Genomic DNA, 144,179 nt, shown 5'->3' on the forward strand with positions numbered 1-144,179 from the left:
GGAGGGATCTTAAAATGGCTGTGCACCGACGCTTCCCATCCAACCTGAAGGAGCTTGAGAGGTGCAAAGAGGAATGGGCAAAACTGGCCAAGGATAGGTGTGCCAAGCTTGTGGCATCATATTCAACAAGACTTGAGGCTGTAATTGCTGCCAAAGGTGCATCAACAAAGTATTGAGCAAAGGCTGTGAATACTTATGTACATGTGATTTCTCAGTTTTTTTATTTTTAATAAATTTGCAAAAACCTCAAGTAAACTTTTTTCACATTGTCATTATGGGTTGTTGTGTGTAGAATTCTGAGGAAAAAAATGAATTTAATCCATTTTGGAATAAGACTGTAACATAACAAAAGGTGGAAAAAGTGATGCGCTGTGAATACTTTCTGGATGCACTGTATTTGTGAAATACTAATGGATCATAATGTTAAAAGGACACTTGCTGCATACAATTAACACAGGCTTTCTTAATCTGTTAGCATCCTGCTAGACTGTGTACCATATAATAAAATTTCATTCTTTCCTTCATATTAGGAGGTTTTTCAAAGCACAAAGTACCACCTTTATATGCAAAGAATCCTTCCCAGAATGAAATGGTGCTTTGTCATGCAATAGTTCTATAAGGAACAACACAACCCAATGAAGAATTATAAAATTCTATTAAAGAACTGTTATTTTTAAGAGTGTATTTACAGTTAAAAAAAATAGCCAGCTCATTCTGTTCTCTGCCTAGAGGAATCTTTAATATTTATTTGGATCCCCTAAAGAGACCTGAGTACAAAAGAAGCACAATGCCAAAATAAACATATCAAGAAAGCCTGTTACATCACAGGGCAAATCCTGGACACATTGGAAGCTGTTTTGGAAAAGAGGATGATAGCAAAATTGGATGCCATAAAGAAAAATCCCCTCCATTTCATCCAGGAGGTACTCTCTTGGAGTACTTTTATCACAGCTCATTCCACCACGGTGTGCTAAGAAGCGCCTTTGGAGGTCTTTTCTGCCCACTGCTATCAGGCAATTCAATGCTTCAACCCAATGTACTTGTTAAGTTTATTGATTGATTGATTGGTTGTATTATTTGTCCTGTTGAGTCTGTATTCTTGTTTTTTATGTTTCTGCTGAGGTATGAATTTGAATTTCCTAATGGGATTAATAAAGTTTATCTAATCGAATCTAAAGTAAAACTTATTTTGCTTCAGTGTGCTGCAGTTATTTTTTTTTAATTCATGACTAAGACATTTAATATTTCACAGTACAATATTTCATGATTTATCCATTTTATCAAGGTTTTGTACTTTGTGAGACTCACGGTACTCACCCTACAAATGCCCAGCTCATTTGTCTAAGACACTACTAATGGACTGACATGCCTCACAACATCCTATACCATCCTAAACCAAAACAATTTTTATAGCAGATGGCAGCAGCATTAAATGTCCAAGTGTTGTATTGTATTTTGTTTAGTTCTACTTTAACCAAATCAGCAACAAGTCATTTTAACTCTGTGAAGAGCAGTTCAGACTTTCACTTTCATTCTTTAAAACAACAGAAAATCTTTGGCAGTACAGTACAGTGCAGCTGTAAATCAGTAGCTACTTCATTTATTCTTGGTGGGCATGTTCTTTTCATAAAATCTTTTTATGGGTTGTTAACCTTTCTTTCCTAACAATTACAGACAAGTAAATAAGCTAATTATGTGTTCTTGATCTTATTTTGCTAATCTTTTTATGCATCTCAAACAATTCAAAATGTGTATGTCTTCTGTCTTCTGCAGAAAAAGAAAACTGAACCTTCGGCTGATGTTTGATTTAGCATGGCTGAGGATGTAAATTACAAAAATTTTGCTTTATGATTTTCCTGGAAGTATATGTCAAACTTCTGTTAATATGGTGTCCTCTCTTTCATGTATGCACAAAAATGCTGAGTGGTTTAACATAAATATTTCACTTCATAAGTTTGATATTTGCTTTACTAAAGTAGTTGGAAAAAAAGACAGAAAAAGCTGGAAAACAGTGACTCGATTTTGTAGACAAGCAATCATGCATCATCATTATTATTATTATTATTAATTGACTGCTCACTAACATTTTACTATTTGCAGGTAAAGGTTTAGGGTTATGTTATTTCACAAAACACTACCACTTTGACAACATACCCATAATATGATAGGAGCCAAAAAAAAAAATCTTGGATAGAAATATACTAAAAAAAAATGGAGTCAGTAAAATGAGAGTCTGTGGTAAACTGCATGACCAAATCAATGTTTTCTGTAGTCAGGCATAAATTTACATGCTAATTTGTTAATTTAATTAATCTTTCAATGGCATAAGACTGTAGATAGATAGATAGATAGATAGATAGATAGATAGATAGATAGATAGATAGATATTTGTCCCCAGGGGGAAATTTACTTTAGACTATTTTGTTGTGATGACAGAAACTTATCAGCCACAGAACACTGGATGGAATCCCATACAGGATGTACAGTGCAGTGTCCTGTGTTACAAGTATTAAGAAAGTAATGGCTGTTCAGAGTGATTTATTGAGCCTTATTCATCACTGTCCCTTTTATTTTTCAGAATTGCCTGCCACTAACCAGTTATACTAATTTTAATGTATTTGATCTAATAAAATCAAGAAAATCCCATTTTACTCAAAAATATATAGATGAAGGAGTGAAGTTGCTTTGTATTTATTATGGGCGTCTGTCAGTGATTAAAATCTTTGTTACTTGCAAATTAATGCAGAATTACATTTATGCAGCTGAATGCACATATTAGATATGCTGGATCGCAACTCTCCAGGGTCCTGGTGGGTTCTGAGCCCAACCATAGAAGTGAATATGTACCTTATGCTCGTGTTGGTTTTCACCAGTTACTCTGCTGAATCCGCACAACAGGGTGATGTTTAACATGTACCATGTTAATGAATGTGTCCAGGTATAGCAGAATGCCCCGTCCACGTATTTGTTCCTTATTTGCGCCCGATGACGCTTTCGGAAAAGGTCTCGGATCTCAGCAACCCTGAAATCGAGACAGGACTTTGAGAAAACTGAGTGAGTGAAAATTTAGGTTAAAAATTTAGCGGCTGAATTTTTAATACTTCAAGTCCTATCTGGTAAAAATGTAAATAGTGTTACGGAAGCACAAAAAGCTTAGCGCAGAAAGATCGCATGCGCTACCTCCGTCTAGGAAATGTTACGCAGCAGATGAAGACGATTGGCTGGTTAAACTGTATTCCCGCCTACCTGAGTGCGAAGAGGTATTGGACACCATAGCATTTTTGACGTCCACTTTCCAATGATTGGTTAACAGTGAAAATAACTGACGGCGATTGTTTCTTTGTAAATATCTGATGTCACACAAACATGCTCCAACAACGCTCCTGTATTTGTGTCCCATGGTTTGTGTGTTCTTCTCACGATTCGGTTTTACCCGGGGCAACGCGCTTACCCATCTGCAGTAGTTGGGTTTATACGTTTATGGGATTAACGTCAGAAATAAAGAAGTGTCACGACATACGGGAAAAGCGATCTGGGTCCCGGTTACAATAATATCCTACGTATGTAAGCATGCGTGCAGATATAATTGCGTGATTTCGATTACTACTATTTTAAATACAATGGAATATGTTGTACAGTGGGGAGAACGTAAATAAAATGGCATAAGAGTATACTCCATATATACACATCTTCTAAAATGCTAGCAGAAACATGCATTGGCTCGTAAAGCTGCGTTGCACGCACTAACGGGTAGTGGCCGCTCACTGACGGTAAATGACGCTGTCGATTCTTTGCTTTCTTCCGCGATGCTGACGCTTTTTTGAAGGCTGGCTAATGCAACGTGTCCCGGTTAATGAAGGCAGGTGCACGCGCTCCCTGCCCCCTCCTCTGGCAGCACGTCGCTCACACTGGGTGTTCTCCGTGACGTCATTGCGGAGTCACCGTCAGCTGCGTGGGGACAGACACCTTCAGGCTCCTATGTAAAGATGCAGAAACAAGCGTAGATCTCAAACTTGGACCTGTTCTCACGATATTGTATTCTTTAGGTACGTTACGTTTTGGAACTATTTTTTATTGTGTGAATTATGATGTGTGTGTTATTAAAATACGATTCGTTTTCGGGTATGAGCAGAAACTATGTTCATTATTGAGTGCTCTGGAGAGCGATATACAGCTGACACGACTAACAAGAAAAGCTGGTTTTGTTTATTCTGGTGTGGCTTCATGGAGATCCTGGGTTTAAAATAACGACAATGCATTAACACTTACACGTTATTACTTATTCGACAGGATTTGTAGTTCCAGCGGATATATTCTCGACGAACAATACTTGTTCACCTGTTTCATCCTGTCCTGTCTGCCATATGGCACAGAGGCCTCGCGTCATACAAAATGTGCCATGTTCGAGTCGCGGCCGTGAGGACTCAAAATAGGCTGAAGTGTAACAACTGTTGCAAAAATAAGAATTACCGCAGCGCTGACAAAAATCAAAACAGCGCCTGTCAAGGGACATAGACTTATGTATTTGAATGCATTAGTCTTTAAGGTGGATTCAGCCCAGTTCATTTTGTGGCTTTTCCCAATTTTTCTACATTTTCAACAATATTTGTTAAAGCCTGTAGTATAAAAAACAGATCTGGAAATAAAATAAAATAAATCAGAACAAATGTACACCTTAGTAAAACATCATATGGCACCTCTACATATATAAACTATAAGGAAGTATGTTAATGTTTGAGTAATGATCTTCTTTGCAAGGTTATGCAGTAGCATATGCTGTTAGTAAAAGCGGATGGTCGACTTCCTGAAGTTATTCATTGTCATTTACAGTATGAGGCAGCACAGTGTTGCAGGGGTTAGCACTGCGAACATATAATAATAATAATAATAATTCTTTGCATTTATATAGCGCTTTTCTCACTACTCAAAGTGCTCAGCAATTGCAGGTTAGGGGCCTTACTCAAGGGCCCAACAGAGCAGAGTCCCAATGACTTATGACATATGGCCCCTGGATAGTAAACATAAAACCATAAGAATGTTGGCAAATGAGAGGAGACCATAAGGTCCATTAAACTTGTTTTGGTTAAATAATAGCAAAGTGTACAGGGTCAATATTGTCACAGAGTACAGTGAAATTCTTACTTGCATATGCAGATGAACATACATCATGTTGCCATATTGACTAAGAAGCATCACACAATCTTTTTTTTTTTTTTTAATTTTATTGTAATCATTCCATACAAATAGATCAATTTTTACAAAAAATAGGATTGAAAACAAATCAACACCCACCCCTGAGAAACAGAGCATGGCCAATGGAATAAAGCTAGTAAAAATAAATAAATTGATGAGATTAATAGGCAGATAATGATAAATGGAGAAGAAAAAGAGATGGGAAGAGAATCTACTTCCTCAGTGCTTTAAGAGCTTATTCTAAAATATTATTGATTAGATCCTGCCAGGTTTTGAAAAAGTTCTGCACAGATCCTCTAAATGAGAATTAGATTTTTTCCAATTTCAAATAATATAAAACATCGGTTACCCACTGACTTAAACGAGGAGATTTAGGATTCTTCCAGTTTAGCAAAATAAGTCTGCGTGCCAATAGTGTAGTGAAGGCAATCACAGTTTATTTGTCCTTCTCCACTTTAAGCCCATCTGGAAGAACACCAAAAACAGCTGTTAATGAGTTAGGAGGGTTTGTGACACCAAGGCTGTCTGAAAGGCATTTAAAGATTTTGTGCCAGAATGATGTTAATATGGTGCAGGCCCAAAACATGTGACCCAGTGAGGCTGGAACTTGACTGCAGTGTTTGCAGGTTGGATGTTGCCCTGGAAACATTTTGGACAATTTTAAGCGAGAGAGATGTGTTCGATATTAAGGGTGGGCTGTATGACCACAATTCTATATCACAGTATTTTTCTAAATTATCCCGGTTTCATGGTATTCAACGGTATTTATTTCCCCATGCATGAGTAGATGCTAACCACATTTTCCACTGCAATTACTGCAGTAGACTGGCTAAGAATAACCTGTTCCACTGTTATGAGAATTGTACATTGTACAAAAAAACATTTTAATGTGTACACAAGTATTAATACAGGTTTGCATGGCCCCATAAAGTGATAGTTTTCAAGGGGGTGGCACTAATGAAGAGAATTAATCACATTGCATGACAGATGCAGTCAAAATATAGAACCTTTTTATTGAACAAATTTTGCAAAAACTTAAACTATAATTTTGACAACATATTTTCAACCATCCAAAGAGGCATTTTAGATTTTAGTAAAATATCCAGAGGTGCTTGTCAAAAGTTGTATTGCACTGAACATGTCTTAGAAAAGGAATAAATAGTAAATATTTTTTATAAACCAGCTACACTTTCTGTTAATGTTAACCATCTCTGTCCACTGACACGTTAAAGTGACTTTTAAAACTTTACCATCATTAAACTGCATAATATTTAAACAAATAAATAATAACAATAAAATAAATAATAGTATTATTACTGATAGTTGGACTATTACTTCAAGACTTCAAGCCCAGGTGCATTTCACAGTATTCACCAAATTAAAATAAAGTAAAACAAGTGCAACTTGGTGATGACATCTTTACCAACTGAACCATCATTTAGGCAAACTGCATTAATATGGACCTTGCTTCAAGCTAAGCTATATGCATAAATAATAAAACTTGCAACTTGTATTTATAATGCTATTTGTGGTATAGCCCTACGGAATCGTATTAGGGCCAAGGTGAAGAAAAAAAAATACGGACACAGGGAAGAAGAAAACAAACTATATGTCGAGAATAAAGTCGACATGTTGACTTTATTCTCGACATTTCCACTTTAATTTTGACGCTTATGTCGAGATTAAAGTCGACATTTCCACTTCATTCTCATAGTTTATTTTATAATTAAAGTAGAATGTCGTAAACTAAACTTCATCCTAAAATCAATGTTTAATTTACTAGATTTTCTCAAACCGCATAATAAGTTAATGCAGCATATTAAATATTTTGTGTTGTGTTCCCCGACCCAGTTGTTAATCACTACGCTTCTTAAACTGACTTCCTCTTGTACTGAGGAGGCGCCGCAGCAATCACTGCACAGAATCCATTCACTTCATGATATTCCTGCTCTCAGAACATTTAGAACGCAAAGATAAATACTTGATATCATTTTCATGATGAAATGCATTAAAGCAGGTATTAACACTAGAATTACCAGAGCCTACGAAAAAACTCGTAGATCCGGCCCACCTTAAATCGCTTCTTAAAACCGTTCTCATCTCTCCGCCAGCGTCTTTTGTCATCTAAATGTACTGATAAAGACAAGCTTCCAGCAGCCGGCTATTCCATCCCCCCAACGACTTAGAACGTAAACGAGCTTTTCCCAGCTCATGCCTTGATTGATTATCTGGGACTGAAGTGGAGTTTTAGAGTAGAAATAATAGATTGTTATTTGGAACACATGCATTTCATATGTGTTGCATTTCTACAGTAATCTGTGTAAACACATTGTTAAAACAGAAACGGTTTACAATATTCTAGTAGCAAATGACAAAATGTAGGCATAAACTATATAATGTATGAAGCCTGAAGTCCAAATATCAAAGAAACACTTTCACAAAAAGTACAAAAAAAAAAGCCGCCGCCAAAAAAAGCCGCCTTAGTGTGCGACTTTGACACGCATTAGCTATCACTGCTTCCGTGGCGCAACAGTATCAATCGCTGACTGGGAATTCAAAGGTCGTGAGTTCGATCCTGCACAACTCCATTTTGAGAAGTGTTCTTATTTTCACTATTTTAGAATAAAAAGATACATTTGATTTCAGTCTGTAACAGCCGGTGTAATTTATGATATTTGTAAAGGTTAGCTTTATTTTTTTTTTAAATTCACTTTTCATTGTCTCAGTCGCGTTCAGGATACTTCCCTACCGCCCCCCACCTGACACTGCTGTTTTCACATAAAGACGCTCTATAGTTCTGCAGTGTATCACGATACATACGACCACGTGTTTTTTTTCCCCCAATATTGCCAATCCCCACATGTTGCTGTATGCTGTTTCTTTTGTACTCCCGGACATGCAGAGGAAAGCCTAGTAAAGAGCAGTAACTTCAGCGCTATATGCAATCATCAGACACTCCCCATCTGATACTGCTGTTTTCACATAAAGACGCGCTAAAGCTCTACAGTGTACTGAAGTGTCTGCATGCACTTTTCGTGGCATTACACGTGTATTTTTTGAGCATGCCCATGTAGCTCAAACACAGGAACATATGTTGATGTAAAAATATAACAAAACAGGTGCACTTTTATTCAAGACTATAACCGAAGAAAAAAGAAAGCAAGTTACAGTAGGCGGTTGATATGACAGCTTGCGTGGTGCAATGCTAAGAACTGCTGATTTCCATTCTGTGCTATATAACTGTTAACATTTGAATCTGATGATTGCATATAGCGCTGTCTTATTCAGTGTGCGCGAGAACATGCAGGTGGCCAGTTGCTGCGTGCTACAACACACATTTTAAAAAAAGAAAAGAGACAAATATATGTGACGTTTTGAAGAAATCATTTTATGATGCGAATAGTACCAATCAGAAAACATCGTCGAAGTAATGCAATATTATTTGAAAATGAACAGCGTCAGATCGGGTGTGAAGTTATACTGGCGCTGTTTGAGTCAGATCAGAAGCTGAATAAGCAGAAAAAGCTCCTGTTCTGACTCTAAGTAAAAAAGCATGAATTAATCAACAGAAATAACCGCGATTGACATTTTAAACTTAACGATTTACAGTGCATACCAATTTATAAATTCAATGTCAGTTTGAGGGGAAAAAAAAAACCACTTTCTTCAAAGCTGGGAATCGAACTCACGTCTCTGTAGCACGACAGGGCTGTTGTGCCCCAAGTCAGCAAACCGTAGCGTTAAGCCACGGAAGCTGTTGTAGCATCCTTGAACCTTTTGTGAAAATGTTTATTTGATGTTTGGACGTCAGGCTTCACAGATTCTATAGTTTATGCCTACATTTTGCAACATTTATTACTAAAATATGAAAAGGTTTCTGTTTTAGCAATGTGTTTACACAGATTACTGTAGAAACGGAACACGCATGAAATGCATGTATTCCAAATAGCGATCTATTATTTTCATTCTAAAACTCCAGCAGTTCAGTCACTCCCAGATAATCAAACAAGCCATGAGCTGGGAAAACTTAGTGAACGTTCTGCGACGGTGGGGGATGGAATAGCCGGCTGCTCGCTGCTCCTCTTAATCGACACATTTAGAAGACAAAAGAGAGGTGAGAACGGTTTTAAGGTGGGCCGGATCTACGAGTTTTTTCGTAGACTCTGGTAATTCTAGTGTTAAACATGCACGGTAGTGAGGCGGTAGTACTGCTCCCTTGTAGTAAGGGGTCTCCAGGTGTATGTTCAGTGTAGAGAACTTTATGGCAGGTGTGACGAGGCTCCAAAAAACTGGATGTATGAATGGGTATCGCAAAGGTTTAACTTAAATATTGTGTAAATGTTGAGTTTGTGATCTGCTGGTCAGAGACACGAACACGGAATTCAATGGATGTTCTTCTGAGCGGGCTTTTTTTATTGCACGCGTGCAGTCTGTCTGACGTACCAAAACCCCAGTTCCTATCCTTCCTTTTTCTGTCTCCACATAACCAATCACCACACGATAAACGTCTTTGTGAAATTAAAGCTAGTTATAAACTTAGCCCATGGAGTGTTCAGAACTTTAAAAATATCTTCGTTATACATGTTTAATTATGCCATCCATTCAGAGTTGCGCCCATCCCAGCAAGCATTGTGTGCGAGGCAGGAGCAAATCCTGAACGAGTCGCCAGCACATCGCAGGGTGAATACGAGCAAAACGTACACTAGCAGGGTCAATATAGCATAACAAAACCACACATCCTACAGTACATGACTTTGAAAGGAAACTGAAGCACGGTGAGTAAACCCACCAGAAAAACATGCAAATTCAAGGCAGGGTACACCCGAGACACCCTTGCTGCGAGGCAGCAGTGCCACCTCCACGCTGCCGTGCCCCCACATGATTAATACATGCATTAATGTATTTCATCATGAAAATGATATCAAGTATTTATCTTAGCGTACTAAATGTTCTGAGAGCGGGAATATCATGAAGTGAATGGATTCTGTGCGGCGATTGCTGCGGCGCCTCCTCAGTACAAGAGGAAGTCAGTTTAAGAAGCACGTACCGATTTAACATGGCTCGGGGAACACTTAACACAAAGCATTTAATGTGTTATATAACTTATGACGGGGTTTGAGAAAATCTAGTAAATTAAATATTCATTTTACGATGAAGTTTAGTTTACGATGTTCTACTTTAATGACAAATTACGAAAATAAAGTCAACATGTCGACTTTAATCTTGACATAAACGGTGAGATTAAAGTGGAAATGTTGAGAATAAGCGGCACGGTGGCGCAGTGGGTAGCGCTGCTGCCTCGCAGTTGGGAGATCTGGGGACCTGGGTTCGATTCCCGGGTCCTCCCTGCGTGGAGTTTGCATGTTCTCCCTGTGTCTGCGTGGGTTTCCTCCGGGCGCTCCGGTTTCCTCCCACAGTCCAAAGACATGCAGGTTAGGTGGATTGGCGATTCTAAATTGGCCCTAGTGTGTGCTTGGTGTGTGGGTGTGTGGGTGTGTTTGTGTGTGTCCTGCGGTGGGTTGGCACCCTGCCCAGGATTGTTTCCTGCCTTGTGCCCTGTGTTGGCTGGGATTGGCTCCAGCAGACCCCCGTGACCCTTGTGTTCGGATTCAGCGGGTGGAAAATGGATGGATGGATGGATGTTGAGAATAAAGTCAACAGGTCGTCACACTATTACACAGTACCCAGGTACATTACACTGTATTGAAAACAAATAAAACAAGTTCAACTTGGCTTGCAGTATTATCCAGTAGTAAAGAAACAGTATTTACACATTTGAACATAATGGTCCACATCCGACCTTTTAAAACCAAAGTATCTCCAGGCAACGGACGTGACTCCATTTTTTCGGCAAAAGTTCTTCTGTGTCATCATGTTCAACTTTATCGTCAGCTACTTCTTCAGTTTCGGAATGTTCTCTGTCCATTTTCACCACGCAATACCTACACTACCACTACCTATTTAGCGGTGTAGCAGTGAAAAAGAGTCCCCGCGCAACACCTCTGTGATTAGCGGTGTAGCTTTGAAAAAGGTCCCCACTTGAACAGTTTCCCGCTGCACCATGTTACGAACGTCGTTTAGGCAATTTAAACTGGTGTTGCGGTATAAGAAAAATCCATATCATAACAAAAATAAAAAAACGGTTTTCGGTATGAACCGGTATACCGCCCAGCACTACTCGATATATAATTTTGAGTTGAATAATTGTATGCTTTGTGCATATGGAGCTTGAATTAATTCTCTGCATTGCTACCTTCCACTCCTTTTCTGATATGTTGAGTGAGAGATCCTTTTCCCACTGTCCTCTTGGATCTTTGAAAGAGAGGGACTGTAAAATAATTTTATTTATTGCAGAAATGTTGTCTGAGTCCTCGAAACGGAGCAATATTTTTTCCAGCATAGAGGAAGGTGGGAGATGGGGAAAATTGGGCAGGTTCTGATTAACAAAGTTTCTGATTTGAAGGTAGTGAAAGAAATGTGTTGCTGGAAAATTAAATTTGGAATGTAATTGTTCATAGGATGCAAAGATGTTGTCTATGTACAGATCTCTAAGCAATTTAATCCCAAATGTTTTCCAGATATTAAAGACTGTAAATGTTTGCGAGGGTTGAAAAAGGTGGTTCTCATGCAGAGGTGCCACAGATAAAAGATTCTCCATCTTAAAATACTTTCTACATTGGTTCCATATTCTGAGTGAGTGAAACACAATTGGGTTATTAGTATATTGGCGATTATTTGCATTTATTGGGTCACAAAGCAAGGAATATAAAGAGGAACTGCAGGATTTTATTTCTATTGTGGACCAAGCTTGTGTATTTTCATCTATTTGTGTCCAGGTTTTTATAGCTTGTATGTTTGCTGCCCAGTAATAAAAGCATCACACAATCTTATCCTGTTGTATCAATACCTCATCCTAAATTTAATTCCTAACCTACCTCTATGACTCCATGGGTTTTGTTCTTTGCATTCTATTTGTTTTCCTTCTACATCTTAAAGAGGTAGCATCTGTGGTTGTGTAAGCTGTAGTGCATGTTAGGGTAAGTGGTGTGTCTTTACCTCACTTCTGATTGAGTGTGGATGTGTGTTTAAGTATGCCCTTTTGTTGGACTGGTTTGCCATCCAGCTATGAAATGCATAATGTGATAAATCTTACTTCTTCATAGCCATTGACTGGATTAGGCAGATTTGAAAATGGGTGGATGAGTTGTTGTATATGTACAGTACTGTGCAAAAGTTTTAGGCAGGTGTGAAAAAATGCTGTAAATAAAGAATACTTTCAAAAATGGAAGTGTTAATCATTTATTTTCATCAATCAACAAAATGCAGTGAATGAACAAAAGAGAAATCTAAATCAAATCAATGTTTGGTGTGACCACCCTTTGCCTTCAAAACAGCATCAATTCTTCTAGGTACACTTACACACTGTTTTTGAAGGAACTCGGCTGGTAGGTTGTTCCAAACATCTTGGAGAACTAACCACAGATCTTCTGTTGATGTAGGCTTCCTCACATCCTTCTGTCTCTTCATGTAATCCCAGACACACTCGATGATGTTGAGATCAGGGCTCTGTGGGGGCCATACCATCACTTCCAGGACTTCTTGTTCTTCTTTACGCTGAAGATAGTTCTTAATGACTTTGGCCGTATGTTTGAGGTCATTGTCCTGCTGCAGAATAAATTTGGGGCCAATCATACGCCTCCCTGATGGTATTGCATGATGGATAAGTATCTGCCTGTATTTCTCAGCATTGAGAACACCATTAATTCTGACCAAATCCCCATCTCCATTTGCAGAAATGCAGCCCCAAACGTTCAAGGAATCTCCACCATGCTTAACTGTTATCTGCAGACAGTCATTATTGTACCACTTTCCAGCCCTTCGACGAACAAACTGCCTTCTGCTACAGCCAAATATTTCAAATTTTGACTCATCAGTCCAGAGCACCTGCTGCCATTTTTCTGCACCCCAGTTCCTATGTTTTCGTGCATACTTGAGTCGCTTGGCCTTGTTTACACGTCGGAGGTATGGCTTTTTGGCTGCAACTCTTCCATGAAGACCACTTCTGGCCAGACTTCTCCGGACAATAGATGGGTGTAACTGGGTCCCACTAGTTTCTGCCAGTTCTGAGCTGATGGCACTGCTGGACATCTTCCGATTTCAAGGGTAATAAGCTTGATGTGACTTTCATCTGTTGCACTAAGTTTCCTTGGCCGACCACTGCGTCTATGATCCTCAATGTTGCCCGTTTCTTTGTGCTTCTTCAAAAGAGCTTGAACAGCACATCTTGAAACCCCCGTCTGCTTTGAAATCTTTGTCTGGGAGAGAGACCTTGCTGATGCAGAATAACTACCTTGTGTCTTGTTGCTGTGCTCAATCTTGCCATGACATGAAACTGTCTTCCACAACCTCACCTTGGTAGCAGAGTTTGGCTGTTCCTCACCCAGTTTTAAGCCTCCTACACAGCTGTTTCTGTTTCAGTTAGTGACTGTGTTTCAACCTACATGTGACAGTGATGATCATTAGCACCTGTTTGGTAGAATTGGTTGATCAGACACCTGACTATAATCCTACAAAATCCCTGACTTTGTGCAAGTGTACCTATAAGAATTGATGCTGGTTTGAAGGCAAAAGGTAGTAACACCAAATATTGATTTGATTTAGATTTTTCTTTTGTTCGCTCACTTTGCATTTTGTAAATTGATAACAATAAACAATCATTATTTATATTTCTGAAAGCATTCTTTGTTTACAACATTTTTTCACACCTGCCTAAAACTTTTGCACAGTACTGTATGTATGTATATGTGTTTTTGTGCATGTGAATGTGTGTATATATATATATATATATATATATATATATATATATATATATATATTGTCACAGGTGGCTGGGAGTGGTACCCAGCCAGGACGTCGCGGAGGACTGGAGGAGGGCTTACACCTCCCCCAGACCACGTGAGGGCGACCGCCCTGGTGGCTTTGGGGACCACGGGAACTGAGCTTGGAAGCTCAACCCTATAGGGGCCTGTGGTCACCGCGAGGGGGCGCCCCAATGCTTTTGGAGCCCTGACCCTCAGCACTTCCGCCACACCCGGAAGTGCTGGGGGGCAGAAGACCAGGGACACCCGGAGTGCTTTTGGGTGCGCAGCTGGTACTTCCGCCACACTTGGGAGTGCCGGCAGTCACTCATTGGGAGGCACCTGGAGCACATCCGGGTGGATATAAAAGGGGCCGCCTCCCTCCATTCGATGGCTGGAGTCGGAAGGACGAGACAAGGTCTTGGAGGAGAGGAAAGGAGGCGGCCTGAAGAAGAGAGGCAAAAGGCATTGTGAGGCCTGGACTTTGGGGGAGTTTAGGGGTTGTGCTGCACTTTTTATAAATATGGAGTATGTAAATAAACATGTGTGGGGTGAACCATCAGTGTCCGGGCCATACTCCACAATATATATGTATATATATATATATAATATATATCTATACTAATAAAAGGCAAAGCCCTCACTCACTCACTCACTGACTGACTCACTCATCACTAATTCTCCAACTTCCCGTGTAGGTGGAAGGCTGAAATTTGGCAGGCTCATTCCTTACAGCTTACTTACAAATGATAGGCAGGTTTCATTTCGAAATTCTACGCGTAATGGTCATAACTGGAACCTCTTTTTTGTCCATATACTGTAATTTACTGCAGCTCGATGGCCATGGGAGGCGGAGTTGCGTATTGCGTCATCACGCCTCCCACGTAATCACGTGAACTGACTGTGAACGCAGTACGTAGAAAACAAGGAAGAGCCCCAAAGAGCGCTGAAGAAAACATTCATTACACAATTGAGAAGGCAGCGAAACAATAAGAAGCGAGCGAGTGACGCATAAATTAAGTTCATAGACCTACAAAAGGTTGCCATTGATTTGAGGCAAGATTGCTTTTCTCCTGTACAACTATACGTTGCATTCTCAACAGTAAGCCTGCACGGCTTGGTCATATTACAACCGGAGTGCTGAACTGACAACATGGTATACAAAGAGAACTATAACAATCGTAATAAACAAACAATAAAACAGCGGAGAACCTGTGGATTAAATAAAAAGGCTGCTTCCTTGGCGAAGCAAGGAAAAAGGATGGCCTTATATGGCGTTTGTTTATAAAACAGCGGAGAAGCTGTGTAAAGGCTGCTTCACAAAAAAACAGCAGAGCGCCTTATATGAGCAGGCAGTCAGCTAAAGAAGGGAATCAATAAATAACTATAATCGTAATAAACAAACAAAAAATAGCGGAGAATCCGCGGTTTACATAAAGGAAATGGGTACCTGAACAGAAAAGTGAGTCTCAAATAGCTACACAATAACTATAACACTCGTAATAAACGAACAATAAAATACTACAGAACCGCAAAGCAAGGAGAAAGGACGGCCTTATATGGCGTTTGTTTATAAAACAGCGGAGAAGCTATGTAAAGGCAGCTTCACAAAAAAACAGATCCTTAACAAATTGTTATTGGTATATTTTCCATCAGTTTAAAAAGGTTTTCTTTTCTTCTTAATAAAAATTTAAAAGCAGTACTTCGCCGCTGTGAAGTGCGGGATTTTCCTATATATATATATATATATATAATATATATATATATATATATATAATATATATATATATATATAATATATAATATATGTATATATACAGTATATGTAGATATGTATATATATATATATATATATATATATATATATATATATGTGAATGTATGTATGCATATATGTATGTCTATATATATATATGTAGTATGTATATATGTGTATATATATGTAGATATGTATTATATGTGTATATATATGTAGATATGTATATACTGTATATATTGATATATATATGTGTCTGTGTGTGTATATATATATATGTGTGTGTATGTAGTATGTGTGTATATATATCTATATATGTATGTGTATGTATGTGTGTATCTGTATATATGTATCTGTGTGTGTGTCTGTCTGTGTGTCTCTGTATGTGTATATATATGTTGATACGTGTATCTATATATGTATTTATGTGGATGTGTATATGTGTATGTCTCTCTCTCTCTATGTGTATATGTAGATATGTGTCTATGTAGATATATATATGTCTATATATGTTTATGTGTGTCTGTGTGTGTTTTGTGTGTGTCTTGTGAATTTCCCATTGGGCTTAATAAAGTATCTATCTATCTCGCTATCTATCTATCTCTCTATCTATCTATCTATCTATCTATCTCTCTATCTATCTATCTCTCTCTCTCTCTGCCCTCCTATATATATATATATCTGACAGCAACACTCATAACAATGCCCACTTACATTGACAATCATGTTCCGTTCTTTTTAAAATGTTTCCTTTTCTTTTTCATCCCCTCTTTAACACACTACTTCTCCGCTGCGAAGCGCGGGTATTTTGCTATAAAGAATATAGCGGACAATGGTTTAAAGGAGTATATATTTAAATTGTTTGGCAAATGAAGCTCTTCATAAAGAGCTAAATGAACACATCGAAGAACTGTTGGTCTCATCCATTGTGAGAAATGGATGTCTAGGATGGAACTCTAATGACAGCAATGTTATTTTGCCTTTTTTGAGGTATCCTGTATTTAATCAACCTGAGAGGTTTTAATTACGTATATGTACATTAAATCATGAGCAGAAGATCAAAGATTCAGAAAGATAAGGAAAAGGCAACTAAAGCTTCATCAAAGCCTAATCCAGTCTTAAGTTTACAATACGGCCTGCCAGAGACTTATTTGGAAGAGACTGGCGAAGGAATGGATCTACTTGGACCTCACACTGCAGCATCGGCTCCAGTCGAGAGCGAAAGTGGAAGCAAAAATATGAGTGAGGTGGACAATGAGAATTCACAGATCTCAGGTGGGTTAAGGGAACTGAGCTTTACCTCTCTGTCTCCACTGTCAATTACTACTAATTCCCACAGTGAATCAACAGTTTCAAGTCCAACCGGAATCATGGCTCCGCCTTTGTAGGGTATCTATACTAATAAAAGGCAAAGCCCTCACTCACTGACTCACTCATCACTAATTCTCCAACTTCCCATGTACGTAGAAGGCTAAAATTTGGCAGGCTCATTCCTTACACCTTACTTACAAAAGTTAAGCAGGTTTTATAGGGCCGAACTGACAACGTGGTATACAAAGAGATCCTTAACAAATAATTATTTGTATATTTTCCCTCAGTTTAAAAATGTTTACTTTTCTTCTTAATAACAATTTTAAGGCAGTACTTCGCCGTAAAGTTACATTGAGTACTACTGCAGTGCCTTCGGGTATACCTCATTTTTTCTTTGCCCATTACATGCTTAAATGTATACATTTTTTGGTGTACCTACCCGAGAACACGCGACATATAACCGACCGTGGGAGAAGCCTGGATTTTAAACACGCGTTGAGTTCATCTGCTGGTCTCCCTCGTGGAATAACTGGTAATGTTTGAGTAAAATCTACAGCGAGTAAAACGACATTACCTCCTTTTTTTTTTTTACGATCTCTGAGATCTTGCTTTTTTCGGTTCAAGGCTTCATAAGCTGTTTTATGTTCAATGTTGTACTTAATAAGTACTAATTATCCCAAACCATCATCTTTGAATGTTGCAAGACTTTCGCCTTGTATGTAGATCGGGGTAATTACATTCATTGCATTCCTAGTCTGAATCACAATGTGATTGTATGGGTGGTTACCTGGCACTGTAGGGTTGCCACCCCGTCCTTTAAAATACGGAATCGTGCCGCGTTTGAGAATGAAATTGCGCGTCCCGTTTTGAATCAATACTGGACGGGATTTATCCCGTATTTTTTTTATCATTTTTTTTTTTAAAGCAGCGTCTCATGCAAATCATCCCACACGCATTTTATGAAGATGCCTCCTTTCCTACTTTTGATTGGGTAATACTTGATGTCATCGTTAGTTTGATTGGTGTTTTTAACTGTCCAGTGAGGAGGGCGTGTCTTTTAAGTACAGTCTGCAAAGTGTTGGCACTGAGATGTGGCGTCAGCGCCATACTTGAAGCCCCTAATGTTGCGGTCAGCAAGTCGGCTAACATCCGCCATGTGCCGTCTTTCAGTTGCGAGAAGCAGATCATAGAATGGTTGAAACTGTTGCTCCTTTTTTTTTTGTACGATCTCTGAGATGTTGCTTTTTTCGGTTCAAGGCTTCATAAGCTCTTTTATGTTGCATGGTGTACTTATCCCAAACCATCATCTTTGAATGTTGCAAGACTTTCGCGTTGTATGTAGATCGGGGTAATTACATTCATTGCATTCCTAGTCTGAATCACAATCTGATTGTATGGGTGGTTACCTGGCACTGTAGGGTTGCCACCCGTCCTTAAAATACGGAATCGTGCCGCATTTGAGAATGAAATTGCGTGTCCCGTTTTGAATCAATACTGGATGGGATTTGTCCCGTATTTTTTTTATCATTTTTTTTAAAGCAGCGTCTCATGCAAATCATCCCACACGCATTTTATGAAGATGCCTCCTTTCCTACTTTTGATTGGGTAATACTTGATGTCATCGTTAGTTTGATTGGTCTTTTTAACTGTCCAGTGAGGAGGGCGTGTCTTTTTAAGTAGAGTGTGGAAAGTGTTGGCACTGAGATGTGGCGTCAGCGCCAGAGTTGAAGCCCCTAATGTTGCGGTCAGCAAGTCGGCTAACATCCGCCATGTGCCGTCTTTCAGTTGCGAGAAGCAGATCATAGAATGGTTGAAACTGTTGCCCCTAACGTTGCGCCACGGCGTGTGGTTCGTTTATACCTCGTGTCTTCTCATTAAACTTTTATTTCGCGAATATGTTATTGCAATCCGCAGGGGGAGCGTTTCTATAAACTTAATTTAAACTTACGTTTTACACCGTGCTTTGTTTCCCTTATGAACATGCTTGAATGCTTCACTCGCTCCCTTCTCAATTGTTTAATTAATTTTTTGCTCTTCGCTGTTTGCGGCTCTTACGTCATTTCCCCCTACTTCGTTGTTTTATCTCGCGAATATGTTATTGCAATCCTTAACGGGAGCGTTTCATTAAACTGATTGAAAATAGTTTAGCATTTACCTTTTTTAGTAAAAGGCGAGCTTTTAAGCCTGAGAAATCACCCCGTAAATGCACACGTTTAATTGCACATGTGTTAATATGTATGGTTACACAGTATTAAAAGACAGTGAACAACGTCAGTTACCTTTGTTCCCGCGTTTGATAAAAAGCGAGCTTTTAAGCCTGAGAAATCACCCCGTAAATGCACACGTTTAATTGCACATGTGTTAATATGTATGCTTACACAGTATTAAAAGACAGTCAAAAATTAACGTCATTTACCTTCGTTCCCGCGTGTGACTCGTGCTGTAAATCTCTTCCTTGTTTTTAGTTCACGTCATTACGTAGGAGGCGTGATGACGCGATACGTGACTCCGCCTCCTCCATTACAGTGTATGGACAAAAAATATGTTCCAGTTATGACCATTACGCGTATAATTTCGAAATGAAACGTGCCTAACTTTTGTAAGTAAGCTGTAAGGAATGAGCCTGCCAAATTTCAGCCTTCCACCTACACGGGAAGTTGGAGAATTAGTGATGAGTGAGTCAGTCAGTCAGTGAGTGAGTCAGTCAGTCAGTCAGTCAGTGAGGGCTTTGCCCTTTTATTATTATAGATATATATATTATATTTATATATATATATATATATATATATATATATATATATATATCCCATCCATCCATCCATTTTCCAACCCGCTGAATCCGAATACAGGGTCACGGGGGTCTGCTGGAGCCAATCCCAGCCAACACAGGGCATGAGGCAGGAAACAATCCTGGGCAGGGTGCCAACCCACCGCAGGACAATATATATATATATATATATATATATATATATATATATATATATATATATATATATATATATAAAATATACTGTATACGCTGAAGAGGAAAGAAGTTAAAATACATAACATTTCAACTGTGTAGCCTTCATCAGGTATGCAGCTGAATAGGAAAAAGCAGGTAACATATATAGGAGGAGAAGTAGGGAACAAAGCCAGGGTAGATGAACGGAGAAAAGGTGAAAGTAAGTATGAAAATGCTGCCATTAGAGAAGAAGATGGGAAAGATTAAAAAGTTAGTCAATCATTGAGACCTGCAGACATATGTAATCTCAGGCTGAGAAGTTTAATTTTTTTCTGATTTTTATTTGAAAAGTGTCTTTGAGGCCCTGTGAAAGAACACAAAGAGATATCAGCATAGTTATGATCAAGGGATGTGAAGTGTTATCCAGTGAACAGTACTCTGTAAAGTTTTTGATCTTAATGGTACAGATATGCATCCTGAAATGGTCTGCTGGCTGTCACACTGTTTCACCTATGTAGCTTGTTGGACATTTCATAAAAGAAATGCAGTAAATAAAATTTTTATATTGACAAGAGGTCCGTTGTTTAATATTGAATTTACCAGAGGGACCAGATACAAGGGTATTGTTTGTGAATTATTTGTAAGTGACACATCAGATCCTGTTATAGCTCAAAGTGCTTGGTGGGGAATGCTTTTCTTCTCCATGAAGGTAGCTGGGGACAAGTAGTTTGCGTAGATTAGGTGGTTGATGGAAGGAGATCAAGGGAGCATTCGGAATAAAGGCTTCTGTACAAAGATCTGTCTGCAAAATGAGGAATTTTTTTTTAATGACCAGTGGGTGAGAGAGGGGGTTTTAGGGGTCATGGGAGGACCCGTGGCATTCGGGTTTTATTATTGGGGTTTCTCTTGGAATGGATGTTATGAGGTCTACTGCTGGCTGACTGAGATGGATATCCTATGTCAGTGAAGAAGCTCCACATTCTGTTAAAGGGGTTTTTAGTATATCATGGATGGAAGGAGTTGTAGTGGAGGTAACTGTGTGAACTGGTTGGCTTGTAATAGGGTTTTATGTCCTGGAAAAATGGTAGAAAGACTGATCTCTAAAAATGGTAGAGTTATGATGGAAACATTAACTGTAAATCTGAGAGATGGATGGAAACTGGTTTTATATATACAGTTAGGTCCATAAATATTTGGACAGAGACAACTTTTTTCTAATTTTGGTTCTGTACATTACCACAATGAATTTTAAATGAAACAACTCAGATGCAGTTGAAGTGCAGACTTTCAGCTTTAATTCAGTGGGGTGAACAAAACGATTGCATAAAAATGTCAGGCAACTAAAGCATTTTTTAACACAATCCCTTCATTTCAGGGGCTCAAAAGTAATTGGACAAATTAAATAACTGGAAATAAAATGTTCATTTCTAATACTTGGTTGAAAACCCTTTGCTGGCAATGGACAGCCTGAAGTCTTGAACTCATGGACATCACCAGATGCTGGGTTTCCCTCCTTTTTAATGCTCTGCCAGGCCTTTACTGCAGCGGCTTTCAGTTGCTGTTTGTTTGTGGGCCTTTCTGTCTGAAGTTTAGTCTTCAACAAGTGAAATGCATGCTCAATTGGGTTAAGATCAGGTGACTGTCTTGGCCATTCAAGAATTTTCCACTTCTTTGCTTTAATAAACTTCTGGGTTGTTTTGGCTGTATGTTTTGGGTCATTGTCCATCTGTATCATGAAACGCTGCCCAATCAATTTGACTGCATTTAGCTGGATTTGAGCAGACAGTATGTCTCTGAACACCTCAGAATTCATTCGGCTGCTTCTGTCCTGTGTCACATCATCAATAAACGCTAGTGTCCCAGTGCCACTGGCAGCCATGCACACCCAAGCCATCACACTGCCTCCACCATGTTTTACAGATGATGTGGTATGCTTTGGATAATGAGCTGTTCCATACCTTCTCCATACTCTTTTCTTGCCATCATTCTGGTAGAGGTTGATCTTGGTTTCATCTGTCCAAAGAATGTTTTTCCAGAACAGTGCTGGCTTTTTTAGATGTTCTTTAGCAAAGTCCAATCTAGCCTTTCTATTCTTGAGGCTTATGAGTGGCTTGCACCTTGCAGTGCACCCTCTGTATTTACTTTCATTCAGTCTTCTCTTTATGGTAGACTTGGATATCGATACGCCTGCCCCCTGGAGAGTGTTGTTCACTTGGTTGGCTGTTGTGAAGGGGTTTCTCTTTACCATGGACATGATTGTGCGATCATCCACCACTGTTGTCTTCCGTGGACGTCCAGGTCTTTTTGCGTTGCTGAGTTCACCAGTGCTTGCTTTCTTTCTCAGCATGTACCAAACTGTAGATTTTGCCACTCATAATATTGTAGCAATTTCTGAGACGGGTTTTTTCTGTTTTCGCAGCTTAAGGATGGCTTCTTTCACCTGCATGGAGAGCTCCTTTGACCGCATGTTGTCTTCACAGCAAAATCTTCCACATGCAAGCACCACACCTCAAATCAACTCCAGGCCTTTTATCTGCTTAATTGATAATGACATAACGGTGGACTTGCCCACACCTGCCCATAAAATAGCCTTTGAGTCAATTGTCCAATTACTTTTGAGCCCCTGAAATGAAGGGATTGTGTTCAAAAAATGCTTTAGTTGCCTGACATTTTTATGCAATCGTTTTGTTCACCCCACTGAATTAAAGCTGAAAGTCTGCACTTCAACAGCATTTGAGTTGTTTCATTTAAAATTCATTGTGGTAATATACAGAACCAAAATTAGAAAAAAGTTGTCTCTGTCCAAATATTTCCTCCCACAGTCCAAAGACATGCAGGTTAGGTGCATTAGCAATCCTAAATTGTCCCTAGTGTGTGCTTAGTGTGTGTGTGTGCCCTGCGGTGGGCTGGTGCCCTGCCCGGGGTTTGTTTCCTGCATATATATCATATGTTAGTGGTGGTGAACTTAAATAACGCTAAAGTAAAATGTATTTCATGTATCTATTAAGAGAAAAGACACTGCTGTTGAAAACTAACATTTAATCATCAAAATCTGTGTCAGACTATAATCCATGAATGTACAACTGGACCCATGTATATGAATGAAACAAAATGTAAAGCATTAACCACAGCAATTCAAAAATAGACTGCATTGGACTGCAAACGTCTGAATATAAGGTACATGATGGTAAAATCCTGAGAGATGTAATTCAGATAGTGAGCTTTGACAATTCTTACCTTGATCTGGAACAATTGTGTCAGGTTTTGATGATTTAATTGAAAGCCACAAGTCCTCACAGTTTTACATATATTGTAAGGTTTGTAAACTTATTTGGGACTCCCCCCCAGTGGGACGACAAGCCGAAGTGCGTCCCAAAGCATGATCTCTGCTTCTGTGGAAGACAGTTTTTCAGTTGCCGGGGCAACCGCGGCCTCCCAATGCTGCAGTAGCTCAAAGCTAAAGCAGATCCAAGTCGATTGTGGTCACACCATAAGCGCTTGCTGCCGATGGGTGATGCAAGGAACATTATGAATGCAGGGAACAGTATTACTTGACCACTAACATGACCACGACCGTGCCTATTGCTGTGTCTCTGTATAGGAGAGCGGTAGATTCCACTACAATAAATAATCATGCTGTTCCTGTTTCAAGCGGAATATATTTGGTTTTGTAAAGTACTGAGACTCAGCCTCGTGTTTTGTGGTGCAAGACAGGACTCGCACGTCACTATATATATACATATATATAGAGTCAATGTCAAATAATACAATACAGAAGCGCATTGTACAAACACATACACAACAAAGTGCAGCTTTAGTTTTGTTTTATCACTTTCTCAAATCCAGTTTCCCTGATTTCATTTTTACCATGTATTTACTTTTTCAACTAAACATAAATTCTTCCTGTGCAGAAGGCAGATGGTGTCTCCTACTCAGAAAATTATTCAGCTACTGCTTATTTTTTATATGTTATAAAATGTAGAATAAGAATGTGTGCTTTATTTCTCCACAGGTATTTTATAATGTCTTGATTTGACAGAAGGGACAAGTTCAAAAGAAATCTTTTGAAAAGACATATTATTCTTTTTTCTTATGTCCAGAATTTTAATTTCAAATATGCTCTTTTTCTGATTACTAGTGGTAGGAGTGATTTTTGGCTAATTCATTGTACTCTTTTCAATACTCATTGTATGCATTTCTCTTATTAGAAATAATAACTCTTTTCCAGGTATGTGTTGCTGTACATATTTTGTATCATTTGCATGGCATCTTTAACCTTAGTTAGTCTCTGTGTTGAGAATTAAAATGTAAACCTTATTCATGTCCATCCAGACATTTTCTCTGTCCTCGTTTTTATGTGTGTACCTTTAAATGGTCTGGCACAGGACAATAGTTGATTGAAAGATTTTAATTGAAGCTGCTTCTCATTTCTACTTCCAGATAATCAGCTGAATTTGCTGTTACTGACAAGTGTATCCATTTTTTCCCTTAAAGTGTAGAGAGTCAATAAAAATAAAAGACAGGCCTGTCTGCACTCTTTGTAGCCATGCCGTGTGCAGTACAAATGTAACCAGTACAAAAGATGATTAAATTGCCTGCCAGCTTTTTGTTGAAAAACAGCCTGCAATATGCCAGATGTCTTTGAAGTGGTTCAGTACAAATAATTGTATAAGTATTTTAAAAAATTGTTTGATATGTAAAAATGAGGTGTCTTCTTTGTTATGGTTTAATTAACTATGAGTTCTAAGAGTTTGGAGGAAAGAATAAAATACTCATTCGGAAGGACCACAGCAGCAGCAGGTTTTCAGTCCAACCAATTTTCTGATTTAACAAACTCGCTATAAACCTCTGTCTGCAAACTCAGAAATGAGTAATATTTCAGCTTCTATTTCGCTTTGAAATTGAAAGCGATGTCTTGCTACCATGGTTTCTATTGGGAAAATGTGAACTCTATTTCTATATTTTAGAAGTGCAGGAGACATAAGACCATAAAAAGTGAGTTGTATTGGGAAGGGCATTGGACTTCAAACCAAAAAGTTCAATCTCTGTTATGGTTCCACTGCATGACTCTGAGGAAGTCATTTAATCTTTGTGAGCACTGGTTGTAAAAATTATGAATTTAAATGGTTTTAATGATCTCTCAAGTCACCCTGGCTAAAGACAGTAGACAAATATACAATAATAACACATTAAATTTGTATTTAGTCAGAAGCCAGTTAACAATGAGCCACAAACACCAAAGTAGACAACATGCTTTCATTTTCAATGTATGATGAAATGAGGCATTAATGGTTTTCAATTCACTCCAGGAAACAGTGAAACCATAATATAAAATATTCAGCTCCTTTAATCTTTCCTCATAGATCATACCTACAGTCCATATGTGTAATACTTCACTTGTATTAAACTTCATCTGCCACAAAGTTTGCCAAGTCTATGTTCTGTTCAGGTCTTTTTGTAATGAATCAGTTGTTTTTAGATTATCCTCAAGATCAATTATATGTAAATAGAAATTGGGTTTTTCATACATTTTTAGGTAAAGGGAGCACAGAAATAAGTAAAGAGTGTATCAGATAAACACATTTGAACTTTTTTTTAATTAAATTTAAGTTCTGCAGTTTAATACATTTTTATTTATCATGGCACCAGAAGGGAATATGTTTCATGTTGGTGTGAAAATGTAAGACTTTTATTGTATGAAAAAGGGGGAAGTTGGCAGTTGAGAATCCTGACAGCTTGAGGGAAAAGCTATTACAGAGTCTAGTAGAACAGGTCTGGAAGCTATGGTGCCTTCTTCCAGGTGAGAGAAGTGGCCATAAAAGTTGGGAGGGATCTCCCATAATGCTGGATGCCTTGCAGGTAAAATGTTTAAGAAAGCAGTCCTAAAAAAGCAGAGAGAGATTCCAGTGATTTTTAAAAATCAGTATGCACAATCCTCTGCAGGGTCTCATGGTTAGTCCTTGCACTTTTCAAACCGGACAGTAATATAGCAGGACATGACACTCTCTATAAAGACCCTGTACAACAAGGTGAGCGTATGAGGTGGCCATTAAGGATCAGGACCAAACACTCCTGAAGTAGATCACTGTATTATGAAAATGTCACATTCAAAGGTTGTTACTACATACCCTTTGTGACATTAAACTTATTAGGAAGGAAAAGTGCCTATCTGTATGTACTGCACTGTACAACAAGCATTTCAAAGATTCAGGTGGTCCAGAAAATATGTTGATATATTTGTATGTCCTGGATACAAAAAAGTGTTAATTACAGAAATTCTTTTTTAAATATGCAAAAAAGAATGACTATAATCAATCAACACAGGGTATCTCTCTGGGTTTTGTTAATTGATAAATAGAGAGATTGAGAGAAACACAGAATGTTTATTATTTTTATTAGTACATGTTTGTATTTGATTGTTTAAACCACTTTTTATTTTAACCATTAAAGCTGTTAAGGAAGTGCACAAAATTATATCTGCGTATTTATGATGTGTTACAATTGCACTTTCTTGGCAGAAACTGCGTTTCCTCACAAAATATTGACATCTAAGCTGTATGAAAGTTATGCTCGTGGATTAAACTGAGGACTAAATTGATAAGTACTGTTGACATGAACATCATTCACTTGCTGACACGAAGATTAGGCTGAGATTAGTGTTTTTCAGTGCTAAGTGAGTATACATTCATGTCATTTGTTTGAAGTTGGCTTCATGACGTTATGTAATGTCCTGTCATATTTCAACCGTACATGCTTTATGGTGTGAGACCCCTTGCTCCCTTTATCTGCCGTTTAGAATCAATAGTTCATTGTACATCAGCATCACATACAGCAGGCTCTCACCACTGACATGCATGCAGTAAGTAGTAACACAAGACGATCATAAAGATTTGGGGCACCAGATAGTGATTGCCATATAACTGGCGAACACATGCATGAAAATGGTTTGACAGTTCGTCAAGGTAATATCTTTTTAAATGCAAGTTCAAACAAAGACTGATTAAAGATGGTAGTGGAGTCGGTTATAAGGCAGAAGAGTCCAAATGGGCGGTTTAAGGTGATCAGAAAATGGAAGTGTCATCAACTTGTCATGCCATTGATCTTTGGATTTGCAAATAGAAGAGGAGGATTGGCATTAGGTGACAGCGTCAACCCTCAATTCAGGGTGGAATTATCATTCGACAAGACCTGAACTTTTCTCCCAATTGCATGTGTGTGACAACATGTGTACAAATATACGTAAACTAGGCACCAGCTCTTTGTGACCAACTGATCGTAATAAATTCAATTGAGTGAGTTTAAGTGAATGAATGGAGGGGTTCTGTGTATATCGTGATTTATTATCTGTAAAAACATTAAAAGTAGGCAAAAATTGCATAGCCTTTTTAACCATCATACACTTTTTAGACACGTATTTGCTGGGAGTCATCAGTTTGTCAATTTTCCAGATTTCCCTCTGGGGATAAATAAAGTTCTATCTATCTATACCATAGAGCAGAGTTTCTTAAACGTTTTATTCTTGAGACCCAATCTTGCCCTTCATCGTGTCTTTGAGACCCATGATGATCAGTTGAGTGACGGGAGGGTTGTTCCCCTTGGAGAATCGCTGCCAATCTTCAAAGCTGGTGAGGGGTTCCCCTTCAGAACAGTCAGAGCAGAGCATTGTAGATTGCTTAAACAACACATGGCGATCCACCGCAACACATTTCACAAACCATAACTCTGCCATAGAGAGAATGCATGAATACAGCCTTTACATATTCTTCATTCACAGTGCATTTGTGCTGTTTATTTTTCACTAAGATTAAGTAATGCTGAAATTTGCAGGCAGCCTTCCAAGATATTATGGGATGCTTTAAAGGGATGTCCATCATAAATTAAAAGGTTCTGTAATTGCCCCAAGCATTTGCACTCTTGGTCTACTTGTATACCCTGTATACTGAAGGAAAAGGAGGACTCCAAAGATATTTCTCAGTTTCCAAAAAGTGTGTTATATTCATATAGTGAAACTAGGAGGGCCAAGCCCCCTGGCTCCTTTGGCGCCCAGCCCCCAGTTGCGGCCAGAATATTAGGAAAATCTGTAAATGTACAAAAGAAAAATTATTTATTGGAGTCAAAATCATGAAATTTTATAAATATGTAAAAGAAAAATTAATTATTATTTAACGGAGTAAAAATCATGAAATGAGAATAAAATATTTACTCTCTTACCAATTAGAGTATTCCCATTAAACTGAGGTTCACTATGCTCGATGAGTATTTATAAGAGACTACGTAAACGATCCATTCGTTTTAACTGACATTCTTATAGATAAAAATTTTTTTTTAAAAAAATGACTCATTTAAAGGAAAAAAGGAGAAATCACGTGAAAACTAAAGTGGTATGCAATGGGTCATCGTAACTAGACCTTCGGCTAACTAAATCACCTAAATACAAACATTGGTGTTATGATAGATTATTTTTTTTAATAGTTTGTTCCTGTGAAAGAAAGTTTACTCGACCAAAAATAATGTAATTTATTGAAAAACCACGACTTTCTTAATATTTTAGTTTATAAATTAAAAACGGAACAAGAATCTGAAAATCTTAATATCACCCTAAAGTTCGATAAATTCTGAAAAGAGTGATACCAAATATATATATGTAGGTTTTAAAATAAAGCAGATTTAAAGTGTGACAAAAAACGTGACATAAAAACATCACATAAAATCGTTGCACTTTTAGACTTTGGATTTATTATATATAGAGAGTAGATGAAACCTAAACCTTAAATAAAGCTTAATAAAATGAGAAAGAACTGTGGTTTTGCTTTCATTTTACTTTATAACTCGGCTGTTGACAGATATTTTAAGCAAGAAAGATTATCGATCCCTTTCCCATTGGCAAGTATTTCTGTTCTGAAACTCTTTTTCGATTTACTTGTTGAATATATATTTACTGTACATTTGCTCTAGGTAGGTTAACCAAAGCGACAGAGACACTGAAATGACATGATAATTCCACTGTTTCTTAGCGATAGAGTCAAATCACGCTCAAAAAAGACAATTTCCCCCCAGGGATTAATCCAGTGTACCAAGTACCAAAAAAAGTAATGTAATAAAAGAGCTGTCTGTCCATGTTGTGCATACAACCATTACTGCTTCAAATGCCTCTACATACATTTAAAAATACATGTGTTGTGCATTTGGACCATGGTGGGAGTCATGGTGGGATATTTTCTACCTGAAGATCATTTTAAAAAACAACAAACCTTTATCTATTTCCACATACCAGACTTTTTTACAAAGTGTCTCTCTCTTCTTCACTTATTTCCTACTGTCATGTTCCGAATCGTGCACAATGTTCAACTCTGCATGTGCTGATTAAAGTGAATCTAAAAATCTTGAGTTTGTATGTAGACAGGCTTCAATTTAGAGTCTGTTTAGAGCCGCCACTTGGAGGGCCAAAGAAATGTAGAATATTTCCAATTAGGAGCAACATTGTTGTTGCACTGAATGTACAAGATGTATATTTAATAAGCATGACATATCTGAGGATAGTGTTGATATAGATAATAAGCCAGCATGTAGTTTACTTTTGATTTATAGTTCATAAACTCCTTATCCTTCTTTTTACTGAGCCCCACTTAAACTGCTTCTTGTCATGTCTCTTTGTCTGTTTTATTATATCCTACTAGCCGACGCCCGCTGTAGCATATGGTGGTGTAAGAATAGGAATGGAAAATGGTGAAAAAGGAATTCAGAAATCAAGAAGAAATAAAAACTTCTTGAAAAACGCAGTGTGCATGTAGAATTTCTGGCCAAGCAGGATTACATGTGAAAGTGATAAATAAATCAGGCTTTCTGAATTTACATACTATGGCCATGGCATCCTGATAGTTTTGTTGCATGTATTTTGGACTTCCTGGAAATGTGGACGGTAATATGATCATTTTGCCTACACGTACGTTATTTTCAGTGTTTGTTTGCAGTGTGTCTGAAAGTCCTTTGTATTATTCCACGCGCAGATCTTGTTGATGTAATCTGAGATAGTTGAGACGCGCACCCTCTGTTTTAACATGCGCATCTACGACGTACTGTTGGAATAGTTTGGAGTGCAAAATACTAAATGTATTACTCATTGCTAATCTGTACGCGTAAAATTGGCATTGAGAAAGCCTTATTCGTTTGGTGGTTCTTTTATCTGGAACATGTTGGAAATCTTTGTGCCAGCCAATTTCTGAATAAAAGTGGGTAAACCATAGGATCGCAATTCATATTGAGTGTGGAAATCTGTTAACAGGAGTTGCCTATGGGATAGATGCAAATGTCTCTTTTGGCAGGCTGTTCGCCATCTTCTCCGACGACAATCGCTGCAACATCGGTGTGACATGTCGGGGCATTGTATCGTCATAAATCCTGCCAAGGGTTTTCCTTGACAACTATTCGTACAGATGCTGTTGGATTGGACTGAGCAATTTCACGGATGTGTTTATATGATTTAGCAAAGGGGTTGATGGTTCTGAGCATGGAATCTAGCTGGAGAAGTAAATTTTCGCTGCATACAGAGTTTGCTTATTTTGTAATCGTACTTAAGTAGCTTGCGCTGTGTCAAAAACATACAACTGTCCATATCCTAGAGAGGTAGAAGTGTTAGCTTATAGTGGAGAGATTTGGTGATAAATTTGCCCGTGTATTTTAAAACAGTATGGTCCGTGGCCAGGAGGTTGAGTTATCTGTGCACCCATGGAAGCGAACGCTAGAGAAGAGTTGTATTCTCGAATGTGTTCACGATAATTTTTAGATTCTGATGTTTGCTGTGTACGAAGCTGTTGTAAAGAAACAGGTGGCTCCCGCAAAGGCGGTAAAGCTACTTTACCATTGTGGCAGCACTTTGAGTACTTGTTGGATGTATTACACTCAGCAGGCCAGTATAGTGCATGACATGGAAGAGGACAAATAGGAATCGAGAAATGCCGTGTCGGCTGCGTGTGGGCGGGACCGGTTTTGAAGTGGAAGCAGGACGAGCTAGAAGAGAAATATATATAAGAGATTTAACAAAGTTTAAGCCTTCCATATATTCTGGCTATCACCACAATGACAGCAAATTCAAGAAGAAATGTAACATGTTACAGTTAAGAAATCAGAAGTGAATATTTTTGGTGCACTAATAATTGTCTTGTCTTTTTTTTAGATGCAGAGAATAATATAGGAAAAATGGACAGACAAAATTAGTAAGTTTATCCTTTAATTACTTCAAGTGTTACATATTGTTTAAAGATCTGATAAAATTTCTTCAGCATTTTAAACATGATGCTGCTTTGATTGTCTGAAAGTGGTGTATCAGTGTATGCTTCATAATTAATGCTATGACTTATATTTGTTTCTAGCATTATATTGAATGAAACATTTCAATTTACATCTTCAGTTCTGGATTTAAACTGTAGCTATGAGAACATTTCATTATGGAAAAAGTACTCTCATTTAGTTTTGGAAAAAAATGTAAGTTCATCATTTGCCAAAGAACAATTATACTACATGAGAATGCTTGGTTTCGGTATGATTAAGAATACTGTATGTGTGTGACTCAAAAAAGAGCCACACGAATACTGCAGGGTGCTGCCACTTTCAGGTTCCAACTCTGTAAATCTCCTATTTGACAGTCAAGGTATGAGGAGTAGCTTTTGCTGAGTGTGGCCCAAATGATTTACTGTTCAGCTTGCCTGTAAAGTTAAAAAAAATAAAGGTGTGTGATTCAGTGTCAGTTTTTGAACATAACCTTGGTTGTTGAACCAGTACACACAGGAAAGTGAAGTAAACTGAGCTAATCATACAGGTTAGTAAAATTTAAATTCATCCATTATCCAACCCGCTATATCCTAACTACAGGGTCACGGGGGTCTGCTGGAGCCAATCCCAGCCAACACAGGGCACAAGGCAGGAACCAATCCCGGGCAGGGTGCCAACCCACCGCAGGACACACACAAACACACCCACATACCAAGCACACATTAGGGCCAATTTAGAATCGCCAATACACCTAACCTGCATGTCTTTGGACTGTGGGAGGAAACCGGAGCGCCCGGAGGAAACCCACGCAGACACGGGGAGAACATGCATACTCCATGCAGGGAGGACCCGGGAAACGAACCCGGGTCTCCTAACTGCGAGGCGGCCTATTTATGACTTTTTAATATAAATTTAACTAATTGTATATCAAGATACTTAAGGATCCAGTAGTTGCAACGTTGCACAATGATAATTAAATCTCACCAAATTAAAATTTCTCTTCCAAATGAAAGGAATGATATTTAAAACATAAGTATTTTCAGTATTATAGCTTATGCATGGAACATGAGAAAAAGCAGTTGTGTTTGTCATGACTCAACTTAAAATCTATTTCACCAGTTCTATTATTGTTTTTTTTATTCTTTAGTATTTGAATAATACAAGCAAGCTTAAGTTAATAATACCATAATATGATAGATTTTCTTTACTAATACATTCAGAAATACATTTAAAATTAGTAAAATGTACAACTAAGGGGAATTTCTTATTAAAGCAAATCATTTATTGAAAACTTTGTAAAGCAGACAAGACCACAAGATGAAGGGTCTGGGGCACCTGGAGGCAAACCCTGTATATTCAAGTTCTGAAAATGTAATTGGGTAAGGGGATCTCGTGGTAACTCAGCGGGGGAAGCTACACCCCACAGCAACGTGTCCTGCACCTGGTTTACGTCTTGAGGCAGCGATGGCGGAGCGTCATTCCCCACCAACTGAATGGCTACATCAATAGTTGGGCGTAAACATGGTGTAGGAACAACCTGTGATGGATTTTCCCTGTCAATGACAATGCTCAGTGCTTTCTTAGAGGTGGAAAGGAAACTTCCGTTGTTAATGTCTGACCAGTCCCGCCTGAGAATTACAGGGATGGGAGGGCTGCACATAACAAACACCCGGATCTTTTGTGTGAACCCTTTATAAATAATAGTACATCGGGCGGACTGATACCACCGGGTTTGCCCATGGATACAGGTCTGACTGGTCAATCCGGACTTGCATTGTCGTGGAAGTATATATCAGTGAGCTACGATAGAAACATTGCTGCTGGAATCAATAAGTGCTGACACCTTAAACACATTCATAACCACCAGCTCATCTTGTGAAAAAGTCAGAGGGTGCACAAAACAGCAATACTTCTCTCCCTTGGCCCAACTGCAGTTCATAGGTTCACCGAAATGGGGACAGTTGGAAATGGTGTGGCCAATCTCCCTGAAATTGTAACAGCAGAGTGGTATAGATGGCTTCTTCTTCGGGTGCATCTTGGGGTTGTTGTCGTGCCAGGCGGGCTCCGGTGTAGTAACCCAACCCATCCCTGCTCAGACTTGTGTCTTTATTTATTTTATTTTTTTTATTGATTTTATTGAAATCCCACAACATTCCATACAAATAGATCAGTTTCACAAGAATAGGATTTAAAACAAATCAACCCCCACCCCTGAGAAAGAGAGCATGGGCAGCAGAATAAAACTTAAACCTAGTAAAAATAAGTAAATAGATAAATTAATAAGTGAATATAGATACATGAAAAAAAGAGAATAGGGAGAGAATTTGCTTCCTCTGTGCTTTAGAAGCTTATTCTAAAATGTTATTGATTAGATCCTGCCAGGTTTGGAACTAGTAAAAATAATTAAATAGATAAATTAATAAGTGAATATAGATACATGAAAAAAAGAGAATAGGGAGAGAATCTGCTCCCTCAGTGCTTTAAAAGCTTATTCTAAAATGTTATTGATTAGATCCTGCCAGGTTTGGAAAATTTCTGCACAGATCCTCTAAGTGAGAATTTTATTTTTTCCAATTTCAAATAATATATAACATCAGTTACCCACTGACTTAAAAGGGGAGAGTTAGGATTCTTCCAGTTGAGCAAGATAAGTCTGCGTGCTAATAGTGTAGTAAAGGCAATTACAGTTTGTTTGTCCTTCTTCACTTTATGCCCATCTGGAAGTACACCAAACACAGTTGTTAGTGGATTAGGAGGGATTGTGACACCAAGGCTGTCTGAAAGGCATTTAAAAATCTTGGTCCAAAATGATGTTAATTTGGTGCAGGCTCAAAACATGTGACCTAGTGAGGCTGGAACTTGATTGCAGCGTTCGCAGGTTGGATCTTGCCCTGGAAACATTTTGGACAATTTTAAGCGAGACAGATGTGCTCAATATATAATTTTTAGTTGAATAATTGTATGCTTTGCACATATGGAGCTCGAGTGAATTCTCTGCATTGCTACTTTCCACTCCTTTTCTGATATGTTGAGTGAGAGATCCTTTTCCCATTGTCCCCTTGGATCTTTGAAAGGGAGGGACTGTAAAATGGTTTTATATATTGCAGAGATGCTGTCTAAGTCCTTGAAACTGATGAATATATTTTCTAGCATAGAGGGAGGTGGGAGATGAGGAAAATTGGGCAAGTTCTATTTAACAAAGTTTCTAATTTGAAGATAGTGAAAGAAATGTGTTGCTGGAAAGTTAAATTTAGAATGTAATTGTTCGTAGGATGCAAAGACGTCGTCTATGTACAGATCTCTAAGTGATTTAATCCCAAATGTTTTCCAGACATTAAAACTGTATACATTTGCGAGGGTTGAAAAAGGTGGTTCTCGTGCAGAGGTGCCACCAATAAAAGATTCTCTATCTTAAAATGCTTTCTACATTGGTTCCATATTCTGAGTGAGTGAAGCACAATTGGGCTATTAGCATATTGGTGATAATTTGCATTTATTGGGGTGCAAAGCAAGGAATATAAAGATGAACTGCAGGATTCTATTTCTATTGCAGACCAAGCCTGCATATGTTCATCTATTTGTGTCAATGTCCAGGTTTTAATATGTTGTATGTTTGCTGCCCAGTAGTAAAATTGAAAGTTAGGTAGAGCCATGTCACCTTCTGCCTTTGGCCTTTGTAGGGTTGCTGTTTGGATACGTGGATGTTTTGAATTCCAAAAAAATGTGGTTATGGTTGAATCTAATTTCTTAAAGAATGATTTATTGATGTATATTGGAATATTTTGAAATAAAATGAGAAGCTTAGGGAGGATATTCATCTTAACATATGTTAATTCTTCCAGCTAAAGTGAGATGAAGTTTTGACCATCTATGCAAGTCTTGCTTGATTTTTTCCATACAGACAGCGAAATTTTCTTGATAAAGAGCTTTATGTTTACTTGTGATGTTTACCCCTAGATATTTGAACTGATCTGCGGTGATAAAAGGGAAGGTGTCCAATCTACAGTTTGGTCCATAAATATTTGGACAGAGACAACTTTTTTCTGATTTTGGTTCTGTACATTACCACAATGAATTTTAAATGAAACAACTCAGATGCAGTTGAAGTGCAGACTTTCAGCTTTAATTCAGTGGGGTGAACAAAACGATTGCATAAAAATGTGAGGCAACTAAAGCATTTTTTTAACACAATCCCTTCATTTCAGGGGCTCAAAAGTAATTGGACAAATTAAATAACTGGAAATAAAATGTTCATTTCTAATACTTGGTTGAAAACCCTTTGCTAGCAATGACAGCCTGAAGTCTTGAACTCATGGACATCACCAGATGCTGGGTTTCCTCCTTTTTAATGCTGTGCCAGGCCTTTACTGCAGCGGCTTTCAGTTGCTGTTTGTTTGTGGGCCTTTCCGTCTGAATTTTATTCTTCAACAAGTGAAATGCATGCTCAATTGGGTTAAGATCAGGTGACTGACTTGGCCATTCAAGAATTTTCCACTTCTTTGCTTTAATAAACTCCTGGGTTGCTTTGGCTGTATGTTTTGGGTCATTGTCCATCTGTATCATGAAATGCCACCCAATCAATTTGACTGCATTTAGCTGGATTTGAGCAGACAGTATGTCTCTGAACACCTCAGAATTCATTCGTCTGCTTCTGTCCTGTGTCACATCATCAATAAACACTAGTGTCCCAGTGCCACTGGCAGCCATGCACACCCAAGCCATCACACTGCCTCCACCGTGTTTTACAGATGATGTGGTATGCTTTGGATAATGAGCTGTTCCACGCCTTCTCCATACTTTTTTCTTGCCATCATTCTGGTAGAGGTTGATCTTGATTTCATCTGTCCAAAGAATGTTTTTCCAGAACAGTGCTGGCTTTTTTAGATGTTCTTTAGCAAAGTCCAATCTAGCCTTTCTATTCTTGAGGCTTATGAGTGGCTTGCACCTTGCAGTGCACCCTCTGTATTTACTTTCATGCAGTCTTCTCTTTATGGTAGACTTGGATATCGATACGCCTACCCCCTGGAGAGTGTTGTTCACTTGGTTGGCTGTTGTGAAGGGGTTTCTCTTCACCATGGAAATGATTCTGCGATCATCCACCACTGTTGTCTTCCGTGGACGTCCAGGTCTTTTTGCGTTGCTGAGTTCACCAGTGCTTGCTTTCTTTCTCAGGATGTACCAAACTGTAGATTTTGCTAATCATAATAGTGTAGCAATTTCTCAGATGGGTTTTTTCTGTTTTTGCAGCTTAAGGATGGCTTCTTACACCTGCATGGAGAGCTCCTTTGACCGCATGTTGTCTGTTCACAGCAAAATCTTCCACATGCAAGCATCACGCCTCAGATCAACTCCAGTCCTTTTATCTGCTTAATTGATAATGACATAACAACGGACTTGCTCACACCTGCCCATGAAATAGCCTTTGAGTGAATTGTCCAATTACTTTTGAGCCCCTGTAATGAAGGGATTGTGTTCAAAAATGCTTTAGTTGCCTGACATTTTTATGCAATCATTTTGTTCACCCCACTGAATTAAAGCTGAAAGTCTGCACTTCAACTGCATCTGAGTTGTTTCATTTAAAATTCATTGTGGTAATGTACAGAACCAAAATTAGAAAAAAGTTGTCTCTATCCAAATATTTATGAGCCTAACTGCAATATTGTGTGCTTGAGAATTCACTGGAAAGATCACACTTTTAGTCAAATTAATTCTTAGACCAGAAATCTTTTGGAATTTTGTTAGTGCTGTTAGGACTGTAGGCACAGTATTTTGTGGGTCTGATATATACAGTACCATATCATCTGCATATAGAGAAATTTTCTGTTCAAGTCCTTCTCTGATAATCCCCTTTATCTCATAAGCATTTCGACAGTGAACTGCCAGTGGCTCAATGGCGATTGCAAAAAGTAGTGGTGACAAGGGGCATTCTTGTCTGGTACCACGTTCTAGTTTAAAGTAGTCTGATTTAATGTTGTTAATACAAACTGAAGCTTCTGGATTGGTATACAGTAGTTTGATCCATGCAAAAATGTTTGGGCCAAACCCACATTTCTCCAATGTAGTGAAAAGGTAGTTCCATTCAATCATATCAAATGCTTTTTCTGCATCCAAGGATAATAAAATCTCTGGGATGTTTGACTTTACGGGTGAGTATATTACATTAAACAGGCGTCGAAGATTGGACGCTAAATGTCGGCCTTTAATAAATCCAGTTTAAACTTGTGATATTACTGAAGGCAGGACTTTCTCCATCCTTCTAGCTAGGACTTTGGAGAGTATCTTAACATCATTATTCAGTAGTGAAATTGGCCTTCAGAGTTCCCCAGAGTATTCCTGCAGAGACCTCTGAGGATATAGTTGTCTCTAGAAAAAAACTGATTTGTTTTGATATAAATTCTGTAAAGTTCTCGTCTGCTAATAAAGTGGGTTAAGACGCCATCTGCAAGATGAGTATGTGGGGCATAATGATTTTATCTCCAGGATCAGAGGGGCATGGTCGGAAATAACAATAGCGTCGAACTTGCAGGATTTAATCGTAGGCAAGAAATGGTTATCTACAAAAAAATTATCAATTCTTGAGTAGCAATGATGCACTGTTGAGTAGAAGGAATATGTTCTTGAATTTGGGTTTAGAAATCTCCAGGGGTCTGATAAGTTGTGGTCAGTTACAAATTGTGTAATTGTCTTTGCAGTGTTAGATGTCATCGCCCCTGTGGCAGGAGACCTATCTAGGTCTGGATTAAAACACAATTAAAATCCCCAGTCATTATAATTTTATGAGTGTTCATATTGGGAATGGATGCAAATACATTTTGGATGAATTCCCTATCGTCCACATAAACATTTATCAAAATCACTTTACAATTAAATAAATTACCCATAGCAATGATGTATCTCCCTTCCGGATCAGATACAACATCTGATACTACAAATGAGACTGTTCTATGTATGAGAATTCCCACACCTCTAGTTTTTTTTGTAAAGCTGGAATGGAACATTTGACTAGTCCAGTCTTTTTGCATCCGGAACTGATCCTTGCTTAATAAGTGAGTCTTCTGTAAAAACCAGTAAACCCCCGATTCTCTAAAGAATCGCAAATCCAAGAATGGCAATTACTTTCTGTTCCCTCCAATCTTTGTAGGGATGAAAAATCATGGAGGGTGGGAGCGTCCTGGGAAAGTTTTCATTTAATGAAATAAATATATTTGTAGTAAAGCTGTTTCTTTTTGGAGCCGTGACTCCTTTGGTTCTGGTGTTTCAGAAGCGCGTTGTAGGCACCTTCGTTCATTGTTTTTATCCATGCAGTCTCGTTTTTGTTCTTCTATGGGTGTGTTGTTAGCTAGAAGTCATTTGCTGTTAGGAATCATAATTGAACTTACTTTTAACACTGAATTACCTTAATGTGATTCAAATAAGCCACACTGACATCTGCCACATTGAGTGCTGGCACAGTGGATTAGCACACTGACTGGTGGCACTGTGTAGTGGAGTAGCTGCTGGTACTGTGGAGTGGAGAATACTGACCGCAGGCACTGTGGAGTAGCTGACTGCTGGCACTGTCAGTAGTCACAACTACCTCAAGTTTAAATACATAGACATATATAGATAGACGGCGCATTCACTGTGTTTCCCAGTAGACACGATATGTCAGCGCGTCAGCTTTATTGCGAGTGGCAAAAGTGCCATTTAAACTAATACAGGTAGACGTGGAAACCGGGTTTTCTGATGAAAGAACAATGTTTAAAACAGTATCGTTTACATACAACAGATTTTGGCGAATCGTTTAAATGCAATTATTTATATCCATTTATACACTAATAATGGCAATTATTAAATAATAATAATTATAATTATTACTATTAATCATTCCTCCCATATAAGTAACATTTCGGGGACTGCCTTCTTCTATCTTCGAAACATTTCCAGACTTTGTCCTGTTCTTATGCAACACAGTACTGAAATATTGTTTAATGCCCGAGTCACCTCATGTATAGATTACTGTAATGCTATTCTATCTGGCATCCCACAAAAACATATGCATCGGTTACAACTTCTTCAAAATTCTGCTGCCAGGATAATATCCTGCTATTGTAAATCTACTGAACATATTACACCTATTCTCTCTCAACTTCACTGGCTCCCTATTAACTACAGAATACAATACTAAATACCGCTCTTAACATTTAAAGCTCTCCACAACCTCACTGATCTCCTCCAGACTTACACTCCTCTCGCTCACTCAGATCATGTAATTTGAGAGTATTCAGTCTGGCAATATGGTGCAGCCTTAGTTTGTGGAAGACAGAGACAACTAAAGACATGAGCATAAAATGATGGTTGTCAATTTCAAACTGTGTTTCCTCAATGTGCTCCTTGAGAGAAAACATCATCAAGTTTGAGAAATGTTAACAGCTAACAACAATCTACATAGTGACTAAATACATTTAGCCAAAACGTTGTTTGGAGGCTCACTTGAGCACATAAATGCATAGCTTTGCTAGCTTAGCCTGGCTTAGCTAAAGTAAAGATTATAAAACGGGATTTTCTAACGGCCAAATATAACCAAAACAATTGTTCAGCCTTACCTATGAAATGTAATTACCCCGGGATCTGGTTTGGAGCGTACAGCGGTTTGTACAATCCCAAGCAGCACATTATTCATTACTTCACTCCTCAGCAGTGCCACTCACAATATGGCGGCGACGTTGACGTACGATTCTGCTAGTCATGAGGCGTCTAGTTATTCTATGTCTATGTTTAAATATGTCACCATGGCAACTTGTTGGCGTGCACGCTTTACCTCAAGTTTAGTTTACAGGTTGTGTTGTGTTGTTTGGGTGCCACTTACTGACTTTGGGAAGCCGCTGGGTTTGACTCTTGGGCGCTGTGCAAGTGCGCGTGCGCTTTTGGCATGGGTTGCGTCTGGCATCCGTGCATATATACAACCTTCGTAAACATTACTAAACAAAGGTTTTATATGTGGTGGTGTGCGCGTTCGGGCTGCAGTTGTATTGTGACCTGAAGTTTAGTTTACAGGTTGTGTTGTGTTGTTTGGGCGCTACCTACTGAGCCTGGGAAGCCGCTGGGTTTGACTCTGGGGCGCTGAGTCGCAGTGCGCATGCGCTTCGGTGCGTCTGGCGTATGGCGTCCGGCGTCCGTGCATATATACAACCTTCATTTAGTAATATAAATACGATTTTAGCGTTTAGACCTGTTAGGTGAGAGAATACTTTCTTTCTTTTTAATTCGTGATTCAGGCCTTTAACATTCCAGCTCACAAAATTAACTGTCCTGTCTTGGAGACATTGATCCTGAATTTTTGATGTCATTTTGTAGTCTTAACCAAAAGTGAGATAGCTTTGACCTTAATTTCAAATTTTCCCAGGGGTTATTGCCATGCAGTCTGTTGTTACGTTGGTAATTATAAGGATTAAAAGAATAGATTAGAGATAGCCTGCTCTCTTTTTCCCCCTCCCCGGTCCTCCCCCCCCCCCCCCCCGCTTTGCCTCCCAACATGAGGCTTGACCCCACTTCACAAAGTCCCAGACCTCTGACATACCTAGAGACAGAGCACGTCCTAAACAAAACAAGCCCCCAGCAGCAGTGTATGTGAATTAAAACAGAGATATCTATTGCCAATACCGTCTAAATACTATAAGCATAACAACAAAAAAAAAAAAAGAAAATCTTCAAATTTCTTGAAATGTTAAGATAGTAAACCCAGGGAATGGTGTTAAACAGTTTCCTTTAGAATAGTAAAAAAAAAAAAATAAAGAAAGATACATACATACATAAACGTGTATAATTGTAATTAGAATAAAAACAGATAGTGACCGAGAAGGGAAAAGGATGTATAATTACGGTACCAGTGTCATTGCAAGTGGATCAGACAGCTGGTGATAAGCACTGGAGGAAGCAGTGAGCGAGCAAGTGAGCGAGCGAGTGAGAGAGTCAGCGAGAAAGCCGGTGCGGGAGAGCGAGCGTGAGGAGGCTCGCGGGAGCTGAGCAGACAGCCTGGGTGTTTGGCCGACACCCGGGGGAGTAGTGGATGTGGTCGCTACCGTTGAGATTACTTTGGAGAGCGGGAGTGACTGGAACGTGGGAGACTCTCCGCGTGAGGCCGCGGAAGGCAGCAGGAGTTGGGACTTGGGACGTGGTGTCCCCAGCGTGAGAGCCTTGGTCGTTGGGGAATCCCAAGGCACTGTCAGGAGTAGCCGACAGGAGCCAAGGATCGGTAAGGCGACTGACAGTAGTAGAAGCAGGCACAGAGAAGGTCAGCTGCAGAGAGAGCGTCTCGCCTGTTGCAGGTCCTGCATGGGAGAAGCAGGTGAGACGCTAATGTAAAAGAAGCACCGGACTTGTTTTACCTCCACGTTTTGTTTTATTGGATTATTTGTTTATTGAACTTTGGACACTGCACTGTTGCACTTTGTTTTCGTTTTGTTGAATAAAGCACTTTGCACTTTTATACATCATCCCCTTGCTCCATTGTTATTGCCTCACTGTCAAGCTCATCTCGGTTATAACTATTGACGGTGTAGGGTTCAAGGGCTCCTGAACAGTGGATGGGAGCATGGAGCAGAACCCGCATCGTCACACACACTCATATTTGAACAAGGCATACAGAAGGAGGCTCAGCACACTACCCTGTGGAATGCCAGTGTTGAAGGTCAGCATAGAGGATGTGATGCAGCCAATCCTTACATGCTGGAGACTGATGGTTTATAAGTCCAAAATCCAGTTGTAGAGGGTAGCACTGAGTTCTAATATGACGAGTTTGAGGGTCATCTATGATAGTACAATGGTTCTAAATTTTGAGTTTTAGTCTATAGAGAGGACTCTGCCACAGCAGTTTATATTATTCAGATGTGTTATAATGGTGGGAGAAGTGTAGGGGATATGGTATCCTCTGTAAACTGGTTGTGATGATATGCAAATTGGAGATGCTATGACTATAAGGAATAATCTCTTTAATGTATCCTAACACCAGTCTCTCAAAGCAATTCATCTCAACTGGAGTAAGTGCCACTGGTAGTCCATTTTTGCCTTTCTTAGGCATAGGGATAATTGTTGTTCTTTTGAAACAGGTGGGGACAACATATTCTGTCAGTGAAATTTTAAAGATATCACTGAAGACATCAGCTAATTGTATGCTATGGATTTTTAAAACACACCCTGTAATTCCATCTAGAGCAGACGCCTTGTGGACATTAACTTGTTTAAAAGTCTTTCTTATGTCACACACAGAGATCTAGAAGGATGAATCATGTGGTGCTGCAGGCAATTGAATGGCGGACTGCCATCATGATCAAAGCAGGCACAGAAAGCATTAAACTTTGTCTTTGATCACGTCTCTCTGCACACACAAAGAATGAAGTTTTTGTGAAGATCTGCGTTTTCAAGTGTCACATTCATTTGAAGGCTGAAGTATTCAGACAACAGTGCACAATTCCTAGGTGTGTCATGCTTTGTAGAAGCACCATGAGTATAAAAAGTAATAATAATAATAATAAAAATAAATTCAATTGTACTTGTAACACCCAGAACCTTTGACCTACGTTTGATTATATATTCAATGAATATATATACTTTACTTATCTCTCTATTATAAAAAAAAAATCCTGTGGGAGGGAATAACTAGGAGACGATACGTGATCTTCACGTTAAGATCACAGAAGATAGTTAAAAGACCGGTGAGGACCTTACACATGGGACATTGTGCCAAGAGATTTACCCAGGACCGTCTCATGATGACGTAGAACATGAGATTCTTGCAAGACACGCCCTACTTACAATCTGTCAAATAATACAATGGCGCAGCAAAACATTCAGTCTTGTGAAGGATTTGAGCACACACAGAACCAGGGTCTCAGCGCATATAAAGTGTATAAGATAAGATAAGAACTGTATTCATCCCGAGGGAAATTCTTATGTCATTGGCATGTTCAGTGCAACAAGAGAAATAAAGATAGTACAATGAAGATTTAAAAGGAATAAATAAAAAAAAAAGTAATTGTGCAAATATGCAAAAATATGACAGTTGTGCAAATGTACAAAAATACGACGGCATATGACAAGCATATGACAATTGTGCAAATATACAAAAATATAACAGATTAGTATTAAATACAGATTATTAGTCTAGGTTATGAAAAGTGACTTAGTACTTGTGCCTAAGTAAACTGAGCTCGCCGCTTGTGATGACAGGATGGGACTAACATACCGCCATAAAGGTTGAAAAAGATCACACTACAGAAAGAAGAGGAGTTATAAAGCCTTATTGCCACAGGTAGAAAAGATCTCCTGTGGCGTTCGGTTCTGCATTTGGGGGCAATGAGTCTTTTGCTGTGTGTGCTCTGATGGTTCTTCAAGGAGGCGTGCATGAGGTGAGAGGGGTTGTCCATGATACTGAGGAGCTTTTTCAGCATTCTCCTCTCGGACACCTCCGTCAGATTCTCTAATTTGACGCCTAGGACAGAACCAGCCTTTTTAATCAGCTTGTTCAGCTTGTTGTGATCAGCTGTCTTCACCACTCAGCCCCAGCTCACAGCTGCAAAAAACACCACACTCTCCACCACAGAGTGATAAAACATTGTCAGCATTTTCCTGCATACATTAAATGACCTAAACCTCCTCATTAGGTAGAGCTGGCTATTCCCTTTCTTGAGCACAGTGTCTGTGTTAAGGACAATATGTTATAAATGAAACGTCGACGAATAAGTGAAGAAGAAAGCAACGCAGAGAAAGGAGACACAAAAGCGTTGGAGAGAAAAAAGAGCAAAAAAGAAAAAATAATCTAGGTGCAAATTCAGAAAATAAGGCAAGTAATTATCAGCCCGTAACAAGTGGAATTGAAACAAAGCATGTCAAATCGGGCTGAGAATTAAAAGACAGAGTAAAAGTCAAAGTAGAACTTCATAAAGACGTTCACAAACGTTGGCGCTATACACATGCAGAGCAGATTATGAAAGCAGTGGAATTCGAAAGGCTCAAAAAAAAAAACGAAGGCGCGATACAAATGTGGAGAAAGTTAAAGAATATGAAAGTAGGAAAATTAGAAAGTATAAAAAAGGAAAGTAAAGATCGCAGTAGCGAAAACAAACGTAAATTAATACTCGAAAAAGAGAAAATAATCAGCACGGACCAGGTGTCATTGAAAAAACAGGACAAAGCGAGGTCAGAAATAAAAGACAGAGTAGAAAACAAAGTAAAATATCATAAAGAGGTTACAAAACAAAAGGACAAAACACATGCAGAGCAAGTTAGAGATAATTCAGGATAGGTTTCTCTGTTTAGAATTTTAGCACAGATAAAGCAATCAACATCATCATCAGTTAATAATATTTTTGCAAAGTAACCAATAAATGCATGTAAGGTAAAACACGTTTTTGAAATTCTCTGACTTAAACTTCAAAGCCTTACAATATTTACATACTTCTGACATCACCTGTGTCCATATATTTGATCTCTATTCGCGTTTTCGTTATTTCTCCAAGTAATAATTTCTCTTTGTTTGCGCTAATGCGATGTTTACTTTTTTTTTTTGACACTGTCGTTTTTTTCTGCTTTCATATTCTGTATCTTGCTCTACATGTGTTTCGTGCCTACATTTTTTTTTGAGTCTTTTGAATTCCAGTGTTCGTTATCTGTAACCTGACAAAGTCATTAAACACAAGTCTCACTGATCTCATTTAAAAGATTCAGCATATTGGGACTTGAAAAATTCCAAATATTGTTTTTACATAAGTTCTGAAATAAAAGTGAAATTAATGAAATAGCAACAATTCAAAGAAAAAAAAAAATCTTAAAAGTGTGTTTCCGGAAAACCAAACACAGGGGTTGGCAAGCGAAGTACCCTAGTTTTTAGTATAAATAGCCAAATCTGATTTTTTTCATAATTTGACAGTCTAATAGTCATTGTAAATTTGTATCATTTAAATAAAATTGACAAAATAAAAAAAAAGAAATGAGTAATCAGTCTGTGTGGCAGTTGGCCACCTTGCTATAATCATTGTATGAAGTGATTATTATAAAGTGCAACACAAATACACATTCTTTGTATAAGTATATTGATTTAATTTATCTGGCGTTTTTATTTAAAGTAATTTACAAGTCAAATTTGTTTATGTGTTAATGAATTCATAGCACAAGTACTGTAGTTTAAATGACAAGTCAATCAGTGATGTCAGGAAACTTACTGGTTAACAGTCCAGCTTCTTAGCTGCTAGCCCATAGTGCACACTTGTGAGGGGCTACTGGCTCCTCTTTATAAGCAAATGAATGCTTTGAATGCAAGTCAAGTCAAGTTGGAGAGCATGCAATGGTACAGTGTGTTGCCCCCCCAACTACACAACGAAACAACTCGGGAACTAGCGTTTGCAACTCCCCAGGCAGACACGAGGTCCATCCCCACCCTCCGGAAATTACCCTCTACCTGCCACAGCCAGGTGTTACGTGGACGACCCCTTGGCCTGGTCCAGCCACTTGGGTCCCCAACAATGAGGATTTTACGAGCTGGATCACCCTCGGCCATAGTGCCGTAACTGATACTCCCTCACAATGCAGGTAATGTGCCTCATTTGGGACTCCATGAGCAACCGCTCATTCGACTCAAAGTCAAACCAACGGTACCTAAGGATTTTCCGGAGAGACACAGTACCAAAGGAGTCCAGTCTTCATTTCAGGTAACTGGATAGCGTCCATGTCTCGCAACCATATAGCAAGACAGGAAGCACCAGGACTCTAAAGACTTGGATCTTCGTCCTTTTGCATATGTATCGGGAGCACCACACACCCCTTTCCAGCAACCTCATGACCCCCCCCACCATGCTCTCCCAGTCCGTCTACTGACTTCATAGGAAGAGTCACCAGAGACATGAATGTCACTGCCAAGGTAAGTAAACCTCTCAACAAGGTCAACACTCTCTCTGCAAACAGACACACTGCTGATGGCTGTGCCCAAGAGGTCATTAAAGGCCTGGATCTTGGTTTTTACCCAAGACACTCACAAGCCCAGACACTCAGACTCCTCGCTCATTCTCTTGAGCACCCTGATCAGAGCCTCCATTGATTCCGCGAAGATCACAGCATCGTCAGCAAAGTCAAGATCCGTGAATCTTTCTTTACCAACAGATGCCCCACAGCTGCTGGACCCCACAGCCTTGCCCAGCACCCAGTCCATACAAGCATTGAACAGAGTAGGAGGAAGAACACACCCCTGACGAACCCTGGAATCAACTGGGAAAAACACAGAGGTCCTGCCTCTACTCTGCACAGCACTCATAGTACCAGTTGTACAGGCCGGCCATGATATCCAGCAACCTCGAGGGGATCCCGCGAACCCTCAGGATGTCCCACAGGGCAGTTCGATCAACTGAGTTGAACGCTTTGCAAAAATCGACAAAGGCTGCGAAGAAACTCTGCCAATATTCACGTTTGCGCTCCATGAGAACCCTCAGTGCCAGGATGTGGTCAATGGTAGACTTCTTAGGTGTGAAACCAGACTGCTCCAGTCACTGGTAGGTGAGCAAGTGATCCTATTGAGGACGACCCTAGCAAGGACCTTACCCGGCACCGAGAGCAGTGTTATCCCCCTGTAATTGCTGTAATCCAGGCAATCACCCTTCCCTTTCCAAATAGAGATGACAAGTCCCATTTTCCAGTCAGTTGGGATGATGCCAGTCCCCCAAATGGAAGCAAAGATTGCTTGCAATGCCAGGAGGACAGCCTTACCACCAGCCTGGAGAAGGTCACCCCGGATACCACAGATCCCTGCAGCCTTTCCCCCCCTCAGCTGGTTCACCACCTGTGCAATCTCAATGAGATTGGGTGGTTCACAGCTAATTGGAGGATCAGCATCAAAAACTGTGGACCCAGAGATACCCACTAGACTGGCTACTTTGAGCAGTTGTTGTTCAAAGCTGATCCTCCTGCTCTGAATACCTGATTGAATAAATCTGATTCACAGATACTCTTTGAACTTTTCAATGTTATTTTAAACATCGTCAATTGCATAGTATTTCAGTAAGTCTATGAAATTTATAAAATTGTGAGTGTATGAGACAAAATCATTTTTTTTGTCTTCTTATTGAAATCAGCCTATATTGTGGTATGTCAAACGCAGTGTACATATCTTATGGATATTTTAATAAAGCCTGCAAATTGCTCTCTCACTATTCTTGCCAGTACACTTCATTTCAAATAAATTCAGTTTGAATTTGAGAAGGAAGCCGTTTAATTCCGAATTATAAGACACACATGCTGTATTGAGGTCCTCTATCCAAATGCCTCTGTAGTGGAGTCATTCCTTGAAGACACCGATATCTTTTGCACTGGCCACAGGCTTGTTATAAAAAAAGGAAAAAGAGACGGGGAAAAGTTAGAAAAATTTGATTTTAATGTGTTATTTTAATTGTAAAGTTTACAGGTGCAAAAATACCTATGTTAGGGCCGGCCCAGTCTTTTAGGGGGCCCAAAACAAATTTTGAATTTGATCTATCCCACATAATAAAGCCGTCATTCCAGTATACTAAAAAAAACACATAAAACACAGAGAACAGTTTAAGTATGTAAGGACTTTTTTTAAATGAAAAAATTAAATATTTTGGAAAACACCAATCATTAAATTGCAAATTAAATGATAAATCAGATAACTACTGACATAAAAAAAGCTGTCAACTAATAATTATGTCATAATATTTACACTACAATCTTTTATGTATGTTCTCTGATAATTTTCACTTTCTGTGTTTTCCGTCTTTTCTGGAGGCAAATTCAGTAATAACATCATAAGAGTTCTCTTTCCCATCTTTATTGTTTATAATAATCATTGCCAGTGTGTCTTTCCTGACCCATAGAAGATCTCCTAAGTCTTTATCAATTTCAGCTTTTGAAAGCTTCTCTCTCACGGGAAGAGCACAGGCTGTTTTGAGAACTACCTAAAGATTTTGAACCTTTTGTTGATTCTCTCAGTGTTAGTTGCAGGGAATAGGCCTGGCCAGGACATTCTCTGGAATTTGTGTCCTTCACTATGTTTTAGAAGTTCTTAGGGCTTTAAACTTTAAAAAAAGAGTAGTAAAGTCTGACCACTCTACTGTAGGTGTAAGTCTGACATGGAAAATCCTACTTGTGGAAAGTTGCAGTTCTGACGAGGTTTTTTTTTGCTTCCTTTCAGTTTACCTGATTGTTAAGAAAATGTGAGTTCATTTTTTAAATACAAGAGGCACATGTAACAAGGTCATACACCAGTAAACCTACTAACATTTGACATAGGAGTACTTTGATTCCTTAGCATCTGGTTTAGTGAAATCCTTAGACATAAAGGATGTTGAGAGATTGAGGGTTCAAGTCCTCTTCAAAGTAACATAGCTACAGTATATACCTCATACGGGTTAGAGAAACATTGGAGCCTGCCTGCTCTGTGGTCACGCAGCATCTAAAATTATGGGGGGGATGTGCTTTAAGCCACTGGTAAAAACTGAAGATCAATGTACATACGTCACTGCATAGCATTAAAAAACTCACTTACCACTCTCCACTCTCTTCCATCTCAGTATCTAATTTTTCTGATTCTGTGTCTGACCCTTAACCAGTAGTTATTTTCTCTTGGAACCCCAATGCACCATGCTACAGAGTCTGTCATATCTTTCCCTGCTTTCTCTTGCAGAAGGTGTATGGCCTTGACGATGTTTCTACTATTATCACTTACAACCAATAACACCTTGTTTTGTGGCATTCCCCATTCTTCCAATCAGTGCCAATCAATCCATTAGTCATCTCCGGGGCAGCACTTTTCAAAGTTAAGGGGTGCATGCTCCAGACAGCCATACAAGTTGTCAAAGTCTAATAATATCGACCTCCCGCTATGAATAATGAGGGGCAACGTCTGTCAACCTCGCCTAGGACTGGCCAAGTGGCCTTCGACCGGCACTGCTTACAATGTTATATCAATGCAATGGGCAATTGATTTGCTGGTGTGAGGTAAGAATGCTTCACTTGCTTCACTCACAGTGCCAAATTGGACTTTGAGGTTTGCCCTCAACTTACTTTGCCAATTTTTCAGTTTTGTCTTGCCATACCAATGTTTACTTTTTCTGACATGACCATCTTACATACATTTTCATTTCACAACAAAAAGGAATCTGTTTTAATTTGCTGATCATTAAAAATTCTTCAGAGGCTAGTCATCATTTGTCAACTTTCCCTTCCCCATCCTTACCATTTTGCATGACAGGGTAAGCAAAATGTGGTCCCCTAGCAGCCCCGGGGCCATATACAGCCGCTTAATTCACTTATGCCTTTCACAGGTTCTAACTTATGCATATCATGTGTTAACCTAACATACTGTATGAACATTTTAATGATACAGTAAATCATCCTAAATCACACATACACACACACTGGAAATCAAGGATACTCCTGAGGGCTTAGCGTAAGCTAAAAAAGGTGATCTGCAATAATACGTTATGTAAAGCAAGTAATACAGTAAAATATAAGCACTGCTGAGGTGTAAAAGAAAATGTCACTATCGGTCTCAGCAAGAAATGATATTTTATATCTGCTCTTTTTTCCTAGTATTCATATAAATTAACAAATGGGAGTGCAGTTAACACACATCTCACCTGGTTGAGGTACAGTTGAAGTAAATCTTGAGATCTCCAGTATTCTCACACCCCTTATTAAAGAAAAACAACATCCAAGATGACACACTTACCTCTTTCTGACACAACAGCAAAGCATTCTTTATGATCAAGAATTCAGCATAACAGCAAAGCAACATGTCATTTATTAGTAAACTATTACTAATAAATACTGCCAGAATCACTGAGAAGCATATGAATTACAAACTGCATAAGGCTATGAAACAAGAAAAAAGGCAGACTAATGTGTAAATTCAGACAGAAGTTAAAGCTAGTTTGAAATTTAATTCCAGGAACACCATTTACAGTATAAGTCTTTAATTGAGTATAAAATTCATATTAAAATGTTCAATACGATGCAAATAAATAAACAACTTTCTTGATCTCAAAAAGTTGTATGTCCTGTCCTATGTAGTGTGTTGAATTTCAATAGAAACATCATTTTGAAATTCGGTAACACTGAGTATCCACTGACCTGACCCATTTAGATTTGATAGTGTGCCATTTGACAAGTACAATAAACTTCAAACTAGAAGGGTACACACAAGTGCATTAAATTGATTTAATTTCAACATTTTTCTCTGGCAAATATAGTCACTTAAAACAGGATATTGTTTGCCTCATCCCACCCTTGATCAACATGTCCCGATTTATTCTGCCCTTCAGGATTATGATAAATTCAGTTTTTTTGGACCCCTGCTAAATTTACTGAAGTAGAGCTTAAAAGAGGCATAACAATAAAGAAACAGAAAACGACCAGTTGTGAGATAACTGGGCAGTGAACCAATGTAACTGTATTTAAATTTCATCCAATCATAAACTGTAAAATTTAAACCCAGTTAAGATCTTGTACTGCAGTAGGTGTCTTTTATATATATCAAGAAAACAGTAGCAAATTTTCCTCTAAACGATGTGTTTATTGTGTGGATTTTAAAGCTCTCCAAATTTTGTTTACCCTTTTCTTTTACAGTGGATACTCCCGTGAATATTATGATCAATATGTCCAGCGCCAGGACACTTCAGTAGTGAATAAGTTTCAGCAGAAGTATTGGAAAACCAAGCAGGCCCTTATTAAAGTAACAGGGAAGAAAGAAGATGAGCATGTTGTTGCATCTGACGCTGACTTAGATGCCAAATTAGAGGTGAGTTTGAAAAAGTGTAATTTCCACATTTTAATCCCAAACAATTTTTAGCTGTTGAATATTATTAGTATTTATAATTAATGGTAAAATGAACCTTAATTATAATTACAATTTGACACTGAAGGAAATGTGCTTGAATAAAATTAGGGTGAAAGTAATGTTGTCACTTTTAAATTTTAGGATGTTTTCAGTCTAATTAATTTTATACAGAGCCTATCATAGAAGCTTGTCACAGAGCATTGCAAAGACTTTCAAGTGCAGATCACCTCAGATATTATTAACACCACAGAAATAATGACACACAAAACCGATTCTTAATTACATACATATGCTGAATGTGTTTAATGCAGTGGAGGGGAGGAAAACGTAAACTGCGGTTTGATGAAAATGAAGAGAAAATACATTTTTAGAAATCTGCTGTTCTTGTAAGTTGCAAGTCAAAATATTACGGAGCTACAGTAGATGAGCTGGCCGTTCTGACCTTACTAACCTGCTGGGAAACATGTAGTGCACAGTCATGGCTGACAAATAAATTATCTCAGTCAATAAAGAGATGCTGTCTGGTAGTTAGTGGTGTCATTTCCCCTTCGGGTATAAGTGGAACAGCTCCCAGGCATCTAGGACACTCACAAGTCAAAGAAATGATCTTAGGCTAGTAGCAGCCAGAAGCCGTGACAGTCAAAAGAGTAATATGCAGTATGCCATTGGCAATGGGAATTTATAATCCTTCCTTGAAAATCAGGAATAGTATACAAAACAAAAACCCATACACAAAAACAAACTATATTGCTGATTCGTCGACTGTAAATGCCATGATTAGATAGATAGATAGATAGATAGATAGATAGATAGATAGATAGATAGATAGATAGATAGATAGATAGATAGATAGATAGATAGATAGATAGATAGATACTTTGTTAATCCCAAGGGGAAATTCACATACTCCAGCAGCAGCATACTGATAAAAAACAATATTAAATTAAAGAGTGATAAAAATGCAGGTAAAACAGGCAATAACTTTGTATGATGTTAACGTTTACCCCCCGGGTGGAATTGAAGAGTCGCATAGTGTGGGGTAAGAACGATTTCCTCAGTCTGTCAGTGGAGCAGGACAGTGACAGCAGTCTGTTGCTGAAGCTGCTCCTCTGTCTGGAGATGATACGATACTGTTTAGTGGATGCGGTGGATTCTCCATGATTGACAGGAGCCTGCTCAGTGGCTGTCTCTCTGCCACAGATGTCAAACTGTCCAGCTCCATGCCTACTATAGAGCCTGCCTTCCTCACCAGTTTGTCCAGGCGTGAGGCGTGCTTCTTCTTTATGCTGCCTCCCCAGCACACCACTGCGTAGAAGAGGGCACTCACCACCACCATCTGATATAACATCTGCAGCATCTTATTGCAATGTTGAAGGACGCCAGCCTTCTAAGGAAGTATAGTCAGCTCTGTCCTCTCTTGCACAGAGCATCAGTATTGGCAGTCCAGTCCAATTTATCAACCAGCTGCACCCCCAGGTATTTATAGGTCTGTACCCTCTGCACACAGTCACCTCTGATGATCACGGGGTCCATCACGTCCTAGTGAGCTGAATGACTTTCGGCCTGTTGCTCTGACATCACATGTGATGAAGACCATGGAGAGGCTGCTGCTTCACCACCTTAGGCCACAGGTTCAACACGCCCTTGACCTTCTGCAGTTTGCATATCAGGAGAAGGTGGGAGCGGAGGATGCCATCATCTATATACTACATCGATCCCTCTCCCACTTAGACAGAGTCAGTGGTGCTGTAAGAATTATGTTTCTAGACTTCTCTAGCGCCTTCAACACAATCCAACCTGTGCTCCTTAGGGACAAGCTGACAGAGATGGGAGTAGATTCATACCTGGTGGCATGGATCGTGGACTATCTTAAAGACAGACCTCAGTATGTGTGTCTTGGGAACTGCACGTCTGACATTGTGGTCAGCAACACAGGAGTGCCACAAGGGACTGTACTTTCTCCGGTCCTGTTCAGCCTATATACATCAGACTTTCAATACAACTCGGAGTCCTGCCATGTGCAAAAGTTCGCTGATGACACTGCTATCTTGGGCTGCATCAGGAATGGGCTGGAGGAGGAGTATAGGGACCTAATCAATGACTTTGTTAAATGGTGCGACTCAAACCACCTACACCTGAACACCAGCAAAACCAAGGAGCTGGTGGTGGATTTTAGGAGGGCCAGACCCCTCATGGACCCCGTGATCATCAAAGGTGACTGTGTGCAGATGGTGCAGACCTATAAATACCTGGGAGTGCAGCTGGATGATAAATTAGACTGGACTGCCAATACTGATGCTCTGTGTAAGAACGGACAGAGCCGGTTATACTTCCTTAGAAGGCTGGCATCCTTCAACATCTGCAATAAGATGCTACAGATGTTCTATCAGACAGTTGTGGCGAGCGCCCTCTTCTACGCAGTGGTGTGCTGGGGAGGCAGCATTAAGAAGAAAGACGCCTCATGCCTGGACAAACTGGTGAGGGAGGCAGGCTCTATTGTTGGCATGCATTCACTGAACAGTATCATCTCCAGACAGAAGAGCAGCTTCAGCGACAGACTGCTGTCACTGTCCTGCTTCACTGACAGATTGAGGAGATCGTTCCTCCCCCAAACTATGCGACTCTTCAATTTCACCCGGGGGGGTAAACGTTAACATTTAACATTATACATAGTTATTGTCTGTTTTTCACCTGCATTATTATCGATTTTTAATTTAATATTATTTATTGTATCAGTATGCTGCTGCTGGAGAATGTGAATTTCCCATTGGGATTAATATAGTATCTATCTATCTATCTATCTATCTATCTATCTATCTATCTATCTATCTATCTATCTATCTATCTATCTATCTATCTATCTATCTATCTATCTATCTATCTATCTATCTAAATCCTTCCCCATTGGTCCTCATAACAGACAAAAGTTCCCTCCTGTGTATCATTGCATAGATGAAATAAATCTAGTAAACATAAATGCAGTTTATTTTTGGGTTTATACATATATATATATATATATATATATATATATATATATATATATATATATATATATATATATATATATATATATATATATATATATATATATATGTATATATTATATATATATATATATTGTGAAATAATGAGCCTCGACACAAGACAAGGGTTTGGGGCAGCCACCCGTGTACTTGACCTTGGCTGCAAAAAGGCAAAGTTTTCAGTACAATAGTGTACAGAAGTGAATCCAAAACAGAACTGCTCAACCGAGGAAGGAAGTTGGCTTTTATAGGGAGGTTTAAAGAAGTGGTGATGTCCTTGGGGGTGGGACAGGAAGTGAAGTCGTTCTCGGGGCCAGGACAGGAAGTGATGTTATCCTCTGGGCCGGGACAGGAAGTGATGTCAGAATTTCTTGTGTCTGGTCTGCGGGGACAAAATAACAGGGTTGAGTGCACCCTTCTTTTCTTCATTTGATTATCAATCACTTATGTTTCCTAACAGGAAAGATTGTGTATATGTATATATATATACTGTACATATGAATATATATATATATATATGTGTGTGTTGGTATCATCTGTTTTTACCTTATATAGGTAAGAAGTGCTGTTTGTCTGTGAAGCATTCTGACAGTACCTGTAAAAATGCAGACTTTTACACCAATGTAAAGCATATTTGGCAAAGTAAATCTCATTCAGTTAGGCACATCTTCATGAATAAATGAATGAAGCATGTGTTGCCCCTAGGGTAATGTGCTTTACGTGTTATGTTTTATGTATACAAACAGTCCATGTGGCTCTCCACCCAGGGATGGGTCCTGCTTTGAGATCAGTGCAGCTGTAGTAGACTCTGGCCCCCAGGAACTATAAAGGGGATTAGGCGAGTTTGAAAATAAGTGGGTGGAAGGATGGATAAAGTACAAGTAAATAAAAAGAAAAATTAAAAAAAAGTAACAGGGCAGATCTGTTATCAGACGTGACATGTTCTGAAATGTTGTTACTGAGTCAGTATAAATGAACTTTGCTTTATCTTTTTTTTCTGATTCTTTAACTCTCTGAGGGTGCAATGAAGCTTTGTGGCTACAGAAACATTTTAAATCATTTAAATCTTCATTATTGTTTGAAATTTAGCTGGCTATTTTTACTTTGCATACTTTACATTTGTACACACACTGTAATTGATGTAGCTTTACTTTCTCAAAAGTTTCAAATGCTTTATGATTGTTTCAGGTTTTCATTTTGATTGGAGCGCATTTTCTTTGTACTAAACATTGGGTCCTACTGCCTCATACAGTTTTCTCAGAATGTTCCCTGTAAATATTGTCTTTGTAGATGGCATTTTTGTGATGTTGTTTATTGCATTTCCACAGCCTTTGTAGTGTATTCTACTGAAAAGCCAAAATAGCAAAACACCTCAGAAACTGTGACCTTTGCAACCTACATTTTGTGTACGGCACTTCTTAAAGGGATGTTGTCTGTAATTGTGAATTCCCATTGAATCCTAACAACTTTCTAAAACCATGAAGCCAAGTGCTAATTCAGCTATATTGATAAGGTTTAAAGTTGTAAACCTGTGTGCTTATTGTGTTTAAATGCTAGGTTTTCCATTCAATTCAAAGAACATGTATGGAGCTGCTGAAAGTCATTGAACACTACCAAAGAAGAATTTGCTGTGAGTAAAACTTTGTCTTTTGTTTGTTCAGTACATAATAATTTAAATTGTAACACTTTTATACATGTATATAACACCCATCAATATCACCTGCTTATGATTACAGCGATCAAAAAGTAAGGATAAGCAGGAAAATGAACATGCTGAAAAGAATTATATATTAAAAGAAAAAATAGTATACAGTGATCCCTCGCTATATCGCGCTTCGCCTTTCGCGGCTTCACTCTATCGCGGATTTTATATGTAAGCATATTTAAATATATATCACGGATTTTTTGCTGGTTCGCGGATTTCTGAGGACAATGGGTCTTTTAATTTCTGGTATATGCTTCCTCAGTTGGTTTGCCCAGTTGATTTCATACAAGGGACGCTATTGGCAGATGGCTGAGAAGCTACCCAACTTACTTTTCTCTGTCTCTCTTGCGCTGACTTTCTCTGATCCTGACGTAGGGGGTGTGAGCAGGGGTGCTGTTTGCACACCTAGACGATACGGACGCTCGTCTAAAAATGCTGAAAGATTATCTTCACATTGCTACCTTCTGTGTGCAGCTGCTTCCTGAAGCGACATGCTGCATGGTGCTTCGCATACTTAAAAGCTCAAAGGGCACGTATTGATTTTTGACTTTGTTTTTCTCTGTCTCTCTTTCTCTCTCTCTCTCTCCCTGCTCCTGATGGTGGGGGTGTGAGCTGCTGCCTTCAACAGCTTTGTACCGGCGGTGCTTCGCATACTTAAAAGCCAAACAGCCCTATTGATTTGTTTGCTTTCCTCTCTGTTTCCTTTGAAGAGGAAGATATGTTTGCATTCTTTTAATTGTGAGACAGAACTGTCATCTCTGTCTTGTCATGGAGCACAGTTTAAACTTTTGAAAAAGAGACAAATGTTTGTTTGCAGTGTTTGAATAACATTCCTGTCTCTCTACAACCTCCTGTGTTTCTGCGCAAATCTGTGACCCAAGCATGACAATATAAAAATAACCATATAAACATATGGTTTCTACTTCGCGGATTTTCTTATTTCGCGGGTGGCTCTGGAATGCAACCCCCGCGATGGAGGAGGGATTACTGTACATTAAAAAATTAATAAATAATAATGAAGAGTATTTAAGTAATAATTAGAATACTGAAACAAAATAAACAAGTATTAACTATATAAATTAAATTATTATACTCTGTCTATTGAAATTTTTGGCACAATTTAATGTTATTTACCCATTTTACACATCATCAGTCATCACATTGCATCTTATGTGTTTTGTTTGCCAATGCCTGCTTTTACAAAATATTGTATTTCATGAAATATTTTCAAATATATAAAAGTTAACCGAACCTAACATATAGATGAATAATGGCTCAATAGAGGGAATAACAAAATAACATAGTTTTGCCCAGCTTACATGATGTATCTATAATTGGAGAACTGGCGCCAACAGTAGTCCTGGGAGAGGGGGTGACAGTCATAGCGGGGCAATGTGTCATAGGTACTCATAGCAAGACAGTTCATAACTTATATGTGATCCTCTCCCATTGAATATAACTCTGTGCAACCCAAAAGCAGAAGGACTTTGACTTGAGTTAAAAAAATAAGTAAAAACATGACCTTCCTTTGTAAAACAGGCCCTGACTTTGTTGATAACACATCAATGTTTGCTCTATGGCAGCATTTTTGAAACTACAGATACAGTAAGTAGTCACCCTCCACTCATTACCGAGCATGCCTATTTAAAGGGGAGCTGCCATGTGAGTGTCATTGAAATTTTTTTAATTTTGACTTTGCTTCTTTAAATAACTTCATTATCTAATTAAACTCAGACTAAATGACCTTACATTGTCACTGTGTCCACAGGCTACAAAAAATGCTAACAGTACATTAAGAACTAAAAATGCCTTCCTCCTAAAAGTGCTTGTTCTGATGGCATTTGTTTGTGTCAAGCCAAAATTCATTTGTAGTTTCTCACTTTTCATCATTTGTGGGGTTCCCAAATATGCTCCAGCAGGAACAGCCACATAGTTTGGCTTGAATAGCAAGATTATGAGACACTGGATTTCAACACACAGTAAACCTTTGCTTCATAAATTAACCCAAAAACAGTATCTGGTGTAGCCCTCCCACCAAAAAAAAAAAAAACTGGCATGTTACCTATGACATAGGATAAAATTTCACTGGTGGGATCCACATTAAACACCTCCCAATAAATTTTAATAACCAATGGGTCCAATGAAACAATTATTATTTATAATTGTTACACTATTTCAAAGTAATGATTTGTAAGCACTTCACACAATCACGGATAGAAAACAACAAACAAAAAAAAAAAAACATAAAACACATTTATTTAAACACACCGCTTATGGGATATTATCACAGTTCAACTTAACTGAATTTGTCTGAGTTACAGCACAACAAAGGTTCACACGTAGAAATCAACAATACATATGTAGGTATATATATATATATATATATATATATATATATATATATATATATATATATATATATATAAAAAATCGTTGCCGCGCTTAGTTGGAGCTCATATGCAGTACATAACTTCACGTGTACTCACGGTGTCCTTCCAGAACTTTTCCCCACACTTCTCATTTTCCTCCTTGGTTAAACACAGGAATCTCACAGCTCCGTCTGGGATGACGCCAGCAGCTTCGTCTTGATGCGGGATTTATTTGAGTTCCCTGATTAGTTGTTGCCTCCTGTGATATTTCTGACACTGCTTATTTTCATTTACTCCTTCTGGGATAAATCATGTCAGACGTATTTCGTGCCAGCTGTGCCTCTGTGGAATCGCGGCTGTGGCGGTCCTCCAAAAAGTCCTTATCACTGAGCTCTGTATCACTTAAAAAGAGAGCCCCCGACTGCGCGGCTGCGTTTTCCTCTTCGACAGGTGAGGCGTCAACCTGCTTGGCGCGCGAGTGCTCTTCCCGCTCTCCCATGATGCCAAAAGCCACGCACGCACTTAGCGCCAAGTAAACACTTCTGAGTTTACTGTTATACCCAACTAGGAGGGTGCTACACTGGAAACTGACACATCTAACAGAAACTCTGGAGGACATGCAGACAATATAAAGAGGATGTCTTTGTCCGTTATTACATTACTTCTGTAACCACAACTGCTCCCTTCTGTTAGGCTTTGTAATGTTTCCTTCACTGGTTTTATTGTCTGTTTATGAAGAAAATATTTTGTAATTTTCAGTATTGTATGAAATGAGTGCAACAGTACTCTAGCACTATGTTTAACTTGAAAGAGACGTTTGTATTTACTTGCCATATGTTACCAATGTATTTGGACTTGCTGTCAATAGAATAGAAAAGGAAAATAGAAGAAAGTAAATGAAAACAAACTTTAATAATACAATTTACAGTAAATATTGAAAACAATAGGGTTAACTTTAATGTAAAATAATGTGCAATGAGCTGTCTTTCGGTCAGACTTTGGCTGCTGTTGGCACATATGAAAGTCTTTTTGAGCCTGCATTGAGACTGAGATAATGTCTTTTGAGAAACAGACATGTGAATATCGTGCTCCTCTGGCACAAAACTTTACTACAACCATCGTTTGAACATAACATTTTATTCTAAAACATGCTTAATCCAGTTAAAGGTTGTGGAAGTCTGGCGCCTACCCTGGCCGCACTTAGGACAAGGAAGAAAATAGCCTTGGACGAGACACAAGTTCATCCCAGGACCATCTCAAATGCACATGTGGAATTGCCAGTTAACCTTGCCTACTTGACTTTGGAGATGTGGGAGGAAATCTCACACAGGCAAGCGAACACATGCAGATGCCACATGGACAACTAGTGGACACAGTATTCAAACCTAAATAGTGGAATCCATTAATCCGTTACCTTTGTTAATGCTGAAAATCAGAAATGAGTTACTGGCTCATATGGCATTGAAAAAGCAAGCCTGTTATGTGTATTTCTTCATTTTCTTTATGCCTAATTTCAGTGTCTTTTCCAAACAGTCCAGTTAATAATTAAATGCAAACCTTGAAGTGGGAATAATTTAGCTGGCTTGTTGTATGTTCTAGTTTTATCTCAGGAAGAAAATGAGCTGGGACGATTTCTTCGAAGTCAAGGCTCACAAGATAAAACACGAGCAGGAAAAATGATGCAGGCTACAGGAAAGGCCCTTTGTTTTTCATCTCAGCAAAGGTATAACTGTCAACTGCACTTTTTTAACATGTGTAATTTAGGTACTGTATGTTTTGTATCTATGCAAGTAAATTTTATATAAACACTTTTATAAAATATGCAGTAGTTAGGTCAACCCAACATTGTACTAAAAGACTAAAGTAACCATGTCCTTATACTGTATGTATGCATATAGGATGGCATGGTAATGCAGCGGTCATTGTTGAGTCACAGCACCAGAGAACTGGATTTTCATGTTTTTCCTGCCACATCCTGTGTGAATGTTGGGTTACGTGGCAACTCTGAATTGTCCTGGTATGAGTGAGTGTGTGTGTGTGTATGTGGGTGACTATAATACTGTATATAATGGACTGAGATCTCATCCAGTGCTGGTTCATGTTACAAAGATACACTCTAGTTCACTGCATCCCTGTAATAGAAAAAAAAACTCATTCTGAAAATAGATGTACAGAGTTGAGAATTTGGGTTGGAGTAGTTCTGTCTCACAGCTTTGAGTCTCCTGTAAGTCGTCTTGAGTTTAGACATATTCCTGCATCCTTCTTTGGATTCCACATGTGCATATTAGCTAAACTGGCCACTCAGATGTCTGCATGTGCATGAATATGTGTATGAATTGTGTGGATCCCAATGACCCAGTGTAGTGGTGGGGACACTGTGCTATAAAAATGGAACAGTTCTTATGATGAGATGTAAAATCAAGGTCGTGACTCTCTGCAGTTATAAGATTGCCTGGGGATCTTTCAAAAAGAATAAGATGTATCCCAATGTCCTGGCTAAATTGCTCAACATAACTTGGTCCTCTAATCATTTCCAGTTTCCAATTGGCTAACTCTTTGTCTCACTCCTTCACCACCTAATAGCTAGTGTGTGGTGTGTATATTGGCACAAAAATGGATGCCATTGCATCATCCAGGTGAGTGCTGCACATTGTTGGCGGCTCCCCGATGTCTATGTAAAGTGCTTAGATTTCTTTCAAAACATGTACTTCAATCCCTCTATATTTATACATTTCATTCTCTTTAAGCATCTACTATATAGTAACCCTAACCTTTCACATCTGTCCCTATCTACTATATAGTGCCTTTAATTTCTTTCTTTCTTTCTTTCTTTCTTTCTTTCTTTCTTTCTTTCTTTCTTTCTTTCTTTCTTTCTTTCTTTCTGTCTGTCTGTCTGTCTGTCTGTCTGTCTGTCTGTCTGTCTGTGTGTGTGTGTGTGTGTGTGTGTGTGTGTGTGTGTGTGTGTGTGTGTGTGTGTGTGTGTCCTGGGTATGATGTTAATCTGTTCCATTCCATCTGAACTAGTGTGGTACTGAGGTGTCATGCATCATGAACTGGTGTTGTATCCTGGGATGGTTCCTGCCTCTCGCCGGGTACTTCTGGGAGGGCAGATTATTTGTTTGTTTTTTTACTCATTTTAATCATGTACAGTAAATATTGAATTTTTCAGTTAGTGGTATAGAAGAATGACAATAATTAACTTTTGTATTTTTTTCTTTTATTACTTTCTTATGAAGACTGACTCTACGTAACCCTTTGTGCCGATTGTATCAGGAGGTGGAAACTTTTAGATACAGAGCAATATCAGACACCTGGCTAACAGTAAATCGTATGGAACAAACCAGAACAGAGTACCGTGGTGCTCTACTGTGGATGAAAGATATTTCTCAGGAACTTGATCCTGATACCTACAAACAAATGGAAAAATTTAGAAAGGTATGCATCATATTTTAAGTGTATTTTCATTTGTGCAATAATTTCATCATTTTCAAAAACATTTTTTCTTTGATTTTTACACCATTTTCTTGGTCATTAATCCTACACTTTTGAAGTATACATACTGTACTGTATATGGGTGGAATTTGATTTTTCCTTCCAGTAGATGAATACATGAAAATGTTCTTGTGATCCTATAGTCGTAAACCATTTTATACTCAACATGTTTTTCTACTTGGTGGAGCAAGTGGTCAATGATATGAATAGATGGTAGCAGAAAGTTTGTTTAAAATTCAAGTTTATTACATGATAAGGTGTATAACATAATACTTGTGTTAAGTGCCCCTCCTTTAACCGCCACCTTATTGTGGTGGAGGGGTTTGCGTGTCCCAATGATCCTAGGAGCTCTGTTGTCCGGGGCTTTATGCCCCTGGTAGGGCCACCCAAGGCAAACTGGTCCTAGGTGAGGGATGAGACAAAGAGCGGTCAAACAAACCTCCTATGAAGAAAAACAATTTTGGACGGCGTTTTCCCTTGCCCGGACGCGGGTCACCGGGGCCCCACTCTGGAGCCAGGCCTGGAGGTGGGGCTCGATGGTGAGCGCCTGGTGGCCGGGCCTGCACCCATGGGGCTCGGCCGGGCACAGCCCGAAGAGGCAACGTGGGTCCCCCTTCCCATGGGCTCACCACCTATGGGAGGGGCCAAGGAGGTTGGGTGCAGTGTGAGTTGGGTGGTGGCCGAAGGCGGGGACCTTGGCGGTCCGATCCTTGGCTACAGAAGCTGGCTCTTGGGACGTGGAATGTCACCTCTCTGAAGGGGAAGGAGCCTGAGCTAGTGCGCGAAGTTGAGAGGTTCCGGCTAGATATAGTCGGACTCACCTCGACGCACAGCTTGGACTCTGGAACCAACCTCCTTGAGAGGGGCTGGACTCTGTACCACTCTGGAGTTGCCCCCGGTGAGAGGCGCCGAGCAGGTGTGGGTATACTTATTGCCCCCCAACTTGGAGCCTGTACATTGGGGTTTACCCCGGTGGACGAGAGGGTAGCCTCCCTTCGCCTTCGGGTGGGGGGACGGGTCCTAACTGTTGTTTGTGCGTATGCACCGAACAGCAGTTCGGAGTACCCACCCTTTTTGGAGTCCCTGGATGGGGTGCTAGAGGGCATACCTTCTGGGGACTCCCTCGTTCTGCTGGGAGACTTCAATGCTCACGTGGGCAATGACAGTGAGACCTGGAAGGGCGTGATTGGGAGGAATGGCCCCCCCAATCTGAACCCGAGCGGTGTTTTGCTATTGGACTTCTGTGCTCGTCACGGATTGTCCATAACGAACACCATGTTCAAGCATAGGGGTGTTCATATGTGCACTTGGCACCAGGACACCCTAGGCCTCAGTTCGATGATCGACTTTGTGGTCGTGTCATCGGACTTGCGGCCACATGTCTTGGACACTCGGGTGAAGAGGGGGTCGGAGCTGTCAACTGATCACCACCTGGTGGTGAGTTGGCTTCGATGGTGGGGGAGGATGCCGGTCAGGCGTGGTAGGCCCAAACGTGTTGTGAGGGTCTGCTGGGAACGTCTGGCAGAGCCCCCTGTCAGAAGTAGCTTCAACTCCCACCTCCGGCAGAACTTCGACCACATCCCGAGGGAGGTGGGGGACATTGAGTCCGAATGGGCCATGTTCCGTGCCTCTATTGTTGAGGCAGCTGACCGGAGCTGTGGCCGTAAGGTGGTCGGTGCCTGTCGTGGCGGCAATCCCCGAACCCGTTGGTGGACACCGGCGGTGAAGGATGCCGTCAAGCTGAAGAAGGAGTCCTACAGGACCCTTTTGTCCTGTGGGACCCTGGAAGCAGCTGATAGGTACCGGCAGGCCAAGCGGAATGCGGCTTTGGTGGTTGCTGAGGCAAAAACTCGGGCGTGGGAGGAGTTTGGGGAGGCCATGGAGAACGACTTTCGGACGGCTTCGAGGAGATTCTGGTCCACCATCCGGCGTCTCAGGAAGGGGAAGCAGTGCAGTGTCAACACTGTATATGGTGGGGATGGTGCGCTGCTGACCTCGACTCGGGACGTTATGGGTCGGTGGGGGGAGTACTTCGAAGACCTCCTCAATCCCATTAACTTGCCTTCCAATGAGGAAGCAGAGCCTGGGGACTCAGAGGTGGGCTCCCCCATCTCTGGGACTGAGGTCACCGAGGTGGTCAAAAAACTCCTTGGTGGCAGGGCCCCGGGGGTGGATGAGATACGCCCGGAGTTCCTCAAGGCTCTGGATGTTGTAGGACTGTCTTGGCTGACATGCCTCTGCAACATCGCATGGACATCAGGGACAGTGCCTCTGGATTGGCAGACCGGGGTGGTGGTCCCCCTCTTTAAGAAGGGGTATCGGAGGGTGTGTTCCAACTACAGAGGGATCACACTCCTCAGCCTCCCTGGAAAAGTCTATTCAGGGGTCCTGGAGAGGAGGGTCCGTCGGATAGTCGAGCCTCGGATTCAGGAGGAACAGTGTGGTTTTCGTCCTGGTCGCGGAACAGTGGACCAGCTCTATACCCTTAGCAGGGTCCTGGAGGGTGCATGGGAGTTTGCCCAACCAGTCTACATGTGTTTTGTGGACTTGGAAAAGGCATTCGACTGTGTCCCTCGGGGAATCCTGTGGGGGGTACTCCGAGAGTATGGGGTACCGGCCCCCCTGATAAGGGCTGTTCGGTCCCTGTACGATTGTTGCCAGAGCCTGGTCCGCATTGCCGGAAGTAAGTCAAACCCGTTTCCAGTGAGAGTTGGACTCCGCCAGGGCTGCCCTTTGTCACCGATTCTGTTCATAACTTTTATGGACAGAATTTCTAGGCGCAGCCAGGGCGTTGAGGGGGTCCGCTTTGGTGGGCTCAGGATTGGGTCACTGCTTATTGCAGATGATGTTGTCCTGTTTGCTTCATCAGGCCGTGATCTTCAGCTCTCTCTGGATCGGTTCGCAGCCGAGTGTGAAGCGGCTGGGATGAGAATCAGCACCTCCAAATCCGAGACCATGGTCCTCAGACGGAAAAGGGTGGAGTGCCCTCTCAGGGTTGGTAGCGAGATCCTGCCCCAAGTGGAGGAGTTCAAGTATCTCGGGGTCTTGTTCACGAGTGAGGGAAGAATGGAGCGTGAGATCGACAGGCGGATCGGTGTGGCATCCGCAGTAATGCGGGCTCTGCATCGGTCTGTCGTGGTGAAAAAGGAGCTGAGCCGCAAGGCGAAGCTCTCAATTTACCAGTCGATCTATGTTCCTACCCTCACCTATGGTCATGAGCTATGGGTAGTGACCGAAAGAACGAGATCGCGAATACAAGCGGCTGAAATGAGTTTCCTCCGCAGGGTGTCTGGGCTTTCCCTTAAAGATAGGGTGAGAAGCTCAGTCATCCGGGAGGGGCTCAGAGTAGAGCTGCTGCTCCTCCGCATCGAGAGGAGTCAGATGAGGTGGCTCGGGCATCTGATCAGGATGCCTCCTGGACGCCTCCCTGGTGAGGTGTTCCGGGCATGTCCAACCGGGAGGAGGCCCCGGGGAAGACCCAGGACACGCTGGAGGGACTATGTCTCTCGACTGGCCTGGGAACGCCTTGGGATTCTCCCGGAAGAGCTAGAAGAAGTGGCCGGGGAGAGGGAAGTCTGGGCATCTCTGCTCAAGCTGCTGCCCTCGCGACCCGACCTCGGATAAGCGGGAGACAATGGATGGATGGATGGATTGTGTTAAGTGAAAAACTGACACATAGAATCAGAATATCTTTATTGTCATTGTAACAAATACAACGAAATTAGGTGCAGTCCCTGCGGTGTCAAAATATAAATAAATATAATTACAAAAGGATAGGAAAGAATAAGAAGAAATAAGGTAGAACACAAACATTCAGCATAAGACCTTAATTGCACATGAACACTGTTGCACAAGACATCATCTATTGCACTGCTGCATTGAAGGTGATTAGGTGGCATTCAGTGCCCTGATAGCAGTAGGGGAGAAACTGTTATTCAGTCTATTAGTCTTTGTTTTGATGCTCCTATATCTTTTGCCTAATGGCAACAGTTGGAACATGTCATGAGTGGGGTGTGAGGAGTCTTTTAAGATGTTTTCCGCTTTCCTGAGGCAGCGAGAGGTGTGCAGTTCATCCAGAGAGGGTAAAGAACAGCCGATGATCTGCTGGGTAGTCTTTACGATCTGCTGAAGTGTTTGTTGTGCAGCTGGAAAACCACACGCAGAGGCAGTAGCACAGGATACTCTCAACAGAGCAGCGATAGAAAGACACCAGCAGTTTTTGGGGGATGTTAGCTTTCATTGTATATTAATGGTACATAAAAATTATGGGTTCAAAGTAATGAAAGAAAAGAGAGATAATTATTTGTGTCTAAAAGCATATTTGTAATATGAGAGTATTTTTGTTTATATGTATTTATGTGGGGTAGCACAGTGGCACAGTAGTTTCTGCTGCTGCCTCATACATACAGCCTCTTTGTTTGAGTTCATTCACCCAATTGTTATCTGTGTGCAGTCTGCATGTTTTCCAGTAGCCCTGGAATTGTTTTCCTCTCCAGCCCCCCAATAGACATGCATGTTAGTTTAATTGGTGATTCGTAATCAGGTTCCTGTTTCCTGTCTTGTGTTCAGTGCTGCTGAAGTAGGCTCTAGCCTATGGCAACCCTGAACAGGGTCACATGATTTTGAGAATGCTATGTCATGTTATGTGACATCAACTGGCACAACCCCCGTTCCAGGACCGTTTATTTACAGTTTGCCATTTAAAGAGCTGCCTGTTTTTTCATTAATGAATATGATTCTCACCCTGTCAGACATTCTCCAAACCTCGTAACCTCTCTTCTCTGTTCTACCCCCAGTTTGTGTTATCTAAATTATAGCAGAGCTAATTGAACCAACACTTGCAATGACATTTGACACATCCTTTTAAAGAGTTATGTATTTGGGCTCTAGGGTAAATGTTCAGATGTCATAAAGTGTTGCCGTGTTGTAAAAGAAACATTCTGCTGCTATCAGTAGTAATTTCTGTTTTCCATTCTAGATATTGGGATTTTATACTTTTTCTTATTCCAGGGTTCCCTATGCATAGGTTTTCAGAATTCACATTTTATTGCAGGAAACCTGAACATATGCATATTTTTATAGTCAGTGCAATTTCAAAATTACGTCTTTCTTTCTTGATCTATATCATGTAAGCTGACTTCTTTCTGTCCAGAGATTACAATTAAATGACGTACTTCCAACTGAAAGCCGTTTTGCTACAATTAAAGGTCTGGGACAGCTATTGCTATAATGTAAGGATTGCATGGTGAAGCAGTACTTCATGATGGAGACCTTGGTTTGATTCCAAAAATGGTCTGCCTCTCTGTTATTCCTTCAGGTTCTTTTGTATCTTGCAGCATTCCAACGTGGAATTCAAATTGATTGTCTGAGCACATGCGTCAATATGTCCAGCGGCAGATTGCACTCCCATCCAAGGCTAGTTCTTGCCATTAGTAGAGGTTTTCTTCTTAGTGAGAATCTCTAATAGAATCAGAAGATGAGTAGATCAGGAATGTCCAGCTCTGGTCCTAGAGGGTCTTATTGATTTCAGGTTTTTACTACCTCTAGTCCTTTCAGTGTAGGGTGATTCTTGCTTGGAATTAAACACTTTGTTTAATTAGAGTCCAGTAGTTGGATGTGGCAGAAATGAGAATGTTGAGATGTTTGTGTAGAATTAAAAAAAAAAAAAAAAACAGAGTAAGAAATGAGACAATCAGAGGTGCAACAAAAGTTGGACAGGTATCTAAGAAAGAACAGAAAAGTAGTATGGACATGTGATAAGGAAAAACAAAGAATATGTAGTCAAAAGAGTGATGAAGTATGGGGGAAGAGAAAGCAAGGGAGGCCGAGGTGGATGGATAAAGTAAAAGAACATGTGATGGAAAAAGGCTTGACTGGTGAGGAGGTGCAGGACCGAGCTAAATGGAGAAGGATGATCAAGTACATTGACCTCACATAGAAGTGGGAAAACATGAAGAGAAAGGAACAGAGGATGTTTAATTAGACTCCAGTATTTTATTTTCCATATCTGTGTTGGTCAAGTCTTTTGGTACAAGAAAGTTCATTTTTAACCAGCCAGCTTAAGTAATGCTGATCTATAGCAAATGTTTTTCAAACAATAATTGCAGAGAACAATCAAAGGTGTCCCTCCTAAGTAATCACTCACTCTTCACAGGAATAAGCTCTTTGCATCTGAACCTCCCATTTAGAATAAACTAGTTGAACTACCTGCCATTGCCCGGGATGAAAATAAAGTGTTTTTTTTTAATTGTTTGAGAAAAATATAATAAAAAAAACACAACTTTAAAAATAAAAATAAATTAACAAACAATGAAGACTCACTGGAGTGGAGAAGAAATGTACTGGTGTCGATATTTAAGAATAAGGGGGAAGAGCAGGACTGTAGTAACTACAGGGGGATAAAATTGATGACCAACAGCATGAAGTTATGGGAAAGAGTAGTGGAAGCTATGTTAAGAATTGAGGTGATGATTAGTGAGCAGCAGTATGGTTTCATGCCAAGAAAGAGAACCACAGGTGTGATGTTTGCTCTGAGTGTGTTGATGGAGAAGTATAGAGAAGGCCAGAAGGAGTTGCATTGCGTCTTTGTGGACCTGGAGAAAGCATATGACAGGGTGTCTTGAGAGGAGTTGTGGTATTGTATGAGGAAGTCGAGAGTGGCAGAGAAGTACGTAAGAGTTGTACAGGATATGTACGAGGGAAGTGTGACAGTGGTGAGGTCTGTGGTAGGAGTGATGGATGCATTCAAGGTTGAGTTGGGATTACATCAGGGATCGGCTCTGAGCCCTTTCTTATTTGCAATGCTGATGGACTATGATGTTTGCTGATGACATTGTGATCTGTAGCGATAGTAGGGAGCAGGTTGAGGAGACCCTGGAGGGGTGGAGTTCTGCTCTAGAGAGGAGAGGAATGAAGGTCAGTAGGATCAAGACAGAATACATCTGTGTGAATGAGAGGGAGGTCAGTGGAATGGTGAGGATGCAGGGAGTAGAATTGACAAAGGTGGATGAGTTTAAATACTTTGGATTAACAGTACAGAGTAATGAGGATTGTGGAAGAAAGGTGAAAAAGAGAGTGCAGGCAGGGAGGAATGGGTAGAGAAGAGTGACAGGAGTAATTTGTGACAGACGGGTATCAGCAAGAGTGAAAGGGAAGGTCTACAGGATGGTAGTGAGACCAGCTATGTTATATGGGTTGGAGATGGTGGCACTGACCAGAAAGCAGGAGACAGAGCTGGAGGTGGCAGAGTTAAAGGTGCTAAGATTTGCATTGGTTGTGATGAGGATGGACAGGATTAAAAATGAGTACATTAGAGCAGTGGTCCTCAACCTTTTTGACAGCAAGGACCACTTTATTAGATGCAAATTTTTCCACGGACCGGTCGGGGAAGGGGGGGGGGGGGGGGGGGGGGGGTTGGTTGGGAGGGGGGGCAGTTTTATACACAATTTACATAACATGTATATTATTATTAAAGTTATTAAGCAGTTCGCATACGTTTGCAATCTGAGATTTTTCTTCTTTTTTTGCATATAACAAAGACATATGCTTTACATTTGCCAATCCAACAGATTGCACATCACAAACATTAACACTGCAATCTTTTTTTCGTGTCTGCTGTTTCTATAGGAGGGTGACAATGAGTTAAATTCCAATGGATGTTTTTCAAATGTTGACAAGCAATAAGCAAAAGGAATCAATGAAAACCACAGACAACAAAAACAGCAAAAAAAAAAACAAAAAAAGAGTACGAGGAAAGTTCGAAGAAAGATTTTTTTACAATGTTTCTGTTTGGGGATCGTTGTGCAAACGTGCACAACTGAGAAGCAACTACAGATCTAACTGCTCTGTGGATGATTCGTTCAAGCATTTCAAGGTCACTTCGTTGTAATGAAAGCATCTGTTGAATGTACTTCGTAGTAACGTGATTTCTATAGACTCATGTCATATGGGGAAACTGTCAGGACCATAAAAATACTTTGTTGTAATACTCTCTCACCTCGGTCTCTCTCCTCTCTCTGCACCGCTGCAAAGCCCCGCCCGCCAAGCGTTCTGAAAAGTCTGAGTGAGCCGCCGTTGCCGGCAGTTCTCTCGCGGCCCGGCTGTCAGACGGCTGCGGACCGGTTGTGGGCCGCGGACTGGGGGTTGGGGACCCCTGCATTAGAGGGTCGGCTCAGGTTTGACGGTTGAGAAACAAAGTCAGAGAGGCGAGATTGCGTTAGTTTGGACATGTGCAGAGGAGAGATGCTGAGTATATTGGGAAAAGGATGTTAAGGATTGAGCAGCCAGGCAAGAGGAAAAGAGGAAGGCTTAGGAGAAGATTTATGGATGTGGTGAGAGAGGACATGCAGGTGATAGATGTAACAGAACAAGATGCAGAGGGCAGGAAGATATGGAAGATGATCTGCTGTGGCAACCCCTAACAGGAGCAGCCGGAAAAAGAAGAAGAAGAAAAAGACTCACTAATGTGGTTGTCTTGCGGTTTTGTATGTATATCTTCATCCAGTTGACGGGTCAGGGTTGATTTCACCCTACAGTATTTTTAGTCAACCAATGAGAAACATGTGTACCAAGCTTCATGAAATCGCTCCAGCTGTTCGGAAGTGATGCTAGAACATACATACAGTACATACGCACACACATACATTGTCTTTTATATATATAGATTCATTATTTAGAAACATTTGGACAGAAAGAACCTTCTTAGCAGCCATATAAAAATTCACAAAAACATTCTGACTTTTTTGAAAGCAGGCAGTGTAGCATAGTGGTTAAAGCTTTGGATTTCAAACCCTGCGGCTGTAGGTTCACATGCTGTTACTGACATTGTGTGACTCTGAGCTTCACCTGCCTTACTTCACCTGCCTGTCCTCCAAATAGAAAAACAAAAGAAATATATCCAATTGGATATTAAATGTTGTAAGTCACGTTGAATGAAGGCGTCAACCAAATATGTAAATGAAATCCTAAAGTTATTGCTGTTTCCAACCATGAGCTGGATTATAAAACTGCCTGCAATGTGTTAAAGTATGAATGAAGTTGCCTTGAACCCAGTAACATGGATTTGGTTTGCTTTACTGAAAACCCTTAACTAAGCAAAGTGTCAGTAAAAAATATTTTATAATGTGTGCAATCCTAAAAGCTCCCAGCAGAGGGAGAGGTTAGACTGTCATGAAGGAAAACATGTTTTAAGTGAGTCTCCCAGCAATAGATAAATAGAATGCTACATTTTATTTAAATGTTAGATTGTTTTTGGAATTTGAAATAGATAGATAGATAGATAGATAGATAGATACTTTATTAATCCCAATGGGAAATTCACAATGTACATTAAAGAAGAGTATTTACTTTTTTATGATGTCTCCACATTTAAATAATGATCAGTCAGTTAGTATATGTTTGGATTACCAAATTAAAAATGCCTTTTGCATTGATATCACCTTTCTAATAATGACACTCAGTCTTGTAAAAGATAGGATCATGGTTGTGCTGTTCTCATTGCACAATTAAAATCTCAACATACAGTATTTTGGGCAGGTTGTAATTTTCTGAATGGAGAGGCTTGGTGTGCAGATCTCTGAAGTGGCTCTCTGAGATCAACAGATACGAGTAGATTTAATTAGTTCATGAGTTAATGCTATTATTTAGGAATTTATTCTCCTTTTAGGCTTATCTTTAATTATGCAAATGAACAATGATATCAACTAGAAACAGTGCAGAGTGCAATGGCACATCTTTAAAAGCGGTGTCTTTAGAAAACTCAGATAAGAGGTGGAAAGTGCATATTCTGTCAATTTATAAGATTATCGTCCTTCATTCATTTTTCCTTTTTCATGTAAATCTTTAACAACTACTGGGAAACTGTCCACTGCGCCCTATTAACTTCTCTTTTGAATATATATATTTAAAAAATAAAAATGTCTGTAAAGGTCTACTGGATCCAATTTTTCCTTAACTCATTTGTTGTTTTACCATGAAACAGATATGTTACAATTTTGCATGCTGCTGGTCTAGTATATTATGTTGCTTTTTCAGAGGGCAAACAATCTAAAGATAAGTAGTGTATGAATGCCAGATTTGTGAATTGAATATGCAGTAAAATAAATGTGACCAAATCCCATCAGAAGCTGTACAGAATAAACAGGTACACTGCATGGTGACAAGTGGAGTTATTGCTCATTTGGATGTCTGAGAGGGCAGAGGTGATGACTAGGTGTCTAGCTTATTTTTTTGTAGTGTTTTCAGATTCTTGATTGTAATCCCAGTGCTAATATTGAGACCTGTATCCTCAACCACATTAGTGCCATTCATACAAAAGACAACTGGACAACTACAAAAAAGTAGGATGAGGTCGGCCCATGCTACATTATTAGTGCATTGTAGGCTTTCCAATATGTATGTAAAGTACAAACTTGATGTTAACACCAATCTGCAATATTACTGACAACTATACTGTAACTCTGTGCTTGACTTTATCTTTCGACTTTATGTTATAACTGACTGTGAACCCTCCAGGGGTTTATTATCTCCTGTGATGCTGCTTACTAGAGATTTTTTTCCCTCTTCTCTATTGTCCTCTAGCCATAGTTCAACAATAACATTAATGGACATATATTGTTAGCCATTATTTAATTCAGTGCGCAACTTTATATACAGTAGGTGTGAGCTTTGGAACAAAGGAACATCTGATTGGTCACATCTTCCAGTCAGTTGATGTGATTAGTGATTAATTGTAGTACACAGGTATGCAACTGGCAAGGATGACTGTCCAACGATGTACACAGTCTAAAATGTCAATACACACAGCTGGACACGAGGCCAGGAAATTACTTAGGATGTATTAAAAATGATTTGTTCTTTGTTTTTCAAAGAACTGTTCCATTCGCTTGACTGGCCAATCCAGTCTACACTAATCCCTATACCCTCACCCCTGAGATAACTTGTCCACTGCTAGTTGCATGCATCCCAGAGTACACACATCTCCAGTGAACTGCACCTAGTGATGGAGGGTGGCTGTCGGACAGCATTTGCATCAGCAGGAGCTGTGAACCCTGGTTGTCTTAATGGAACATGTATTTCGTGTTATAATAATGATAGTTCATTAATGGCTGTGACTGCATTATAGTTTCTAGTTCTAGTGTTGCATACAAGGATGATGATTTTGCATAAGTTTGGAATTTGTGTGGTGTATCAAGAGTTTTTGAAAACTGTCCAAGCTGCCATTCAAGGATCTCAGGGTGTAAAGAATATTTGTCAGATACAGACAGTCCCTTAAAGAATTCATATCTGTTAATGATGGCATATTAGCTGTATGCGTGACCGTAGTGAGATAGACGTTTTTTAAAATACAGCAATATTGTTTACTATACTTTACATACCCATGCAGAATGCTGTTGTTAACAAATCACATGGATTAAAATGGTTATTTGATAATGAAGCAATATAAGTGGTACTTCATACAATCACTCAGTTGACAGCATCTCTACTGATCAACCGGTAAAATATATTGGTAGCTTGACAAAAGTACCCAGAGACTGCAAACTAGTGAAATACTAAACCTGCTGTTTTAATTATATTATTTATTTATTTTTAAATTGATTTTCATTGATTTTTATTTTAGTTTTCATTTTTTTTCTTAATTTTATCTTGACAGATGAAAGTACTTGGTTTCTATCTATCTATCTATCATCTATCTATCTATCTATCTATCTATCTATCTATCTATCTATCTATCTATCTATCTATCTATCTATCTATCTATCTATCTATCTATCTATCTATCTATCTATCTATCTATCTTGTGAATGACAAGGGATGTTATTGAGCCCCAAACATCAGACACAACTGACACGTACACAGTCACAGGTTCAAATAATGGATTTTTTTTCTTTCAAATACCTTCCAAACAATGCAAAATGTAAATGAGCGGTGAATCCTCTGCCTCATGACTCAGACTCTCTTGAGTCAAGGTAGTGGTCCTCTTTAAAATGAATCCTGGGAGTACTTCCTATGTCTGCCCACAGTCTGATGGAAGCACTTCTGGGTCAAGTGGAAGTCTCTAGAAGGTAGGGATGTCCTCCCTGCAGATCCCCCTGGCAGTAGGCATGGTATGCAACAGGACTGTGTTACGGGACTCTATTTCCCAGCATGTGTGTGGGTTGAAAATCCAGGGCAGCAACACAAGAATGCTGCCCTCCAGATTATTGGTGGAGTATAGGCTCCCGGAAAGCCAACTCTTCCAATCCTTCATTCTTCTACCTTCCCTTCCTGTCAAGGGATCAGGTCTTGACCTGGTCAAGGTGCCAGGTGATCCCTGATGACACTTACAACACATATACATAGGGCACCAAAACTGAGGCAGATACATACAGTGGTGTGAAAAACTATTTGCCCCCTTCCTGATTTCTTATTCTTTTGCATGTTTGTCACACAAAATGTTTCTGATCATCAAACACATTTAACCATTAGTCAAATATAACACAAGTAAACACAAAATGCAGTTTGTAAATGGTGGTTTTTATTATTTAGGGAGAAAAAAAAATCCAAACCTACATGGCCCTGTGTGAAAAAGTAATTGCCCCCTGAACCTAATAACTGGTTGGGCCACCCTTAGCAGCAATAACTGCAATCAAGCGTTTGCGATAACTTGCAATGAGTCTTTTACAGCGCTCTGGAGGAATTTTGGCCCACTCATCTTTGCAAAATTGTTGTAATTCAGCTTTATTTGAGGGTTTTCTAGCATGAACCGCCTTTTTAAGGTCATGCCATAGCATCTCAATTGGATTCAGGTCAGGACTTTGACTAGGCCACTCCAAAGTCTTCATTTTGTTTTTCTTCAGCCATTCAGAGGTGGATTTGCTGGTGTGTTTTGGGTCATTGTCCTGTTGCAGCACCCAAGATCGCTTCAGCTTGAGTTGACGAACAGATGGCCGGACATTCTCCTTCAGGATTTTTTGGTAGACAGTAGAATTCATGGTTCCATCTATCACAGCAAGCCTTCCAGGTCCTGAAGCAGCAAAACAACCCCAGACCATCACACTACCACCACCATATTTTACTGTTGGTATGATGTTCTTTTTCTGAAATGCTGTGTTCCTTTTACGCCAGATGTAACGGGACATTTGCCTTCCAAAAAGTTCAACTTTTGTCTCATCAGTCCACAAGGTATTTTCCCAAAAGTCTTGGCAATCATTGAGATGTTTCTTAGCAAAATTGAGACGAGCCCTAATGTTCTTTTTGCTTAACAGTGGTTTGCGTCTTGGAAATCTGCCATGCAGGCCGTTTTTGCCCAGTCTCTTTCTTATGGTGGGGTCGTGAACACTGACCTTAATTGAGGCAAGTGAGGCCTGCAGTTCTTTAGACGTTGTCCTGGGGTCTTTTGTGACCTCTCGGATGAGTCGTCTCTGCGCTCTTGGGGTAATTTTGGTCGGCCGGCCACTCCTGGGAAGGTTCACCACTGTTCCATGTTTTTGCCATTTGTGGATAATGGCTCTCACTGTGGTTCGCTGCAGTCCCAAAGCTTTAGAAATGGCTTTATAACCTTTACCGGACTGATAGATCTCAATTACTTCTGTTCCCATTTGTTCCTGAATTTCTTTGGATCTTGGCATGATGTCTAGCTTTTGAGGTGCTTTTGGTCTACTTCTCTGTGTCAGGCAGCTCCTATTTAAGTGATTTCTTGATTGAAACAGGTGTGGCAGTAATCAGGCCTGGGGGTGGCTACGGAAATTGAACTCAGGTGTGATACACCACAGTTAGGTTATTTTTTAACAAGGGGGCAATTACTTTTTCACACAGGGCCATGTAGGTTTTCTCCCTAAATAATAAACACCATCATTTAAAAACTGCATTTTGTGTTTACTTGTGTTATATTTGACTAATGGTTAAATGTGTTTGATGATCAGAAACATTTTGTGTGACAAACATGCAAAAGAATAAGAAATCAGGAAGGGGGCAAATAGTTTTTCACACCACTGTAGGACTGCCACAACATATATGAGATGTCTGGTCATACTAAGTAAAATTAAGATTCATATGAAGAGAAACCGGACAAGACATGTGTATATCTGGTTAGCCCTGAGTATCTTTTTTTCAATGAATCTTCAGAATTGATCCTGGCAGGCATCAGTTAAAACCTCATTGTGCAGAATGTGCAGTAAAAGTCACCCAGACCATTTACTTAAAATGTAAAATTTGTATAATTTGCAGTAAAATAATTCAGGCCATTCAAGGACCTTACATTTTTGTTCACATAATTCAATGGGCAAAATGCAAAAAAACAAGGGTATAAACACTGCTGTGGCAGTCTATGTCATGCTGTAGCTAGCCCTGATCAGTTTTTTCAGATTAGCTCTACACTGATCACGATTGTAAACCAGAGCGTCTTTAATGCTGTAATGTGTGACTCCTATGACAAAAAATAGCATTTCAATGCTACTATATCAGATTATGCTTATACAAGAGTTTTTGTGAATGCAAGCAATGTCAAAAGTATCAATTTACTGAAGAAAATTATCTTCATACTTCTTTGATTTTAATAAATGACACACTAAAGTTAAGGAAAAGTTTGATAAAGTCCTTGGTAATAAGTTGAGTGAATATACATTTACCCATGAGTAGCTGGAATAAAATAAAAAACAAATTCATTGGGCTCTAAATCTTGCCGCCCATAACCATGTACAAGATCACTTAGAATGGGAAAGTCGCTAAGTGGACATTTAGCCCAACACTTTTCTTCCCTTTAGAATTCATCTTGTTTAATTGACAGTCTCATTTTTGCCCAAATGCTACAGTGTCAGTGAGTGTGAATTAATATGCCCTGTTTGGATAGGTGCAGGATTGTAGAGATCGTTTGGTGGTAGAAGCTTAGACTAGGGATGGACTGAATGTGTGCGGTGCAATGTCTCCTGTTTGTCTCATCTAATTGTACTAAAATAGGTGCTGATGTTCAAATGCTTAGATCGATTTGTTTACATGTGGCAGCCCTAAGCGGTCTTTGTGATGTTCTTGGAGTTCTTTATGCTATGGCACTCTGCCTGGCTGATCCTTTTCAGATGTGAAAGACTTTGCGAGAGTGCTTACATTGAAAGTACTACATGATGTAAAACATGATTGACTGGTATGCCAATATCTGTCTCCAAAGATAGGATGCCATTTTCTTCAAGAGGGCTCCTTCTACAATTATACTGGTTATGAAAGTATATAGTTTGTCCTTAATTTTAAGATTATAGAGTTTTTACAGGTTACATTTAGCATGATTTAAAACTAAATGCATAAAGTAAGGGCGGTGCAGTGGGTAGGGCTGCTGCCTCACAGTACGGAGACCTGGGTTCGCTTCCCGGGTCCTCCCTGTGTGGAGTTTGCATGTTCTCCCTGTGTCTGCGTGGGTTTCCTCCGGGTGCTCTGGTTTCCTCCCACAGTCCAAAGACATGCAGGTTAGGTCCACTGGCGATTCTAAATTGGCCCTAGTGTGGGTGTGTGTGTGTCCTGTGGTGGGCTGGTGCCCTGCCCGGGATTTCCTCCTGCCTTGTGCCCTGTGCTGGCTGGGGATGGCTCCAGCAGACCCCTGTGACCCTGTAGTTAGGATATAGCAGGTTGGACACTGACTGACTGACTGACTGCATAAAGTAACAATAAACTTTAAAATAATTAAATGGTAGGTTGAATATATTTAACAGATACTTAAAAGACTACTTTTTTGTCTTAGTGCTTGCCCACATTTATAAAAAATATTTTGGTAAAGCAAACTCACAATATCTCAGGTTAATATGTACAGCTTCAGACATTTGTGCAAAGCTTCTTATGTCATTGGTTTCATACAATTTTGTCTGGCAATTGTGTTCTTTTTTTAAGGTTCAAGCCCAAGTCCGTCTTTCTAAAACAAATTTTGACAAACTAAAGAATGACGTGTGTCAAAAGGTTGACCTTCTGGGAGCCAGCAGATGCAATCTCCTGTCCCATGTCTTAACAACTTATCAGGTACTTTTAAAAAACATAATTAACAACAATTCTTTTTAGTGTTCCATTGGTAAAAGGGCGTGTGGAGTTGACTTGGTTTTGGAAAAGCAACATTGTATATTTGGACAGAAAAGTAACTTATGATTCACCCTTTGAGCAATAAGCAGCATGTGCTATTATTTACTGAAAATCACTGTTCTGTAGCACACTTTATGAAGATAAATACAATTTATATACACTATCATAATGCTGTTAATGGCAATTTGGTTGGGGAGGTGTACAGAATCACTTCCAGCAGCTACAGAATCACTTCCAGCAGCAATGCACGAAAACCGGTACACAAGCCACTCAAGTATAGTATGTGGCAAAATCTGAATGTTATGGAAGGGTCGCCACTTGACCCCTCATGGATACATTCAGCATTTAAAAGGTTAGATGTGAAACATCATTCCAAAAGATCAATAATGATGCCGTTAGGAGAATGATCATAAGGAGATTCCAATGTTCGCCATTACACTGGGCCCTCACAGAAGTCTTCCAAAAGGATGTTCTTTTACTTTACGTTCCTACAAGGATATTCTTCAACAGATGAAAAGTCAGGTTACCTGATTGTATTGTATCATACTGGACATGATATTAATAATTGAAAGAAGGGTTGTTCTGTATATCCCAACTAAACAGACCTGAACAGGCCATCAGAGCAGTGAGCCTGAGTTACATTTGTCATAACATTTGAATACAAATGGAGAAAATTAATTAGTGATGCTACATTTTCCCAATGTGGTATTTAAATTAATCTTCTGAGGGTTAGCTGCTGATGCTGGTATAGCATCCAGGTGTCTGTGACCTGTTTAAGAGCAGTTTCAGAAATTAAAGGAAGGATCCTGTTCAGTGAATACCCCTTTTAGAACTGCCAGTAAATCACAAAGGAAGAGAACAAAAAGAATAAGAATTCATATTTAAATGCACCCAATCCAGTTTATTGCTTGATTTGTTTCAACAGACCACTTTGCTTCATTTCTGGGAAAAAACATCTCACACGATGGCAGCCATCCATGAAAGTTTTAAGGGATATCAGCCGTATGAGTTTACCACTCTTAAGGTATTTAAACTTTCAGTTTTCTTGTCTATGGTGAGTAAGGACTGTTCAAATATTGCATTTCTTTGTGTGTGTGTGTTTGTGTGTATTTTGCTGTGTTTTGCTCTAAATGAAGGAAAAAATTTTGGTAGACTGAATTTTTATTTCTATTTACAGTATAAAGTCCACTGATCATCCACAACATTAAACCCACTCAATGGGGATGTGTATAATATTGACTATCTTGTTACAATGGCACCTGTTAAGGGGTGGGATATATTAGGCAGCAAGTGAACAGTCAGTTTTTAAAGGTGATGTGTTGGAAGCAGGAAAAGTGGGCAAGAACAAGAATTTGAACAACTCTGACAAGGTCTAAAATGTGATGGCTCTATGACTGGGTCAGAGCATCTCCAAAAATTGTTACCAACCATGTGTACCCCTTCACAGGAATGGCGTTCCCAGATCTTGTGGAGTGTTCCCAGTTATGCAGTTAGTTACCTACCAAAAATGGTCCAAGGAAGGACAACTAGTTAACTGTGACAAGGTCATTGGTGCTCAAGTTTCATTGATGCACATGGGGAGAGAAGGCTAGCTCATCTGGTCCAATCCCGTAGAAAAGCTACTTTACCACAAATTACTCAAAAACTTAATGTTGGCCATGAGAGAAAGGTGTCAAAGCACACAGTACATGTCAGCTTGCTGTGTATGGGGCTGCATACTGGTCAAATTGCCTATGCTGACCCCTGTCCATTACCAAAAGCACCTACAATGGGCACTTAAATGTCAGAACTGGACCATGGAGCAGTGGAAGAAAGTGGCTTGGCCTAATGAATCACATTTTCTTTTAGATGTTGTGGAAAGTTGCCAGAGGCAATACGATGCTCTGGGCAATGTTCTTTGACACGTACCACCTGCCTAAAGATTGTTGAAGTCCATCTGCGCCTTTTCATGGCAATAACATTCCCTGATGGCAGTGGCCTCTTTTATCAGAATAATGTGCCCTGCTATGCTGAAAAAGATGTTTGGGAATGGTTTGAAAAACATGAAAAAAAGTTCAAGGAGGTGACTTGGCCTCCAAATTCCCCATATTTCAGTCCGATCAAGCATCTGTGGGAAGTGCTGGAAAGACAAGTTTGTTCCATGGAGGACACACCTTGTAGCCTACAGCAGTTGAAGGATCTGTTGCTAACATCTCGGTGCCATAGGACACCTTCAGAGGTCTTTTGGAGTCCATTCCTCGATGGGTCAGAGCTGTTTTAGCAGTACAAGGGGGACCAGTTGTAGGCAGGTGATTTTAATGTTGTGGCTGATGGTGTTATTCTGCTTATTTTACAGGTAAGTAATGAGGATCATATTTTGTTTTCATCCATTTTAAGCTTTTGTTTAGGTCAGGGATGAAAGTTCTAATCAAACTATTGTATGAGTTAATGGGACACTTTCAGAACAAACAACGTGTGTGTAAGATGTTTACATTTCTACACTTTCGGATGAATCTCTTTAATAGGTACTCAGTTTTAGACCATCTTATGGCCGATTCTGTTGCAGCTGTCACTGGATTCCAGCAGCCCTAAACTCGGCAAGTTGACTAGAAAATGGATGTATGGATTTTAAACCAAAACATAACCCTGTAATCGTATGCTTCGTTATGTAATAAATGGAATTTTAAGTTATATTTTTGCTCAGATATGTAAAATATGAAGAAAAACAATTATAAAAACTTGTTATTTGGTACACAGTATTAATCTCCAAGGATGAATTATCTTTTTGCATGACCGTTGGGGGTCAGAGTACAGGGTCAGCCATTTTCAGATTAAGGGTCTTGCTCAAGGCCTCAACAGAGTAGGATCGCTTTCTGACCATCATCATTCCAGATACCAGCACTGATCTTTAGCCTCAGAACCACCACGCCACCTAAAGTGCCTTCCCTTGGAAGTTTTCACATTTTGTAGTTATACAACATTGAGTCACAATGGATTTAATTTTGGTTTTTGACTCTATTCAACATAAAAAGACTCATCCATCCATTATCCAACCTGCTATATCCTAACTACAGGGTCAAGGGGGTCTTCTGGAGCCAATCCCAGCCAACACAGGGCGCAAGGCAGGAAACAAACCCCGGGCAGGGTGCCAGCCCACCGCAGGACACACACACACACACACACACACACACCCCAAGCACACAGTACAGTATATATATATTGTGGCGTATGGCCTGGACACAGACAGGCAGACACCGTAGGTACAAAACACGTTTATTCATATTTACAGTGAAACATAGCACACAACGCACTTTCACCCCCAAAGTCCAGGCCTCTCAATATGCCTTTCTCTCTAGGTCCTCCTCCACTCCTCTCCTCCCAAGCTCTTGCCTTCTTCCTCCCAACTCCAGCCATTGAATGGAGGGAGGCGGTTTCTTTTAAACCCACCCGGACGTGCTCCAAGTGCCTCCCAGTGAGCGCCTGCCGGCATTCCCTGGTGTGGCGGAAGTGCCAGATGTGCATCCGGAAGCACTCCTGGTGTCCCTGGTCTTCTTTCCCCCAGCACTTCTGGATGTGGCGGAAGTGCTGAGGGCCAGGGCTCCTCTGGCATTTGGGCACCCCCTGGCGGTGACCACGAGCCCCTGTAGGGTTGAGCTTCCAAGCCCCTTTCACGTGGTCCCCATAGCCCCCAGGGCGGTCACCCCCTCGTGGTCTGGAGGAGGTGTAATCCCTCCTCCGGTCCTTCTGGGCGTCCCGGCTGGGTACCACCCCCAGCCGCTTGCCATAGTATATATAATTATATTATCTGAACAGAACATTGCTTCTTCCTTTAACTTCCTAAAACCTGCTATGTGGCACTTTTAGGAACACTTCAATAGGACATTTTGCAAAACAAAATCATTATCAAAACGGGAGGAAGGAGTAAAACGGCTATCTTGGATTTAAATTTTGCTCCAGTAAATTTTTCAAATGTATTTAATCGGGCACCAGGAAATATATAAATATTGCACACAAAAATAAAAAAGAGTGTTTATTGCATGATTTACCTGTTATGAAATGATAACCTTCCTGTCAAAAGTTTACTTCCATCTATATTTTGGAATGACCAGGTCATAATTAATTTGTAACTGAGAAGATGCTTGGTTCATGATTTTCCTTTAGAGCCTGCAAGATCCAATGGACCAACTTATTGATCAGGGCCAAAAGAAAAAAGGAAAAAAGAAAACTGTAGAAAATGATGAAAATAAGAAGACGACAGATGGACCTGATCAGGATGAGCAGTAAGTTGGCTCAGCCCCAACAGTTAGGTTTTCAATATTGTAAAGTAAGACTATCAACTTTATGGAAAATAAGAAACATAATAGTAAACTTTAACTGACAAGTAAATAAACAATTAATAAACTAAAATGCTTATCTACATTTCTTCTAATGTGTTAAAGGTAGACTTTTGTTTAAGTGCTCATTAATGTATTTAGGTAAACAAGTCTCTTTTTGAACTTTGTGGTGCTTCAGTTCAATTAACAACAGCTCATTATTTTTAAGTAAAATGTAAATGAATATATTTGTTCTTTCAGACTGATCTCTCTAGATGAGGAAAACCACAATGAACAACTTTGCAGTCCAGGTAAACTGTTCACTATACTTTGTTATTTGTAAACTGAATTGGGTGATTTTTATAATCCAGCTCTTCAGACACAGTTACAGGTTTGTTAAAATGTGAAGGGTAATTATTGCATTTTGAGTTTTTATGATTAAGACACTTGTTATTCTGATTATAGCTTAAAACTGCAAATCAAATGAACAAACCAAAGTTACAAAACGTTACATTATTTGGGCAAATGTCTGTGCTATATTACCTACTGTATGTGTGTCATTGGCCATGGACGAGTGTACACCTTTACTTAGTCTTTAGGTCAGACAGTCATGATTTCTTTCTATTCATTAGCTTGTAAACCTCTTGTGCTAATACTAATTATGAGTTCCACATGTGTACCTTAAGAAGATCCTGTCTAAAAGTGGCAAGCATTACAAATCTGCCAATGTATTTTTTTACCCATCCATCCTCTTACTGAACCTGCTTAATCCAGTTTTTTTGGAGTTGCAGTGATTCAGAGGCTGTGCTGTGGCATTACAATTGTAATACTCAATAATATAAAGTTATGTAATCAACTAATAATAAATATTATGGTGGTCAGTTAAAAAACACTGATAAAATATTAATGAAAAATACAAATAATAACAGAGACTGAACCGTAAACAGTGCCATAATAACAGTATCATTTGTGGTCATCCAATGGAATGACAGACTTGACAAAAAATACATTTTGGGGCGCCATCTCAGCCCTCCTCATTTACTTTAAAGGAAAACAAAAAGAAAATGCTTGATGGCGTCAAAACAGAACAAAATAACAGATTTCAAGTAACATGGGGCTTAATGATTCTAGGAGGTTTTTTTTAAGTTATATGGGAGCGCTTTCTCTCTGGTCGCTCAGTCATGAAGTGGCGCCTCCTTCCGGATGGCCCAGGGACCAGAAGAGGCAGAGTCAATTGCCCTTACTTGGCACTTTCTCAGTACCTTGGAGGAAAAGAAAGACAACACAGTTAACATCAGCACCCCCTCTTGGTCTGAGGTGGAACTACATTCCTAGGAGGAACTCGGAGGGTGACCCTCTGACATGCATGTGTGACACATTATAACCGAATGTTAAAATTCTTCTAAAAAACTCCAGAGGTAAAATGACAAAAAAGTACAACTTTGGCACAATCAGTCAGATTCCTAAAATAAGGTAGTGTAACTGACTAACTTCCTAGATTGTAAATGAAACTGATTAGTCCTGGAAGCGGTCACAATTTTAAAATAAACAGTTGTGCTTTGAATATTTTAAGTTATAGATGTTATACTCAAGAAATGCTCTAGGTGGCAAGAAAATGCTGAATTATCACTTTGTTTTAAATAGCCGTGAAAATGTTAAGCCTCTTGACTTCGTGAATGGAGCAGTGCATATATGCAAACATTTATATTAACTTTTGTACAATTGTCAGTTACTTCAGAGATAAATATAGTCAAAATTGATTACTATATCTGTAAAATAAGTTGAATTATGAAAAGCACCTGACCGAAACATCCGTCTTTTATCTGAAACCTCTCAAAGCAGTACTATGTGATAGCACATAACTGTGTGGTTAGGATCAATAGTGGCTCTTGACTGATCTGTTGTGTGTTAGTGTGGCTGTGTACATGTATTTGCCCAGTGGCAGAACAGCCTTCCTGCTGACATTCGTGCTTGTCTAGGCCTCAGCCCTCCCCATGACCCTATGGTTGGATTAAACAAGTCTCCAAATGGATGGATGGATTGATAAGGTTTTATGTGAAACTTGTTCAAGTCATTTCTGAAATGCTGTTATTGATCTGTTCAGCTTGTCAGCAGCACACCATTAATTCACAAATCTTAATCATGGTGCTAGAGGGAGGCACCGAGTTGCATTGTGGCCTGACACTGGACTCTACACTGACAATAACCCTGAACTTGAAATTAGCATTACAAGAATTGTTCAGAATTTTAGTGTGTGTAGTTTATTTTTATGAACGAGTGACATTTATGCTGGAGATTCCATAATTATACTGTAGCATATTGTATATCATTTACACATTTTATATGGTTATGACAGATAAGTTTATTTTGCTTCCATATTTATTTTTTCATTTTTTGTTCAGCTTGTGAGGACAGCAGGCATCACATCATGTTCTGCTTCATAAGAGACAATCCTTCACTAGATGGACATGTTATTTTAAAATTTTTTTCAACTATAGAATTTTTAAAAACCTACAAGATAAAGTTGAGAGGAAATGCAGATTGCTTAAAACTCTAGCTATCTTAAGTTCAAGCTGCCGTTTCTGTTATGCAATGTATTTGGCCCTTTACTCCACATTCCTCTTTGCGTCTTTAAACATAAAAAACAATTGAGACTGCAATTTAGAAGTAACGACAGGGGTAGGAGGTGATGCCACAGCCTGCTAGACGGATGGACTGCTATATGCTTGAGTCTTTTTCTTATTTTACGTACTGTTTCAGTGTGATACACACAAGTGGGATGATGGAGGTTTAAATCCTGCAGCTTGACTATAGGATTACACTTGAAACATAGGGCACTAGGTTTCAACCTGGAAGCAGTCTTATATGAAGAATGTGTACTCTAGGAATACATCTGTGATAACAAAATAATTCATACAAAATCAGATTTAAGAAATTACTTTTCAAAAAATGTCTCTTTCTAAACTCTTTCTAAATTCTGCAGTAAAATCATGAATTGAAGAAAGTTATGAAAAATGTTATATTGATTATATACTATCAGTGGTACACGGTGCTACCTTGTGTTGGAATACAAACTAAATTTTGGAGTGGAACATTGCATGTGGTCTTCACCTGTACAAATTTCAATCTGTGTATAAATTTGGTGGAAATAGTTTCAATGTTGTGGATTTACATACTAGGCAATGTATACATGCATCAGCTTTATATACTACTGTAGATATATAGATTGTGAGCTGTAGGGGATGTCTCACACCCCTAAACACAGACACATCTGCACAAGCCATCAGTTGAATTCCCAAAAGACTGCTTTATTAGGCACAATACTTTTTCCACAAGTCACAGATACGTCATGATGTACCTTGAGTATAAAACCAACCAACAACATGTTATTTGGCCTTCTGTTTTCTCTTCCTTCTCTCCCAGCATGTCTGAAGAGGAGAGCTCCTTTTCAAGGTGGACCCATGAGTACTTCTGGCATGCCAGCACTGTAGCCAGGAAACACTTCTGGGTTAGGTGGAACTCAAGTATAACATGGGAGCCTCCTTCTGTTTACTCCGCCAGTAGAGCAGCCTGTTAAAACTACAACTCGCATGTAACCCTTTGGGTTTCCAAGCAAAAGCATAGGCAGAGGGATGCTGCCACCCATGGCATGCTAGAATGCAGTCTCCACCTGTTCCTCCATTATTTCAGCCTCCTGACCAACCTGGCCAGAGTTCCAATCTTTTCAAACCCTCTGTTACAATATGTATACAGTATACAGTATATATATATATATATATATATATACATATATTGTGGACCTCCAGGGGGCCACCCTATCCGACGCAGAGAGGCAGACAAGTGCAGGTGCAATACACCTTTATTTTTTTGGTGTGAGAACAGTTTCCCCCTGCTTCGTACCCTTATAGCACAGCTCTTCAATAGAGATCCCCAGGTTCATTTCTTCTTTCGCTTTACACGCCGCCACTCCTCCTCCTGCAAGCTTCGTCCTCTTCCACCCAACACTAGCCTCTGTAGTAATGGTTGCTGACTCCTTTTATAAGGCACCTGGGTGTGCTCAAGGTGCTCATTGACCGGCTTCCGGCAGCACTTCCGGGTGTGGCGGAAGTGCTGCAACACAGGGCTTCAACACAGTCCAAGTGCCCTCCAGCGGTGGGCATGGGCCCCAGCAAGGTAGAGCATCCAAGCTCCAAACCTGTAGCCATACAGCAAGCCTGGGTGGCTGCCCTCTAGCATCCTGAGGAAGGTAATGCCCAGAACATCCCGGCTGGGCAAGGGTTCCAACCATTCGTCATAATATATATATATTATGAAAACAAGGAAGCCTTATGAGTTTGCAGGTCATGCTAGAGCCTCAAAGGCAGTGTTTCTCTTCACAAGTGCATCGTGGGCTGATGCCGGTGGGTTTGCAAGTTGCTATTGTGTATATTGGTAATGAGTTGTGGTGGGCTGTGAGTGGGTCATAGCGGGTTGCCCCTCCAATGAATGTGCTCAGTCCCCCTCCCTTTGGTGACCACAATCTTTTAAGCAAGTGGGGCCCCCTCTCCATGGTGGCTCGCAAAGACAATTAAATGGGAAAAAGTGTGCAGTGACAAGAAAAAGGTTGAGAAACACTACTGTAAGATGGGTGAAGTGCTACCAGTAGCCTTTTACCTGTAAACGAATCTGCAGTTTCACACACTTACTGTCTTCTGAAAAAAAGAATTTAATTTTACTCTGTTTTTAAAGTTGCCCACATCACTTTCCTTTAGGAGATGCATTATATGCCCTCCTTCCACTTCATTAAATTGTGTAGTTCTCAGTGGCAAGTTCTGTTTAAAGTTGCCATCGCTAAGGATTCTTTGTTATTGGTCAAATCTGCTTCATTCAGTCATTTGAAATGTGACAGCAAGCTGCATGGGTCTTCAGGATGTTACATAACCTGCTCTCCACCATATTCATTCCAGATTCCTTAGAGCATAATTCAAAACTGTAAATTAGAGTTCAAATAACTGGTAGATGCTACACGGCAATGTGTGCCTATAAATAAAATTTAAATTTAAAGCAACTTTTTAGGAGCTTTTTATATGAAATGCCTATGTGTTTCAATAGGCACAGTATGTTAATCATGCATGATTTTTTATTTCTAGAAAATGAAATTTTTAAAAACAAAAATGATGAGGAAATGCTGTCCACTTTTGGAGATCTGGATCCATCAAAAAAAGAAAACATAGGTAGAATATTCCTGGCTCTATTGATATGTAAACTTCTGCTATTTCCTAGTTTAGAACTCTTTTTCCTTTTTTCAGTCTTAAGTGTTCCCCCATTATTTCTGGGGAATCAACCTTCTCTTGTGTGTTCTGCTACTGTTTCCTTAGCCAAAGTAATCACTTCCATAAAGGTACTGGCTTCTTCCACTGCTCTTTGATATTATTAACTTTTATAACTCAAGCTGTTGTTACTTTTCTCACTATTACCACCAGTAAATTAACTGGCAAGATACAGAACATACACATGGCTAAGACATTTTGTGCTTGATGGAATGTCCTATAAAATGGTGTGGTTCTTTGCTTAGTTTGCAAAGGTGGTGCAACTGTAGAAGCAGCAGTAACACTCCATCACAGGGCCCTAAATGCCCAATTTTCCCCATTCAGCGCACGTGGCATACAAGGGGGTAACACACAACATTTATCAGTTCTTATAGATCAAGGCTTTAAGCATCAACTACTGATGCATCAAAACACACATACTATACCATCCACAAGCTGGATGTGTTTTATTTCCAGGTATTTGAAATAATTTCTAAAAGCATGAGGAAAAAATAATATTATAAAAAAACACAATGTCATCAAAGGCAGCATATTGGTGTCCCTTCTTCTTTAGCAGGACAGTGTTACGCCTCATCACCCCCTCTGCACACCAAGTCTGATACCACAAGCATGCTTCTCCCTGTCATGGCAACACAAGGATTCACTTTATCTGAAGCTTTTCATGTTTCCCACGACAGGTGACTTGGTAGCAATTACACACTCTGTGTTCTGTTCTTTTCTCGTAGACATTGTCAATACTTCAGTGTCCTTTACTGACAAATAAAGAAATTGTAGACTGCATATTTTATAAAGGGTTTTTAAGAAAATATAAAGAAAATATCCAGCTATGGTCTGATGGACAGAGGAAAGAAATGCAGAATATTTGGCCTTTGGACCCCTAGAGGTTTATTTTTTCCAGCATCTTTGCCAGATGGAGTTTTGGTTTGACCATCTGACCATAGCACTTTTATTAAGCTGGATATTACTTTCTAATTTTAACAGTCTTTATAAACCTTTTATAAATTTTCATTTTTCCACTTTCACCTTTGATATATTTATTATTAGCACTTTGAGCTATTTTCATATACGTGATAAATGAATGTTGCATTTTATTTGTTTTTTCAGGAACACAAGACCTTCTTACAAACACAGAAGATCTTGACATTGCTGATAAAGATGAAATGACATTGTTAAATGAAATTCTGAATGCCTCATCAGTAGAAGAAGGAGATTTTAGCAAGGAATGGAAAGCTGCCTTTGGAGATGATGACTTGCTTGACACTGCAACTGATCCTGGTGCTGGAGATGTGCTCCAAGAGGAAGAGTCACCATCAGGATTTCTTCCTTCCCAGCTCCTTGACCAAAATATGAATAATTTAGATTCTTCGTTAGCCAGTAAGTCATTGCTCATGTGATGGGCTCACCATATTGTTATCATCTCCCAATTAACATCCATTGTTAGGGTTTATCCTGGTTGCCCCCAAAAAAATTTTTTACACTGTTTTGCAATTCTGGGCATCCTTTGGAGTTAGACCAATTCTTTTCATATCATGCATAAACACCTGTGACCATGTCTTCTTGGCCTCTTTTTCGGCAGGTTCACTATAGCTAAACCAACATACAGTATCTGCAATCGTAAAGATACCATTGAGAAACAAAGAGAGGTGAAATGTAAAGTGATATGACATTGACATCACATAGAATATACAGAATAAAAATTTCAGATCTTGCAAACTATACAAAAGTGTGAATAGTCATTCTTCCATTCATCTATCCGGTTTCAACCCTCTCTTCCAGTTCAGAAGCATTGAATGTAAGGCATGCCCGTTACACATACTAACATTCATATATAGAGATGTCTGTTAACTCGACATTAGTACAGACAATCCTTCAAGGGTCCAAGAACATTTTGCAAGCAATCATGAAAGTTGTTTTAATTGAAACATAGAATGTTAATTGACAATAGAGTTTTGAAGACTGCTTTAAGTGTAAAGAAATAAATGGATTTAATTGATTCGCTCAGAGGCAGTTAGATACTAGACTACAGTAATGTAAATAGTAAACTTTTGTCACTTACATCATCCATTTTCTCTTAACAAAGACAGAACACCACACAATTAACACATCAAAAGTACAGTAGCATCACATGTCACTTAACTCCATACACATTCCAATAACAGACATGTTTACAGGTTATTGTTTGATAACGGAACTAAAATATAATTACAAACATGCTTTGTATTAAAAGAGGAGTTTGTCTATTTTTCATTCAACAAGCAAAGTGTATGTTTGTTGCTCCAGTTGATCCTGCATCAGGATGGAGTGGTGGCTCTGAGGCTAAGGATCTGCGCTGGTATCCCGAAGGTTGCCGGTTCGAATCCCTGTCACTGCCAAAAGAGATCCTACTCTGCTGGGCCCTTGAGCAAGACCCTTAACCTGTAATTGCTCCAGGGGCACTGTACAATGGCTGACCCTGCGCTCTGACCCCAAGGGGTATGCGAAAACTAACAAATTCCTAATACAAGAAATTGTATAAGGCGAAATAAAGAACAAAAAAAAAAAAATGGTGGTCGTGAATGATTAATTTTCTTTGTTTTATTATTTTAGCGTTATTTTAGCCATGCATGATCATTTGAGGTAGTCACAAAAGTCATTGTGATGTTGTACAGGCAGAGGTTTAACTTAGCCGTGTGTTTATCTATTCTGTAACCCGACGTAGCAACCCACTTTCAATCCAAAAGTTTGCACCTTCTCTGTTCCTTGCTAATTCGGCCTGTCATTGTGGTAGCACCTGGGCTCTCTGGTTTGTTTCCTTGCATATATCTAGGCTCACAAACAGAATACAATTTGGGAGTTCCTTTTCAGAATTGTCAGATAATCTGTAAATCATTGAAATTAAATAGAATTAATTTGCATAGAACTCCTGGCTAAAGGCTTCGAGTTTGACAGTAGCGTTGCTTTCACTGGGAGTCTAGAATCAATATTGAGGGCCTCGTGACAATGATGCTTCTGTACTTCTTTCTGTTTGTTCCATTTAGGATTCAGCAGTAGCAAACTGTTTGGTACGATATTGTGCAGATTGGCCAGATGCACAATATTTATAGCCCAAATGGTTAGAGAATACACTCATATACATTTGTTGTTATTTTTTTCTACAGACTGGACAGCAGGTAACTCAACAGCTGAGTCATCAGAATCTGCGGCTGCAGCTAATCCTTCCCTACACAAGACACCAGCAAAAGGTAACGCTTTGTAGTTCTACTCATTGGCTTTGTGACTAACATGGTTTAAATTTTTTGCCACCCAAGAACTAACGAATGACATTTTGTCTGATTAAATCCAAATATCTGTGCTTGTTTGCTCTTTATACACAGCATTGTTTTTTAAGCTGCAGAAATGAAATGTGGCGCACAGGTATTATCACTTTTAGCCTTGACTGACAGACAAATAGTGCAGGACAAGTGGTGGGGTGGTTAGCACACTTTCAACCAAGAAATCAAGGCAAGGTTCGATTTCCAACTATTTCATGCAAATTTTTGTTTAATGAACCATTTCCTTCCCTCTTTACTTTTTTCATGGCGGCATGAACTCAGCTACTGTTAATACAACGCATAAATTACTCAAGTTTATCCAGATTAATTTTTTATTAAAGTTTTACATAGTCATCATTTCACATAATGCCATACAAGTGACCACATCATAATATGGTGCAGTACGGTTATCAGTAGAAGACTGTTTATTCTGAGAGTTTTCTGATAAATAAATTAACGATCTTAAAAGCAGTAATACTAGAAGTATATTCTTTTTTCTTTTTAACTAAAAAGCTACAGTGTATACCTTATACAGGTCTCAGCTTTCTGTCGAGTGCTTTACCTAGTCATGATGTAAATTGACAGATATGAGTATCACCATGCATTTGAAAAAGAAGAGTGTCCATCGTTCACACTACCCTTTTCTAAATATAAAAATGTCAACTTCTCTTTATTTTAAGATATTAAGGTGAATTGGCTAAACAGCACTTCAAAGTGTAGATATTTCAAGATGAGAAGTTGATCTTTTAAATAGTACTGTATATAGCAGTGGTTCACAAGTTCAGGCCTATAGGACACCTGTTTTCATATTTGAAACAATTTCACAATCAGTACATCATTGTTACTTTTAGTGTGCTGTTCTTTTTATTCCCTTTGACAGACAGACAGACAGACAGACAGACAGACAGACAGACAGACAGACAGACAGACAGACAGACAGACAGATAGAAAGATAGATAGATAGATAGATAGATAGATAGATAGATAGATAGATAGATAGATAGATCAAAAGAACAGAGTTTATTTTCCTCTAGGGGGAATTTAGTTTTTAACAGAAGCTTAAGAAATAGTACAACAATCAACAACAGCCCCCCAAAAACAAATATAAGAATTACAAAAAAGAGAAAACCCAGTAAGTTTCTAGACAAACTGTTAAATAATTTCTTGGCTAAAAGTGCAGCCCTGTTTGTTATGGCCTCCAGTTATGTCTTCATTTCTCCTGCACTACAGCCTTCAGCAGGTGGAGAGTTCATCTCATAACTGTTTCCTGCCTTCTTGAATATGGAGGAATGTTTTGGAGTAAATAAATGAATGTATGGTGAAATGTAATAAATAAATGATTACATGATATGGGACCATAAATAATGAAATGTGTCACAAAATATGTTTTTGTGGCCTATTTCTTTAATTGTTTCTTTTATTTATTTCAGTGCCAACATGTGCAACATGAAATATACCTTGAAATGAAAACTGACACCTTCACACGTCAAAATGGAGATGGTGGGCTCTGGCGAGTACTGTTTTTTGATTGGTGACTCATCCATAGAGTGACATATGTCTTTGGCTATCAAGGATCACATTTACAGCAAATCCGTAAGATGAAGACTTCTAAGAGGATGATGAATTCAGAGCTTCTTGAGTTAAATTTGCCGTTTCACGCAGTAATGCAAGGCTGTGCTTTTTTGCAGTTGTATCAGTCACAGACATACAAAATGACACCTTTGAGCATGATTATGAGCCACAGGGCTCTCAAAGCATGTAAAGCGCAGGTGTGACTGTGTGCATTCTCGACAGATACAAGTGCAAGAATCAGTTGTCCAGAATTACAGTGTAGAGTGGCTACGGACGATTCACCAATCAAAGAAACAGTACCCACTGCAGCCCACCCTCTCAATTTTGACAGGCGATAATGACAGTTTTTACTTTAAATCATATTTCTTGTTGTGTCTGTAATAAATAATTAAATAAATAACTAAGCAAATATTAAAGAAATAAGAAACAAACATATCTTATGCTACAATTATTTTGTGCAAATATTATGTTGTTATTATTTATTTTGTTGTCACATTTTACAGTACATATTGCAGAGGAAAGACTTGATGTTATAATCCCTAGTGTTTCTGCACCACAGTTGTCTTCCCAGGGGGTTGTATAGAAATGGCCACTAGGCAACATTGCTACCACGAGAACACATCATCAGTTGTGCACCTCTTCCTCATTGGGTGTTTCAGCCTTCTATCACAAGACACCCTCCTCTGACGCAGGCCAACCACTGGCTGATCAGACCTGGGTGTGTGTCTTATGGTCAGCTGGTCATCTTGGCAGCCCAAGTGGCATCTTTCCTTTTCAGCCAGAGCTAGTGGCTGCTCCTTTAAGTCATGTTGGCCAGCTCTTTGATTTCTTTTCTGTGGGCCTCCCCTCTGACACCTACTTCCCAGAGGAACTTTGCTGTGGAACAGGCTACAAAGCCCCTGCACCCCACCTCAGCTGGCAATACCTTCACACTCCTGTCCTCTACTTCCAGAGTAACACAACTTACATTCATGAGCTTTGCCGATTGCATCCTCCCATAGGGACTATAAGCTCGATGATGTAGGCATGTTTACTGGAGTTGGACCAGAGGACCAGGTCTGCCATTGTTGCAATCTCCAATGGGGAAAATGAGTCTCTGGGCTAGGTCCACCCGCATTTCCCAGACCCATGCGTTCAGTGGTCCTGACATATGAGGTGAGGGGTTAGTCTTCAGTTTTTCCCCTTCCTGGATGAAAGATGGAGGTTGTTGGGGCGCTGCCTGGTTGTTGAGAGGTATGGCATTGATGATTAATCTCTTGCATCTCAAGTTTGAATACCAAGCATTTTAACACTTGGTTGTAATCACCAGGTGTACCTGCCTTCTGTGAGGCTGGTCTTGCATTTGACCAAGATGTGCTTGAGGGTTGCTGGAGCTGTACACAAAGGCCAAGCTGGATCCTCTCCCAGCCAGAGATTTTACTTTGTGGAAGAGGCCAGGATGTCGTATGTAGCCTTAATGATAACACTCAGTATATTGGACTCCAGAGTTCATTCCATGTTTGTTTCCTCTTCTCTGGCACCTTGTCCAGAAGCCTTGTCTCACTTGACCTACGGCTTTGGACCACCTGGCTACATCTTCTTGTCAGCGCACCTCCTCTAATACCATAGTCCGGTGTTCATTCGGGGTTGTCGTCTGCCATTTAGATATTTATGTTCACAGGCCAAAGCCTCCTCTACCATGTTGGACATGGCCTACATTTATTTGTTCAAATTTGTCTGAAATATTTATTCAGATATAATTACCTTGTTGGTTGACTCTTATTGTATGAAATTCTGAAATATTTCTAAGATTTTGCTCTCTTAAGGAAAAGAATGCAGATATTCATAATTTTTTAAATATTTCCAGGCCAGATAACTAAACAATGAGATCAATTAAATGTATGAATGACACTCTGTTTGTGAAATTGTCTGGATTCAACACCTGCAGGCAGGACTGAACCTCAACATCATTGGCATATGGAAAGAAGGAAAGAAACAAGTTAGCCACACAAAGGCAACACTGACTTGACTGGGGGAAAACATGGGGGCTACAATTTCTTTTTATCCTTTTACAACTGTGAAATGTAAGCAGCATATTTCCAGTGTAAAACTGTAAAGATTTGGCTTTGCAGGAAAGTTTTCTTTAATGCTTATTGAACTGATGCATCAAACGGTAACATAGCCAGACTTAGACAGAGCTTAATTCCTTTAGTCACACCAGTAATAACCTTCAGTGGAAAAAGTCTTAACTCTTACTATTGAGGTGAATCCTTTAATATTTTTGTAATATGTTAAAAAGACTTACAGGTTATTACACCTTGGTCACTTACAGAATCAGTAACATTAAATACGCCATTCAGGGCCAGGTTTAAAATGTTTTGATCAGCTCTCATATAATCGATAAGCATTAACCCTGCTTATATTTTTATATCCTATAAGCAATATATGGTATTGATTCATGTTTACTATAAATCAATACCTTACCGTATATACTCACATATAAGTCAGGTCTTGAAACCCGAAAAACGCCCGTTCAAAAATGCGACCCTTACTTGTTTTTTTCTTTACATCTTCTTGCCTCCTCCAATCTCGCACCAGTTTCTCAGACACATCGAATTTTGTTGCACCAGTGCACTTACCAATTTCTTTCACCACTGCAATGACTTTTAATTTAAAACCAGCTTCATATTTTCTTCTGATCGAACGCTCCATCGTAGATAAGGGATGCTCTTATGATAAAGGTGTATGAGGATGTGAGATACAAAAAACACAAAACAGTGCAAACGTCGCTTTGGAATAGTTCGGGTATTCCTGTGTAGTCACATAGGCACAATACATAGAAAAAAAGGCCGTGTGCTCCATGGTTACTCTCTCAGGTGGGCGTTAGCATATCATAATCTCTTGGACCAATAGTGTGAGTTTACCGCATTTGACTTATATGACTGACATTATAAAATACTGGAAATTATACGGTAAAATCAACCCCTGACTTATCCACGAGAGAACTTAAACGCGAGTATATACGGTAAATGAAATGTTGATAATGTTAAAATGCAGAAGTCTTCAATCATTTGAACTTAATGGGACATTATTCATATCATGTCTGCGGTGGTTTATTCTGTGGTTGTATTCGCCTTTGCTGTCAGCATGCAGAGGGTTTAATCCACAAAACTATAAAATTATATTGTGTGTGCCAGTGAAATAAAATACATAAATACCTTTTTTGGACTGGGAAAATGAAAATCGAATTAAATATCAGCATCAACCGACAGCGTTTGCAATAAACCGTTAATGCTTACAGTATATCAAAATATGAGCTGTGTTAACGGTTATCGATTATATGAGGGCTGATCAAAGCCTTTTAAGCCTGGCCCTGAATGGAGTAGTTAATGTTGCTGATTTTGTAAGTGACCAAAGATTAGCTACTGTGCCCTAAAATAAGTAAATTCTAAGTTTCGTATATTTGCTGTTGATAGTGTGTTTCATATATCAGATTGAAGTCAATACGGATACTGAAAACTTGAACAGTGATATATGTGAGACTCTGAATCTATAGGCATTATTACTTAGTTGCCAGAAAGCAGGCACAAGATCTGTGCCCAGAAAGTTGATACCTAAAGGAGCTAATGAATTTAAACTGGGCGAATTTCAAAGATGATGATATATCAGTATGACCCAGGGCTCAAACATCCATCAATTGGAAAAAAAAAATTGAGGTATGGTGATTCTCCAGTAACAGTTCCTTACAATGTTGGCAAGATCATGTGAACCATTTTTTTCTATCTGCATTGATTGTATGCCTTAAAAGGTCCACAAAACTGGTATAATGCTGATTTAGAGTTTTCTGCAATTAGTAAGGAAAGGGGTGAGGACAACTATCCACCATCCTCCTCCTCCTTTACAAAAATGCCCTTGCTGACACTGGACTGGTGATGAAGGGTGTTCTACAAACGTTGGTTCAAAGGTTTGTCTCACCCACCCTGTTCTCCAGGTCAGGCCCCATCTGACTAATCCACTTTTCTCCATGGGATGAGCTGTTCCGATGAGGAAGACACTGAATTATCAACAGATGAGGGCACAAACAAGAGAAAGTGGAGCCGCATGGAATGAGCTTTGTGAATGGAGCTTTGTGAATGTTATAACAAATGTAGTAGTGCTCATGGGAATTAAGATGAAAAATGACAGTTGCTTGGCTTTACTGGCGTTACAGACCCAAAACATTTTTATCACCCCTCATACATGGTGGGAAAGAAAAGAGCAAGAAAAAGCCACATCCCTCAAGTATCTAATGACTGCCATTAACGCTTGCTGTTGAAGCCAAGTGCTGTTCTTTGGAAAGAATAGAATCTGTGTGGGTTTTCTTCCATATCTGTCTAGTGTTGAAAATATCCAAGCCACAAGTTAACAAAAAATCTCACCAGTTTGCAATCTTTGGATGAAGAAACAATTGAGACTGGGTAGGCGTAGTGAGGCTGTAATAATGAAAGTCAGTGCCAGCTATGAAAGTCACGTAAAAAACAAAGGCAAACAGAGAGCAGGACTGGGCTTCATATCGCGTAAGCTGTGTGAGAGTGTGTCTGTCTTAACAAATTAATGCATCAACTTAAATGTTTCTGGCTTTTATGTTTTTTGTTACGGTTTAAGCTGTTTTTACATACAGTTATTTAGGGATTGTGGTGTGTAATTAAAAGAAAAAAAAGCACAAGCAAAAATTGGAAAGAAAGAAAAACACATTCTTAATCTACCATGCATGTCAGCATTTGCAAAATTATTGTTTCTGCTAACTCTTTAGCGAAGATGTATTTCATCCTGCACTTCATATAATTATTCTTTTCAAATTCACTCCCTTTGATATTTAAGTGCTCGCCTATGTCAGATGTGCTGAATGAATGTGTTATTGTGCAAAGTTCAAATACATTATAATAAACACTTCTACATGTATGCATTATGGACAGAATTATCAGCCTGCTTTTAGAAATCAGTGCACTCCTTTAAGCAAGAATGACATTGGAGCTTTGCCTGCTATTGAAACGGCACGCGGAGAGCTTCGTCTGCTTTACTTGTTCTTGAGGTCGTTGCCGTCTTCTCTGTCTGTTTTCTAAGTGTTCTGTTTCTTATCCAATGCACAGATCATCCAAAACCCGCAAAGGACCTGTCAGCTTGGTTCAGCTTGTTCGCCGATTTGGATCCGTTGGCCAACCCTGATGCAATTGGGAAAACCGGAAAAGACCATGAACTGCTCAACGCTTAGGTGCCATGACTGTATGATTTGGGTTCTTCTTCTTTTTTAATGCAAATGTCTCTTTAATGTTATGCCTACTGGATGGTTTTAAATTATGGGTGGATATATTGTTGCCACACTGCTTACAAATGTGAAAAATGTACAACTTCAAAAAATATTAATAATGCTTTAGACTGACATTTAAAGATACTCTTTGCACTTTATCAGTTTTGCAGATTACTTTGACAGAACGTTTTCGCTTAGTAATGCTGTAATAAAAAGGTAGAGGCAATATAGTTTGTTTTTTAATCCTGTATGTGCAAGCAAATATTTACACAGTTTGGGCTTTTTTATATATATATATATATATACAGTATATAAAGCAAAAACAGTATTTTTAGAAAATAAAAACCACAGTTTTGAATGTTGGGAAAAATATTATCAGCTATCTTGCTGTAATTAGAGGAATATTTAGGAATAACATGAAGGTCCACATGTACAGTATTCAGTAATGTCCAGCTATTAAACCTGATGCTTGTTACCTTGCTTTGCAAAACATCCACTAAAATGGTTCATTGATTTAACACTGAAATGCATGCCTTAATTTAGTTTTCTTCTAGATTTGTAAAGTTTGTTGAAATAAAACTGTAACACATTGACAACTTGAGTCACACTCCTGGACAGGTGATTCTTGCCACACAAGTGGGCTTGTTCCCAGCTTTGAATTCATTGTAATGGGAGAGGATGGCCTTGTAGCAACTGTCCTCACCCAGAATGACAACAATGAGGCCAGAGGAGTGAAAATTTTGATTTAAAAGTTAAAGAAAAAAAAAAACTGAAACATAAAAGGGAAAACACAAAGTACACAGTCAGACAAAAGGCAAGTAAAGCCCTAGTGCCACACTGGCCCCTTCTGCTGGTTCACTCACAAGCCTCAACTCTTCCCCCTGCCAGGTAGACTTTGCTCCAACTCTCTTCCCAGCTTTCCCGTTGTTGGGGGCAGGTTTCTGTTGCTCTAGAGACGTCACCCATGCACTCCTGGGCTTCTTTTGGTAACTGTCAAAGGGCTAAGTGCCTCAGACAGCCCCCATGTCCATTCTCTTAAAATTACAGCTCTCTTCTGTCCCTTGTACACAGACACATGATTAGCGACACATGCTGCCAGTACTCCCCGCACTCACCCTTTGATGGACAACCTGGCCTCAACTTCTGCTGCTGATATTCTGCCAATGATGGCTGAGGGGGTCTTTCAACATCCTGCCAGTTTTCCCTGGCCTTGGCCTTGTTCAGTTATGTAGAGCAGTGTTTGTTAAGCTTTGTTTTCTCGTGACCCAATCTTACCCTTCTTATTGTCTTTGAGACCCCAGTCCATGATGACCATCAGATCAGATTTGTTTGTCCCACTTGGATAATCGGTGCTTGCGGTTATAGAAGAGCGGTCGATTGCTTTAACTGCCTACAGTAACCCACTGCAAGACATTTCACAAACCTTTCCCAATGAATACAACTGTGAGTCACGACTCTACATGACCCAAAGGGTGTCAACCCTGTGACCCATAGTTTAAGAAGTTACGATTTAGTGACCAGCAGATGTCATCTGCTCTCTAGTGTCCTGGAGGAAAATTACCAGTTACCCTTGGGGGGGACACAGAACATATAGAGGTCTTAGCACCAACATTCTCTCACTAACAGGTAGACCAAGGGTGTTTGTCTCTGCCTCACCTCCTGAGATCTCCTGCAGGATTCTTGACAACTGCATGGCACCCCTGGAGCCACTTTTGAGGGATTATACAACCTCATTGTGTTTGTGTTAAGTCTTCTCCCACAGGTTGGAAAACACTGGGACTCGGTTGCTACGCTACCACAGCTCAAAACCAGATGCTACATTGCATTGTGCCTGGAGTGTCATCAAATAGCTGTTTTTAAACTGTTTAATAAAAAAGAAATGCAGAAATAAACAGAAATACATACCCGGGCTGATTGCCAACTAATGTCCTGCTGTGTTTTAATGTGGAGCTGGTGTGAATTTGCTACAACAGACTGACTGTGTGGGGTCAGCACAAGCCCTGCATGACTTAGAGCATCCGATTCGGTACCAGTTAGTATGCCATGTACTAGTTAGCAGCACGATGTCTGCCCGAGTTACACCTCATAATGACAGACTTTCAGTCTTTTCAAATCAAGAATCCAAGTCTTGTAACTACAGAGGCCAGGTAAGGATCTTAAGATCCAAATGCTTATTTCATGGAAACAACTTATTAATTTTGGGAAGCTGGTTAGGATATTGCGGTAAAAATACTTCACCCAAAATGATATTTTTTTATAAGCTAATTACCCCGTGTGGTTTGTAGTGATGACCAAGAAAAAAATGTAATCTTGTGTTTTCGTGGAGAACAGAGATTCTTTCCGAGAGCTTTCTGATAGAATAGACATCTATGGTGACTAATGCTACAGGAAGCATCCATGAAAAAATTCTCACATTACTTGCGTCACATAATCCACACATCAAGTCATCCATTCATTTGCTGTCAACGGGCAAAATGTGTGCATTTTTTTGCCATTCAGAAGCTCGTTCACATGAGAACAGGGTTCTGGAATGAAGACAGGACTCGTGACCTTTGATCGAAGAGAAGAGGCAGGTCTTCAATTCAAACACCTGTCCTGTGTGAACTTGTTTCCTATTTGTGTAAAAATGTTTTAGCAAAAAATGCTTGCATTGTGAACATATGATTGGATGACTTGATTGTGTAGCTTATGTGACCGGAGTAACGTGATTTTTTATATTGTTTGCTGTTGTCCAGTGTTGGCCGCCATAAATGTTTATTGTATCAGAAGGTTTGTAATCTCTGATCTTCCTGAAAGCTTGATGTTAGAAATTCTTCTTGGCCATCATTACAAAGTACCTTAACCATAAAACCTTAAAAATCAAGTCAGTTATAATTAAGACAACAGAATGATGTCCTGTCAGGAGGTTTAAATGGTTATGAATTAAGAAAGTGTCTGGAACGAATATCTGCAGCCCACCAGGCTCGTAAGTTTGCCATCCCTGCTCTTTAGGTTCCTTGATCTTAAAATGATGTTAGCCCTGCTGCTCCACTTTATAGATGGATGCGATTGTATGATCATGGTGGTGAATGACACCTTGGGGATCTTTTGAGGTAGAAAGTAAGGAGGGCACAGCAATTATTTTACAGTGCCTGCAGTTTCGAGGGGGAGCTAAGACACAAACTGATTCTCTCATCATTTAAAGAATCACAGCCATTTGAAGGCTCAGACTGGCAGCATAAAGCGTTTCAGGGATCCGCCACCAACGCAACAACAGTAAAACCCCACAACATGTTACCCAGGGGTGGAGGGAGCTGGCCGGGCAGGAGAGGAACAAATATGACTTTGAAGTTTGTTGGAAAGAATGGCCATCCTACTAAAAAAGCGTCAAAATGCTGTAGAAGTAAAAACAAAATAAAAGTCCACAGAGATGGGTAGAGACTGGCATGGCACAACATGGTAATTTTTATTGTGTAAACACTATAATGGGATTAAAATGACTCATTTTATAAATATGGTAGTTACATCATGTTTCAGACATTCATGAATTTACCAGGAATAGGATTAGTTTTGGTTGAATGTCCACACTGATGGCACTGCCAGGCATATCTTGATGCCAGGGAAGTGATGTGTATGAAAACAATGGATGTCATTCATTTCAGAGGAACACAACAAGACACAAACAGTTGTGTGGCAGGTTGAAAGTGAACTACAGTAGAATTAAAGAGAATATATTTATTATTGTTTTTGTTGTTTTATCTTTGTCCTGTGTTGATGTTCTTTTCTTTATAACATTTAGTAAAACATTTGAAAAAGACCCTTATTGGCTCCCAGGGCTGTTAGAGCCCCCCGAGATGGGCTGCCCATTGGTGACATTCTGTCTTCTACCACTGATGAGCTGTTGTGTTCTTCTACAGGTGACGGGTCATCCATGTGGTGGTCATATCTGCCCCTCAGGGTACTGAGAGCACATACTCTACTCGCCTTTTATTTACTTGACATGCTGCTTTCATCTTCTACCTTGTATCTGCCACAATATTTTGATCTGTATTATTAAAACCATTTAAGTATATTTGTTGTTTTTTTATACTGATTGTGACACAACTCTGGGGGACTGCAAATCTGACGTTGTATGCGTGGGCATGAAAAAATGTTTGCTTTTGTTATGAATTGAGCACCTCATTAAAGTGATTTCCTCCAAGTGATTTGGGACCTTCTTCGTTTCTCAGCTCCTGCTGTACAGTGCACTTTGTTCGCATACCAAATCTCGGAAATTGATTGTAACTGACACCTATAATATTATTTCTGTTTTTCGTTAATGGAATACCCAACCAAAAATGATCATTTTGTGTCTGTTACACCTCAACCGGCTTCTCTTGCTGCATTTTACTGCATAAGTTGCACAGGATGATCGTTGGAAAGGCAGGCCGGTCAACACCAGTCGCCGTATTCCCTTCTCTCCTTGTGTATGGTCTGGACCAGAAGGGCCGGGGCCTCGTCAGGTCATTATCCTGTGCTACGAGGAAAGGAGAAGAAACTGTCAGTGTCACTGGCCCCTCTCATCCCGTAGTGGAGCTGATTATCTCTCCGGAGCCAGGAAGATGTCCCCAGGATCATTTGTGTGATGACATACATAAACAGAAACATCAAGAATGTAAAATAAAAAATGGGTTGTTATTTTGAAACTGGCCACAATGTGAACTGTCACAGTAAATGTCCTGTGCACATCAGAACAGGTGAAGATCTGTCCACACACTGCACACACACACACACACTCTCTTTGGCACATAATGTTAGTATTCTAAACAGGGAGGAAACATCATATTCCCCTTTTTTACATTCCTTAACATATCTTACATTTATCACATGACCCACATGTGACTGACGGCAAAGTCCTGAAACCAGTGTTCAATTCAATGGACACAGGTCCACTAGTTTGATAAAAAAAAGCTATTTGTCCAGTTGTTGAAGTTTAGGGAAAGTTAGTGAATGAGGCGATCACACAGTGCATTCCCGAAATGCCGTAAACTGGAAAAATCTCACCAGGATCCAAATGAAGGCCACTGTTCCTGTATTAATACAATCACCGCTACTGCTGATTAACTGGTAAAGATAAATGAACACCTTGACTAGCAACACTTCTACTGGGCCCCTCCTGCCCTGGCAGTCCTGTTCAGCTGGTGATCATCCAGTTATTTCAATCAGCCAATAAAACGCTGATTATCCTTCTGCTTTCTGCCTTTTTTGTTTTTTTACCAACCCTCAGTCTTTCCCATGTGACTCTTCTCTCCACTCCTCTTAGCGTTGCTGTGTCAGCTCCAGATTCTGATTCATATGGAGAACCAGTGCTACCACGATGATGTGTCGTCACTCTTTGGTAACGCCTGCCTCTTAACCCCTGACCTTGGACAGGAAATACTTCATAGAGACGACAGTGCACAGACCAGAATAATAACTATGTAACAGCATCACAACACCATGTTGTTTGTAGTTGTTTTGTCTTGGTAGAGCTCTATATTACTCTGCTTTCCCCTTTTGTATTATTTATTGCGTAGCCTTTGTCAGAATGCCTCAAATCTCACAGACTTACCGTTGTTTATAAGGTATTGTACTTTATAACTTCTCCCCACCTTCCCTTTTACATCTATAACCTCAGGCAATTAGTTAAAGTAAAAGACAAGCAGGGGTTAAGTTAAAACTTTAAATAATGTATTATTGATAACATTCATAAAATAATTACAATAATACAAAGTACAAGTGAATATTGGCAACCATACAACCTGATAAATGCTGATGTGCAATTTCAGGAGGCAGACGGGCTTGTAGTCACTTCAAATGTCTCTAGTTAAGTCATCATTTCTAGCTTTCTTCAGGACAGGCCGCATGCCTGTCTCAATATGGCTACCGTGTTGTGCTCCTCATGGCAATGGTGTGACAGAGAGATGCTTCTTCATGGTGATAGCGTAAGATAGAGAGGGAGGAGTAAAGCAACTGAATTTACATATTCTCTGTTAAAATCCCACAGCCAATAGGGTGTCACGGTACTTGATGGCTTCTGATTCAAAACCAAACAGCCAACTTCAGACCAGTAGAATTCGGGTGCGACACATCCCCCAGTTACTGGCTTATTTTCACACCTGCTCCCAGAACCATTTGTTGAGTGAAATTTGCCTGCCAGGTAGTTTGGCTTTCCTGTACGGGTTGATTGAGAGAGTCCTGCACTTCCTCAAAGCCCGTTGTAAAATTCATTTCCTGAATCAGTCCTAAAGACTCTTGGATTAGACGTGAAAGCATATCAATGAAATAAAACACTAATATTACATTTCTCTGTCTAAGTTACAAATAAAGACATACAAAATATTTGTCAACCGTGGAAGAATAATTTTAGGGTAACATAGAATTCATCTTAAAGAAATAGCATTGTGGCTTAATAAATGTCAGAAACCTGTTCAGGCACACCAGGAAACCAGGTAAAGGTCAAGTGAACAACAAAATGTACACAGAAATAGAAGAATTGGTTTAGAAAATACTGAGATGGTCAAGTCAATAATGTATTAGAAGAAAGGTTGATGTAATATACAAAATGCCCAGAAGGATGTCAAAGAAATCAGCAGATGTCCCATAAATGAGAATGGACAGTTGTTATATGCACAGAAATGTCAAGGGTGGTGGCGCAACTCAAAGGTTTAAGAAGAACCAGAATATAATATAGTAGACTTTTATTTTATATAAATCATTTGGGTGTAAACCAATGAACCAACAGAGTAAAATGAACGCATTGATCGACACTGTATGTAAATTTAATAGTTTATAATATGCTCCTTTATTCTTTGTTTCTCTGGCCATTCTGATCATTCTGACCGTGCTGTAATGGACTGCTTTTGATGAATGCTCTCTCCAAGGCATTTTGCCGAGGAGTAATTAAAAGATACATTGAACAGTTTTTCTCCTGCCTGATTACTGATTTTTCTTGTTAGGGGGAATTTCTTTCTTTAATAAGATGTTAAATTTTGACCACACAACTTATGTACAAAATTTCACATCACAACAGTAGTAATAGCCGAGAAGATTTTTTAATGTCATGTTTTAATGGAGAATGGAGACTGTGACAAAGTTCTTGACATCTTCTCTAGGGACTGATGCTGAACAAACAGCAAGAAATATCAAAGCATCTATATAAAAAAAAAAAAATGAATTGTGGAGCATAGGCCATATGGTGGATGTCCAGTTGTATTCTTATACGTATACTCTGGCTAAAATATTGTGAAAAAAGTAGTTGTGCAAAATATTGTCACGAATGGCTGTGGAAAAGTATCCAAACAGGATCAGACTTTTGAACTGAAGTCTCTTCTCACCTTTCATTTGTTGTGAAACTACACTGTTGAATTGACCGTCTTCTTGTTGGAGCACCTCGGATTGAGGCACGTTTATGAGGCACCTTTTCTCCTGTTGACGTTTTCACTCACTTTTCTTTAACTTTCAGTTTCTTATTGTATACTCCCCTCTCAGACTGTGCTTTGCAGTGTTGATATGATGTGAGCAGAAAGATAGCCAATGAGATAGATAGATAGATAGATAGATAGATAGATAGATAGATAGATAGATAGATAGATAGATAGATTTGTCCATTGGGAAATTTGGATGACCCCAGACCAATATCTGAGATGGGGAGGCAGGGCTTTCATTCAAAAGAACGTTCTCATTTGCGCGTTCCTCAGTTGTTTATGGGAGGATTTTCTTGTAGTAATTCATTTAACATCTAGCACAACAAAATGCCCATTTAGTAAAACATTCACAATTACTTCCTTTCTTCTTTCTACATTTTGTTGCCTTTATTCGTCGGACATTCCAGTCCTCTTGTGTATGCCAAGCGACATTATGCCCGGCTACGAACAGATGCCAAATATTTTATCATTTTATATAACAGTGTTAATCAAAAAGTAAAGACAAATTGGAAAGTTACGTGGTAACCTCAACAGATAGAAGCTGACTCAGTACAACACGCTCACAATGGCTTATGGGTAGCAGGAACATGCACAGCACCGTACTCTGCCATTAGTCTAGTTGAAGCTAAGGTCAGATGTATATGGACACACCACTGAGGGATTGCACCATTGTTGAACAACACACCATAGTGAGAAAGGGGGGTGAAACCTGCTGAAGGTCACCCAAGGATGTTGGCTCAGTACAGAAGTGGTCAACCATCAACATCGTGCACGCAAGCCCACATCCAAATGAAGGCTGAAGGATCACTGCTGCCATGCATGTGGACATCAGCTATGGATTTTCACTTGCCATAGTTCATGATGACTTGGGCTTCCGTAAAGTTTGCACAAAATGGGCACCCAAACAGCTCACTCGTTTCCACAAGTCAACATCCTTTGGTGAATTTCAGCACAAAGAGATGACACTACAGTGCGTTGTTCAACAATGGTGTAATCCTGCAGTGGAGTGTCTGTGTTCATTTGACCTTGGGATCTACTGTACCAAGGCAGAGCATTGTGCTGTGTGCGTTCGAATGACCCATAAGCCATTGCGAACGTGTTGGATTGCGCCAGGTTCTACCCATCATGGTCAATCACTTAATTGCAAAATTGCCTTTATGTTTTAATTTGCTGTCATATACAGAAATATTTGTTCAAAAACCCACGTGTTTGCCTCATTGTGAGCGTATGACTGGATATCTCACTTCTGCATTGTATTTTTCTTTTCATAGATATTTTGATATTGCTTGTTTGTTCAGCATTGGTCCCCATATAGGCCTCTTGTGTGAGGGTTACTTTGTTACTTCTGTTATCCATGAAAACGGGAGTAAAACATTTTCTCAGCCATTGCTACAAACAACATTGGGTGGGTAACAGATACAACGACGATCAGCTTTTTTTCTTTGACTAAACTGCGCTCCATTCAGCCCATCTGAAGGCTTTTTGGTTGGCTACACAACTCAAAGATAAAATAAATAAACTTAAATAAAGTACCGTTAGAGTAATACAAAGAAGCCATTACACTAGCAGCGGCTGTGACACCTCCTCATGGAGTAGACCTAACGGCCCAGGCATTTTCTGAATGGCAGTTTTTTTCATTTATAGCACCTTGGGTTCAGGAGCACTCAAGGTTTCAATACCAGGCAATAAGCCACAAGAAGACAGGGATGGCAGACAAGCTTCATAGAAGCGGCTCAAGCCAAGCTTTGAACCCTGGACTGCAGAGTCCTGTGGGTGTTGTGATGGTTCCTTGTGTTCCTCTTCCATTTAGATGACAGGGAATGACACCGGTTGGGATGTCGGTCCATCTCAGGGCACGTTTATGCACTCACCAGCACTCTTTGACGTCAAGCCAGTTTAGGGTCGCCATGTAACTCAACTTGCATGTGTTTTGGGATGAAAACTGGAGAATAATCCTCATGGACTAAGGGAGAACTTACAAACTCCACACAGTCAGGGTCCAGACTCTCCTTAAAGTCTGTGTCTCCAAACATAAAAGTTCACAGGGTGAAGATGTCATCAAGGACAGTAGCAACGTCAGTGCAAACATGTGCCCGACATTTAATGAAAAAATGGGAAACAAAGAAGGCTGTCAACAATGGCTAAAAATGAAACCGATTTGCCTGGTTTTAGGAGATAAAAGTCAAAAACACGTTTTCAGGGCCATGAAGACACTCCCAGATGGCGAGGATACGCCTAAGCTGAACCCTTCTATGCTGTGTAGTACTTTTACAAGGCCCATCTGATATACAGATGTTAAATAAGCGCTCCAATCAATTACTGTGTATACATCCATCCATCTTCTAAACCCCACATTCCAACCCAGGGTTGTGGGCAACTGGAGCCCACCCTAATGGCTCTGGGCACAAGGCACACTCATGTGTCATGATATTTTGTGAAAGGATTCAAAAATGTGTCCACCATTACCACCGCATTCAAGTGCAAGAAGCTCCATCATTTGTCAGGCTTAAACATCAGAAACAAGAGATAAACGTCAGACGTCCCTGTCACCACTGGGCAGATCAAACATTAATACTCATCATGCCAGACCTCCTTAATAAATGCCTTCGGTTTGCATATATTACACCCACCTTAGAATGGCTGGTCTTCATGGCGGCATTGTGCGCATTCCTCCTCTGGCATGTCACTATAGCGTCACTCTTCAAAGTCCACAGAAACCCGCAGTTACAGCAGAGGTTTAGGGGGCCTGGCAGCTGTTCCTTCACAATCTTTGGATGTTCTACCAATACACGAAGTCACATCTTTGTTGAACTGGATCATTCAATCCAAGCTGCATCGGGCACAAGGGAGGTACCAGTCTAGGGTGGGCACATATAACCTCTGTTGGGGCAATTTAGTGTCACCGATCAACCACAAATGAGATGTGTGCGATGAATGTGCAACAACTAACGCCAACAACTACAGCACAAGATTCAAACCTAGAAGTCATTGTGCTACCCCAGCCTCACAGGGCAGTGCATTACAAATGTACGTGGCCTGATTCTTATTGCAGCCACTTTCTCCTTGGATTTGTGACATTGTTACCATTTGGCTCCTTTCTGGGCAGCAGTGTATAGTCACATGAAAGCCAAGGCTGTACATACTTGAAGCAGCCATTAGTCCCGCTTCTTAACATCGGCCTTTAGCCTTGAATGCCAGTAAAGATGTTGAGGAGCTCAACCAAGGCAATCAGTACACACGGAGAAGTTGGGAGGACTACACGTCTGGTGACACCAAGTATGGCAAGTGACTGGAAACCAAAATAGCTGAAAGGAATCCTCGACCGAAAAATGGCATTTTGTTATGTCACCGAGTAGTGACATGCAAACGAGCATCTGAATCAAAGACCTCATTCATTGGTCAGAAGCTTAGTGCAGTAACAGTGCATTCATTCATTGGCTGACATTAAAACATTAGAACACTCTAGACAAGAACAGGCCATTCACCCAAACAAAACTCGCCAGTCCTATCCTCTTATTTCTTCCAAAAAAACATCAAGTCGAGTTTTGAAATTCCCTAAAGCAGGGATCTCGGACTCCAGGCCTGGAGGGCCGCAGCGGCTGTAGGTTTTCATATCAGGGACCAGTTTTCACTGCTAATTAACTCCTTCACCCTTTATTTCAATAGCCCTGTTTTTAAGGATTCAGTCCACTGAATTTATTTGTTTCTAAATAAATTTAATTACTTATACTTGCATTTCATGTTATTTAATTTTCTCTGAAATTTTCCTCCATATGCATACAGATATTTTATGTTAAAATAATTTTGCCAAAATACATGTGTTTCCTGGATTCCTGATACAAATAATTTATTTCATGGATATTTTCACGATTTGCTGTTGTTTACTGAAGCTCATTGCACCAGGCATTTTGTTGTCTCCATCTTCCATGAAAATGTGAAACTAAAATTTTGTTCTTGGTCATCACTACAAACAACACAAAGTAAGTAACAGCTGAAAAAAATGATTTTTGGGAGTATCTTTTTTTAAATAAGTATGGACACTAGTGTATTGTATCCTGATCTTATCAGTCAGCTTATGTAAATATAGTCTTAAAATTAATAATGACACTACTTTCAAAATTTTCAAAGTAGTTCAGGAGTCCTCAGATGAGAACAATCTTTTGAATTAAAGACCCGCCTCCCCCCTCATTCATTGGTCAGGAGTCCTGCCAGTTGGATGTCTTTCTGCTCACATCATATCAGTGGTGCAAAGTGCTATCTGTATATTATTAGACATTAAAGGTTATAGAAAAAGGAGAAGTTTGTGTCATATTTATGCGTATCTAAGGTATTTCAACCCTGCAGTTTTACAAACTACAACTGAAAAACCCATAAATATGGTGTTGTGACTTAACGACCAATGAATGTGGGGAGATGGGGGTCTTCAATTCACAAGCTCGATCCCATTTGGGTGCACTCCCCAGCTATTCATGAGAGGTTGGTTTATTTAGCAATATCTTAGTCAAAGTACATGTCTTTGGAAGGTTGTGAGTGTACGCCTCAATATCTGACATGTGGATTAGGCCAGATTAGTAAATTCAGATTCTTTTATGGATGTTTTCACGTTGCTTGTTGTTTGTTTGGCATCAGTCCCTACAGAAGCCTTTTGTGTCAGTTTTTCTCTGGTGTCTATGAAAACACAAGATGAAAATGTTTTCTTGGCGAACACTACAAATACAACAAGGTAAGTAACAGATAAAAAAATAACTTTTTTTGGGAGTATTCTTTTAAAGAAATATGGACACAACTGTATCCAGCTGTTATCACTCAACTTGTGTAAATACACACTCTTATGTTTAATAATGATAGCAATTTCTTGCAGGCTGTGCAAAATGTCCAAACTAGTTTGTGGCTTAAAGATAATCCCCCATTTCCTAAACACGCTGTATCCCTCACAAAGCCGTGGAGAGCTGTATGGGTCATGAACCAGACCCGACCAGGAGACAAGGCCATCACGTTGCACATTCACAAAAAAAAAAAACCAACAAAACAATGGAGAGGCCTTACGTACTGTAGGTCCACTCCTTGAACTGTGAGGCCACAACGTTTCAAAACAGACCAGTGTTGCCACCCTGCTTGGACAACCATTTTATTTAATGTATGAAAAACCCTTCTTACCACATTGTAACCTGCAATCGTTCTAATCAGCGTCCACCGGATGTACAGTAGTTGGGATAATAAAGAAGCTGAAGCCTTCCTATCCCCCACTGACAGCAAGCCGTGGGGCGTCACACTTTTAACCATACAGTCTTCAATGGCTTTCTGCATTTTAGTGGCGGGTGAACCTGCAGGCACATCATTTACAAAATAGCTCTAGTAAGGTGGCCACCGATACTACAGATTTTGGTTCTGCTAACAACTTTATTTAAATAAGACACAAAAGCTGTAAATTGAAAAATACAAAACAAAAGCCACACCTCATTACTTAAAGCAACATTGTGTGGCAGTTCATAAATACTGTTGAGCACAGTGGCTTGTTGTTACAGTGAACCTACGTACAAACTTCAGACAAGCTTGTTGAACAGCAAAACGTTCTGCACCTGGATGGAGGAGACACAGATAAGCTTCTTTTGTACAGGGCAAACTGTTAGCTTTTTATTGTTCTTGAGCAGTTTGTTTAACAATTTTAGAAAGATAAGATCAACATTGATTTGATAGAAAATTAATATTTAGTTCCTCTGTCTTTTAATCAATGCAGGACAATAATGGTAGCATCAAGTGTAACATTCCAAACTGTTGCTCTCCAGCATATCGCTACATCGCCATTATTGCACACCCAACTGTAGCACACCAGATCTTTCGTTCAGCTTATCGTGTTTGGGAGAAAATTGCACCCGGCATGTGCGACTCAAGATCAGTCGTGTTGTCATTTCCCAGTAGAACTGCAACTAGTCCACTGCAGAGGCGTAGCTACGGTTTTCAGTGCCCGGGGACAACTGAAGATTTCGCACCCCCTCCTGTTTGCCAAAATGCAATGGGGAAGGGAAATTTGGCGCCCCCTGGATGCTGCGCCCGGGGACAGATGTCCCCCCCTTGCCCCACCCCTAGCTACGCCACTGGTCCACTGTGAACAGTGCCAGATTGTAAGATAGGAAAACTCGAGAGAGATAGATAGATAGATAGATAGATAGATAGATAGATAGATAGATAGATAGATAGATAGATAGATAGATAGATAGATAGATAGATAAAGAAGTTACGACTGGCAATTTGTTAGTGTGACTTGGTAGAAAGATAAAGCACTAGAAACCTTTATAATATTGCTTACGGACTGTAAAGCCAGTCAACGCCATCTTATTACTGTACATCGGAAGAGGGGAGCCAAATGAGGGAGGTTTCATCATGTGTTGCTGTACAGTCATCAAAAAACGGCAATGCGTTTGAGTGAGAAACTAAATATTAATTTGTATTTTATAAATATTACCTTCCACTCCATCCCTCCCTCCTCTGTAACTCCCAACCAAAATGCGGTTATAAATGACAAATATTAAACCGTAAACTGAAATGCTTTCTGGCTTACGATTTTCGTTTTGGGTTATCAGAATTATCTCCGTTTTTCGATCGGTTACGGAATGTTTTGTATGTACAGCCTTGTACCGGACCCCTTAAACTTCAACAGCTTAACAGTCGTAGAAGGAGCGACAATTGCAATGCCGCACAAAGCGTCTTTCATTCCCTTAAGGGTGATGCGCCAGACATCACAGTTCTGCTGGTTATGAGGACGTTCATCACTCCAGGAGGCCTCCCTGGATCAGAATGCACTTATTTTAAAGGACATGGAATGTAATGAGAAAAGATTAATGTACAAAAAAGGAAAGGCAAGAGAGCGATGCTTATTGTTAACTCCCTCTTTCTGCTTCGAAAGCCACATTTTTGTTTCATTTATATGTGGATACATTCCAAATTACCTGAGTTTAGACTTCAACAGAAGTACCTGAAGCGAGGCCATTACGTGGGCACTGTGCAACTAGTGTGGCCATTTTTTTTTAATCTTTTTTTTTCTTTCTTTTTTTGCATTGTATGTATTAAAGAAGTTTAGAAACATAACCTGGATCGATTGTAAACACAATCCTGAAAAATACAGCATTTTCCATAACATACATGACACAGCAATACACAGTTTTTTCAATTTAGACAGGCATTTTTCTTTCATTTTGATAAAGAGCTTATATCATACTGTAGATGTTGAAACAGAACACAGGACACAGTACTAAATATGAATAAACATACGATGAAATGCATAGTCCCCCACTTAAAACACTTAATGAAGCATGTTTATTTTTTTCCTTTTTTTCTTTTTTTCAAGCATTACTGCTTTACCGAGTTATTTTAAAAGAGATGAATTCTATCCCTGCCAAGAAGTTTTGTTTTGTTTTTTTTGTTTGTTTTGTTGTTTTTTTAATTTTTTTTTAAAGATATGCTAAGAACGCTAAAGTTTTTCTGATCTGGACATTTGTTGCTACTTCATGCAGATGTTAAAACATAGCAATTCATTCGGCCCCATTTCAGGGCAGAGGCCTGCTCTGCCAGACTCTACATGAACGCATAGTTCTGAGGTGTGGAATACTCCTCCTCTGTGGACTCTTGAATCGCTGGTGGCTGCTGAAACGAGGAGAGTTGTGCACAGGCCTCTGGGAAAACTTCTGTGCTGGTGTCGACCGAGACCTGAGAGTAGGGCTGCTCAACAGTCACAGTGCTGACAGACTGTGTGCTTCCTTCGATGTTTCCAGTGGTGTGCTCGTCAGGAGAGTCCAGCGGATTCTGGTCAGAAGATGGTAGTTTCACTGGGCAGAAGGCAGATCCAGTTGGTATAAAGTTTACCTTGTTTTTGTCGGGACATGAAAACAGTGGGATTGAGCCTGATTGCCGAGACCTTTGACATAAAGAGAAGGAGAAAAGAATATTACTGGAGAAAGAACTCTAATTGGAAGCTACAAAACCCATACAGAAGTCCATCTGTTTTCTGGCACCCTCCTACAAAGCCCACCTTTTCTCTGTCATATTTGGAAAGTGTCTGTTCCATCTTATAAGAGTTCATCTAACAAGCATCACTAGAGAAATGCCTTGAAATGATAGAAAAAATGAAAAGGAGTATACTGACACACTCTTGTAAAGAACCCACTTGCCCCCACCGAGAAGGCTATGGTGAAGAGAAGAGCGTCACTGAAACAAAACTTCCAGCAATTCCAAAGTAGCTTCTCACTAAATGTCAGTTTACTTCACGACTACCAGATGCCTGCAGCTTTATGTAGTGTAAAGATTATGTCACATTGCGCAAATTTTCTAGCAGCTTTCAGTTGTAGCCTTTATTTCCATAATCTTATCGAGTTGGAGGTGTGCTCCTGTGAAGCCTGTCAGCTAATGCAATATGCCCAGCTACAGGTTTGATCGTGCCTTTAGTCGTAGGGGTGGGCTAACAACCAATAAGTGCTTATTATAATACATATAATAAATACAATGCAGCCACAAGGTATAAGGAACATGAGTGTTTTAGACCTCACAAATAAAACAGAAGCGTATCAGTCTGATGTCTTGTGTTTTACGTACCGCAAAGAAGAGGAAAAAGAAAAAAGGGGCAGAGATTGCGGCTGAACTTGCCATACTTGTTAACCCTTCATACAGCACAGGCTCCATCAGGTAGCAGATTACTGGCTGCCACAAACAAGAGTCAAGCACGAAGGAGCTGGAATGTCGGCACTGAGTCAGTAAATGCCTAGTGATTATCAGTCAATTACATCGACATGGTCTGGTGATGAGATCAGCAACTGCAGCTGGCAAGTCTGACATACCCAACAAGTAGAAGCCCTCTGTGTTGTTTTGATCTGCCTTTCTTTTACTATAGAAATGTAAAAAATTGAACAGTTAAGGAGGAGATGTGAAGTGGTTACCGCAAACTAAAATATACTTACAGTGAAATAGCATACGCTCTAAACTAGATTTTTCCTGGGGCAAGTTAAAATATATGTATACAGTGAAATAGAATATAGTCTAAATTATATTTTTTTCCAAAGTTTACATGTTTGAGGATGTTAATAATCTCCCAGTAGGTGCAGGGAACACCGGAGGGATAGTTAGTGATTCTGAAATTGTAGAGAGAGAGATGTGCTGCTTAGATTAAATAGGCTGAAATCAAACAAAATGCAGGGACCACATAACATTTATACTAGAGTGATTAAGGTTAGAGAGTACATGTATAAACCCTTAATGTGTATTTTTAAAAAAGGATTGGAGACTAGCAAATATGAGTGGATGATATACTGGCTTATTTAGTATGCCTGATTAAATTCTTCTTCCTTTACGGATTTTAAGAATACTGTTTTATGGGTATGCTAAAAATAAGTGGAAAATTCCAAAGATATTTAAGCATAAAAACAAAATGTGCAGATGATAGCAGCTAGGTGGAATGGCAGAACATCTAGAATCAGCCACATTTGTACAGAAGGACCAAGGGAGAATTCAGAAGTGGGCAAATGTATAGCAAATGAAATGTAATGTGAGTAAATGTAAGGAATTACACAAAGAATATTAAAATGTTAGATTTGAAAGCATAATGGGTAGATCAAAACTCAAAAGTGCATCTTATAAGAAGGACAATGGAGTAATAGTGGGCTCTTCACTCTCTAAAGCCAGGCAGTGTAAAGAAGGAATTGGGAAGGCGGCTAACAGGATGTTAAGTTAAGCAGAATGAGGTGGTAGAGTTAGGTTACCCTTAAGGTATGTAACGCACCAGTGAAGCCTTCATATTACAAAAAAAATAAAGAGTGCTAGAGAAACTCCAGAGGACTTCAGGACTGCAAGGCAGGAGCTAAAATGAAAGACTGAAGGAGTTTAAGCTAATAGAGATGAAGAGGTGACAAAGTTGAAGTGTTTAGAATTATAAAGGATATCAGTAAAGTGGATCTCGGAAGTTACTTTAAAAACAATTCTTTAGCAAGAACATGGGGGTACCAATTGAAACAAATTAATGGCAGATTGTGCTTAGGTTTTAGAAAGTTTTTCCTTCATACAGAGATTTATAAATGATCAAGTAGTGTGGTAGACAGTAGGACTTTGGGAAACTTCAAAACTTGACTCAGTGTTATTTTGGAGAATTTAGATAACAGGAGTGATTGGCTATTTCTATTGTTTTGAAGTGTAAATGCTGAGATGGTACCAATGCTGTCTCTTCAGGGTGCCCATGTGGCTCCATCTTTTCTTGACACCTCCTTCTTAATGCTTCCTCGCCCATCATTGTTCTGATTTGTTGATTGGTTTTAGAAGGGCTTATGTGATGAATGGATGGCATAACCCTGTCTCCAGGAAACCGCCAAGTCCAATTCTCTTCAAATTATACTAGATTTTTTTTTTTTTTTGCTTGAACAGAGAAAAGGATGAACACTGAAACATGTAAGCCTACAACTGAGGATGATGTCCAGTGAGTGGCATATAAAGGGCTTGTTAATAATAATAATAATTCATTACATTTATATAGCGCTTTTCTCAGTACTCAGTACTTGTTTGCTCAGTTACAGTCCTAACTATTAACAGAGCACCACGAATTTCATGGAAACGGGGAGTTACTGTGGAGCAGTCATTAGTCGTATTTAAATCCCAGGCTCCACTTGGAGTTTGCACATTATCTATGTGTCTGTGTGGCTTGCGTCTGGGTTCCTCTCAAAGACATGTGCGTTAGTTTACCTGGTGGCTCTAAATTCCTGCATTGGGTTCTATTTTGCTTGGCACAATCTGGTCGGCCATGACTCTCAACTGGATTACATGAGTTTAATAATGAAATGACATAATGATGGATGACATAAATGAGTTGCACTTAATTAAGCATACTGAAACTAAACATAGAGTAAGGGAACGAGAGAGAGAGGGTAAGACGTTTGGCGAGTCTGGCACCCTAACCTTCATACACCATCAAAGCTGAACGTTCCTATAACTTTTCACTCTGGGACGATAGCTGTGTAAACCCCCACGATTTCAGTGTTTTGTGTGCCCACAAACAATCTTTTGCAAGATTAACCACAAAGTGTAGGCTCTAACAACCAACTTCTCTTTAATGGAGTCAAAGTTGAAATCACTTTCCATGACTGAGTACAATTTATTTACTTGATTTCTTCAATTGATGCTGTATTTCAGTTGCAGTGGTGTAATTAGGCAGTTGTCACAGAGAAGAGTTGGAAATGGCAGTCATCTATTACACAGTGCAGGAAACGATTGGATCTTGCAAAGCAACCATTAAATAAAGAAAGGAATTTGGAGCTAAAGAGAGCCAAGGCCTTAAAAAGTTGCGCATAAGCAGCAGAGAAAACTCCTAAGAAGAGGTCAAGAGCAGCAAATGAGATTCGCAGCAACATGTGCAGCACACTTTAGCACCCATCTCGGCTACAAGAGAAGGGGGCAGCTTCTTACAGCCAACACGTATTAACGTTAGCACAGGAAACATTAATTCATTTTTTATTTCTGCTAATCATTATTGCTTAAATGACCCAATTTGGGGGACAATCACTAATGAAATAAAACACAGCGTAGAAGGCACAGGCACCCTCTATACACAGAATAAAGTCTGTGCGGCCCCGGCTTCAGCCTTCATTTGTGAACAATAGAAAGTAACCCTTGCAGGCAGACTTAACCTGAAGAGCGCTACGGCATTTCATGTGCTGCATCCTGCATGCGTCTACCGTTTACTGCTGGTAGAAATCTGCTAACATAAAAAGCATTACTTACGACATTTCCTCAAAGACCTTGACTCGCTCACATCCCTCTGGGGGCTCTCGTTTGAACATGTAGCTGTTGTTTGGTTTGGGAGATGAGGCAAACTTAGGCAAAGGTGAACTACTCCCACTGTCTGAAAATGTAAAGCAGCAGATTACTGGGGGATGTCAGATAGCAGGAGGCTTCAAGTACAGGACAGCCTTATGGCCATCAACTGCAGTCACGTGAACGACATTCCAGGCAAGTATCCATCCATTCGGTCACCATTTTCAGCATTTCTAGAGGAAAGCTAACTCTCAGGCCCTGAGGATTGAGGTCTGGGTATTACACTCCAGCGTGTAAGTGCATCAGGATATAAAATCACTTGGGGCCAACAACCACACAACAATCGCACTCAAACAATGAGAAAAATCAAGTTTCATAGACACAAAAGGCAAAAGCTGTTCCCACAAACTACATGTAGAGTGAGTAACGCACTTGAGCCCAGGACATCTTTTTAACAAAACTTTTTTTTCCTTTGCGCAAATTGAATCAAAGTTGCAGAAAGTTGATACTTCACATGATAGCAATCTGCTCAAGAAGAAAGAAAGGTAAGTAACAATACATAATGTCCCATCTCAAGTCTCACTTACTTCTGGCTTCTGATTTCACATCAGCAATAGAGAGAAAAAAGAAAGTGAACAAGCATGTCTTTAAATCGGACACATGCCAGTGGACCTTTTTTGAGGTAAAGTGCATTTAGCCATACATCCAATATCCTGGGGATTTAGGAGACACAGAGAAGAAGCAAACAGCTTCTAGAAAAAGTTCATGCTGGTGCAGCTGCCGGACACACATACTGTATGTATAAGGTGGCTATGGGTCACCTGCGTTAAAAAATTCTTATTTTTCTGCAACCTCAACTACATGTGATGGATGCAAAAAAAAAATAAATTTAACATATTTTCCATTATATCTGGCATGTATAAGAAGACCAACTATCCATTGTGTATTACTTTAGAATATTAAAATGTAAGGGTTACTTTCATGTTAGATTGTGACACAGACTACGAATGCAATGAATGTAATTACCCCGATCTACATGCTGTCAAATGAATGAACCACACGCCGTGGCGCAACGTTAGAGGCTTCGCCTCTGGCACTGACGTCCGAGGTTCAATTCCCCGAGAGGGAGTGCAGTGGAGTGTGTACGCCTGATGAGCCCAGAATTAGGGCGAAACACGTGTCGCGTACTCTTTGCATTATTTGACAGTAAACTATTTCAACCATTCTATGATCTGCTTCTCGCAACTGAAATGAGGGCACCGTGGCGGATGTTAGCTGACTTGTTGACCAACCACAAGCGTTACCTGGTAGGTAACCACCCATACAATCAGATTGTGACACCGACTACGAATGCAATGAATATATATATATTCATTGGATGGATGGATATATATATCCATCCATCCATTTTCCAACCCGCTGAATCCGAACACAGGGTCACGGGGGTCTGCTGGAGCCAATCCCATATATATTCTTTATTTTGCAGACTCATTTATCCAGGGTGATTTACAACATTTGAGATAAAATATGTTACATTTCTTTTGTTTTTCCAATTGGAACATGGGCACTTGCTCATGGTCAAACAGTATCAGACGAGGGATTTGAACCCAGGATCCCAGAGTGTGAAGTCCTTAACTACTATGCTAAACTGCCTGCTACTTATCCAGTCTAAGGTGGTGCCTATCTCAGGATCGTCTGGCACAGGGTGGCAACCAGCACGGGACAAGATGCTAGTTTACCTGAAAGCACACTCAGGTACACACCTCTCTAGAGTAACTAATCAACCCATCATGAACTAAAAGCTAATTTATAACATTAAGTATATATTGATAAAACTTTCTAGCAACATCATATTCATAAATCCTTTAGTTGATGAGCACTGGTTGACACTGGTGTCTGTCTCGAGTTTGCATCTTACCCTGTGCCTTTGTAGTTTTCTACTGGGTTCTCCACTTTTTGTCCCACACCTCAAAGCTGTGTCCGTTTATTGGTTTATTGGTGACTCCAAGTTAACCATGCATGAGTGAGTGGGCCTGGTACCCCATCCAGGATTGGTAGCTGCATGGTGCCACCTGGATTATGCGAGTTGAATAATGGATGGATGGATAAAGTTACTCAATGTATGCGCGAGCTGTCCTCCTAAGATGGCTCCTATGACGTAATATAAAGGAAGCGACATGAAGTAGTAGTAACACTGGATCATTTTAAAACAATTAAACATATAAAAACCATAAACATTTCTAATACAGTGATCTTGAAATCTTATTGAAATATTGGGGATAAGGTGATGCATTAATAATATGTCAATCAAGAAATACAGATAATCATTTTAAAATTTTATGTGAGACACACAAGAAACTTGTGGCAACAGCAGAAGGCCTGACGAAAATCAGCGTTCCTTTTATCCTGAGTGCTTAAATGGTGTCTTTCATCAAAATGTGAATACAGTAATCCCTCGCTATATCGCGCTTCGCCTTTCGCGGCTTCACTCCATCGCGGATTTTATATGTAAGCATATTTAAATATATATCGCGGATTTTTCGCTGCTTCGCGGGTTTCTGCGGACAATGGGTCTTTTAATTTCTGGTACATGCTTCCTCAGTTGGTTTGCCCAGTTGATTTCATACAAGGGACGCTATTGGCAGATGGCTGAGAAGCTACCCGGCTTACTTTTCTGTCTCTCTTGCACTGACTTTCTCTGATCCTGACGTAGGGGGACTGAGCAGGGGGGCTGTTCGCACACCTAGACAATACGGACGCTTGTCTAAAAATGCTGAAAGATTATCTTCACATTTCTATCTTTTGTGCAGCTGCTTCCTGAAACGACATGCCCGGTGCTTCGCATACTTAAAAGCTCGAAGGGCACGTATTGATTTTTGCTTGAAAAACAAACTCTGTCTCTCTCTATCTCTCTCTCCCTGCTCCTGACGGAGGGGGTGTGAGCTGCCGCCTTCAACAGCTTTGTGCCGCGGTGCTTCGCATACTTAAAAGCAAACAGCCCTATTGATTTGTTTGCTTTTTTTCTCTATCTCTCTGACATCTGCTCCTGACTTGAAGAGGAAGATATGTTTGCATTCTTTTAATTGTGAGACGGAACTGTGATCTCTGTCTTGTCATGGAGCACAGTTTAAACTTTTGAAAAAGAGACAAATGTTTGTTTGCAGTGTTTGAATAACATTCCTGTCTCTCTACAACCTCCTGTGTTTCTGCGCAAATCTGTGACCCAAGCATGACAATATAAAAATAACCATATAAACATATGGTTTCTACTTCGCGGATTTTCTTATTTCGCGGGTGGCTCTGGAACGCAACCCCCGCGATGGAGGAGGGATTACTGTACTATAAAAGTTGGAAGTTTTTTTTTTTTTATCTTCAAAAGCCACACTTTAAAATATTTAAAATATAAGTGGGCCTGCTTAACATATCAAGGCAAAGTAAGATGATGGTTTTGAGTGATACCAAACAACAGTGCTACACATCCTCTCTCTGACACACCAGCACTGAGGACTTTCAGCCAACAAATCTTTCTGCAGAAGTGTGTCAAGAAACACCACTGGGGCTCCTTTGTGCAAGAGGTTTCCAGGGACCCAGTTCTATCTATTTACGTGATTAAATTCTCAGTTTGGGTGAAACGAGCATGAGTAGAAACAAGAAATACGTGTGCGGCAAGTGCTAATGGAATGAGATACGTTAAGACTGGGGGAACGGGTGTTCTACAGTGAGCTTTTATTTAAAAAGCCTATGACCCAAGGACAGTGACTCCTAACTCCTTGACGTCGTCTCACGACCCAAAAGTGGGTTGTGACCCAATGGTTGATAAACACTGCTTTATACCAACAACAATGTCTTCATAACGCCTCACTGTGACTGGTCTCTTATCTATAGCCAAGTCCCAAGTTTGTCTTCATCTGTTCTGCATGTATTTGTGGGGGTTGCTGTTGTTTGTTATAATATTTCTTAAACTTCGGTAAAAAGCTCAATTTCTCCTTTGGGGCACATAAGTACCACCCACCTGTCCAAAGTATCTATCTATCTATGGAAGTATGACATTATTGTTACATCAAAAGCAAGACATGACGGCAGTGACATTAAAATAATATTACATAGCTTGGAAGTCTATGTCAGTATGCGAGTAAAATCTACTGGCAGTCAGGTGGCAGGCAACCCAACAAATGACTTGCCACTTGAGTGGTAGGGTGCCAGTCCATTCACATGCTGCCAACTGGAATTGCCAGTTCACCTAACATGCACATCTTATGGGGGTGTGGGAGGTGTGGCAGTACCTTTAACAACTCTGAATGAACGTTGGGCAGGCATGGGACTGGAACTCAGGATATTAGATCCATTAGAAAGCAGCGCTGACCACATCATCATTATGCTGCCCTACATATGAATGAACTGTACAAAATTATTATTTTACTTATACAACATCTCTTTGAAACCAGGCCAGTCAATCTCTGGTATAAGTGTACATGTGAGCATGGGAAAGGTGCTATTTAAATAAAATGTATTATTATTATTATTGTTATTATTATGTGTGGCTGAGTGGATTTGCCCACATTACCTTGTGTAACTGAGTGTGGGTGTATATATGTTTGTGTGTGTGTGTGTACAAATCTCTACACATATATCAATAGATAGTATGTGTTTGTTGAAATAGTATATGGTACCTATGAAAGATAGCAAATATTTTGAAATTATTATATTTGCTATCTCTTGCCCAGCGGGTACCTTCTGTGCCATTCGTGTGTATCTGAATGTCCCTTCACCAGTGCTCTCTGTGTCGTGTGCATTCCTGTAAAGCCTTTTTTCAGACCATCATTATTTTCGAGGCGCCTTCCTAGTCTCCAGTCTGGTTTTATACAGTGATATTTCAGTTCTGATATTAATTGTAGTTTTATTTTTTATTTTATTTTATGAAATTAATTTTTATTTTGCTCTAGTTTTCAGTGGAGTCAACAATTTTTATTTTTATTTAGTTCTGTATTTAAAATTTTACATTGTATTTAATTTAGTTCTGGCTTTTTTACATAAGTACAATTTTAGTTGTTTTTTCTGTTGCAAGACCACAAATGCTGGCCTACACATATTTCAATGCAAGTTATGTTTCAGTCAACAAAATACACTCACAGTTCATAATGCCGTTAAACAAAGCTTGACTATCAACGGTCAAACAAATTAAGTGGCCTAATAAGTGTCGTCACCAAGATCAAATATTTCGAACCAAGAAACCAGCCTGTGCAAGCATATTGCCGTTAAGCTTTAAACAAGCACGCATTTCACGAGATTTGTTCATGTTGCAATGATGTCCACTGTACTGATAGCCACACAGTGAAAATATTTGCTTGACGAGCGCCTGTAATGCAGGTACACAGCCACTAGTGCCAGTAGACTGTATGATGACGATTTCTTCTGTCAGTACTGAGGCAGTGACGTGTGGTGAGGTTCATGGCTGCTGAGGCACGGACTCCTTCAGAGTCAGATTTGCAAATATGCGAACCCAAAAGAGTCGCTTATTCAGTATTCAGTTGTCAGCCAGCATGCACATTGACTACTGGTTATGTTTCATATCTTATAAGCATTCTTTACACACACATAGGTAAGGTAGATATTTGGATAAAAAAAGAACGTTACATTTATAGTGGCGAGAGAGAGAGACAGCGCATCTGCTCTGCACCCTCCATGTGTTCTAAATTTGTCATTGCAATTCCACAATTCATACTCATTCCATACAAATAAAAGTATTGAGTGATATACAAAAAAAAAAACGGATTTCAATTTTGACCTTAATTGAAATATATTTAGTTTTTTTTAAAGCTTTTAATTCTGATGCTTTAGTCAATTTTAATACAGACTGTTCAACAAAAGGTTAACAAGTAAAATAAAAGAATATTTTATTTAAGGTCAAAACTTAGTTTTTAAATATTGGATTTTTTTCTTAGTCTGATTCCATTTTTTATAAAACTGAAAACCATTTATGGTGTTACCTTTATTTGTAAATGACATCCATGCGCCTATCCTTCTCCACGAAAATCTCCATCAATTTCTTGTAAAAGTCCTCCTTATTTTCCTTTAGTTTTAAAAGTCTTAATCTTCCATTTTGGCAGTCAGTCGGAACAAAGAATAAAAATAAACGGACGGCTGCAGTGCACTTGACTTTCTGATATCGCTGACTTATTGGCACCCAGAGCCTCTGCGTAGAAGAACAGCAGCAACAAGCACCTGTTGGGCTAACATGCGCCCCCTTCAGGGCGCCACGGTACTGTCTGCCTCTCCTTGTGCCTTTTCACTGCAGTTTTATGTCCGATCAGCAAGACTAAATATGTCACACACATTCATTAGAGATATTAGCCAGACTGTGGAAAGTCAGGGTGTATAATAAACGTGTCTGTAAACATGATATTGGCGACATACAGAGAGACAGCAACAGACACACGCCATTGTATACATCAGCCCAGTGTGTGAGGGACAGCGCAGTCCGAGGTTGAGGTGAGGCTTGTCGCTGCCGCACTTTACGTTTCTCCCCTATATTTGAACAGGAAATGTGCAAATTCGGTGATTTTGACAATAAAAATGATCAAAATGGTTGGAATCATACAGAAAACAAATTTATAGCAACGACCAGTGGACAAATTTATTTTATGTTATCATTATTATTTTTTTTTTTACTTTTCATGATGACAGGTGAGACTGCACGTCCCTGTATGAAGTGCAGTCATGGTGCCTAAGAACTGATCCAGCTGGCCCTGCACAGCAACTCCGAGACTCTTTTCTTCTTCTTGCATGTTACATTTGCTTTTATTATCATCTGTGCTGTAATTAAAGTATTTTCACACGTTACTTTCTCGCTTTTTACCCGCAAACATCTGTGCGAAACTCGCCATCGTCAACCACAAGTGCTTACTGCTTCAACCCAACGAGCCAAACGTGCTCAACAAACAAACTAAGGTCCTTTACATGAGTTGCGCCATGTGACTATAGTTACAAGATCACTGCATAGTGAACAGCGCAACACAACTGAACGCTCAGGGTGACCTACAAACAACCCTCCGCACGACTGAACTGGACTGAACAAAAATTCTATTGCTGTTTTTTTTTTCGTTTTTACTGAATTTTTGTTCTCATTTTAGTTTGTTCACATATCACTAATTTTTATTTTTATTTAGTTTTAGTTTCAGTGTCAGTTTGCCTTAATTTCAGTTCTCGTTCTTGTAAAACGAAAAACAATATTTTTAGGTCTAGCTCTCATTTTCGTTATGGAAATATCACTGATACTGTCCGTCTTTGTAGGCCTTTACTCCTCTTTGTGCGTCTCACATTCGCACTTCCTCTTTCGTTGCGTCACCACAGCTAAACTGACCAATCACCCCAAATCCAAACTGACCAATCAGACTGTTTAGATGGACTGGACAAAGAGACCTTAGAGTCTTATTACTGTATATAGTGGATGATATATTTAATTTGTTATCATTCAATATTTTGTAGGAGGACAGCTCTGTGTATATGTTATGTGTGTAATTTAAAGATTACATTGGATGAATAAAATCTTGGTTTACTAGTTTACTACATTCAGGTCCCGTCTTCTTTGCTTATGTGTTTCCCACTTATTCTGCAATTTACAGGATGTGTTAAATTTTATTAACAGAACACAGATATATGTTGTGTGTTTATGTGAGCTCCTTGATAGGCTGATTTCTGACTTGACCCCATAGCTGCCTGTGTAAACATGAGCTTTATTAGGTGGGTTTGATAATTGATGCATGACAGTAACATGACTGTGTACTACATACAAATTTTCATAAGAATAAGGGTGAATGCTCATTAATTGTGTATGTTCTCCATATTAGACTGATGTCCTATCCAGGGATGGTCCCTGCCTCACCTCTTGTGCTGCTGTGATGAGCAATGGACACCACAGAATATGAATGACTAAGAATGATTAATATTGAACCTTGCGAGACACTAGGAGGCATTAATGCTGTTTAAAACAAGAATTTGTCTTTATTCTAATAAACCAAGTATCTACAAATAAAAGAGTTGTATAAAATATCATAACACAGTCAATAAAACCTGTTTCAGTCAATTCTATACTTTATGGTAATTTCAAAGCATAAGTGTAGCATGGTGGCACAGTGGTTAGTGTTGCTGCCTCACAGCTCCAGAAGAACAGATTTAAACCCTGACCTGGTCATTGTTTATGTGGAGTCTTTTTCATTTATTGATACAGATTTTAAATGATCTAAGCTCAGAAAGTGCCATGTGGTATCAGACACGTATTGTAAAGTCCTTTCCAATCAATAGCTGGACAGATGTAGTGAATCTGCTTCACAGGCAGCACTTTGCCAGTAGAGCAGTATACAGTGCATGAACATTGTAATGGCAGACTCCTTAAGGATTAAAAAATCATACAAAGTGCCACAGGAGCATGATGGCCTTCGTTCCATGCTATGGGTGCTGAAGATTTTTGATCAATATTTAGTCAGCAGCACCATAGTACATTATAATTGATAGCACTACTGCTTGGATTGCACTTCCTGTAATCTGTTGAAGGGGACTGGGGTCGTCCAGATCTGTTTTGTATATCTGCGTAAGGCGTGGATCTGTCCGGCATTATTCCACACCCATTCTTGGCATCGGGGAGAAATAACATACCCAATACAAAATCCTTGGACCTGCTGTTCGACATGAAGGCAATCTGCTTGAAACAGCTGGCGTTATAGCCAAGGATTAAACTGGTGTGGTCAGCTATTGTGCCTAGGTGTTATTGGAGAGGGGCAAATCACAAACAGCAATGGAAAGATTGATTAAAAAAAATTAACAAAGCAATTAAGACTTTATTGCTTCTTTGGGTGGTGCAGTTGTGCCTCATGGGTAGACAGATGTTCATTGCAAGGGACTTTAAAGAGGTGATGGTGTCTGGCAATATTTTTATTATAATTTTCATGAAGCTTTGGTCAAATTGCTGGGAGCCAATCAATATAGTTGTGAAAGGGGTCCTTGAAGGGTCTGGGGTCCCCCCTGCTCTTAAAAAAACTTAATTTCTATTTCAATTACCCATAACGCACATAAAATTCAGCTCTGCTCCTCCGAAACATTAAATATTGCTTTATTAAATGTTAGAGCATTAACCAACAAGATGTTTTTCATCAACGATCTTATTAGTGATAGGAAAATTGATTTTATTGCACTAAGTGAAATGTGGCTTAGCTCAGATGGTGCGGCTGTTTTAATCGAATCTGCGCCTCCGAATAACAGCTTTACTCGTGCGGATCGCCAAGGAAAGAGAGGCGGCGGTTTAGCAAACATTTACTCGAGCTGGTTAAAGTGTAAAGATGTCAGTTTTGGTAAATTCAAGTCCTTTGAGTATCTCGCCATTGTTATTCATGGAGATTCTCACGTTCTAGTATTATCCGTGTATAGACCTCCTAAATTTAACGCGTTTTTCTTTGAGGAATTCTCAGACTTGGTGTCAATTATAATTACGATCTATGACACACTCCTTATAGTCGGCGACTTTAACTTTCATATCGATAATCAGTGTGACCCAAAAGTAAAAGAATTCATGAACCTCCTGGACTCTTTTGATTTGAGACAGCTCGTTAATCAGCCTACACATAAAGCAGGTCATACGTTAGACTTAATTACCAAAGGACTAAAAGTTGATGTAAAGCAGATTATTGATATTGGTCTATCAGACCATTTTCTTTTACTATTTAATATAGAAATAATGATAGAAAACATTCAAGAGAAGCATATTCTTAAAAAACGCTTCATTGATTCATCAGCAGCTTTAAAATTTACAAACATTCTAAGCAAACAGTCAGTTTATAGTGCTAACTATAATAGCGAGGAGAATGTAAATAGTAAGGTGGAAAAATTAAATACTAAGGTGAGAGCTGCTGCTGATATAGTTGCACCTGAAAAGACAGTTAAAAAATCTTCTAGCATTGTTATACCATGGAAGACCCAAAGAGTGTCTGAGCTAAAGAGAACATGCCGTAGAGCTGAGCGTAAATGGAGGAAGACTAAACTAACTATCCACTATGAAATATTAAAAGTTAAAATAACAGAATACAATAACGCAGTCCATCTTGAGAGGCGCTGTTGTTTCTCTAAGATTATAAATAACAATGCTAGTAATCCCAGAGTCTTATTCTTGACGATTGATCGTCTGTTAAACCCAGGTAACTCAAAGGAATGTCTCCAAAATACTTCCAGTGAAACTTGTGAGGCTATTGCTATATTTTTCAATCAAAAAATTAATGATATTAGAAACAATATAGTATATCTCCCTAACACTGCGGATCCTCTTCAGCCCCAGTACTCCATTATAAACAAATTAAACTCTTTCACCAGGATAGATTTAGCTGATTTACATAAAATAATTTCTCAACTGAGACTCTCCACTTGTGCCCTTCACCCAATACCAACAAGTTTTTTCAAAGAAGTATCAGGCGTTCTAATTGATAATGTTCTTGACATAGTAAACTCATCATTAGATACGGGGGTCTTCCCAGACTGTCTTAAGACTGCTGTAGTTAAACCCCTACTCAAGAAAAATAACCTCGACCCCTCTGCTTTTGAAAATTTTAGACCCATTTCTAACCTGCCTTTCTTAAGTAAAATTCTAAAGAAGGCAGTCATTATGCAGTTAAATGAGCACCTCAATAAACATGCTATTCTGGATAAATTTCAGTCAGGTTTTAGAACAAATCACAGCACAGAAACTGCACTCGTTAAAATAGTAAATGACTTGCGGGTAAATGCAGACAGAGGCCATTTATCTGTTCTCATTCTCTTAGATCTGAGTGCCGCATTTGACACAATTGATCATAATATTCTTAACAATTGCCTTAGTCAATGGTGGGCCTCTCTGGCAGTGTCTTAAATTAGTTTGAATCCTACCTGGCAGGGAGAAAATTCTTTGTTAGTTGTGGTAATTACAACTCAAAGACACATGATATCCTATATGGTGTTCCACAAGGCTCTATCCTGGGTCCGCTGCTCTTTTCGATCTACATGCTTCCGTTAGGTCAGATTATCTCGGGACATAACGTGAGCTACCACAGCTATGCTGATGACACGCAGCTGTATTTATCAATAGCACCTGATGACCCCGACTCTGTTGTTTCACTAACACAATGTCTTACTTGTGTTTCTAAGTGGATGAACAGTAATTTTCTCAAGCTAAATAAAGAGAAAACTGAAATTTTAGTGATTGGCAATAATGGATATAATGAGGTTATTAGAAATAAACTTGATGCATTAGGATTAAAAGTCAAGACGGAGGTAAAGAATTTAGGGGCAACTGTTGACTGTGACCTGAATTTTAAATCACATATTAATCAGATCACTAGGACAGCATTTTTTCACTTAAGAAACATAGCAAAAGTTAGACCTCTTATATCATTGAAAGATGCTGAGAAATTAGTTCACGCTTTTGTTTTCAGTCGACTAGATTACTGTAACGCACTCCTCTCAGGACTACCCAAAAAAGACATAAATTGTTTGCAACTAGTGCAGAATGCAGCTGCTAGAATCCTAACCAGGAAAAGAAAATCTGAGCACATTTCTCCAGTTTTGATGTCACTACACTGGTTACCTGTGTCATTCAGGATTGACTTTAAAATCCTGCTTATGGTTTATAAAGCCTTAAATAATCTCGCCCCATCTTATATATCGGAATGTCTGACATCTTATATTCCAAATTGTAACCTTAGATCTTCAAATGAGTCTCTCCTTAGAATTCCAAGAGCAAAACTTAAAAGAAGTGGTGAGGCGGCCTTCTGCTGTTATGCACCTAAAATCTGGAATAGCCTGCCAATAGGAATTCGCCAGGCTGATACAGTGGAGCACTTTAAAAAACTGCTAAAAACACATTACTTTAACATGGCTTTCTCATAACTTCATTTTAGTTTAATCCTGATGCTCTGTATATCCAATTAATTATCATAACTATTCATGGTGGCTCCAAAATCCATACTAACCCCTACTCTCTCTTCAGTTTTCTTTTCCCCGGTTTTCTGTGGTGGCGACCTGCACCACCACCACCTAATCAAAGTACCATGATGTTCCTACATTGATGGATTAAAAGCCAGAAGTCTACATGACCGTCATCATCAAGTCCTTCCATGACAACCCTGAATACAATGAGGACTGATCATTTATGTTAGGTAGAATGCCCAGAGGGGGCTGGGTGGTCTCGTGGCCTGGAACCCCTGCAGATTTTATTTTTTTTCTCCAGCCGTCTAGAGTTTTTTTGTTTTTTTCTGTCCTCCCTGGCCATCGGACCTTACTCTTATTCTATGTTAATTAGTGTTGCCTTATTTTAATTCTTACTTTGTCTTTTTTTTCCTCTTTTCTTCATCATGTAAAGCACTTTGAGCTACATTATTTGTATGAAAATGTGCTATATAAATAAATGTTGTTGTTGTTGTTGCAAAGCAGCCAAGTGCAAACCGACTCAGCTGAGGGAGGGGATGGATACTGCAATCTGTTCAAGGGGGCCGAAGTCCTCCAGATCTGTTTTGCATTTAGTTAATATTATTGATTGTTATTTAACTGATAAATAATAAAAAGTGGTTCCCAAAAAGGAAGTGTGTGGTCTGGTTATTTTGAAGGTGTGGGGAGCAATGACAGGTAGGGTCCCCATGCCTTTATGCACTAACCAGTTTTAGTATATAACTGTATGATGGCCCTCTGCGTACAACCACTCCACGTATTCATTTGCCTTTCATAACACCTTGAAAATTGCAACATTTATGTGTTAACATTCATTATTTTCATTTAGACTTTTCAGCCTAGTGTGCGAAAACCTTCACCTGCGCCATTCTCTCCTCTCTCCCGTTTCATACACATGTCTTTGATTGTCAGGCATTCTCAGTTTGATTGTTTCACTGGCTGTGTGAAGGGATCTGACTGTGTGTGGAATATTTATTATATTAATATATATTAATAATTCTTGTACCATAGAAACAAAAGCTCATGCGATGTGACAATGGCGTTGATTCACATGCCACCGCAGTAAGTGCTACACTAAACAGAGGGTGGTGAGTACCTCCATGACAGATTTGGCTTATTCTACTATACTATCATGTGGTGTCCCATCACAAACCCACTGAGCCGTGACACATCGTTTTAGGGTGCTTTCACTCTCATGGTCGGTTTGCTTTGTTCTGAATCGGGATGACTTTCTATTTTGTTTCAATTTGAATTAGTTTGTTTCACAATGCAGACTTTCAAGCAAACTAAACACATTAATAAAAATCCTGCGGGCATCTCATGGACTTAAACGTTTATCACACAGCTGGAAAATTACTTAAAAATGATACAATGCATGAAATGAAAAGGACACAATTCAAATAGGTGAGTGTACAAAGGAAGGCAAGGCTCTGCTGAGGCCACACATTGATGTGCTTAAACGTTATGACAGCCGATGTATGAAGTGAGTTTCGCTTAACTGGATAATGTTGATGATTTACTCTCTAGTAGCCATCATATGAACGAAACCTTAGTTTAGTTCTCAAATCATGTGTCTACTGTCTTAACCCTTGTAATAAACATGTGTGTAATAATGTTCATTTTGGAATATTTGATTAACATTTACTACATATGTCAAAGTTAGCATGAGAATGACAAAAGAGCGCACCTATGCACATCACTTTTGTGGTGTATGATGAGGGGGTTTGATCGTCGTGTTCACAGGTCACTGCTATTCATTTCTTGCCCCCTCTGTATGTAAACCGCTCAAAAAAATTAAACACATCAGATCTCAATGGGAAAAAAATCCTGCTGAATATCCATACTGATATGGACTGGGTAATGTGTTAGGAATGAAAGGATGCCACATCGTTTGATGGAAATGAAAATGATCAACCTACAGAGGGCTGAATTCAAAGACATCCCGAAAATCAAAGTGAAAAAATGACGTGGCAGGCTAGTCCATTTTGCCGAAATTTCATTGCAGCAACTCAAAATCGTACTCAGTAGTTTGTATGGCCCCCACGTGCTTATATGCATGCCTAACAACATTGGGGGAGCAGGGGGCAATGCTCTGAATGAAATGACAGATGGTATCCTGGGGAATCTCCTCCCAGATCTGGACCAGGGCATCACTGAGCTTCTGGACAGTCTGAGGTGCAACCTGGCGGCGTCGGATGGACCGAAACATAATGTCCCAGAGGTGTTCTATTGGATTTAGGTCAGGGGATGCTAGAGGGCATACCCTTCAGGGGACTCCCTCGTACTGCTGGGAGACTTCAATGCTCACGTGGGCAATGACAGTGAGACCTGGAAGGGCATGATTGGGAGGAATGGCCTCCCCGATCTGAACCCGAGTGGTGTTTTGTTATTGGACTTCTGTGCTCGTCACAGATTGTCCATAATGAACACCATGTTCAAGCATAAGGGTGTTCATATGTGCACTTGGCACCAGGACACCCTAGGCCTCAGTTCGATGATCGACTTTGTGATCGTGTTGTTGGACTTGCGGCCACATGTCTTGGACACTCGGGTGAAGATAGGGGGAGGGTGTGTTCTAACTACAGAGGGATCACACTCCTCAGCCGCCCTGGAAAAGTCTATTCAAGGGTCCTGGAGAGGAGGGTCCATCGGATAGTCGAACCTCGGATTCAGGAGGAACAGTTTGGTTTTCATCCTGGTCGCAGAACAGTGGACCAGCTCTACACCCTTAGCAGGAGGGTGCATGGGAGTTTGCCCAACCAGTCTACATGTGTTTTGTGGACTTGGAAAAGGCGTTTGACCGTGTCCCTCGGGGAATCCTGTGGGGGGTACTCCGAGAGTATGGGGTACCGGACCCACTGATAAGGGCTGTTCGGTCCCTGTACAACCGGTGTCAGAGCTTGGTCCGCATTGCCGGCAGTAAGTCGAACCCGTTTCCAGTGAGAGTTGGACTCCGCCAGGGCTGCCCTTTGTCACCGATTCTGTTCATAACTTTTACGGACAGAATTTCTAGGCGCAGCCAGGGCATTGAGGGGGTCTGATTTGGTGGACTCAGGATTGGGTCACTGCTTTTTGCAGATGATGTTGTCCTGTTTTCTTCATCAGGCCGTGATCTTCAGCTCTCTCTGGATTGGTTCCCAGCTGAGTGTGAAGCGGCTGGGATGGGAATCAGCACCTCCAAATCCGAGACCATGGTCCTCAGCCAGAAAAGGGTGGAGTGCCCTCTCAGGGTGGGAGGCGGTATCTCGGGGTCTTGTTCACGAGTGAGGGAAGAATGGAGTGTGAGATCGACAGGTGGATCGGTGCGGCGTCTGCAGTGATGCGGGCTCTGCTTTGGTCTGTTGTGGTGAAAAAGGAGCTGAGCCATAAGGCAAAGCTCTCAATTTACCATTCAATCTACGTTCCTACCCTTACCTATGGTCATAAGCTATGGGTAGTGACCGAAAGAACGAGATCGTGAATACAAGTGGCTAAAATGAGTTTCCTCTGCAGGGTGTCTGGGCTTTCCCTTAAAGATAGGGTGAGAAGCTCAGTCATCCGAGAGGGGCTCAGAGTAGAGCCGCTGCTCCTCCGCATCGAGAGGAGTCAGATGAGGTGGCTCGGGCATCTGATCAGGATGCCTCCTGGACGCCTCCCTGGTGAGGTGTTCCGGGCACATCTAACCGGAAGGAGGCCCCGGGGAAGACCCAGGACACGCTGGAGGGACTATGTCTCCTGGCTGGCCTGGGAACGCCTTGGGATTCCCCCGGAAGAGCTAGAAGAAGTGGCCGGGGAGAGGGAAGTCTGGGCATCTCTGCTCAAGCTGCTGCCCCTGCGACCTGATCTCGAATAAGTGGAAGAGGATGGATGGATGGAGGGATGATTACCAACTATGAATAAGTGCAGACACAGAGAGTTACGTTCACTCTTCTTGTCAGAGGAGTTGTCATGAAGAATTCTGTGCTCTGGACAGTGCCACATGCCCCTCTCAGAATGTCTGTTTCCTTTCCCTGTGCGTGTATTTTTGCTGAACTACGTTTCTTCCTTCACTCTACACCTACCCAGCCATGAAGCACATTTGTCTGAGACTGCAGAACATTTTCCCAACTGCAGGGGTCAGCGTGATACAGCAGCAATGCAGTCAGAAATTGGAAATATTAAACCTACAGAGTGTGAAATGAAAAACTAAACTTCATTCTTAAAATGTGAATAGAACAGAATAACAAACAATTATTATATTTAAATAGGCAGATGTGCAATGCTGTCATTTATAAAAATAAAATTGGATGTACAGCATAAGTCATGCACAACCAACAGAGCTTAACACAAAACCCTGGGAAGAGTTTTGTATAGCTATTGAGAGCACTGGAGATACTTTATCAATCTCTATATATGGCACATCTTTCAACCATGAGGAGGTCATTGTGACAGCGTATGACTTCCTCAGTAAAACAGCAGAACGTAAAAAAGCGACAATGTCAGCAAAGTAAACATTTGCATTTCTAAATGATTGTGTTGCCTAGTGATGGTACTGACTCACTCCATCAACACTAAGTACACTTTTGAATATAAAATACAAGTCAGTCATTCAGCCTTTCTCAAGCCCAATTATTCCAATCAAGGGTCACAGGGGACCTTGAATTCAAGGCAGGAAACAGCCCAGGGCAGGGCGCCAGTCCTCCACGGAAAGCCCACACTGTAATCGTCAAATCACCCAACCTGCATACTGTCAGAGAAACCTGTGAACATGCAGACATCACATGGACAGCGACTGGGCATGGGAATCTAACCTAAGATGATGGATCGATGAAGTAGCAGCACTGATCAGTGTTATCATGTTCCATAGCAAAGTAGTAGATGTGTGTTTGAAAAAATTATTTATTTTAAATCTTCAAAATGTTGGCATGATGGCGCAGTGGTAGCATTGGCACTGCTTCCTCGCAGTTACGAGACCCGGGTTCGCTTCCCAGGTCCTCCCTGCGTTGAGTTTGCATGTTCTCCTGGTGTCGGTGTGAGTTTCCTCCGGGCACTCCGGTTTCCTCACACAGTCCAAAAGACACGCAGGTTATGTACACTGGCGATCCTAAGTTTCCCCTGGTGTGTGGGTGTGTGTGTGTGTGTGCCCGGCAGTAGGCTGGCACCCTGCCCGGGGTTTGTTCCTGCTTTGTGCCCTGTGTTGGCTGGGATTGGCCCCAGCAGACCCCTGTTACCCTGTGTTAGGATATAGCGGGTTGGAAAATGACTGACTGACTGATCTTCAAAATGTAATGCATATGTAGTTATTATATTTATTGCCCACCATACCACAGACATTTGCCTTTTGTTGTCACAAATTGCTGAATGCTTCCTCAAGGCCTAAGCCTGTAATTATTTACTATACAGTCAAAACAGATTACATTTGCTGCTCAACTAAAGATAACACTTTAGAAGAAATTCTCTTTTTCCATGATAATAGCCGTACCTTAATTTAAGAAAGCATAGTCTTTGTGTTATTACCCTGATTTACAGAATTACAACATTATTTTTACAAGAAGGGTGTTTAAGATAAAAATTCAGTACCATATTGATAAATTATAGTGTCTATAAAAAGTATTAATTCCCTTAGAAGTTTTCACATTTTATTGTTTTGCAACATTGAATCGCACCGGATTTAATTTGACTTTTCTCACACTGATCAACAGAAAAAGATGGAGACAAAGTGGTCTAAATGAATTACAAATATATAATACAAAAAATGACTCACGTAAGTATTCACCTCCTTAATATGACACACCTAATTCATCCCAAATGACTTTAGAATTCACGTTACCAGTTAAATGGAGACCACCCATCTGGTGGTTTAGTTAATTGTAGGTTAAATGAACCTCATCTGGAAGATTAAACTTGTGGTAAGTCAGTATGGTGGCATAAACTGCACAATGAAGACAAAAAGAACATTTCAAGCAACACCTTGGAGAAGGTTGTGAAAAGAACAAGTCAGGGGATGGATACAAGAACATATCTACGCCACTGAAAATCCCATGGAGTCCAGTTAAATCAATCATTAAGAAATGGAATGAGAAAATTTGCCTAGAGTGGGCCATCCACATAAACTGACCATATGAGAAGAAGACTAGTGAGGAAGGCCACCAAGAGACCAATGGGACGTCTGTAGGAGTTACAAGCAACTGATGCCTGAGTGCTTCATCAATCACCACTTTATAGGAGAGTGGCAAAGAGAAAGCCACTTAAAACACACACACAACGACATCTTGGCTAGAGTTTGCCAGAAGCCACATGGAAGACTTATGCCTTCTATGATTTAATGAAACCAAAACTGAACTTTTTGGCCAGGAGACTAGACACTGCATTTTGTGCAAGCCAAACTCTGTGACTGCACATTATCAAAAAAACACGCCATGCTCACAGTAAAACATTGTGGTGGCAGCATAATGATGTGACGATTCTTCTCTGTAGCAGGCTGTGGAAAGCTTGTGAAGGTGATGGTAAAATGAATTTAGCAAAATACTGGGATTTTGTGGAGGAAAACCTGATGCAATCTTCAAGAAACCTGCAACTTAGGAGAAGATTTGTTTTCCAGCAAGACAATGACCCAGTCAGGGATGGATTAAAAACAGTGAAGTCCTTGAGTGACCGAGTCAAGATTTAGGCCTCATTCCAATTGAGAATTTGTCGCTGCAATGGAGTACTAGGGTGTTGTACCGTGTTAGCCATTATGAATGTAGTGAGAAGTCAAGCAATATGACACCTTTTATTGGCTAACTAAAAAGATTACAATATGCAAGCTTTCGAGGCAACTCAGGCCCCTTCTTCAGGCAAGATGTAATACAGAAAATGGAGTTCCCTTTGTTTATTTAGACACCAGGACAGATAGAACATTGGAAAACCTTCAAGTGAGACATCTTGGATGTAAAAAATATGAATAGACCTCTTCAGGATAAGATTCATTTAGCAAGAGAGGAGAACAGTGAATAGGCAAGATCTTTGGATAAGATAACTGTCCAACAAAGTCTTTTGAAGTGTCTGATGAGATTTTTAATACAACGTGGATCTGTAGTCAGGTTGTCTGTGTCAGTCTGAGAGATGCAAACAATCCTCATATCTGGTCATAAAACTCTTGCCTCTATTTAAACCGTGTTGTGATGGGAAAAGGCAGTTCACTCACTGGTGTAAGTTGCAGTGTCCAGATGTGCAAAGTCTATAGAGACCTGTGCACAGAGACTCAAGGCTATAATGGCTGCCAAAAGTGCATCTATTAAATGCTGATGTGAGTCCATGTCACAGAAGAACAAAAACTGAAAAAAAAAAATCTTTTTATAGGCACTGCAGCTAATGTTATGTGATTTAAGGCCCTAATTATAGTTCATACAGCTTTTTCCTAAACTACCAAATCCAAATAAATAGTGATGAAGAGCTTTAGCTTATCTGGGGAACAGTGAGCACAAAGCAGAAACCAATCACAGATTGGGAGACAATAGCTATAAGTATTGTTTTTTCTTCTCCAAATACTAATCTATCTAAATTATTCTTAGAAACAAATTTTTATACATACTGTGCCATTCTCAAATTCAGTAACTACAGGGTTGTGGGTGCCAGGGCACTGGATGTATGACAGGAAACAGCCTTAGAGTAGGTGCCAATCCATTGTAGGCCACTGCTTACCCCTACAAAGGACTTTCACTGAGTTGCTAGTAATGGCAACCAGCTTGCCTTTGGGAATGAGAAAGAAAAACTCTGACGATGACTGTACATGGAATGTGAACTCGGATGTTGCATCCATGAAGCAGTAGTGTTAATCACTGTACTATTGTCACATGTGCTCATTCAATTAAAAAAACAAGCACTGAGTAAATAGAAAGTGTTGAATAAACGAAATCCACCCATTTCCCAAACCTTCTATGCCAATGCAGTGTTGCAGGTGTCAGAGCTTTTAATGTCAATGGGTGTAAGGTAGGCAGCAAACCTGGATGGGATGCCGGTTTATCACAAGGCATTATTACACACATTCCTACTCAATCCCATCAGTTCACTTTGAAGTTGCCAAGAAAATCACACACACACGCACACGCACACGCACACACACACGCACACACACATCTGTTGTATAGGGGGATGTGAGGTCCAATAACCACACCAATGTAATCCACCATGTGCCACTATGCCACTGAAGAGACGTAATGTGTTTATTCACATGAGCACAAACACTCAGAGTTAGCTCAAAACGGATCCACACCCTTGTACATTTTTCAAAACTGTCTGTCTAAAGCCGCAAATGAAAACACATTAAAGTAAGAATTAGTTTTACTCTGACAGAGTAAGCAATATACCCAACATTTTCCACGTGATAGCACAATGAATAAAGCATACAAAACAAAAAACGTTGGGCAGGACAGAAGGAGAGTGGCTAGCGTTGCTACCTCAAAGCTTCTGGTGATTAAGTTGGCATCCCAGCCAGACTGCTGCCAGTGAAGTTTGCATGTTCTATCCGTCTCAGTTTGGGCTTTTTGCTGTCTACTCCAGTTTTTCTCCAGGCAGGTTAAGTGGTGACAATGGCCCCCTGTGCGTATGCGTTTGAGTGCGCAATGTGAGGACTACCACTGCAACTGGGACCTTAAGTTGGATTAAGTGGGTTTGAAAAGAGATGGACAAATGAAAAACAATACAGCTGGGCCTCATAGGTCTACCAGCCATTTTCAGGTTTTAGATTAAATAGGTACACAATGGGGTTGGTGGAGAAGGTAAATAAGAAAGAGTTGGAAAGAGAATGAAGTCGAAAATATAAAAAATAAAGCAAGGGTTAAAACCAAAAAATAAAAATCAAGCCTATCTTTGGTCAAACCACAAAGAGGGAGCAATAATCAAAGTCTAAAGATCATTACGTGAGATTGTTTGCCAGAAAAGTTTTTGGGGAAGTCACACAGAATATTGGCATCGGCTTATAAAGGGTCACGCCAATGACATCCTTAGCAATGCCCATTTGCCTCCTAAAAACGGGTACTCAAGATGCTCACATCCATAAAAAATGGCAAAAATAAATAAATAAATACATAAATAAGTACCAAAATCTGAGCACCATCCGAATTTTAATTCAAGGAGAAGGTGCTAACTCTGAATTGCCAGATGTTTAAAACATAAATTCACATTAAAGATACTGGTTAGAAAATTGTACAGTGCCCAGAAAAAATTCAAAAGTAACAAAATCATAACACAAGGCCACTAGTGTCTAATCACTGCAATTCAGTGATATTAGTAATTAAGAAAAAGTAAATTTGAAGGAAGTTAAATCCTGGTGAGCAAACAGCTGTTTACAGTAAAGAGTTCCAGGATATTAGTTATGAAAGAAACATATTTATGGAATAAAGTAGGAAAGGTCAAGCTTTTTAACATTTGGGCACCAGTTAATCCATTATTGTCACACAGAAGCTGTTTAGAACCAGTAAGACATGGCTTTGGTTGGCCATCCCAAACAAAATCGGTAGTTAAAGAAACATCAGTAGGAGGTCACTGCGTGAACAATTTGTCATTTAACAGATAAAGATGTACACTGAGAAGAATGTTGTGCATTCGATTTAGGGATGAGTTGACAATTATAGCCTACGCGTCAAACTGGCAAATACAAGGCACTGTGCAAGTAATTTATGCAAAAAAAATAGATTTTGTAAGACCAAAATGGAACATGTTTATTTCATAAACCAAACTCAATACAACCTTCTAATAAAGCAATATGTACAGTGAAGTACGTGTTATATTTAAAAGTGCTGCACAGCAGTGGAGACAGGGAGGCCTGTGAAAATCATGGACAAAATAGATGGTACAGCCTCAGTTTGGAGGAAAATATCTTCTAGTCTGTTACGGAGATTATGGAATGGATTGACGATTCACCTTTCTGTAACAAAATGATGGCAAGCATAAAGCAAAACCAACGACGTAGAATGTCCACAAATAGCTCATCCACCCAAAAATGAAGACACGACTAAAAACACCATCATCCATAGATTATCCCCAGCCAAAGTCAAAGAGCTTCAACTTCTCTATTACAATTAATGGGAAAAAAACACAATCCCATTTTCCAAAAATGACATAACTGACTTGCCACTATGTACTGTACTGGTACAAAGGTTGTGAAGACTTGTGTTTTTTTTCCCCAGTTTTTCAAAATTGTAGTAATTCTTTGGTAGTAAAGCTGAAGACTATGATGTGTAGATCCGTAAAACAATCCCCAGCTTCAACACTTTTCCAATGTATTATTCAGGCACCAGAATGGTCAAAGCTTTCACAAGATACTGTATATAAACTACACACCATGCATGATAGATGGACAACTGATAAAATGCACTCTGCACATACCTAAATAAAAGCTCAAGTACTGCGTTCTCATCTCAAGCCCATCAGAGGCACATCACGCTCACATTCCCCAGAATAATTGAGGGTCACCAGTTGCTCCAGCAGGCACATCTTTTGGAAGGCGCAAAGAAATGAGCAAACAGCAAGCAGCAGAGCGACAAGCCAGAACTCAAACCCAGGAATTAGGATCTGTGAGGCAGCAGTGCTAACCTCGGCGCCACCGTGCAATACTCATACTTGATTCCTGTTTCTATTTTCTTGTAAATTACATTCTTCTTTACTGTGTTCTCAAAGCATGTAATTGAAACCCCAGGGGGATGCATCATAGGAGTGACAAAATCAGAGCACTCCTGCTTTAAAGCGCTTTTCTTTTATAAATGAATCGCAATGTTACATTAAAATCAGAAATTGAGCAAGCCCTTAGAGGGCTGTGGTTTGAAAAGCAGGCCAAAAGTGTCTTAAAATCTGAGTTTTTTTTCCTCTTTGCAAACATGGTAATTCAAGATATCTGGCTTTTCAAAATAAATTCAAATACAAAATAAGGAAGTTCAAGAGAATCATTTATTTCTCAACAAATGCCCTATAGTGTAGGCTAGTGGTTAAGGGAGTTGGCTTTAAACAAAAAAGTAAAAAAAATAAAAAAATAAACATTTGAAACTGTTATTGTGTTATTATGCTCCATGCACCGTAATGACACAGTTTTCCATAGCTTTTCTAGTGTTAGGCCTAATTTTCCTTTAAGTTTCTCACTGTTTTTAAATCATAAATCTATAAAAGAAGAACACTGAGTTCTGAAATATAGGAGAAACATAAAAAATATGCTTTAGGGTGCTGGTTATATTAGAGATTCTGGTATATCTTATATCATTTGTCTTTTCTTAATAGAGCAAGTCACTATTTTCTTTTAAACAATCAACTAGTAGGTGATGTGTTCCTTGTAATGTGGACCTCATTTCCATGAAAGTGGCTACCATACAGTTGTCTGAGACCGCGCAAGATTTTGGCTGTACCAGCTGGTAAGTTAGCATGAACTGCATGATATGAGAGATGCAAGTGCATGAAGCTGTGACTCCATTAAGTAAATGACCCTGGGACTAAAATTAGGGAGTAGTGGGTGGATGCAGGAGAATTGACTTTATTTCTGCTGTGGCAAGCGGGTGGTCAGAATATGGATGAACCTCTAAGAAAATACATAAAATACATACTATATATAAAATCGGTGCAGGTTCATTGATTGCAAGTTCAAAATATGTATGTGGATATATGTACATGGATTGCACAAAATATGTAGATATGTTGTTTGTTTGCACAGTCTAAGTAATAATCAAGACACCTTGATCTGATGTTTATTAAGAATTAGAAGGGAGGTCAAACTTAAAAAAAGGACATGAATTTAAAAAAAAAAAAAAAAAAAAAAGTTTTCCTGGTTGGGAGCGATGGGCTGCAATGTCTGGACAGGCACCTCAAAAGAGGGCACTTCTGGAGAGACTCGGATGTATGGTAACTGGGCTTGGTAAATATGGTAAATAGCCTGGGTTTCAAATGCTAAAAAAATACATTTACGATGACTTACAGTTTTTCACTACATGTGATCAAAATAATTAACATTGATTTAAAATTGCTACAAATCAAAACTCATAATTACTTTATCATATTATGGGCTTTAGAAAGAAAAATTGAAACTTATTCACGCAAAAATGTTGCCTTCTATTATTTTATTAGCAAATCCTCAGAGAGAGTGATTCATTATACTCTGTAAAACCCAATACAGTACTTAGTGTGTTTCGTCTTGGTTTGGCCTGATTGCATAATCTGCCCTTTCTATTTTCTTAGTGCCTTTTTTATTGTATGTGCACATATCACGTCACAGAAAGTGTGTGATGCTGAGCGTTGACTGGAACTGTGAACAATGTATCAATGTGCAGGTGCCTGTGGATCTTTGAAAAATCTGGAGCTTTTATAAAAATATGTATGTAATCAGTTTAGATTTACTTTTATAAGCACAAAGTACAATGAAAATCTTATGTGCACACTTCATCCACACACATCATGCAGCCACTTGACATGAAGCTTGCTTCATAGGATATGTGAAATAACAACACAGAATGTGATATGTGAAAAGTAGACGCCACTTAGGAAAAATGGATCATATGGTTTAAGTGTGCATCTGTCGTTTAACCACTGTACCTGTATATGATTCAGTATGTGTGCCAGCATTTTTACAAGCCATGACAGAATATAACCATTGAAGAAACCAAAGACAAAAGTAGGATAATGTGCAGTCTGGTTTTCTAATATATATATATATGCTGTGTGTATATATTGTGATAGATAGAGGTCTCCGTGACCCCTTGAACCCTCAGACTACACGTCAGACACCAGGTAAAAGTCCAAATATGAATATTTATTAGGACAATAAAGTGCACAAAGCACCCTCCTCTCCACAATACTCAATACTCAATAATAATAATAATCAATAACAAATATCCTCCACACTCCCAGACGCGTTGCCACCCTTCCACCCAGCTCAGCTCGACGTCTGGGATTTCCCTTTTATATTCCCTGACCCGGAAGTGTTTCCCATTCTACAGTCCATGTGATTTCTTATCACTTCCGGGTCAGATAAAAAGTCCTTTTCTTCAACCCGGAATTTGCCTACAACGAACTTCCGGGTTATAGGGCACAAACAACTCTCTGGGCCTCCCTGCAGCGTCATCTGTTGGCCCCTGTGATATCCATCAGGGCTGTAAAGGAAAACTCCATCGTCCATGATTCCCTGCTGGTATTCGGGGCACTTCCATGCAGCAGGGACAGCTCCATCTGGCGGCCTGGGGGTGTTGGCCAGGGTGACAGGCTGGCCATATCCCACAATATATATATATATATATATATATACTGTATATGTGTATAAATGCTTTCTCTTTAGAACATGATTTAATTTGCCAATTTAATAAAAACAATGTCTGTGAAGAAATAATTGTGACTTGAGAAATACCAAACAACTTTTAACTGTACTGCAGCAGAAAACCTGCAACCCCCAACTACATGATTTTCCAGTAAACTATCACTGGTACAGTAAAAATTACATCTGATGATTCAGGAATGGGAGGTCAGGGAAGGCAGGTGAAGCTGTCATAATGAAAAATAAAAAAACTAATAATGATAACATAAAATAAATTTGTCCACTGGTCTATGCTATAAATTTGTTTTCTGTATGATTCCAACCATTTTGATTATCCATCCATCCATCCATTTTCCAACCCGCTGAATCCGAACACAGGGTCACGGGGGTCTGCTGGAGCCAGTCCCAGCCAACACAGGGCACAAGGCAGGAATCAATCCTGGGCAGGGTGCCAACCCACCGCAGGACACACACAAACACACCCACACACCAAGCACACACTAGGGCCAATTTAGAATCGCCAATCCACCTAACCTGCATGTCTTTGGATCGTGGGAGGAAACCGGAGCACCCAGAGGAAACCCACGCAGACAGCTGGAGAACATGCAAACTCCACACAGGGAGGACCCGGGAAGCGAACCCGGGTCTCCAGGTCACCCAACTGCGAGGCAGCAGCGCTACCCACTGCGCCACTGTGCCGCCCCATTTTGATTATTTTTTAGTTAAAATCGCTGAATTTGCGCATTTCCTGTTCAAATACAGGTGGAGAAACGCGAGGTGCGGCAGCAACGAGCCTCACCTCACCTCACCTCGGACCGTTCTCTCCCTCACACACTGCGCTGATGCATGTAATTGTCGCGTACCTGTTGCTGTCTTTCTGTATGTCGCCAATATAATGTTTGCAGACACGTTTATTATAATCCTGACTTTCCACAGTCTGGCTAATATCTTTAATGAATATGTGTGACATATTTAGTCTTGCTGATCAGACATAGGTGAGGCAGACAGTACCGTGACGCCCTGAAGGGGGCGCATATTAGCCCAACAGGTGCTTGTTGCTGCTGTTCTTCTATGCAGACGCTGTATAAGTCAGCGATATCAGAAAGTCAAGTGCACTGCAGCCGTCCGTTTATTTTTATTTTTTGTTCCGACCGACTGCCAAAATGGAAGATTAAGACTTTTAAAACTAAAGGAAAATAAGGAGGACTTTTACAAGAAAGTGACGGGAGATTTTCATGGAGAAGGATAGGCGCATGGACGTCATTTACAGATAAAGGTAAGACCATAAATGGTTTTCAATTTTATTAAAAATGGGATCAGACTAAGAAAAAAACAATCCAATATTTAATAACTAAATATTGACCTTAAATAAGACATTTTTTTGTTTTTCTTGTTATCCTTTCGTTGAAAAGTCTGTATTAAAATTGACTAAAGCATCAGAATTAAAAGCTTTTAAAAACAACTAAATATTTCATTTAAATACACAAAGATAAGATAGATATTTGGCTGAGAAAGAACGTTACATTTATAGCAGCGAGAGAGAGCGCATCTGCTCTGCACCCTCCATGTGCTCTAAATTTGGCGTAGCAATTCCACAATTCATACTCACTCAATACAAATGAAAGTATAGAGTGGTGTAAAAAAAAAAGATTTCAGTTTTGACCTTAACCCTTTGAAGCATACGGATAAAGAATGTTGATGAGATATGAAACATAACCAGTAGTCAATGTACATGCTGCCAATTGAATAGTGAATAAACTACTCTTTTGGGTTCATAAATTTGTAACTCTGACTCTGAAGGACTCAGTGCCTCACCAGCCATGAACCTCACCACACGTCACTGTGATGATTTTGAGGCAACGTTCTGCGATAGCTGCTCTATTTGTGATTGTTAGTTTTGATCATGCCTTTCACCTTTAATTATTAAATTTACCTGTCCATCCACTCTTAAACTCACTGAAACCAGTTTAATGGAGGGGCAGAGCTGATCTGGGCAGCAGGTGCAAAGGTAAGAACAAATCTTAGACATTCTTATTTTTTTGTATTAATTTAATGGAACAATTTAATTATAATTAGCTATACATATATTGTACATGGAATATATTTTAAAAGAAGCAATATTCTTTCCTAATGGATTTCTAAAAATTTCATATGTAGTGACAAGGTAGTAATGGACACAGTAGTGAATATCAGATTGAAACTGAAATGTAATGCATTTATTTCTGTTTTAAGTTGTACAGATTTATGCTGATTTTAAAATGTTAAAGATATAAAGTCGGTGGGAGG

General features: G+C 39.7%; 2 protein-coding genes across 5 annotated transcripts in view; one reads left to right on the plus strand and one right to left on the minus strand.

Annotated features, from left to right (window-relative positions):
• The first annotated feature begins 3,907 nt into the window (after window positions 1-3,907).
• On the plus strand, window positions 3,908-101,679 carry ica1 (islet cell autoantigen 1). 3 transcript variants are annotated; one of them, XM_051935827.1, is made up of 15 exons: window positions 3,923-4,046; window positions 24,075-24,132; window positions 31,234-31,275; window positions 50,939-51,110; window positions 55,730-55,802; window positions 59,846-59,969; window positions 61,483-61,681; window positions 77,588-77,713; window positions 78,696-78,794; window positions 81,911-82,029; window positions 82,324-82,373; window positions 87,192-87,275; window positions 88,476-88,745; window positions 90,509-90,592; window positions 97,342-101,679. In XM_051935827.1, exons 3-15 carry the CDS (start codon window positions 31,259-31,261, stop codon window positions 97,461-97,463), a joined length of 1,539 nt encoding a protein of 512 aa, XP_051791787.1. In that variant the 5' UTR covers window positions 3,923-4,046; window positions 24,075-24,132; window positions 31,234-31,258; the 3' UTR covers window positions 97,464-101,679. The 3 variants fall into 3 exon arrangements, with proteins under 3 accessions (XP_028672869.1, XP_028672870.1, XP_051791787.1); XM_028817036.2 differs by lacking the exon at window positions 24,075-24,132 and having other exon boundaries at window positions 3,908-4,046; window positions 31,236-31,275; XM_028817037.2 differs by lacking the exons at window positions 24,075-24,132; window positions 87,192-87,275 and having other exon boundaries at window positions 3,908-4,046; window positions 31,236-31,275.
• An 8,624-nt stretch (window positions 101,680-110,303) lies between these two features.
• The window catches only part of glcci1a (glucocorticoid induced 1a), a 294,096-nt gene continuing 260,220 nt past the window's right edge, over window positions 110,304-144,179 (minus strand). For both annotated transcript variants that reach the window (XM_028817035.2, XM_028817034.2), the window contains exons 7-8: window positions 116,675-116,795; window positions 110,304-112,835 (exon numbers count right to left, since the gene is read on the minus strand). In XM_028817035.2, the coding sequence (XP_028672868.1) occupies window positions 112,496-112,835; window positions 116,675-116,795 (461 nt within the window). In that variant the 3' untranslated portion in view covers window positions 110,304-112,495. The remainder of the gene's footprint in view (window positions 112,836-116,674; window positions 116,796-144,179) is intronic.

This window comes from Erpetoichthys calabaricus, chromosome 13 (genome assembly GCF_900747795.2).
Source record: "Erpetoichthys calabaricus chromosome 13, fErpCal1.3, whole genome shotgun sequence".
NCBI classification, from domain to species: Eukaryota; Metazoa; Chordata; class Cladistia; order Polypteriformes; family Polypteridae; genus Erpetoichthys; species Erpetoichthys calabaricus.

Bases quoted from the DNA above. Each gene is read 5' to 3' on its own strand.
- ica1 (XM_028817036.2), top strand. The intron at 51,111-55,729 runs GTGAGTTTGAAA...TTTAAATGCTAG, and splicing joins ACTTAGATGCCAAATTAGAG to GTTTTCCATTCAATTCAAAG. The intron at 77,714-78,695 runs GTACTTTTAAAA...TTGTTTCAACAG, and splicing joins ATGTCTTAACAACTTATCAG to ACCACTTTGCTTCATTTCTG.